This window comes from Sphaerodactylus townsendi, linkage group LG10 (genome assembly GCF_021028975.2).
Source record: "Sphaerodactylus townsendi isolate TG3544 linkage group LG10, MPM_Stown_v2.3, whole genome shotgun sequence".
Classification (NCBI taxonomy): domain Eukaryota; kingdom Metazoa; phylum Chordata; class Lepidosauria; order Squamata; family Sphaerodactylidae; genus Sphaerodactylus; species Sphaerodactylus townsendi.
Window position 1 is genome coordinate 88,657,895 of NC_059434.1, and position 132,423 is coordinate 88,790,317.

The 132,423-nt window shown below is 57.1% G+C and overlaps 10 protein-coding genes and 1 non-coding gene across 20 annotated transcripts; 4 read left to right on the forward strand and 7 right to left on the reverse strand.

Moving 5' to 3' along the window:
* Nucleotides 1-3,334: 3,334 nt before the first annotated feature.
* LOC125439666 (retinol dehydrogenase 12-like) lies at nt 3,335-8,278 on the reverse strand (the record flags this gene model as incomplete). The annotated part of the gene is made up of 5 exons (XM_048508783.1): nt 3,335-4,949; nt 5,408-5,514; nt 6,154-6,342; nt 6,668-6,757; nt 7,927-8,278. Coding segments are annotated over 5 exons (933 nt in total), but the record flags the coding sequence as incomplete, so codon positions are not given.
* Nucleotides 8,279-19,089: 10,811 nt separating this feature from the next.
* On the reverse strand, nt 19,090-28,512 carry LG10H2orf81 (linkage group 10 C2orf81 homolog). 5 transcript variants are annotated; one of them, XM_048509185.1, is made up of 4 exons: nt 28,411-28,512; nt 26,928-27,155; nt 23,665-23,892; nt 19,090-20,450 (listed from the first exon to the last, which is right to left on the reverse strand). In XM_048509185.1, exons 1-4 carry the CDS (start codon nt 28,501-28,503, stop codon nt 19,443-19,445), a joined length of 1,557 nt encoding a protein of 518 aa, XP_048365142.1. In that variant the 5' UTR covers nt 28,504-28,512; the 3' UTR covers nt 19,090-19,442. The 5 variants fall into 5 exon arrangements, with proteins under 5 accessions (XP_048365142.1, XP_048365143.1, XP_048365145.1 ...); XM_048509186.1 differs by lacking the exon at nt 28,411-28,512 and adding an exon at nt 27,406-27,732; XM_048509188.1 differs by lacking the exon at nt 28,411-28,512 and adding an exon at nt 27,512-27,731.
* On the forward strand, nt 27,601-44,951 carry WDR54 (WD repeat domain 54). Of its 3 annotated transcripts, XM_048509191.1 has the most exons (11): nt 27,601-27,688; nt 28,016-28,250; nt 30,632-30,694; nt 30,863-30,929; nt 31,167-31,223; nt 31,613-31,740; nt 32,904-33,004; nt 34,743-34,905; nt 35,490-35,564; nt 36,193-36,331; nt 44,935-44,951. In XM_048509191.1, exons 2-10 carry the CDS (start codon nt 28,020-28,022, stop codon nt 36,322-36,324), a joined length of 1,017 nt encoding a protein of 338 aa, XP_048365148.1. In that variant the 5' UTR covers nt 27,601-27,688; nt 28,016-28,019; the 3' UTR covers nt 36,325-36,331; nt 44,935-44,951. The 3 variants fall into 3 exon arrangements, 2 of the variants coding, with proteins under 2 accessions (XP_048365148.1, XP_048365147.1); XR_007245603.1 differs by lacking the exon at nt 44,935-44,951 and having other exon boundaries at nt 35,365-35,564; nt 36,193-36,267; XM_048509190.1 differs by lacking the exon at nt 44,935-44,951 and having other exon boundaries at nt 27,602-27,688; nt 36,193-36,745.
* Nucleotides 37,970-44,132, reverse strand: LOC125439872 (rho-related BTB domain-containing protein 2-like). The gene is made up of 9 exons (XM_048509184.1): nt 43,824-44,132; nt 43,626-43,729; nt 43,138-43,323; nt 42,094-43,001; nt 41,791-41,909; nt 40,532-40,682; nt 40,023-40,111; nt 39,574-39,679; nt 37,970-39,221 (listed from the first exon to the last, which is right to left on the reverse strand). Exons 1-9 carry the CDS (start codon nt 44,013-44,015, stop codon nt 39,046-39,048), a joined length of 2,031 nt encoding a protein of 676 aa, XP_048365141.1. The 5' UTR covers nt 44,016-44,132; the 3' UTR covers nt 37,970-39,045.
* Nucleotides 44,952-48,306: 3,355 nt separating the features above from the next.
* RTKN (rhotekin) lies at nt 48,307-69,917 on the reverse strand. Its single transcript, XM_048508784.1, has 9 exons — nt 69,556-69,917; nt 68,237-68,375; nt 66,551-66,748; nt 66,248-66,326; nt 64,204-64,441; nt 62,307-62,432; nt 61,751-61,916; nt 50,634-50,738; nt 48,307-49,195 (listed from the first exon to the last, which is right to left on the reverse strand). Exons 1-9 carry the CDS (start codon nt 69,664-69,666, stop codon nt 48,807-48,809), a joined length of 1,551 nt encoding a protein of 516 aa, XP_048364741.1. The 5' UTR covers nt 69,667-69,917; the 3' UTR covers nt 48,307-48,806.
* LOC125440424 lies at nt 60,947-61,065 on the forward strand. Its single transcript, XR_007245695.1, has one exon. It is a non-coding gene; the product is annotated as a 5S ribosomal RNA (ribosomal RNA).
* A 9,921-nt stretch (nt 69,918-79,838) lies between the features above and the next one.
* WBP1 (WW domain binding protein 1) lies at nt 79,839-82,049 on the forward strand. The gene is made up of 4 exons (XM_048510175.1): nt 79,839-80,109; nt 80,212-80,314; nt 80,459-80,620; nt 80,752-82,049. Exons 1-4 carry the CDS (start codon nt 80,053-80,055, stop codon nt 81,369-81,371), a joined length of 942 nt encoding a protein of 313 aa, XP_048366132.1. The 5' UTR covers nt 79,839-80,052; the 3' UTR covers nt 81,372-82,049.
* An 850-nt stretch (nt 82,050-82,899) lies between these two features.
* MOGS (mannosyl-oligosaccharide glucosidase) lies at nt 82,900-89,922 on the reverse strand. Of its 2 annotated transcripts, XM_048510233.1 has the most exons (5): nt 89,580-89,922; nt 89,294-89,373; nt 88,966-89,195; nt 84,840-85,036; nt 82,900-84,738 (listed from the first exon to the last, which is right to left on the reverse strand). In XM_048510233.1, exons 1-5 carry the CDS (start codon nt 89,825-89,827, stop codon nt 83,019-83,021), a joined length of 2,475 nt encoding a protein of 824 aa, XP_048366190.1. In that variant the 5' UTR covers nt 89,828-89,922; the 3' UTR covers nt 82,900-83,018. The 2 variants fall into 2 exon arrangements, with proteins under 2 accessions (XP_048366190.1, XP_048366191.1); XM_048510234.1 differs by having other exon boundaries at nt 89,294-89,749.
* A 1,327-nt stretch (nt 89,923-91,249) lies between these two features.
* LOC125440258 (programmed cell death protein 4-like) lies at nt 91,250-97,087 on the reverse strand. Its single transcript, XM_048509982.1, has 11 exons — nt 96,833-97,087; nt 96,390-96,678; nt 96,212-96,309; nt 95,753-95,866; nt 94,575-94,796; nt 94,389-94,486; nt 94,083-94,197; nt 92,853-92,960; nt 92,609-92,719; nt 92,235-92,374; nt 91,250-91,931 (listed from the first exon to the last, which is right to left on the reverse strand). The coding sequence occupies exons 1-11, from the start codon at nt 96,899-96,901 to the stop codon at nt 91,880-91,882; spliced, it is 1,416 nt and encodes a 471-aa protein (XP_048365939.1). The 5' UTR covers nt 96,902-97,087; the 3' UTR covers nt 91,250-91,879.
* A 1,910-nt stretch (nt 97,088-98,997) lies between these two features.
* Nucleotides 98,998-108,693, reverse strand: CCDC142 (coiled-coil domain containing 142). Of its 3 annotated transcripts, none has more exons than XM_048510242.1 (11): nt 108,619-108,693; nt 104,422-104,551; nt 102,776-104,188; nt 102,044-102,130; nt 101,688-101,852; nt 101,442-101,605; nt 101,120-101,260; nt 100,685-100,799; nt 100,408-100,585; nt 100,100-100,308; nt 98,998-99,785 (listed from the first exon to the last, which is right to left on the reverse strand). In XM_048510242.1, the coding sequence occupies exons 2-11, from the start codon at nt 104,522-104,524 to the stop codon at nt 99,541-99,543; spliced, it is 2,820 nt and encodes a 939-aa protein (XP_048366199.1). In that variant the 5' UTR covers nt 104,525-104,551; nt 108,619-108,693; the 3' UTR covers nt 98,998-99,540. The 3 variants fall into 3 exon arrangements, with proteins under 3 accessions (XP_048366199.1, XP_048366196.1, XP_048366198.1); XM_048510239.1 differs by lacking the exon at nt 108,619-108,693 and adding an exon at nt 107,458-107,551; XM_048510241.1 differs by lacking the exon at nt 108,619-108,693 and adding an exon at nt 104,942-105,071.
* Nucleotides 108,694-108,965: 272 nt separating this feature from the next.
* TTC31 (tetratricopeptide repeat domain 31) lies at nt 108,966-117,738 on the forward strand. The gene is made up of 17 exons (XM_048510203.1): nt 108,966-109,074; nt 109,187-109,274; nt 109,468-109,772; nt 110,133-110,216; nt 110,301-110,369; nt 110,645-110,794; nt 111,249-111,374; nt 111,727-111,781; nt 111,971-112,061; nt 112,533-112,673; nt 114,002-114,107; nt 114,467-114,551; nt 114,735-114,846; nt 115,318-115,392; nt 116,033-116,135; nt 116,630-116,736; nt 116,956-117,738. The coding sequence occupies exons 1-17, from the start codon at nt 109,024-109,026 to the stop codon at nt 117,083-117,085; spliced, it is 1,878 nt and encodes a 625-aa protein (XP_048366160.1). The 5' UTR covers nt 108,966-109,023; the 3' UTR covers nt 117,086-117,738.
* Nucleotides 117,739-132,423: the final 14,685 nt, after the last annotated feature.

Here is a 132,423-nt window from a genome sequence, read left to right on the forward strand (position 1 = left end):
CGTCCCCCGAAAGCAAGAGGTCGCCAAGTTTTTGTCTGGCAGCCTGCCGGTCGGACACCAGGGCATGCAGCTGTGGGGCGGGAAAACAAGACCTCCCCTGAAAATAAGACACGGCGCATCTTTGGGAGCAAAAATTAATAGCAGACACTGTCTTATTTTCGGGGAAACGGGCATATATAAATCACTGTATTACAGACATGCTGAAACCTCATTAACAAATTACAAACATAATGTATAAACAAATAAAGAACATGTTCAATGTATTGTCGAAGGCTTTCGCGGGTGGATTCAACTGGTTCTGGTGGGTTCTCCGGGGGGGGGGGCTGTGTGGCCGTGGTCTGGTGGATTTCGTTCCTCACGTTTCGCCTGCATCTGTGGCCGGCATCTTCAGAGGTGTCTCACAGAGAAAACATGTGCATTGGGAAATCGTCCCATCAGAGCGAGAGCACCAGTCACAACGGGGCATCTTGAATGTGGGAACTGTCTTGCATCATGTAAATGGACATGGGAATGTGACGAACTTGTAGTGCCAGACAGAGACTAGTCTAAGGTATTCAAACATTATCCCACATGTAAAACAGAAAAATGCAATATAATCAAATGTGAACGTGGTTTATTATGTGTGGGCCGGACATCAAGGGAAATAAGGATCAGAATTTTGGAGCATCTTTCAAGGATCCGCAACCAGGTCTTAGGAGCTCCATTGGTGGATCATTTCATGGAAAAGAATCATCCCCCTGACTCTTTAAGATATACTGTAGTGGAAGTGATATCCGGCTCTGGCACAACTACGGACATTGAAAGAAAATTAAGACAGAGGGAAGCAAGATTAATATTTGAACTGAATACCACAACTCCAGGAGGACTGAATTCTAATCTTGACTTCTCACCATTTCTGTGAATACAGCTGTATGGACCTTACTTTGCTCTCTGAAAAGAACCTGTTGTCTAAGGGAACAGCATAAGGACTTTGTAAGTCTTCTTTATTTGTTTATATATTATGTTTGTAATTTGTTAATGAGGTTTCAGTGTGTCTGTAATATAGTGATTTTTATATATACCGTACCATCCATCCATCCATCCATCCATCCACATATATATATATATATATATGTTTATTTTTACAGAAGAGCCTTCATATGAAACAAATATTTATTTTAGACTGTTGACAAAGCATAATTTAGTAAGTGTATATGGGGTGAGCATTTATAAAGTAGAGGGATAATATTTCAGATGTTATGTACTTATCTTATGATATTACATCTATCGTTGCAGATTGGCTTGAGAAAGAACATGATTTTGAAATAAAACCTAATCCGAAGGTTTTATAGCCTCGGCTTCAGCTTATAAACCTCTATTGCATTACTCACTGCTTCACCTGTTGGACAGAATTGCAAATTGAGACTGCATACATAACTTATTATTTGTGCTGTACTCTAATATTGAGTGTATGTATGCCAGGGTGTAGTTACTACTGTTGTACTTTCTATACACCTACTCTGTAAAAATCAGACATGTGAATGGGCAACACTTCCTGATTTCCACAGTTCCCTCATCTGTGTGTGGGGGGGGGGGGAGGGGCTGTCTTTGCTATTTCAGAACCTGCTTGTTTTAACTGTTCTCTGTGTGGAGAACCAGCTTCGTTGCCCTCTTGAAACAGACTGAAGCAGAGTGCGCAGTGTGGAGCTGCAGCAGAAGCTAAGCAGGGTCAGATCTCAGAAGCTAAGCAGGGTCAAGCCCGGTTCCTGCTTGGATGGGAGACCCCTGCGGCGGTCCAGAGTCACTATGCAGAGGCAAGTAATACTAGGCAACCACCTCTGTGAGTTTCTTGCCACGAAAGCCCTTCTGGAGTGCCACAAATCAGCTGCGACTTGATGGAACTATGCTCACTCACAACAGGTCCCTCCTACAAGGGCGGTTTCTGGAGTTTAAAGAAGGACACGTGACTAGGCCTCTTTGTAAGGCATGCGGGCAGTTATCAGCTTTGACACCAATCCCCTGGCCTCGGGCCAGGGGCGTAGCTAGGGGAAATGGAGCTCTGTGCAAATTCGGAGTTTTGCTGCGCCCCCCCCCCCCCCCATGTTCATTTGTGTTTTTTGTATTTTAGTGTTTTTTCAGTTTCTGGCCTACAGGGGGCATAGTTTTAGGCTAGCAGCATCAAAATTTCAGGGTATCTTTAGGAGGCTCTCTTGATGATACCTCCCAGGTTTGGTGAAGTTTGGTTAAGGGGGTCCAAAGTTATGGACCCTCAAAAGGTAGACCTATCAACTATTAGCTCCCATTGGAAACAATGGGAGATGGGGGCACCCCTTTGGGGGTCCATAACTTTGGACACCTCAAACCAAACTTCACCAAACCTGGCTGGTATCAGCAGGGGACTATCCTGATGATACCACCTAAGCTTAGTGAAGTTTGGTTTAGGGGATCCAAAGTTATGGATGCTCAAAAGGTAGCCCCATCTACTATTAGCTCCAATTGGAAACAATGGGGGATGGGGCACCTTCTTTGGGGGTCTATAACTTTGGACCCCCTGAACCAAACTTCGCCTAACTTGTCTGGTATTAGCAGGAGTGTCGCCAGACAATATCCTGAAATTTTGGTGCCACTATCCTAAAAACTGCGCTCTCTGCTGGCCGACAAAGTAAAAACACTAAAAATGTCAAAAATACATTTTTGCTGAGGCCCCCCCCCCCCCCGGCGTGCGCCCAGTGCGACGCGCATCTCCTGCCCAATGGTAGCTATGACACTGCCTCGGGCAGGTGATCCAGCAGGCTGTGTCAGAGCACCTGCCCTGGGCTTTGGGCCAAAATCTGGAACTTGAACACAGTTGTCCATCTTGGTTGACAATCTCTGACTAGAGTTGCAAAAGGACACTCCATTCCTGCTACATTTAACAACGGCATTTGACCCTTAGCCATTCTATTTTGGTGGATTAACCGCAATCTATGTTTGGAGTAAAAGGGACAGTGGTTTTGGTCCCTTCTCTCTCCGGTTCGAACCTGCTGCTGTTGAGCACCTGGGAACACTTGCCCAAGCTAACCATTCCTCCCACCCCGGCCTTTCCTCCCCCTCTTGTTCCTCTTGCCCCCTTCACTTCCCTCCTCCCTCTCCAGCCCTCTCCATCAGTGTGCAGATCCCACCCTATCCACACTCGACATTCGTGCCAGCGTGCCTTCCCCCCATCCACGATTTCTCCTTTCCTTTCCCTGCCACAGCCCTGCCTTGCACTCCAAACCCCTCTGAAAGCGTGGCGCCACCTCCACTGCTGTGCACTTCCCTCAGCCTACATCTGCCCCACCCATTGCCCTGCAAGCCAGTAAAGTTGGAGAGTCCATTAAAAAATATGCTCTCTATAATTTATTTATGGACTGAAGTCCAGAATTTTAAAGCCAAATCACAATTCCACAATTAGCCTCACAAATCCCCTCTTTGCAGCCCCTCCCAGATTCTCTAGAAATGTTCACCCAGGTTGCCAGCAACGGATGCCAGCAAAGGAATATTTTCCAAAAGTTTTCTCCCATACCTGTATTCAAAGATGCCCTACAGGTTCCCCTCAGAGATTTTTTTCTTCATGTTTTGTCTTTTTGCCCAGTTAATTTTTTACTTTCTCTTGAAGATTATATTATCTTCCTTTTGCTTTAGTCTGGTTGTAAAATATTTTTAGACTATTTAGTTGTCAAAACATCTACTGAGTTGCAAGGATATTTTGTTCTTTTCTTATAAGCAGGCAGCCAAGAGTTTGCTCAGGAGATGCAGGCTGGTCCAGCTGGGGCCTGACAAGTGGAATGTGTGTGTGTGTGTGTGTGATGTGGTGTCTTGTCCTCTGTAAACCTTTTGCGGACATCACCCTTCCCTCCTGGCGGGCTGAGGGCAGCAGCCATTCCACAGCAGTGGTATCACCGGGGGAAAAAATCTCTGAAGAGGCTCTTTGGGGCGGCTTCCTTGAGTGGGTGTGGCCAGTGCTTTCTCCCTTCTGCACGCAGGAAGGTGAAAGGACATATTGTGGAAAGTAAACGGCTGGCAGATCTGGAAGAGCTGCTTTTCACTTGTGTGCTCTTTTTAACTGCCTGGTTTGCTGTTTTATGGTGTTTGTTCATCTTACCTTTGACACCAGAGCACTGGCACTTGCAAAAGGCTTTGACAGACAGGTACCTCACCAGAGACTCCTGAGAAAGTTTTAGCAGTCGTGGGATAAGAGGATGGGTTCTCTTGTGAATTACAGATCAGTTAAACAACAGGAAGCAAACTGTAGGGAAGTCAGCAATAGGGTCTCACAAGGATGGGTGCTGGGGCCGGTGACATTTAATTTGCTCATGAACTACCTGGAACTGGAGGTGAGCAGCGCAGCGGCCAGATTTGCACAAGACACCCCCTTATTTAGCATGCAGAAGACTCAGGTGGATTGTGAAGAGCTCCGGGAGTCTCTGAACAAATTGGGTGATGGGCAGATGAAGTCCAGAGCTGCTAACTTGTCAGGTGGTGATACCCACTGGGATAAAAAAAAATTCCAGCTTTAAGTACAGGCTCATGTGGTCTGAACTTGCAGAGGCTGAAAGGGGAAAAGGCCCAAAAGATCAGTGAAAGCGTCAACACGGTGGGTGGTAGTGGCAAAAAGAGCAGACTTCACACTGGCTGTTTGCCTCGGTCCTTGGGGAGAAGGGGTGGTGCAAAGAAAGGAAGCAGCCGCCCAGGGAAGAGCCGGCCGGTCCTGCAAGAGCGCAAGAGAAGCAGCCAAGAGGGGCTGGCCCGGGCTGTCACTCAGTCCCACCGTTCCTGAGGTCCACCAGCTGCTCCAGAGCATCCCAGAGTTTGCGGGTGACGCCTGGGTCTTGGGCGCAGGCAGAAGGTAGCACCAGGCTGCAGTCGCTGTCAAAGTACTTGCCTGTGATGCCCTCGACTTCCCTGGAGACAGCGCAGTACAGTGTGCTGACGGCACCCTCTTCTGCTGACTGGTGGGGACAGGAAGCAGAAGTCAACCAAAATGCCACATCCATCCAGACGGGCCGCAATCCTTAATGGGGGGTACTCCAGGGACTCCAAACATTACAGTTTTTGCCATCACAAGGGACACTGCTCCCACGTTGTTGCTTTCGCCCTGGAGCCACTAAGGCAGAAGCAGGCCTGCCCAATGGCTACACAATAACCCTGTGGCTGGAGCTGGGTGGGGTCCATGCAAGGCTCACGGGCACAGAGTCAGCCTGGGCATCTGCCGCTTCCACACATCCCAGGTTGCCACCCAGAAGAGGGTAAAGTGTGCCATGCTCAGCTTCTCCAAGGTCATGCTCCCTTGCTGGATGCTGTGGCTCAGCCAACTCTGGGTGTTGGTGCAACTCCCCCCCTCTAGCCAGAAGCAAGGGCCCTCGGGGCCCCAGGTGGGCAGGGGCTGCTTGGCTCTCACCCGACTCACCTTCATGAAGATGCTGCAGACGTTGTAGAGCAGGCGGACCGCCCAGGAGAAATGGCGCATGATGCCTGTCCTGACGACCCCCGGGTTCAGGGAATTGACAGTCACCCCTGCAAAGGAGGCCGCCTGTCACTAACTGATCTCCCTGTCCCAAGAGGGGGTGGCGTTTCTGCTGAACTGGGAGTCAAGCAGGAATGCAGGGACTGGTCTCTGAAGGAGCGCGGGGGCGGGGGGTACTTCTCTACAGCAGTCCCAAGGGACGGGCAGTTAACAGGGTTTGAGTACCAAAGGCAACCCTGTCAAGAGTTCTCCGCTGCCCCCTTTGCAAGAAAGGATCCCTCTGTCTGGGGAGAAGGGCGGGTCTAACAGCACCGCTCCACCCCAATTCCTCTCCTGCCCCCGCCCCCCCCAAGGCCTGAGGCAGGGCCAGCTCAAGGCGCTTTGTGACCCCAGCAGCAGCCCACCCAGAGGTGGGATCCAACCAGTTCTCGCCACTTCTCTAGGTTACTAATTATTTCTGAGTGCCGAGAAGGGGTTACTAAAGCAACCTCCCTGCCCAATAGGGACCAGAGGCGCGTGTGTGGCGGTGGCGCCACTGTTTGAATCCCACCCCCATCGGAACCTGTAATTAACATCTTTGGATCCCACCACTGAGCCCACCCCCTGCTGTGTTGCTGCCGCCTTGCTGCCTGGGGAAGGGGGGGCCAAGCGGCAGGGGACCTTCCTCTGCGCGTGGCAGCAGTTCTGACCTGTGCCCTGCAGCTGCCCGGCCAGCTCGTTGGCGAAGGCCACGTTCATGAGCTTGGAGCTGTAGTAAGCCTGGCTGCAGTTTTTGGGCGGCTCCTCCCCAGTCAAGAACTTGACGTTGACCGTCCCCTTGTAATGCACGAAGGAGGAAACGTTCACGATCCGTGCCGGAGCAGAGGCCTTCAAGGTACCTGCAAGGACGGGGAAGGAGGCAGTCTGAGAGCCCAGAGCCAAAGGAAGCAGAAGCGGTGAGGGAAAGAGGCCCGCTCTCGCTGGCTCTCGCACCCTTTGCCCCAAGAGGCACCCGTCTCCAGCACAGCTGCCATGGATGGAGGCCACAGGTATACCCCCCCCCCCCGGATGACCTTTGCTAGACAGAAGTGGTTGGGTGAGCCCGGCTGTGTTCAGGTCTCTGACTCCCCCTTAAGAGGAAGACACAAGCCAGACTCCCGGCCCCCAGGGACAGGCCCAGGGGTCCCAACGTGGCCCGGGGCACAGAAGAGAAGTCTGCCTTACCCAGCAACAGGTTGGTCAGCAAAAAGGGGCCAAGGACGTTGGTGGCAAACAGCAGCTTCACCTCCTCCACAGAGGCAGCACCTGGCAAACCTGGGGAAGGAAGGAAGGCAGAGGAGAAGTGGGGGGGGAGGGAAGCAGGATGCTGGGGTCGGGGGGGGGGGGAGCAACCAGCCTGCCTGGGACTGCAGAACCTGCTCCGCTCCCTAAAACAATGTGGTGTAGGGTTATGGGGCCCCTGGGATGAATCTCTACTCATACCTTCAGCACTTGTTGGGCTGCTGTTAGGAGTACTGAACAGAGGGAAGGGGGATTATACAAGCTGATTTGGGTCACCCGTGGGGAGAAGGGAAGGGTTTAAGCCCCCCCTGCCTGCTTTCTTTGAGTACCTGTTGGACCTCCCATCCAAGAAGGGAAAAGTTACAACAACAACAACAACCTTTATTTGGCATTTAAAGGGAAAAGTTCACCTTGGTTTCATCCCAGCAAAAACATGAGCAAAATCAGATTAAATTGGACACACACACACACACACCCACACACACACCCTGTTTCCAAGGTAGGCTGCAGTCAGGTGATCCCCTGAAGGTCAACAACCAGGGATTTAGGCTAAACAGCTGGTGGAGGCTGTGGAGGGGACCGCCCCCCTTCTCAGTCTATGAGGTTGGGGCAGCCCCCTCTGACCAGCCCCCAGGTAGAGGCCCCTTGGCTGGTTCAGGGCGTTGTAGGGATCATTCTACTGGGGAAAGGAGGGCAAGTAATATGAAGAAGAATGTAGTGTTGAAGGCTTTCATGACTGCACTCAGCTGGTTGTGGTGTGTGGCCACAGTCTGGTGGATCTTGTTCCTAATGTTTTGCCTGCATCTGTGGCTGGCATTCGATGTCGGGGGAAATGTTAGGAACAAGACCTACCAGACCACGGCCACGCTGCCTGGATAGCCCACAACCACCAAAATGAAGAGTTTGGATTTATACCCCGCTTCTCTCTCCTGTAAGGAGCCTCACAGCAGCTCCCAAGCTCCTTCCCTTTCTCTCCCCGCAGGGGAGCTGAGAGAGTTCTGAAAAACTGTGATTATCCCAAGGTCACCCAGCAGTCCCAACCAAGAGGAAGGCAGGCAGGTAACTACAGGGTCTGAGCCCAGCCCACCTTTCCTCCTCTGCCTGGAGCAGTTCCTGCGATGCTCCTGGCTCAGCTGGCCCTGGGACTCCCTGCCCCGGCGAAGGAGAAGAGCGGTGTGGGGTTCCCACCTGTGCCTTCCCACCTGTGATTCCTGCATTGTTGACCAGGATGTCCAGCCGGGGCTCCTCTGCCAGGAACCGCCTGGCAAAATCCCGGACGGAGGCCATGGAGCTGAGGTCCAGGAGGCGCAGGTGCACGTTGGGGTTGCCGGCCGCCCTGCGGATCTCGTCCAGCGCAGCCTGGCCCTTGGCTGGGTCCCGGCAGGCCAGGACGGTGCGGGCGTTCCGGCGCGCCAAGTCCACGGCCACGCATTTGCCAATCCCTGCAAGGCGGGTCCCGCCGGGAACGGGAGTCAAGAAGGGACGGGGGATTTTTTGCACCCCCCGCCTCCCCTGGGGGCAGCCAATATACTGGGGGGGGGTCGGGTGAGGACATGGTCAGCGCTTTCCCCAGGGGCTGCAGCAAACTCCCCCGTCAAATACGCGAGGACGGACTTTTGGGAATGGTTTTCTCTGCAGGCCTTTCTTGATTCTCCCGGCCTCTCCCTGGAGCCATCGCCGGGGCTGTTCTTTTCATTCGGGGAGGCAGATAGAGATCCGTCCCCACCCGCCCGCCCGCCCCCCGGTCAGTTCAGGTGTTCAGTTCCACCAAGTTTTCGGGTGTTGCTGCAGCTACTATTTGGACCTGGGCGGCCTCAGGATCTTCCGCGGCCGGGAAGGAAGGATGGGCATCACTATCAGTTCAAAGAGGGGGGCCGCCGGGGGGCCGCCCAGGGTCGCTTGCTGCCCGTTTGGCCTCCCCCCCACCCCCACCCCCTGGCCCGCAGCAGCCCTCCCGCCTGGGGGCTCGGCGCCAGCCCTCCTCGTTCGGCCGTCGGGCGGGGACTCACCGCTGTTGGCGCCGGTGACCAGGGCCGTCTTGCCGCGCAGGTCCACCGAGCAGGCTCGCGGCCGCCACGTGCGCCTCCTCCAGGGCCCCGCCAGCAGCAGCAGCAGCAGCAGGGCCAGGCCGGCCAGCGGGGCCAGCAGCGCGGCGAGCGGCGGCGGCGACATGGTGCTCGGGCGGCGGGGCAAGCAGAAGGCGGCGGGCCAAAGGCGCCGCCGGCCCTCCCCAGGGCGGGATCGCCAGCCGCCGCCCAGGCTCCTGTGGCCCGCGGGGGCCGGACCCGAGGACCTCAGAGCAGAGCCCCTCCTGCGCAGCCAGCCCTCCTCCGCTCCTCGCACTGGCCCGCCAGGTAGGTGCCTCGCGGAGCTCCCAGGCAGGAGGGGACAGCGAGGGCTGCTGCTGCTCCCCCCCCCCCCCGAGCACCTGGCCTGCGAAGGCACCTGCAGCCTCAGGTCAAGACTGGTCAGCCGAGTGCACGCTTGGCCTTGGGGCCGACCGGAGACCGGAGCGGCGAGGGGCACCCAAGGAGGCACCTCAGGGCGGGCGAGCCCTGGCACGCGGGGTGGGGGGCATCGTGTTGCCCCCTTCTCCCCATCTGCGCAGACCTCTGGCAAGAGCGACCCGGCCAATGGCGCCCCCCCCCCCCCCGCGGCGGCCAAAGGGCGGCACTCGGGGCTCCCAGGAACGGGACGTTCACCTCTTCCTTGAAAAGCTGCCCGGTAGAAAGATCAGTTTTGGGGGTGGGGGGGTGGATGTGCCCGCCGTCAGAAAAGGGCCACGAGGGCCGCGGGGTAACTTGGAGCTGCTCCCTGGACCGAGGAGGAGGACGAGGAGGGCCTGCCTGCCTGCCTCCCTGGGCGAAGGGGATCCCGGCGGCTGCTCTGTTCCTCTCAGGGCCACCCTCCTGTGTGTGTAATAAAAGCGGGGGTACCGAGGGGGGTCTCAGGGGTAGGATCGAGGCCCCTTGCTTTTCCTTGTCAGGTGAGGCGGGTGTTCTGGGTCCAGTGGCGTAGCTAGGGAAAATTGAGCCCGGGACAAAATCTGAGTTTTGCGCCCCCCCCCCCCCGCATATGGGCAGCGCCCCTCCCCCTTCCCCACCATGACCAAACACCATCACATTATAGAACATGCCCCAACACATGAATCTGAACACACCCAGTGCTTCCCTTACGTTTAAACAACATTGAAAGAGTGTGATGCTTATTATTTTTTTTTGAAGTGTGGAATCCACCCTGAAACAGCATCACTTTTAATGTTGTTTAAACTAGAGAGCCCAGATTCTCACCAGAATTCACCTTAAAGAGAGACTCTGGGCTCTCTAGTTTAAACAACATTGAAAGTGATGCTGTTTCAGGGTAGATTTCCCACCCATCCACCCCAAACAGCACCATTGTCAAAGTTGGTTTGTTGTGGGTTTTCTAAGCTGCATCCGGCTGTGGTCTGTGGTAGATCTTGTGGCTGGTAACATCTTCAGAGGTTATTGTATCACAGAGTGGCTGAAGGTATCTTTCAGAGGTGTATCACAGAGAGAGAGTCTGTTATACACTGTGTCCAGACTCTCTCTTATAACCGAGACTTCTCCCTGCTTTTGATACACCTTCTGAAGATGCCAGCCACAGAGGCAGGAAATGAAACGATTAGGAACAAGATCCTACCAGACCATGGCCACACAGCCTGTAAAACCCACAACAATCAGTTGAATCTGGTTGTGAAAGCCCTTCAACCAATACTTTCAATGTTTTTTTAATCTAGGGAGCCCAGATTCTCCCTTTAAAATCCACTCCAAAAGGGGGGTGGATTTAAAGGGAGAATCAGGGGAAAATTTGAGGGTGCTTGTCAGGAGGAAGCAAATATTTTAAGATAACAGTACCAAAATTTTAGGCGTATCTTTAGGAGACTATCCTGATTATACCACCCCAGGTTTAAGTGAAGTTTGGTTCAGGGGTCCAAAGAGTTATGGACCTTTCAAAAGGGTAGCCCCATCTACCATTATCTCCCATTGGAAACAATGGGGATGGAGCACTCCTTTTGCGGGGGTCCATAACTTTGGACCCCCTGAACTAAACTCTTTCTCCAGTAACCTGGGTGAGTATCAGAAGGAGACTATCCTTATGATACCACCTAGAGTTTAGTGAAGTTTGGATTCAAGAGGGTCCAAAGTTATGGACAGCCCTCAAAATGACTCAGCCCCATATATGCTATTAGCTCCCCATTGGAAACAATGGAGGATGGAGGTCACACCCCTTTGGGGGTCCATAACTTTGAGACCCCTGAACCAAACTTCACCAAACTTGGCTGATATCATCCAGGGGAGAGTCTCACCTTGACGATAGCCCTGAGAATTTTGGTTGCCGCTCTATGAGGAATTCCATAGAAGCAGAAATAAAAGGCTCTTTTTGGTGAGGAAAAGACCCGGGTTTAATTTCAGACTATCTTAAATAATTACCATGCGACATGCGAGTGGCAGGAATGACACTTCGGCCATGAAGCACAGGTTATAACTCTATTCACTACATCATCCCCATCCTGCTTCCCCATGGGAACGCAGTCCTCATCTCCTCAAGCAAGATAAAGTCTCCTACTGATGAAGCTGGCCTGTATCAGCCGGGCTGTGGAATGCACTCCAAAGGGTTACCTTACCATCAACACCATTGAAACCATTAGAACCTTACACACTCTGCCTCCGCCAAAGAAGACCCTCCCCCCCCCAGGTTTTGCTACGGAAGAAGTAGCGATGTGGAAAGCATGAGGAAATAGAGGTGGGAAGTCAATATTTGGAATAAACTCCATTGATTATACCCAGAGGAATATCCACCCAAAGAGACTAAATATTGCAAGCTGTTATGACAAAGCGAGTCCAGGATGGCGTCAATTTCTAAGTAGTGCTTGGCAGCCATGTAATAGTCGGTGGGGCCTCTCCGGCCGGAGTGTGCCGAACACATCGGCGGGAGCCTCCCTTGAGTAAGCTGGAATGGAAGACATTGGATAGATGAATGTTACTAAGAGAGTTAGGCAAACCGTCAACCCGGGCAGTGACATCGTAAATCGCTTTAGTAATCTGAAAAAGGTCCTTAATGAATCTTTACACTTAAGTTCCAGAAGAATTTATGCCTGCATCTCGAGATTTTTGCACAGTGAACAAATACACCCAAAGCCCACGCAGAGGGAAATCGGCGGTGTTTATCCAGCACAGCTTTTTTTGGGGAGTGCCTGTTGGAGTGCCAGGGTATGTCTGACCGATTTCCACCCTCAAGACTGGGGCGAAATCCCATTGTTGAAACTCTGGAGGGTCCCAAGCAACCATGGTGGTAGTTGTGCAACTTGTGGAAGGAGCGACCAGACATTTACTAATTTAAAGAGGGTTTTCTTGTACCATGAACCGCATTTGTTATAGGCTCCATTCAAGCTGGAATAAGCTCTCGCACCAAATCTGTCTTGGTGGTAGTTACTGAATTCTTAACAGCAGTAAGCTACTACTCTAAGGTTCTATTTGGATTTCTCTCCGACTCACGTCACTTTTGAGCGTGGTAGGAAGCGACTGCAGGGCTGACCCCAACAAATCCCAAAAACGCCCAACTAGAGGCAGGAAATGAATTAAATACGGGCCTTGATGGGAGACCACCTTAACAGAAGGAATGTAGACAGTACAAGCTATGTTGAATGAACAGCCTGGCCAACTTAGGAGGCCGGAGGATGGGAAGCAACATGGAATAAGAAATAGGCTGTTGTTTAGAAAATAAGTCCACCACCACCCACACAAAACATGGTACTTGCCAAGGACTTTTCGAGACGGAATCTGGTAGCCAAAATCCATGGGAGATGACTTCCCAAAGAAGGGAGGCCACCGGGAGAGGTTTTTTTTCAACAGCCCATGGGGCTTTCAGGATAGTTTAGGCTTCTGCACAAACAGAAAGCAGCCCTTACTCATATATGCCCTCAATGTCCTTGCGCATTACGCCGGGCCACCAGGAATGTCGCAGTGATTTAAATGCAGGATTTTCAGAAGCCAAAATCGTCCAGCCGGCCCGGGCGTCGGATGACAGGCTTCAAAAGAACCTGCTTGGCGGAGGGGAGAGCACGCGTACCAACATTCCCCCTCCGGCTAAACTCCATTCCTCCGCTTGCCGGGTTGTAGAGTCCACTGCTACCGCTGGAGGCTTCACTGCGGCAGCCCCGCTTCCTCGAAGTTCCCGCGAGTAGAGGGAGAGAGGACTAGGTTAAAGGCCAAGTGGAGAGGAGGAGTGGGCGTTTGAGATAGGGTGACAGCCGGCCCCAGCTGGGAGGAGAGGAGAACAGTGCGTGCGATATGTCTCGTAGAAGGCAGCTCCACCCCTCTCCCGAGGTATAGCCGCTTGACGCTGGTCAGCCAGTTTATTAGTTTCCAGGAAAAAATGGGCTATAAGCTTGAGAACGAAAGAAAATACATTATGGAGTTGTTTCTGAGACATCTTGAGAGTCAGGTGGAAAAGAGCTGCCAGGTTTTGTGATCAGAGTTCCAAACCTGAAAGGGTGTTTAGCCCCCCTCCAGCCAGTGGCGCCAAGTGGAAGTGCTACTTGGTAACGTTCTGCAGTCTTTATCCCTAGTCCAGTTAGAGTTTCCAACACCAGAGAGAATTTCTTAATTAAATAAGCACCGCGGAACCAGCCTGCAATATTTGTTTTTCTGCAGGCAGGGCTGCCCTCAGGGCAATTGGCTTTGGTCCAGGGGACATCCACGTGAACCACTGGCAGGAGATCTGGAGTCAGGAGGTGCTTTGGGAATGCAGTTGGTGGTAAAAGCAGACTTTGAAGAGTTGAAAGGCTGGTTAATACCTCTTCAGACCAGGAAAAGGAGGGCCCCAGGCTTCTGGTGGACGGTGGATCTTACACCTTTGCATTAATTAGGGATGCTGTGAGAGGGAGAGTCAGGGTCAAGCCGGGTGGGAGGTATAAAGTCACGCGATAGAAATTAGCAAAACCAAGAAAAGGTTGGAGTTCTTTATGCGGTTGGTGAGGGGGCAGGCCATTGGAGGACTGGGCGTCCAATTTTCCCAACAGGATCCATTTTCAAGCTTCTCCTCGGCTGCAGATCATTGGCCCAATGAAGTCAATGGAGGTCTAGGTGAAAACAGCGTTTGGAGAGTTTGGCAAAGGGGGAAAGATTGTCGGGCAAGTTTCAATTACCTCCGAACCAATGTTTCATGCTCTTCTATGGTTTGTGGAAGGTAAATTAAAACGCGTCATCTAAGTATACCACAACTCCCTTTGTACAATAAATCATGGAGAACTTAGTTGATAAGGGCCATAAAAGCCCGGGGGGCCCCACTTAACCGAATGGCATTATCAAGTATTAACAAGGCTATTAAACTTTGTGTTAAAACGGATCAAAGTGTTCATAGCCTTCAGCAATTCTGGACCCTGTAGTAGCTTCTCTCAAAGTCCAATTTAGTAGAAATCTTTGGGCCCTAGTGCATCTAAGGGTCCTTGATCAAAGGCAAAAGGATATTTATTGGACAGGGAGACCGCGATTGAGACCTCGATAATCTGTGCAAAGCCAGTAGGGGCCCATGTAACTTTTTTTGCGAAATAAGCCCGGAGCAAGCGTGTGTGTCTGGTAGCCATACATTATGAACCCATGGCGAAGCCAGGTTCTTGTCCAAGAAGGCACGTAAGCTCCTTCTCCTCATTTTGGGACTCATCTGAAGGGTAGTTTCTACGCTTTGGGCATTCTAAGCCCTGGTTTGTATAACGATTTTGCAGTCAGTGTCTCTATGGGGTGGCAACTGATGCATTCTTGCTCCCTGAAAAAAACTCTGGCTAGATCACTTGATCCTTGCAGGTGGGATGTCAATAGAATCAGGAACACCAATGGCTGGGAAAGAAGCCAGGGAGGGGTGTGTCAGGAGAAGGTGGAGTTTTCCCCCCAATTCATGTGTTCACCATAGGGAGGGTCAGTGGTTCCAAGATCCGTTCTTTCCAAAATGAACTTTGGTTCATGTAACAACTCTTTCCATGGCATACCCAAAAGCGATGGAGTGTTTGGCCACTGGCGTCAAAATAAAACTAATTTTCTCCCAATGGGTGTATGAACGGAGGAGAACCGGCTGTGTGTTTTTGAACTGGGCGGTCCTTAGTCTCGAGGGGCTGCCGTCCATTCAGGTGAATGGTATGGGCTTAGCCAGAGGAATTTGTGAGGTCCAGACTTCGCTCCTCTGCCGCCTGGGGCGCAAAAGATAAGCAATGGGAGCAACCAAGAATCCACAAAAGGGCGAGAATGAAATGCGAGGAATGTGTTTGTGAGGGTTTGGCCAAGCAACGCTTGGACAAAGTAATGGGAGCGCTACCTTCACTCAGCGTCCAGAGTCAGAGGACCCATGTCCATGGGGGGGGGGCTGAAGAAGACGAAACAGCTGCTTCCCCTCTCTGGAATTGCGACTTCGAGTGATCAGCTTTAGGCGAAATTCACCGTCCGAGGCTATGACCCCGATCGTGGCGCGGGTGGCTTGGCGCTTGGGTGGAGTGCTTGTGAGCTGGAGTAGTTAGTTTTGTTTTCATGGGACAAGTTGCGCCATTGGATGGCCTGGCCCCTCCGCCAGTAAAGACACAATCCCAGTCCGGCTAATTTCCGTTGCTCGAGGTGGTTTTGGGATGCGGCTGGGCTTGGCTTGGCGGAAGCGCTTAGTGGGTTTAGGCGTGAAGGCTTCGACGCACGAAGGCGTGTTCAAACGAGGATACATGCACCCTGGGATCCCGCAACTGGATCAATCTGCAATGATACGAAGGAACCCGAATTAAAAACACCGTTTCCGCGCCCAGCTTGCTGCCGTCCACAGCATCCGAGAAGTATTAGCGATTTCATGCGTTCAGGCCACTTCCAGGAGGGAGTCGAGCAACCGCCGCCGCGGGAATTCGCGGGCAAAATTCTGCAAGCGATTAGGTTGCCCTGCTGAATAGTTTTGATGATGCGGGGATGGCTTCACTTCTCGGCGCTGGATCGCTAGGCGGCTCTTAAGGCCTGGAGGAATCACCGGGGCACCGTCTTGCAGAGTCTTCATCTTGCAAATCAAAAGGAGTCCACCGAACCAGTCGGGCGCTGCCCACATCCAGGACTGAGCCGATGTCCCGTATTTTTCAGCTCAGACCGGGGTATAAATCATCATAGTCTTCCAAGCTGGGCATTGAGTTGCAAAATGAAGGCGTAGGGAAGTTTGGAGGCGGTCCCATCAAAGCGGACCGGGTGTCGGGGCCTCCATAGTAACCCCCCCCGTTCCACTGGCTCTTGGCGCCTCGCTAGGCGTGCATGGTTGCTTGTAGTTGAAGCAGGTTGGGCGGGCGGCTGTTGTCTGGGGGCCCGGAATCCGGCGCTGGCGGTGCCGCTGGCGTTTGGGTGGCAGGACCCAGATGCGTGGCCCCCTGGCTTGACATTAATGGCTCAGTAACAGCATAGACTCCAACTTGGGGCTTCCACAGTCTGGCTGCCTCCGCCAAAACTTCCCTCTCTAGCAATAGCTCCCAGCTCTCCTTATGCGGGTCAATGCATCCCTGGTAAGCATTAAACAGCTTTTTTTTTCTCGACGCCATTCCAATTCCAGCCAGTTAAGTCCCGTTCAAAGCTGCAGTGAGCTCACTTTTGCGCGGCGATAAGGCCTGAAAGCGCTTTCGCAAGGTTACTATAAATCCGGTCTGGAGTGTTCCAGGACTTTATCATGGACCTGACGGATTCTGGGCATATTATTAGTTAGATAGCATTCTTTGTACCGGTCCAACTCGAAGCTGGAGATCTTTCGCGTTAAGCAGCTTCCCGGTCCCTCACCAAGGTTTTAGCTCTTGCTGCAACTGTGCCCGTTCTTCCTCCCATTTTAGCGTTCAATGGTCCACATCACTTCTTGGGCATCTCGCGGTCGCCTTCCCACTTCCTCATCCCAGGTCTCCCCCCCCTTAAGATGTGGAGAGGGAACAGATCCGGCTGGGAGTGCAGGCTTTCCTCCCGGACTCTTAAATCGTCTGGAAAGCGTAGACATCCCGGGGACACCCGTAGCCACCGGTGGTGGCTCCCCGAGGCACCTCCAGGTCGGTCAGCTGGCCGGGATCAGGGGGGGGGGTCCGGTTGGAAAGCGGTGCGGATACCCCTCCCAATCCCCAGGTTCAGTCCCAGTGTCCTTTGGGCCAGACCCCAGTCAGCATGCCGCGGTGGTTCTTTGGGAGCATCCACTCAAAAATCTGAGAGTCCAGGAACCGTTCAATATAGATTCCTGGGTTGCACCGCCTCAGCAAAGGTGGTCCAGGCCGTCTCCTCCATATTGAGTTGCATCTGAGGTTTGTGAAATCCACACGCAGCGGGTAGAGATCCGGATCCACAGGCATTTCGCATCCATAGACAAGCGCTAAGCGACTTTCATGTAAGTCCCTGCATGGTGCGTGCGTCACGTCCCTCGTTCCAGCGGGTAGGAAGGGAGACTTCGCATGCTGTCTGAGGGGCGAGGAAAGAGTTTCACTGGCGCAGGCCCGTTCTCCTGCGGTTCCTCCAGATCCAGAAGGGAAAGATTGAAGACCCTTCTTTGGGGGGCTACGCGCCTCCGCAATGACTGTCCAACCTCTCGTAATGAGCAGACACTAGAGGTCCACTGCACCGTGGTAAATAGATGGATTAGGTTTTACGCTTACAATGTAAGGAATTCCATAGAAGCAGAAATAAAAAAGGCTCTTTGGTGAAAAAGACGTTTATTCGAGACATCTTAGAAAAGCTCAAGAGTACAATGCGGTAACAGGAATGACACTTCCTCGGCCAGAAGCACCAGGTTATAACTCTATTCACCGCATCCCTACCATCCTGCTTCCCCATGGGGCTCTAGGAATTCCTCGTATCTCAGCGCCAAGAGAGATAAAAGTCTCCGCCGATAGAGCTGGGCTCCATCCCGCCGAGGGCTGCTGAGATGCACTCCGAGGTTACCTTACCATCAACACCATTGAAACCATTGAAACCTTTACACCACTAGCCTAAAAACTGTGCCTCCTGCAGACCAAAATTGGAAAAAACAGTAAAAAATACAGAAAGCTTCAAACGAACCTGCAATTTTTCCGCCCACCACAAGGTGGCGCCCGGGGCGCTTGTCCCCGGATGTCCCCATGGTAGCTACGCCTGTGTCTGGGTCTCATCGGAAAGTGGCGGGGGGGGGGGGGGGCTTGCTGCTGCCAGAGCCCCAAGACAGCCCCCGCCCTGCCCTGAGCCTCACAACACACTGTTGCAAAATCCGTGCTGGAGAGACCAGGGAAGCGGGTGAGAAGATCCCCTCTCAAGGCCGCCTGGAGCAACTGGCAGACAGCCTGGCCCCGGCTGGGGCTGCACACAGACACACCCACCCACGCTTAGCTATAAGGATGCCAATGTGGTCTGAAATGCAGTTGAAGGATGAGAAGAACCATCTTCTGCAGGCCCTGGAGGGGGGCGGGGCGGGGATTCAGGCATGTAATGGGGGATTGAACCCCCCCCCCTTACCTACGTCCTTTATAGGTTGTATGAAGGGGGCTTCACATGTGTTAATGTGCACAAGGAGGGCCTTTCTGACCCCATCGATGACGCCATGAGGATGACTGACTTGAGGACTCTGCCAACAGGATAAGACTTGAAGGGTTGTTGTGCAGCTGCTTCTGCCTCAGCCAAATACACTTTCCTTTCACCCCACCACTCGCCTCTGAAGTCCGTTGTTGGGCCAGGACTTCGGAGAACATCACTGGTGTAAACCCTGGACTCATCAGCATTGTTGGGGCAGCCCCCCCCCCCCCACTGGCTCATCATCCCTGGGAGCTGAGGCAAGGAGGGCCGGGGCTGAAGGAGACCCCCTGGCCCCCGAGAGAGCAGGCGGCCGTGCGAGGAGTGCCTCAAGGGCCAGGGGTCTTCCTCACAGGGCTGCATTGCCGAGCCTGCAGACTGGCCCCCCAGTGGGGAAGCACAGGCCTCCAGCAGACCAAAGCAGGCCAACCCGGCTCACCAGGCTAGCCCAGGGACAGAGCAGGCTGGCGGCTGGATTCGGTTCACTCTCCCACTTGTTTTTAACTACACCCGTTTTTAAACTGAGGCTGGATGGGCGTTTGTCAGGAGTACTTTGACTGCGTGTTCCTGCGTGGCCGGGGGCTGGACTGGGCGGCCCTGGGGGTCTCTTCCAACTCTAGGATTCCCATGATTGTTCAGTGAATCCCTGACAGTGACAGATACGTAACTTGCCTGTCTGAAGGCAATGAGGAAGGACACCCTGCTTTCATCAGAAACTGCTGAGCCAGTCCCAAAGAGGCCTCCGCTGCTACAGGAACATTCTGGGCACGCAGAGTTGGTTTCGCAAGAGCCCGTTTGTTTTCATAAGTCGTATACATATCAAAGGGCAGGTCAATTTAAGTATTTATTCATGGCGGTTACCTGACAACAGTTGACCCTGATCTGTCGATGTCTGACAAGCCAACTGCCAAAAGGGTCTCTGAAGCCACCCACAGGCCCAGGGCAAGCCCCCTTCCTTGCCCTCCAGTTGCCCTGGCAGGGGCCTCTCCCCACTGGCCCCCTGCAGGGGTGGAATGGCGTCAGCCGGGCCAGGATGGGGGGAGGAGGAGTGGCACCACCGGGCACAGAGAGGTCCCTGGGAGGAGGGCGGGCTCTGGCTGAGGCTGCCGGCTGCCATCGTAGGCGGGAGAGCCTCCTTGTTCTCCTTGCTTTGCCTGCTGCAGCGTGGAGAGCGAGGGAGCAGGTCAGTGGGAGAGCTGAAGGACACCTGGCAAGAGCTTCTGCCCGGGTGCCCTCCGTGGCACAGTTCGTGGCTCCTGGGCCACCTTCTCCACAGCCACAGTGGGGAGGGATGGTAGGTGGGTAGGGATGGGCTTCAGCTCCGGGTGCTCACTCGCCCTTTCCTCCGGAGGGGCAGCAGGCTGGACACCCCGCCAGCCGCGGCCTCTGCTCCTCAAGGTCACCCCCGGGGCCAGCTCCATGGCCTTCGCCAGCAGGGTGGGCTTGCGGAAGATGAGGCCGGTGGGCTCCAGAGTCCTCCCCAGGGGAGGAGGCGGGTGAGCCACCTGCTCGGAGAGCCGCTTCCTGCTCGCCCAGGCATGCCTGTCCGCCAGGCCCACTGGGCGCATTCGGTCCCCAGTATCGGCTCCCAGCCGGGGGGCCTGGGGGCGAAGGGGCTGCTTGTGGGGGCTTGGGATGGTCCGGCGTGCCTCCTGTCGCTGGGACTCTGCATCCGGGTCCGCGTCCTCCACGTAAGGCTTGACCCAGCGCTTGGGCAGGCGGGCGGGGTCCATCCGGGGCACCGCAGTGATGTTGCCGGCCTCGTCGTAGAGGACGTCCTTGATGGTGGGGGGGCGGCCCAGCTGGATCCGCAGCAGGTTGCTGCAAGAGGGGGGCAAGAGCAGGTGGGAGCCCTGTGGCTGCCTGGGGACCCTCTCCTTTGGGGAGACCTGCCGCAGGAGCAGCTGCTTCTCGACCTTGCACAGCGGCGCCACACTGGTCTGTGGCCAGGTGATGGTCTGGAAGGTGCGGGCGGGCAGGCTGCCTGTCCTGGCTTTGAAGGAGGTGCTTGCCTGGATCAGAGATGGCAACTCCGGAGCGGGCACTGGCAGCCCCACCACACGTTTGGCCTCCTCTTCTGAGGGCTGGCAGGAGAGCTCCTCCGCTTTGGGCGGGGAAGGAACCACGTCATCAGGCGCCTCCTGGGGAGCAGCAGCAGCAGCAGCTTCCTCTGGGGCTTCGGCAGGAGGAACCTGGAGGGACAGATGTGGAGAAGGGGACTTCGTGATTGCCAGCCCCTCCCTCCCTTTCTGGCTGCTGCGACAGCTACCGGGTCACGCTCTATTGCTCTCCGTATTGCATGCATGTGTTCACTCTTTTTATACTCCAACTTTCTCAAAGTGGTTCTCCACTCCACTGTGTTTATCCTCACAACAACCCTGTGAGGTGGGTTAGGCTGAGCGTGTGCAACTGGGTCAAGGTTCCACGGCAGAGTGGGGATTCGAACCTGAACCTGGTCCAACACTCTAACTACTGCACTACATTGGCTATCAGCATTAGTGCTATTAATATTAGAGTCATGGGATTTTTAAATGGAGGGGGCAGGGTCAATAAGGGGGAACCTGGGGGACAAAATTCCAAGGGCCCAGGTCAGGGGGAATGCCCCTGAAGCCAGCGTCCCGCAGGATCCATGGAATGCCCTTTGAAAAATGCTGATGCAGTTCTGGTAGCAGTCACTGGGAGGAGCAGAGGGACGGCGGAGCACAGCCGAGCGGGATTCTTCTGACGTGGTCCTTCTGCAAAGGCTAAGGGAAGGAAACCATTTGCTTCTCAGCTCCTGCTACACCCACCAGCTGAGCCAGGGCTGGAACCAGGCAAGACCAGCCAGGACAAGCTGCAGTTTCTCCCAGGAGGAAGACTCACGCCCCCTTCTTTTAGGCCCCCCAGCTCCTGCAGTGTGTGGTCACAAAATAAGAACCTCAGAAGAGCCCTGCTGGATCAGACCAGTGAGGCGCCATCCAGCCCAGAATCCCGTCTCACACAATGGTCCATTAGGTCATCTGGAAGTCCAACAACAGGGCAGAGAGGCCTCCTCTTGATGCTGCCTCCTGGCACCGGGATTCACAGGCTGACTGCCTCTAAATGTGGAGGTTCCCTTCCATCCCCCTGGCTAGTAGCCCCTGAAAGACCTCTCCTCCTCCATCAATTTATCCAATCTCTTTTAAAGCTGTCTCTGCCTGTGGCTGTCACTATATCCTCTGACAGCAAATTCCACATTTTAATTACTTGCTGTGAAAAGAACTATTGTCTTTTTTCCAGAATCTAATGCTCATCAACTTCCCTGGATTAAAAAAGCACTTTTGTTATCTTTCCCTGCATTTCTTGAAATCTTTCCCACACTTTTCTCCTCCTCTGTTTTGCTCTCTGCCATTTATGATCTGCGATTCCTCAGTCCTCACTTCTAATGCCCCCACCCCATTTTTCAACCTTAACTCCTTCTCATCCAGCCTGGCTGCAACTTAGAACGTCTTCACGAGCTATACTTTGTTAACATTATGAACAGGAGGAAGGAGGAGGTAAAATTTCCCCAGAATTTGTCAAACTAGTAGAAGGAATCTCCCCCCACCCTTTACATGCATGTTAATAAATGCTCAGCTGAACTTGTTGGTTGCAAAAGGGGAATAGAAGTTAGAGCCCATTTATTTATTTATTTTATTTGTGCCCCACCTTTCTCCCCAACAGGGACCCCAAGCGGCTTACATTGTTCTCCTTTCCTCTATTTTATGTTCTCAACAGCCCTGTGAGGTAGGCTAGGCTGAATATGTGCGACTGGCCAAAGGTCACCCAGCAAGTTTCCATGGCAGAGTGGAGATTCGAACATGGACTTTCCAGTTCCCAATCTGACACTTTAACCTCTCCACAAGCTGAGCTCCAACTGCAAACAGAATTGGGGGCGGGGTGTGTGTGGAAATAACCTGGATCAGGATATTTTGACATCAAGCCACTAAGCGTCACCAGTGCCAGGAGGCTGCGCCAGGGGCAGGCCTCGACTTCTGTGCCCTGCTTGGCTTCCCCTCCAGAGAAAATGGTTGGCTGCTCTGTGAACCAGGATGCTGGACAAGACGGACCGGGTTCTCCACAGGTTGCCACTTCAGCCAGCCCCTCCTTATGGGGCATTTTCCAGCGCCTCCTCCGACCCCCCTCTCTGTTTGCCCCTGAATCCCACTGCAGTTCATCCACATCCATCTTAAAAAGCAGCAACGGGAACTGGGCTTTGTTTTCCAAAGGAGCCGCTCTGGCCTTCTCTCGCGAGCCCATGGCTCGCATGGGGCTGCTCAGCAACCAGTCAGAGGAACAAGTCGAGGATGTCTTTCTTAAGCCTCCTCCTCCCAAGGAGGGACTGCTGGTGTTTCCCTCTGGCCAATGACAATGCTGCAGCCCCACCTGTGCATCATGTGCAAACTGTACGGTAAGCACAGGCTCTGTATTAAGGGGCCCAGCAGCCTCACAACCTTTTGGCCAGTCCGCTGCCTATGCAGCCACCTTCCCTTCTGCGGAGACAGAGCTGGAGAGCAGGCACTTGAGAGTCCTTCGTCATCCGGGAGACATCAGCTGGGATTACGGGGCGGGAGGGAGAGGGAGTTGCGCCACCAGCTGTGCAAAGTCCAAGGCACAAGTTCTGGTTCCTGCTGCTCCTGTGGAGAACAAAGTCCATTCCTTTCTTTTCCTTTCCTGGAGGCTATTTTGGCCCTGCTGTGGTACAGTAATAGTGAATGGAATGCAACAGAGCAGTCCAATGTTGGCCTCTGGAGCCAGCAGGGAGAGCACATTTCCTCCGTGTTAGATGCAGACTCCCCAATATCTTCTCCAAGCATCTTACCAGGGCTTCAGGCTTCAGTATCTGTTCAGTCTTCCTGCGATTCCTTGAGGGGGTTGGCCGCTCTCTCGTCCCTGCTCTCCCACAGAACAGCGCAATGAACAGCAGCACGTGGCTATTTCTGATGGGCAGTTCAGCTGATGCTCATTTTCAGACTCTCTCTCCCTCCCCCCCTTCCCCACACCCTTCCCTTCATCTGACAGGCCAATCCAGAGCAAGCTCTACTAGATGGGGCTGACCTCCCAGGGACAGGGCCTTTGGCTGACCCAGTCCCCTCCTTTCTAGGCCCATCCTCGCCCCTCTTCACGGCTAACAGGATATAGTGGCAAACAGCAGTGGACTTTAATCTGGAGAACTGAGTTTGTTTCCCTGCTTCTCCACATGACCTTGGGCGAGTCACAGTTCTCTCAGAACTCTCTCATCCCCACCTAGTTCACAAGGTGTCTATTGTGGGGAGAGGAAGGGAAAAAAAGTTTGTCAGCTGCTTTGGGACTCCTTAGAGAAAATTGGGGTATAAAAACCGACTTTTCTTCCTCTGCCAGTCTTGCAACTAGGAGTCACGACTCCTTGGCCACTAGCAGTGAGCTTACCTCTTCCTCCTCCTCCTCCTCCTCCTCCTCCTCCAGGTGTGGCGTGGCTCGTAGCACAGGCACAGAACCCTCTGCCCACGGATCTTTGATGCAGGCCACAGGCTCCTCATCCTCCTGCCACATGGGGTCTGTTGAGACGTCCTCCTGGCCCTCATCTCGCACCAAGAAGCGCCACTCGATAATCTGCACCATGGCCTCCCGTGCTTGGTTGATGACGTAGGGGATGCGCTGCAGAGAGGGGAGCTGGAGTGAGCCAGACACACGTGCAGGCGGAGAACAGTGAGTGGTTCTCCTTGTGGGGAGCATTCCTGCAGAATGGCTTCATCATCTGGCTTCCTCTCAGCAGGCAAAGCTAGTCCAAACTGGGCTGAGGATACTGCCCCTCCCGCCCCCGCCCCCCAGCCAGTTACTGCTCCATTGAGACACAGCCTCCTCTCAGAGCCTGGATGACCCAGGACAAAAGAAGACTGGAGAACAGCTGCAGAAAAATATGCTTGTGCTCCCTTAGCATAAATCCGGAACTGCCAGGAATGGGTGAGATTGAGTGATCTCTGTGAAGCAGGCTTCGCTTCACTTAGCAATAAAGTTTGTGAATCTGTTTGGAATTCTCAGGATTAGCCTGTGGCTCTCCAGATGTTCATGCACTACAATTCCCATCAGCCCCTGCCATGGTGGCAGGGGCTGATTGGAATTGTAGTCCATGAACATCTGGAGAGCCGCAGGTTGCAGACCCCAATCTAGCTGGAAAAGAACTCCCTCCCGCTCTCTCATGAGAAGCTGAAGCTTTCAGAGGAGAGCAGTATAGGGACCCTCGTGCCCCCCCCCCCCCACACCCCTGCTCTGGCCGTGGGACCAGCCAGCCAAAGGGTGCCTTGCTGGGACCCTCTTCCTTCACAGCTTCCACCACATTTCCTGTGAAGACACCTGTAATGAGGTGCTCGGGTACTTCTTTTCTACATATATTGAGGGCGCACCTGGTAGAAATCCGCAGTTTCCTATGAGAATATGGAATCATCACAATGCAGCCCTGGGATAGTTGCCAACAACTACAAACTGTTGTGGGGGATTTCACCATGCTCTTGTGGTCCCATCCAACATTGGGGGGAGGGGGGAAATCCACTTATTAAAAATACTTCTCATACCTTCGATGGGGACAAAAGGTGACGCAGCAAGAGACTTTGGCATATGCTGGTATCAGTTTCATATCCAGTGTTCAAGCCAGTTGTGGGAGGTCTTTTAATTAATGAGAAAGACTCTGACACGGATGAAAATGACCCCTTTTGACCTCAGTAAGGGCAAAAGCAGTCACACAAGTCCTGTCAAAATCCTGTGGGCAATTCTCCATGTGGGCTCTTATGACAGAGGGGTTTTGTCTGTGGGCTTTTCTCCTGTGGGTATTTTCTGGTCACCCTGCAATGGGTTCCGCACCCATTGGCACTCTTCTGCAACGCCCCCACCCACATCAGCCATCAGGCTGGCTTGGCCGGCAGCCCATTCCCAGTAAGGAAAAGGGAGGGGAGGATCGGGTCACACATGCATGGTTACTGAAGGGAGATACCCGCTCAGCTCAGCCTAGCCCACTGCTTTGATACAGCTGAATGGGCCACCTGGACCCAGACCACAGTAACATCAAGCCTACCGTAGTGAGTGCACTGTATGATGGTCTCCCCTCAAACGCCACCTGGAAATCCCCACTGGTGCAAAACGCTGGGAGCCAGGCGGACAGGAAGCCACTGGACACACCCAAGACAGGAAGCCACTGGACACACCCAAGATGCTCCACTGGCTGCCCGTTTGATACAGGACTACATGCAAAGGACTGGCTGTCATAAACAAAGCCCTTCATGGCCTTGGGCACTGATCTCTCCCCCGCCACCCACCCACCCCCTTGTAGAATGCCCTGCCTGAGGAGGCCAGCATGATCCTCATTCTCCCAGCTTTCCCAAACTATGCAAAACTAAATTATTCAAGAGGACTTTTCGGCACAGGGAACGGGGCTGCACTGCAGAAAACAGTTCACAAACATTCCAGGATAAACAACTGGGGACTACTTCCGTCTGCTGCTGCGCACATCTCATTGTCAGTTAGGATCCTATCTGATGTTCTGGAACTGCACAACGCGTCCCCCGTGAATGCCTATGCACTGCCCCACATTGTGTCCCTTATGGTGTGCTCTGTCTGGAATCAGGCCAACATTTATTAGAAACTAGGCATGGGCTGTAACATTTAAGTTTTGGCTGCGTCTCTGCTTCTGCACAGATCCAAAAAGTTTATCTTTGCTAGAAATGAGGGAGCTTCAGCTTTCGAAGTGGTGGCTCCATATTGAAAAAAAAATCTTCTCCTTGGGTTTCTCATGGGAGTCTCTTCATATGCTTACCGCCACGGAAATTTACCATCATCTAAAGATCAGACTGTACGACCAGGAATACCAATCTCTCCTGAGTGCTGCACAAAGCTCCTGTTCCCCTCTATACTTTGGGATCACATCCCCGAAATCTATCCTGCTGTATACTTAGAACAGCTTGTTAGTTTTAAGTGCAGATGGGTCATGACAAGAGCAAGGTGCAACTCATTCCCCTCTGTCTATCTTCAAGGCCGTCTCCTTAACATCCCACAAAGTGAGCGTTGCTGTCGGTACTGTCCCAACGCTATAGACTCAATCCCTCATATCCTGCTTTACTGTTTGAGGTATAATGATATTAGAACCGATCTGGGAGCTTTACTACCTCTAGAATTTATGTTTCTCTCAGAGAAACTAAAAATGTCTAAGCTATTGAACAGCCCTAATGTAGACATTTCTGAAGCAGTTGCTACATTTTTAATCCATCTTCTACATGATATATAACAATGATCCTGTTTTTGCATTTGGAATGTATGGTACTTCTGGTTTATGCCTAGTAAAGGTTTTTGGATTGGCTTGGATTGGCCTATGCGCTGCTCCAACTCCCTTTTCAATTGCCGGTTGGGGCCAGGTTTCCAGCATCCTTGCGCATTCTTCATTGCATGCCCCATTGTGACCCACTCTGTGTCACCTGCCTTGAGTGCAGCGTAAGAAAGTGGAGCGGAAACAAATCAGCAGAACGAGGGAGGCGCAGACTGGGCCAGCGGAGCCAAAGCCCTTCAGGTGAGCAGCAGCCCTCCCCACCCCCCACCCCCCGGGGGGTCCAGGGGCCTGCCTGGAGAGATTGCAGCAGCACCTGCCTCAGGGGCCTGTGATGGGCAGGAGGCAGGCGGGTGGCGCCCGGGCAGGCCGGGGGACTCACCTGGGAAGCCAGGTACACCTTGTAGCAGTCCTCCAGCACCTGGTCCAGCAGCAGGGCCAGCAGGTCCCCCACGGCGTCCTCGGCCTCCTCAAAGGCCAGAAGCGAGAACCAGTCGGCCTCGGACAGGCGGCCCGGCACGATGTCCACCTGGGGCACGGGCACGGTGGGCGGCCGGGACTTCTCCGCCCGGGACTTGGCTAGAGCCACGCGGTCGCGGGAGGCCATTTTCTGCAAGGGGGGGGGGAGACAGAACGGAGGGCTCCTCTCAGGGGGGGTGCAGGCGCCGCCGCCGCCGCCGCCGCCGCTCGGGGGTAGTGAGCCCCCCCCTCCCGCCGAGGCGCAGCGCAGCCCCACCAGCTCCCGGAGCCAGGAGGCGGGGGCCGCCCGCGACGCCGCGCTTCTGCCGGGCGAGAGGAGCCTCCAGGCGCAGGAGCAGTCTACCCTTGGGCCCGGCGGCGGGCCCGCCCCCCGCGAGTACCGGCAGACTCATGCCCAGCATGGCCGGGGAGCCGCGCCCGGCCTCGCTCTCCCGCTCCGGCCCGCCGCTCCCGCCTCCGCCTCCTGCGCCGGCGCCCCAGCGGCACCTCTCCGCGCGCCGCAGCCGTTTCCTCCGCCTCCTCCTCCTCCTCCTCCGGCCGCCTCGGTCGCTCCGCGCGGGCCCCGTTGCCACGGCGACGCCCCTCGCCCCGCCCCTCGCGACCGACCGGTGACGTCACAGCGCCGGCGCCTCGTCTCCATGGCAGCGGGCGAAGCCGAAGGAGGTGCGGGAGGGCGCCGCGGGCCGCGCGGGGGGGGGGGGCCGAGCAGGGCAGCAGGTGGCCCCTCGCCCAGCGGGAGGAGGAGGGGGGGTCCTCCGGGCAGGCAGGCCTCGCGGACCGGGGCGGGGGGGCGGCGGGCGCGGCCTGTGCTGCTGCTGCCGCCGCCTTCTGGGCCCCGGCGGGGGGTGGGGGGGGGGCTGTGCCTGTCCCCAGGAGAAGGCAGGAGCGCCGCGCGCGTGAGCCCCTCCCTCCCTCCCTCCCTCCCTGGCTTTCCTTGGGGGGGAGGGGGGGCTCCAGCGGAGTGACTGAGGCGCCTCCCCCCGCCCGCAGGAGGATGTACCGCCGGGAGAAGGGCGTGGCGCTGAAGGGCAGCTGCTCGGCGCTGTACAACAACCTGTGCGTGCTGCCCCTGCCCGCCAAGCAGCTCACCTACTTGGCCGCCGTCCACGGCGCCTCCGTCCACCTGGTCAGCGCCTCGCCCGACGGGCTCAGCTGCTCCCACCGCCAGATGCAGCCGGCCAAGGAGGGCAGCAGCCTGGCCGGCGCCGCCTCCCTCCTCACGCAGGTTGGTGGGCACCCCGGGGGGGGGGCGGGCGGGCGGGCGGGCTCTCACGGGGTCGGTCAGTCGGTTCCCCCCACCAGCTGGGGGCAGCTGCCCTTCTCCGGCTCATTCGGCCCAGGGCCAGCACCAGCCGTGGGGGGGGGGGGCGGGCATCAACACTGACCAGCCGATCGAAGGAGCAGCCGGATCGCGGCGGGCTCAGCCCTGCAGCTGCTTGGCTTTCCGTGCCCTCTCCCCGCCCCCGCCCAAGGCACATCGTAGCCAAGAAGAGTGGCCCTCCCCGAGTGCCTTTGCCGGACTGTCCAGGGGCAGGAGTGAGGGCGCAGTCTGCAACCCCGAAGCAGGTCTTGTAGGGTGACAGGTGGCGTGTAGGGCCGGCCAGGTCCCCCAGTCTGGTCATGGCTGGGGGATGCCCTGCCAACCTGTCTGCAGTGCCTTCTCCTCCACAGTTGCCTCTGGTGTCCTTTGCTTACTGGTTTCAGCATTTATGCTCTGCTTTTCTTTCTGGTAGGGATCCAAAGCAGTTTACAACAGGACATAAATATTCATTCAGAACATTTATTAGATGCCTTGTGGAACTGAAGGCAGCATGCCACAAAACTCAATCAAGTGTTCCAAAAGACACAGAAAAGACCACACTTTAAATGATCCAATTAAGACTGCCAATAAACATGAAGAGAATGAGTCAATCGCAGCCCTCAGTGAAATGAAGAGTGGGCTCCTGCAGGTGGAAAGTGAGCAGGGACAGGAGCTGCTTCAGGGCCGTGCCCACCAGGAACGGTGTGGAGGAAGGGGCCTGGTGGCGGCAGAAGTCTTCATGGCTGCTCATCCTCAGAGATGTGGAGGTGGAGGGGAGCCTTCCCGGTCCTGATCCCTCCAGTCCAGCCTCAGGAGCCCAGGAAACCCCAGCAACCCTCCCAGGCATCCTCTGCTAGGTGACCCCGCCCTTTCCCCCAGCGAGGAACAAGTCACAGCAGATCTGTGCATCCAGCACTCAGCATTGGCACTGGCGTTCGAGGCAGAGGTCCCTAACCTTTTTGAACCTGTGGGCAACTGTGGAATTCTGGCCCAGGAGAGAAGGCCAAGCTCTGCAGAAAGGGTGGTTGCTGGTGGTGGAGCCACACACACAAAGCCTACGTTGTGGGGGGAGGGGGGGGGAAAGGGGTAATCTTAAAAAAATACTTTGGGGAAGGAGAGAGACAGAATAAAACCAACCCAGGTCGCAGCAGAAGCTGAAATGAAATTATTTGGAATCTGCACTGCCGATTGGCTCTGCAGGGGCCAATCAGGAGCCTTGCTGGGTGAGAGCCCCAGGCTGCCCCGTTGTCCACCTCTCAGAATGCTTGGTGGAGGCCAGGAGAGGGGCTGGGGTGCACCGTGGTGTCTGCAGGCCCAGCACGATGTCCCCCTGGGGCACGGGCACGGTCCTTGGGGACCACCTGGTTTCTGCATTTCCCACTAGCTGGTGCAGGGACCATCCGGGGCATCTGGACTGTTTCAAGCTGCAGCAGTCCAGGGATGGTGAGCTCAGCCCCAGCCCCTCCCCCTTGACTGCTTTTTGGACAGCAAAACCAAAACAGGCCTGGGTTGCTGTTTATAGAGACTGGGCTGCAAACAAGTCAGCAACAAGGAAGTTGAGTAACCATTGAAAGAGTGTGCCTGACCGGTTTGTATCAGCTAGCCTAGAAGGGACACCTGAAGCCACTCCTCATGCTGCCCTCAGAACTGGTCCTACATAATGTTCAATTTGGTGTGTGAAGAAGAGGGCCTGCACAAAACAGCCTACACTGAGAATGAAACTTTGCTGACCTCAAAAGCCCTTTGGGAATGGGGCGGTATATTAAATCTGAGAGAGAGAGAGAGAGAGAGAGGTGTCCCTGGACTCCAAATGTTTAATTAGGACAGGCCAGCGACACCTGAAGCTGCAGAAGAGGAAGGTAAAAGTCCTTCTTTCTCAGCGTCCTCCCCATTGGCTCTGGACAAGATGGTGTCCTTGGTTAAATAACAGCTCGGTTCTGATGTGGGATGCTCTTTCGTGCCCAGCACTATTAAACAAGGGGAGTGGGAAAGGCTCTGATGCAGGAGGGAAGGAAGGAAGGAAGGAAGGAAGGAAGGAAGGAAGGAAGGAAAAGAGGGGAAAGAGGAAAAGGAGGGAAGGAAGAGGAAAGGAAGGAAGGAAGAGGAAGAGGGAAAGGGAAGAAGGAAAAGGGAAGAGGAAGGAAGGAAGGAAGGAAGGAAGGAAGGAAGGAAGGAAGGAAGGAAGGAAGGAAGGAAGGAAGGAAGGAAGGAAGGAAGGAAGGTCCTCTTTATGTGTTCTGCAGCACACCCATTGGCTGCAACGTGGGGATATTCCCCTTCACTGTCCTCCTGCACTCTCTCTTCAGGCAGCCTGGTGTGTCCTCCCCTCTCGGACCCTGTTGGTGCTGACATCGCAGAAAGGAATCCAGGTGAGAGACCAGGCTCAGGGGGGGGGGGCTGTGGTTGCTGGCCACAAAGGACACCAAGGCAGGGAGTGGCAGCCGTCTGGGTGTCAGGTCACATGCTCTTCCAGAGGATTGCTGGACCAGCCTGAGATGGGATTCACGGTGTATGTCTCTTTCTTCCTTTCTCCCAAGATGTACGAGGCAGATGGATCCATTATGGTTTACTGGCATGCTCTGGATGCTTCAGAGTCATCACCAGGTACGGTTGTGAAAGAAGTGGGGTTTTTTGGTAGAGGGAGGTTCATGGTGCTCATCTAGTACTTGGTTCCTGGAGGAGGCGGCTCAGGAGTGGCTGTGGATCCAGTCCTTCCAGGGCCAGGCAGAAGGATGCTTTGATTTGTCACACCTCTCCTGCAAGGCGGGAGACGTGTGTGGTGCTCCTCCTTGTCAACATTCCCTGTTCCCCTGACCCCCCCTCCCCTCCCCTCCTTTCCAGGACAGGCTGTGTTTGCTCGTGGGATCGCAGCCACTGGCCAGCGCTTTGTGTGTGTGGGTAAGTGACCGTTCCTGGGCGAGGGGGAGGGATGCAGACTGAGATGGACAGAGAGGTTGTGGACTTGGGAGCTGGGGCCGGAAAGGTTTAGGGCCTGAGGTCCAAAGCCGACTTGTGGGTGCTACATCCCCAGTAGATGCTGCAGCTGGATTCCAGAGAGGTGCTTTCGTAGGGCAGCAGAGGGGTTTGAGGGAGAGCGCCACTCTGGCGGGTGAGCCAGAGGGGTCTTTCTACAGAGCGGGTGGCCTCCAGGGTCCATAGCCCCGTTTCTCAGGAAGTAGAGGAAGGGATGGTTGGCGCACCATGGGGTCCTCGTGTGGGGGGCATGGGCAGGGGGGCTCGTCCTCATGGAAGAGAGGATCCTCAGCCTGTTTCCCTGTCCCCTGCAGGGACGTCGCTGGGGTATGTCCTTGTTTTTGATATCCCCGGCAAAGGCACCAACATCACCTTGAGCGAGGTTCTGGAGGAGCACCATGCTGCCGTCACGGATATTGGCGCTGAGCTCTGTGAGCAGCCGGTGAGGCACAACCCGGACCCCTCAGGCCTGCTGCTTTGCCGCCCGCTTCCCTTGGTCCTGGGTGTGGCCTGCAGCGCTGAACCTGTCGGTCACCCACAGCACACCCCTTTGCCGTTGCAGCTGATGGCTTGTTGCGCTTGTTGTGCGAGGAAGGGTCATTCAGAGGACTCCTGTGCTTTGGGTGTGTGTGGGGGGGGGAGGGGCTTCCGTTGGTGCCAAGTGCAGCTTCTCTGCGTCAGACCAGAGGCAGAGCCCTGCGGTTCAGATCTCCTCTTGGCCAGGATGCTCCCTGGGTTCCTGGCTGCCCTTGGTGTCTGATACGGAGACCCCAGTAACCACTGGGTTGGCTTTTTGTGCCCCTGTAAGTGCACTCTGTTGCCAAAGCAGCTGATGCATGTCTGTGCTTGGCACACACTCACACACACTGCTGCTCCTTTGTGTTGCTCTGAGGAGGAGGAGGAGCAGAGATTGAAGCTGTTTCTCCAGCCAGAGGCCCTGGCCGATGAAGCTGTTCCTGGCACCCTCTTCAGAATGGGGCAGTGGCAGCTGACAACTTCTGGTGGCTCAAAGCTTGCTTAGATGGGCAAATCCTCAGGACTTGATTCCTGCAGAGCATCAGGCGTTGGCGCCCCAAGCCATTGGGCCAGGGGCACCACTGAGGCATCGCCCCATGGAAGCCACCTGGGCGGGGGTGGGGGTGTTGTCATGGATATACGTTACTTGAGGTGGCCAGAGGCTGATGTGAGGGTGTCGCACCTCCAGGTCTTTATTCAGAGTGTCCCTGGCCTGGGCAGAAATATAGAGGAGCAGTTGCTGCTTGTGACTGGCTGGAATTCAGGGCCAGCCCAGGTTCCCAGAAGCCCAAGGGTGGGATCAGGGTGGACCCCCAAGGGTAGCCCTGGTAGCCCCATGCATTGAAGGCCGAAAGATGGCAGCAGAGCATCTCGAAGGAAGAAGTTCCAGACGTGCCTCATAGTTTGTTTTGAGGTGCAGGGGGGGGGGCATGTGCCTCCCCCCACGCCCATTCAGATGGCTGATGTTGCTTCGCAAGGATGCTTCCACGCACTGTGGCTGGCCTCCTCGTGTCCTGCTCCCCGTGAACTTCCTCTGCTTGCAGGCTGAGCTGCACAATTGTTCCTCTCCCTCTCCCCGCCTGCCTGCAGGAAGGAAGCATTGACCTGGTGAGTGCCGATGACTCGGGCGGGCTGTGTGCCTGGCGCTCTGGGGAAGAGTTCCAGCTGGTCTCCAAAATCCCAGCTTCTGGGTAAGCCTGAGGAGGGGTGGGAGGGGAGTCTTCAGTTGCACCTCTGCTTGATAGAATGATGGGGGGAGGACCAGTGACTTGAACCCCTCCCTGCATCAGGCGAAGGTTGTAAAAATGGCACACTTGACTCTTTGCTTATTGTAAAAACAAGTGGTTCTGCGTTACAAGGTGGGAGAAGGAAACCAAGGGTTAATGAGATTGAACTCTCTAGTCCTAAAACATTCCTGAGATAGGAGAAAACGTTTCATAGTTTGTAAAGTCTGAGGTGCTGCTGGCACCACGAGGAAGCTGAGATAACTCTTCCTTGCTCCAGGGGAAACCTGGAGATTGGGCAGGAGCTTTGGGGATGGAGAGTCACACGGGTCAGAAGTCACATGGGTCAGACTGTCAGCCAGCCCCCGAAGAAAGGTGTAATTGCTCAAGATCTGGGAGGGATTCCCTTGTGTGACTGACGCTGTGGTCCTGTCTGCGCTGATGATAAAATGCAGTTTGGCTTTCTGCAGTCCTTAAGAACATAAGAACATAAGAACAAGCCAGCTGGATCAGACCAGAGTCCATCTAGTCCAGCTCTCTGCTACTCGCAGTGGCCCACCAGGTGCCTTTGGGAGCTCACATGTAGGATGTGAAAGCAATGGCCTTCTGCGGCTGTTGCTCCCGAGCACCTGGACTGTTAAGGCATTTGCAATCTCAGATCAAAGAGGATCAAGATTGGTAGCCATAAATCGACTTCTCCTCCATAAATCTGTCCAAGCCCCTTTTAAAGCTATCCAGGTTAGTGGCCATCACCACCTCCTGTGGCAGCATATTCCAAACACCAATCACACGTTGCGTGAAGAAGTGTTTCCTTTTATTAGTTCTAATTCTTCCCCCCAGCATTTTCAATGAATGCCCCCTGGTTCTAGTATTGTGAGAAAGAGAGAAAAATTTCTCTCTGTCAACATTTTCTACCCCATGCATAATTTTACCAGACTTCCAGTGTATCCCCCCTCAGACGTCTCCTCTCCAAACTAAAAAAGGTCCCAAGCGCTGCAGCCTTTCCTCATAAGGAAGGTGCTCCAGTCCCTCAATCATCCTTGTTGCCCTTCTCTGCACTTTTTCTATCTCTTCAATATCCTTTTTGAGATGTGAGACTTGAACTGAACACAGTACTCCAAGTCTTGGTCGCTGCTTTATATAAGGGCATGACAATCTTTGCAGTTTTATTATCAATTCCTTTCCTAATTATCCCCAGCATAGAGTTTGCCTTTTTCACAGCTGCCATACATTGAGTTGACATTCCCATGGAACTATCAACTAAGACGCCCAAATCCCTTTCCTGGTCTGTGACTGATAGCACTGACCCCTGTAGCGTGTATGTGAAGTTTGGATTTTTTGCCCCTGTGTGCATCACTTTGCATTTTGCTACATTGAACTGCATTTGCCATTTCTTAGCCCACTCACCTAATTTATCAAGGTTCGCTTGGAGCTCCTCGCAATCCTTTGTGGTTCTCACCACCCTACATAATTTGGTATCATCTGCAAACTTGGCCACCACGCTACCCACCCCTAATCCTTGTGTGATTATTTGGGCAGAGTTGGCCACGGGGCCTGTGCGGGGGCAGAGACCGGATGTTGTGGAATGCAGACTCGCTTCCGGTCCTCAGCAGGGATCCCACTGCTGTGATTTAAATACTGGGTGGCACCTGCACGCTTTGGCATGATCTCTCTCCACTGAGCCTGCTCTCCCCTTCCTGCCCAGGTGCCCCTGTTCCTCCGTCAAGCTGTGGAATGGGGTGATTGTGGCCGGTTACGGCAGCGGCCAGATCCGTCTCTACGAAGCAGCCAGCGGCACCCTCCGAGCTGAGGTGGCTGCTCATGCGCGCTGGATTTACGCCCTAGACCTGGCTCCACTCTCAGGGAAGGTGAGTCTGTCCCTTGCTGGAACACCTGGGATCCCTCCTGAGTTCCCTCTGCTTCTTGCTGATTGGGGGCCACTGGCTTCCTTGGCTCTCCCTGAACTTTAAGGGTTTGCAGACGGGCCCATTTTCTGGAGGGGGCCTGTCTCTCCTGCAGCACAGGGGTGTGTGGTGAGGTGGGAGGGACTGGACACATGGGAATGGGGGATGCTCCCCTCGGAGGGCAGGCAGGCAGGGAAGGATAGGAAGAGCTGCTCTGCTCGTGTGGTGTGCCATTTCTGGCCAGCAAAGGTGGGGGCAGCAACTAGGGCCAGCTGAGAGGACAGAGAAGTCTGCCCAAGCATAGCTCCTGCTTTCAGAACAAAGTGGGGGGGCTCAGCCCATCCTGACCCGTGAGCTTCCTGGAGGGGCCCACCTGGCTGCTTCCACTCCCCCCTCGGTGTCTTTCTGTCATGCAACTCCCAGGAGGGCCCCCACCCACCCACCCCGTGAGCTGTTTTGGGCAATGAAGGCAGATTCTCCATCTCAAGCCTTCAGCCTGGGGCCGGGGAGAGAGAGCACACCCTCCCTGCCTTTCCTTCCCCCTGCAGCTGCTGTCGGCGGCCGAGGACTCTTTTGTGGCTGTCTGGGAGCTGATGTTCAACCTGGACACTGAAGACATTGAGGTAAGGGGTGTGGGGAGCAACCTCTGTGCCACCCTCTTCCCCAAGGGAGCCCTGAATCCTGCCTGGGTTCAAGAAGCTGCTTCAAAGAGCCCCCCCTCCCCCGCCACAACTGACTGATCTGGCTCAGCTTGGCCATTGGCTGCGTCCTGTCCACACGGCATCCTTAGCCTGGGACCCGATTTAACCCTGAAGATATTTGGCACCTGCACCAGGGCTCAGGGCACAGAAGGCCTTAGGAGGGGGGGGGTGCCCATTTTGGAAACAAATAACCCCCACACCCACCAGAAGCCCCGCAGGAGGAGACAGTGCTGTCAACCCTGCCGAAAGGCAACACGCGCATCCTTCTCCTAGCCCAGGACTGGTTGCCCTGGCTCAGTTCTCTGCGAGGCTGGAGGGAGAAGGGCTGCCCCGGGGAAAAGCCCCCTCCGCTGATGCGGTTGTGGGAAAGGCTGGGAGGGGGGAGGGTGCAAGGAGGGCCGGGCCGGGCCAGGCAGGCCATCCCTTGTCCTTGACCGCTGCCAGCACTATGTGCCCGCTGTGCCCAGAACAGGTCCCCCAGCCCTCCCCCCCACCCCGAAGGTTGATTCTTGGGGTCTGCTGGGGGTAATTCCTGCCGAACTCCTTACAGATCAGGCACTGCCAGACGGAATGTGTGACAGACACGCAAATCTGCGGGGCCCGCTTCTGTGACCCAGAGGGCAGCACCTTCGCCGTCACCGGCTACGACCTCAGTGAGATCATCCGCTACGTCCAGCTGTAACACACACACACACCCATGCAAACAGGCAGGGTCAGACACTAACCTTGGAGGGCAGCATTTACTCTCTGGGGCTCTTGGACATCTCAGCCAGGAGCCACCACTGGAGGTGCCGTCCGGAAGCTCTGGCCCCCAGGCACATTCTGCTCGAAGCTCCGCTGGCTGGCTGGAGCAGGAACGCTGGGCCAAGTGAAGAAGATCCCTGTGCGGTCAGAGCCCTTGAGACAGGCCCCGCCCCTTCCTGCCCAGATGGAGCCCCCGCCCCCCCCACTCCTTCATGCCGGCCCATTCAGAGCCGTTCTCGTTTGGCAGGCCCCTCACCGTTGGGGACCAGCGGGGACAATGTTAGGAATGGAATAAGCTTCCATGTTACAAGGTAATTTATTTGTGTATATAGAGAAGAATAAAAAAATGGAAGCTGTGATTTTGTGGACGTTGTCACTTTGTGTTGATGTCCACAAGCAGGTTGAGCAGTGGCTGCTGATACTTGGCCTTGGTAACCCGCCTCTCTCGCTGGCCCTTGGGATTCCCACCCTGTTTTTCCAAGGAGGACAGGCCCCTCACCCCTCCGTTTGCACACACTCCTGACCCCTCCCCACTCTTAAGCAGGCTCCCTGCCACAAGGCTGCAGGAGGAAGCGCACCCCCCCCCCATCCCTAGCCCTCCTCTCTCAAGGGGCTCTTGGTCCTGCTCAAACAGGCTTCCTCAGGCTCCCGAGCAGGGCAGTGCCCGGCCTCCCACCTATGGGTGAGCAGCACAGAGGTCAGAACGGATGCATATTCAGGCTCGGAGCCCAATCAAGTGGAGTGGCGTATTCCTTGTGGAAGGGTCTTTGGCCCCGTGGAAATTTAAGATGGATCTGCTGAAAGGTTTGTGCGACCCACAGAAGGGGCCAGGGAGGCTTCTGTGTCCCACGCGCACTGCCAGCCAGGGGTGGAGTGAGGGGGGACCGCACCCAGGGCATGCCTGCGCCCCTGCTACACTGTGCGCCAGGTGCATTGCACCCCGCCCCGCTCTTCGGCTCTGCACCCCTGCTGTCAGCTGCCCATTGGCCTCGGGTTCATCACGGGACCTTCCTGGAAGCCCCTCGGCTTGCTGCCAGGGGGCTGGGTGGGGCGGGCCGCTTCCCCGGGGTTTTTATTTGTGCTCACTCTTACAAGGGCACCTCTCTGTTCATTCTTGCCTCAAGCGAGGAAGGTGGGCTGGTCAGTGGCCCGTCAAGGAGGCTCCTTCCTGCCTCCTGCGCTAGATGGAGCAGAGGACAGCTCACTGCCCTCCTGCCAGCAGCACCAGTGTCTGGATTCCACTCAATGTGGGAAAGGGGGGCCTGGCCCAAGGACCGCGCCGGGGGGGGGGGAGCAGAGGGGGAGCTGCCTCCACAATTGCTCCAATGCCTCACACCAAAGGGGGGGGGGCTACTGCTGACTTGTGGGGCTTGGCAGGGACCTACGCATGCCAGCCTCCAGCCTGCACAGAGACAGCGCGGCCTGGTCAAGACCACAGCTGCCCCTGCCCGGGGCAGGACTAGCTGGCGCTGGGAGAAGACTGCCTGGGTCAGCCGGGGCAGCATTTCTGAGAGGGGTCACGACAGAAGCCGTCACGCGTGCACTCACCCACCTCAGTGCAGCACAAAACAACACGCCCAGCCCACAATACAAAAGGCTTTTATTAAAGGTTAAAACAGTCCAATACTTAAAAGTGTGTAAGAAAATGAGGGGCGGACTAGGCCCAATTCACAGTGGTTAGGAAGAGAGATGCGCATCAGCCTCGGGGTTGGGGGGGGGGGCGGCATCCGTCAGAGCCCTTCAGGACAGGCAGTGCTGCAAACAGCACCACCCAGGGAGGTTTGTGCTCAGCTGAGGCAGCAGAAAAAACAGGACACCTAGAAAAAGTGTAAAACGGTTTGTGTAGAATTCCTGGGGTGGGAAGGAAGGAAGGAAGGAAGGAAGGAGGAAGAGGCCCCTCCCCGCCCTGGAGATCGGGAATAGCCTGCCTTTCTCCCACCAAGGTGCCTCCAGGGAGGGAGGGCAGCCCCCCCCAAGGAGATGGGGGAGGCTTGCATTGTGTCCAAAGGCACCACGAGGCCCAGAAGGGGTGCCAAACGCAGCTCCGCCAAAGCAGCAGCCTGAAGCTGCACTTACAAACTACAGACCTTTACAGAATTGCTACCCTTCCCCCCCCTCCCACCAACGTACAAGTTCCACGGTTCCTTATCTTTGCATGCACTCCCCACACCCATCCACCCCCCACCCTTCCCCCGACAGTCTCAGCAAGTGGTATCACAACTTCAGTTCCAGCCTATCAACCAGAAGAGATCTTTCTCCGTGCAGGAGCCCCGTGTGGGGAGGAGCCCAGGCCCTCTGCTGCCTCCTCACCTGCCCCCCCCTCGGCTGGGGCCCAAATACTGCTAAGGTCAGAGGTAGCAACTAGAGAAAGGCTGGTGCGAGGCCTGGGAGTGCAGTAGGCCCCGTCTCCAGCACCAGGTACAACAGGGGTGTAAACACCAAGTGAAGGCGCGGCGGCAGCGGCAAGAAGCACAGAGCCGACAGGAAGGCAGACGGCAGGTAAACGACGCAAGGAGCGGCTCTCCCTTCACGCCTGGCGGGCAGGTAGGCAGAAAGCCCCGACGCCCTCCCCTCTCCTCCCCCCCATAAAGGCACGAGCAAGGCTGGCAGCCTGGTGTCTGTCCCCTTTTCCTGGCAGGCGGGGAGGGCGCGGGGCCACTCAAGAGATGTGGCTGGTGTGGTGGGGGCGCCAGAAGCACCACTTGCTGCGAGGGTGCTGTTTCCGCGTGGCCTCCTCCTCCAGCTCCCGCTCCTTCTGCGAGCGCAGGTAGCGGTCCTCCTCCTTCAGGTACCAGATGGGGGGCCAGCGGTGGCGCTCAAAATGGGCCTGGTTTTCTGCAGGGGCGGGGGCAGAGAGTGATTCCATGGCAACCAGCACCACCCACGGCCTACCTCTAAAGCCCCACAAGAGCAGCAGCCTTCCGGTGGCCGCTGGCTCCCCCGTCCAGGCACCAGCTGTCAACGGCCGCGTTCCCAGGGCTGGCAGGGGGGGCCAGGGAAGCCAGCAGCTACTTTGGAGCAGGCCATGCCCAGGTGAGGGAATTGGGCCACCTGAGCAGGCCACTGTGCACTGCCCAGGGAAGAGAGCACTTCCTCCCCAAGGCCACCCCTGTGGAGCAGGGAGCGCCCACCCTCCTCCTTCCCAGCTCCGTCTCTACCCAGCCCAGCCCAGCCAGCCCCTCCGTACCTGGGGACATGTACTTCATCTCGCGGGGAAAGCGGCGGCAGACGCTGTTGTAGTTGGTGCAGATGTAATGGAGGCACCAGGCAGCCAACTGATGGGCATTGTGGAACTGCAAAGCAGAGGGGACAAGGCGGGGTCTTCTCTGAAGCGGCAAGGGAGGGCGTGCCCCTGTCCGTGGGCACCGGAGGGGGAGCTGCGCGAGAGGGCTGGAGGCTGCGGCCCCACCCCGGGAAGAATGCCCAGGCGCCCCATCTCAGCCCTCAAAATCCCACTGAGGGGATCTCTGGTGGCAGCTTGGTTACGTGGCCTCCACTTCTCACCCCCCCACCAAACCTCCTAGCCCCCTTCTCTCTGAAAGCTGCCCTCGGAGCTCCTACAGAAGGTGGGGGGGCCCCTGCAAGACAGGTGCCCCCCTTCCCCAGTTTCACTGTGGTAGAAGGACAGTTCCATACCTGTGTCATCTCCAGGTAGAGGATTACCTGCGCATCAATCTCCACCTGCTGGAGGCTGGCCTGAATCAGCTCGTCCACCGCGTACTGCTCTGGGGAGAGGGACCAAGAAAGGGGTGTGTGTCAAACCCTGCATCCCTCTCCACTCTCAAGCCTGCACGTTGCTCTAACTGACCTGTTCTTAAACGTGGGGAGAGAAGGCCAAGCGTGCCAGGGACACAGGCTGCAGGTGCTCAGGGGTCTAGCGGCTATATTCCCACCCCCACACCAGAGAAGCCATCCCCGCCCAAAAACAGCACCAGATCAATGCCCGCCTTGTTTTTCCCTTTGAGAGCCAGCCAGCCTCCAGCGACACATTGATCCCAGGGACGCTGCGTCCCCAGTGGCCTGGCTATCTTATCAGTGGGTGGCTTATGCAAGAGGCCTCCCAGAGGCAGCAGCCGGACGGTTGCCTAGCAAATGCCCCCCTGCCCCCCCCCCCCACAGCCTGGTCCATCCGGCCAGGAACTCACCGGTCAGGGCCTGCAAACGGCTCAAGCACAGTCGGTTGGTCAGCACCAGCAGCTCCGTGGCGTCCAGGTCTGCGCTGGGGACAAAGAGCCCCGTATAGAGGAACTCCAGCACAGCGTGCAGGCACGCCCGGTTGGTGCCTGGCAAGGAGACCTGCGGGGGGGGGGGGAAGGAGGGGGGCTGCTCAGAATCTGCTGCCCAGACATTCCCAGCCCCACAACCAGCCACTGCTTGCTGCTCCATCTGAATATTACCCCCCCCCCAAAAAAAAGCGGGACCACCCCAGGGGCAGCCTTTCCCTTCCCTCAGAAAGCTGCTTCTCCTGCTTCTATTCCAAGAAAGTTCACTCTGCACATGACCAGCGAAACTCTTTCTATAGCTCAAAGCAGCACACGGGTCCCCCTGTCTGTCTACCCAATGACAGTCCAAAGGAGCAGGCATTCCCTGGGCTGCTGCCCCCCCCCCCCCCCCCACAAGAGCCCTGTGACTCTTTATTTTTGAGATGCCCGATTTATCTCGGGTCCTGGGAGGCGGCAGCAGCAGCAACAGCTGCCCCTCCCCTGGAAAAGTCAGCTGCTCCTGGCTGCAGGAAACATTCCGGGCACCAGCTGGTCTTCCTGCTGCCAAAGGGGCCGGGTGGCAGCAGGAAGAGCAGAGAACCCAGGCCCAGCACCCAAAGGAGGGGCCCCTCTGATGGATGCGTTTGACCTGCCAATCCTCCTGGCTCCCCACCCAAACCCTCGCAGGGGCCCGAGTCCATCACCCGCAGCTGCACATTTGTCCGGGCACGTGCGGTCGCCTAGTCTCCAAGGCCCTCCCAACTGGACTCCTGCAGCGCAGCGGCCACGGGAGCCCCTCCCGGGCTCTGAGGTGCTCTGGCTGCCTCTCCCAGCCATGAGTTCACCTGGCCAGATAAGGAGATCCGTGGCCACACCCTGCACTTGCCTCCAGGCCACGGTTTCCTCCTGGGATGCAGGTTAGAGGGAGGGAGGGAGAGGAGGCACCCCCACGTGCCAACTGTGGCAGCCAAGGCTGGCCCTTCATAGGCGCAGACCCAGGCAAGGCGAGAGCGTGGAGCCTCCAGCCAACGTGGGCCTCGGCTGCAGAAGGGACCCGACACAAGCCACCCGTGCAGCCGGCAGGGCTGCTCTCCTGGCCCATCCGACGCTAGAACTCCCCACTGCAGAGCCAGCTAGGAAGAGTAGGCCCTCCTCACCCCTTGGCTGCCCCACGCGCACAGACCCCGGGGGGCCCTCCTCACCTCAGCTGCACGGCTCTCACGGAAAGTGCTGCCAAACATGGCTACCATGAAGTCACAGCCGGCGAGCAGCAGTGGCTTGTGGGCCAGCAAGGAGCCATCGTCCACCACAAACATCACATCTGGGGAGGAAGGCAAGGAAGACACTCGGTATGGCCACGTCCTCCTCGCCAGGGGCGCCACCACAGCAACCACCACAGAACCCCCTGCAGCCTTTGCCAGCCAGCCAGCCAGCCAGCCAGCCAGCCAGCCCTAGCCCCACCCCCACCCCTCAAGGCCCCGCTGTAACGAGCACGCTCTCCTTACCTGCGAAGGTGCCTTTGCTCAGGAACTCCTTGATGCGGTTGGCACGGCGCACGTGGAAGGCCTTGGTGATCTCTCGGTTCATGAAGCTTTCCTTGTTGAGGATGTTGGCCACCATCATGCGCAAGTCAAAGACTTCCAGCAGCTCGGCGATGGCGGCCACCTGCATCAGGTCAGCCCGGTGCTGGTCCAGGTTCCCCGTGTACAGGTACTCCAGCACAGCCCGAAAGGGGCTCAGCTGCACCAGCCCGGCCATGTAGACCGCGGTCATGGGCTTCTCCTGCTGCGTGACCGGGTCGCGCACCTCCTCTTGACACATGCTGACAAACCCCCGGCCCCAGCCGGACAGCTCGCGTGACGACTGAGCCAGGCGCAGGGGGTCGTCGCTCTGGGAGGTCCGCAGCGAGGCGGCCGTCGCAACTCCCAGAGAGCGCTTGTCGGCATCCAGGCTCTTAGTCCTGCTGGCCGGCTCCTTTGCGCCCGCGGCTTCTCCTGCGTCCAGCGTGAACAGGTCGTAGAACTTGGAGCAGGAGGTCGCCAGGTACACCCGGTGGGCAAAGACCCGGTGGCCGCCCTGCAGGCAGAACATCACGTCAGCACAGAGAGGCTCCTGGAAGAGGCTGCCGGGGCCCCGGCCCTCGTTGGCGGCCGGTTCCGGGATGTGGATGATGGGCGGGGGCGGCTTCGGGGGCAGGAACGGGGCCTGCAGCAGCGGCCGCTGCATCTTCTTGAGGTGCGACTTCCAGAACTGCAAGTGGCGGCGGGAGATGAGAGCTGCGCGAATGGCGTTGTCAAAGACGTCCTTGATGCCAAACTGGGCCACCACGCTGGTCTCGTAGTACGGGATGCCCAGCTCCTTGGCCACCTCGTGGCCGCACTCCGGGGGCAGGATGTCAGAGGGCTTGATCGGCCTGGAACGAGAAAAGGGGGACAAGACCTCCTGACCTGAAGGCTGGGTCCACGGAGGGGCCCTCGACAGACCCCGGGGCAAGAGGGCCCCACGTGCAGGAAGAGCTGGCTGGGCCAGCAGGGAGGAGGGGTGCCTACTTGGCCAAGGGCCGGCGTGCACGGTTGACGGCCTCCAGGTCTGCATAGCGTAGGTCTAGCTGGCAGCCGACCAGCACGATGGGCGTGCGCGGGCAGAAATGCTTGATCTCGGGGTACCACATGGTCTTCACGTGCCGCAGGGAGTTGGGGTTGGCCAAGGAGAAGCAAAGGACCACCACATCAGACCTGCAGAAGGGAGGGCAGGTGAAGACACCCAGCCAGGGCCACAGGAAAGAAAGACAGGGAGACCCTTCACCCACCCCCACCCTGGCCTCGACTAGCTGACCAGCAGTGACCGGCCAAGAAGGCCCCCGTCTCAGAAAAGGCACACGTCCGCCACCCCCTCTCGCCCCCAGCTCTTTCTGCATCCTGGGCCCCCTCCCAGGTAGCAAAGTCCTAGACTGCTTCAAAGCGCCCCCTTTTCTGCTTCCAGATCCCCTCTGCCAGCGGACCAAGCCCCCTCCCGCCGCGCCCCCCCCCCCACGTACCTGCCATAGGCGAAGCGGCGGTCCTTGTGGTGGTCGCCGAAGGTGTCCCAGAGCCGCAGGGAGACGCTGACTTCGTCCACCACGTCCCGCGAGCGCTCCAGCACCTGTGCCGGGGAGAGGTGGGGCGGCGTCAGGGGGGCGGGGGTCGCCGGTGGGCGGGGGCCGCCGCGGGCCGGTGGCCGGGCCGGGCCTACCTACCTCCTGGCAGACGCGGTACTGGTCGATGGCCCAGACGGTGGGCACGTGGGTGGCGAGCAGCTGGTACTGCGAGAGGGTGGCGTTGCAGGCCCGCGCGCAGATGAGCCGCGTCTTGCCGGCCGCGTTGTCGCCCACCACCACGCACTTGATCGTCTCGACGTTGGGCCGCTCGTAGTCCACGTCCGCCTCCATCGGCCGCCCCGCCCCGACGGCGCCCCCGGCCCGGCCCGGCCCCCGCCCCCCCGGTCAGCGCGCCCGCCCGGCCCGCCCGGGGGCCTCTCGCGGGCGCCATCCCATCGCCGCTCGCTCGCCCCCTCGCCCGCCCGCCCCGCCCCCCGGTCCCGCCCCGCCGCGCGCCCAATGGCCGACCGGCGCCGCCCCGCGCCCGCAACAAAGGAGCCGCCGCAGCCGCCGCCGCCGCCGCCGCCGGGCTTGTCTCACGGGGAGGAGGAGGAGGAGGAGGAGGGCTTGCGCGCCAGCCCCCCCCCCGCCCGCCTGCGCGGACCTCCCCTCCCCGGCGCACCACCTCCCCCCCTCCGCCGACCCCCCGCGGCCGGTCCTTGCCAGGGACTAGAAACGCCCCCCCCCCACACAGGAAGTGCCCGGGTGCGGCGGAGGGGCGGGGCTGGTGGGCCGGGGTGGTCGGACCTCGGAAGCTGAGCGGGGGCCGCCCCCCCAGTTCCTATTAGTTAATCCCCGAATGGGAGACCCCCCCCCCGCCCAGGAAGCCCAGGGCCCCTCCCTCTGCTCGGGCTGGCCGCTGCCCCGCTTGGGCTGAGCCACGGCTCATGGGGCACCCGGAGGACGCAGGGCAGGAGGGGCTGCTGCACGAACAGCCGGAGGCTCCGGACTCCAGGAGGGGCTTTTGTCCACCTTTGAAGGTCAAGAGGCGGGCGAGGGGGGGGGGGGCTGCGCCAGGTGGCCCAGCCAGGTCTCACCCCCGACGCCTCCCATGGGATCCGCTAATGAAGTTAGAGCCAGAGCGTGATATGGACGGTTACCGAGAAGTGCCCAGGAGCGAGAGGCGCCCTGAGTCTTCATGTGCACCCCTGGGCCACGGACATTTGCCACCCACGTTAAAGGACACCATAGACCCATGGGCACAGACAGGACACACACACACACCCCCCCCAAGCCCAGTCCTGGGTCTTGTGTCTTAATCCCCGTGGCCTCAAGGAGAACTTCATGGTAGCTGAAGCACAGGAAGGGGGCAAGGAACTGCCCAGGCTGGAGGAGCAGAGCCCAGGGAGAGGGGAAGAGCCCATCTTTCCCCCAGAGCACCCCCACGGGGCAGCTCTTCTCTCTCTCAGACACACCCCCCCCCCTCCGGGGAACTTGGAGTAAGACTAAAGCCAGTGGGCGAGAAGGCCTGGAGGAAGAGAAGTCCAAGGTCCTGGTCTCCCCAAAGCTCGCAGCCTATGGGGGCATCTCTGCCTGCAGCACCCATTGAGGGGGTGTGACTTGGGCAAGGTCGAGACTGCGGGCAGGAGCACTCATCTCCCCCCACCCCCTACTGCTAGTCGTCCAAGTCGCTGGTGCCCACAGTTAGGTCTCTGCTGAAGCTGCCTGTGGGGAGGGCAGGGCTGGTGGCTGCCTCCAGAGGGCCACGGAAACCCACCCATGGGTGCAACGGAGGTAGCCTGGCGAGGAGAAACACACCTCTAGGCTGGACGACCGCAACTTGCTCCACACAGAGCTGCCCTGGGCCCTGCCCCAGAAACTCCTGTGGCTGCTGTGTGGGGCCTCACCGGGACTCCGTGGCAGCACCTGCTGCTCTGGCTCCGGGGGCGGTCCTGACTCGGTTTCAGGGGGTTGGTGTTGAGCATCAAAGCCATGAAGAATGTGGGCATCTGCAAGACCACATCTGCCACGTTGTGCTTGGCTAATAACCGCTTGCTGGCGATCCCTGGTCCAAAGGCTGGCCCGCTGTCTGTGACCAGGGCTAGGCCGTTCTCAGTCAGGGCGCTAGTCTGGGGGAACGCTCTTCCCCCAATGGCACTTTGCTTCTCCTTGGCCAACCCCAATGTCTGATGAGACCCGGCGGGCCCTGTGGGATCTCACACAATTTCGCAGAGTCTGTAAGTCAGAGTTGTTCCACCAGGCCCGTGGTTAAGGCAGTCATGATATCCCATGGAGTGAGCCCCCCTGTCCTCCCCCCTCCCTGTTTGTCTTTGCTTCTTATGTTGTATGAAATGAGGGGGGATTATCTGTTTAAGTTGTTGATTTTAACACCACCTGGTTGAGATTACATTGCTGTGGGTTTTAAGATATTGTACAGATTTTATTGTTATTTTTTATTGGGCTCTTCCTTGGGCCTGCCAGGGGAAGGCAGCCTATACATAGAATGAATGAACACCTGAGCTGAAGTTGGCCTGAGAGAAGCCACTGCTGTCCTCCATACTGTTGGATCAGGATACGCAGGTCTGGTCCCTTGCAGTTACCCCCAAGATCCTGGCAGCAGACCCACGTGACGGAGGCCAAACAGGGCCCAGTTTGCCAAGGACCAGGACAGGCCAGCAGACCCCAGCAGGACCCCCAACCTGGACTGGCTGGTGATTGGGCCAGAGCTTGTAAAAGCTTGATTGGGCCGGAGCTTGAAGGAATACACAGGACCTTGGAGAGGCTTCAGATGTTCGTGGAGAGCGCAGGAGTGGGGCGTGACTCTTGGACAGCTGCAAGAACCCCCCAGATCATGCAGGAAGGGGAGTGCAGTATCGTCCGGCCCCAGGAAAGAGGGAGGGGATGAAACGCCTAGCAATGCCACAGCGGGGGGGGGGGGGGGCTTCGCTTTCAGCCACGGTCACTCAATGGGTGAAGAACAGAGGGGGTCACATGGATTTTTTTGGCCTTCCCTTTCCCAGGATGTGAAACGGTGTTTATTGTCAAGGCTGCTCAGCATGTCAAAGAGTCTCCAACGCTGCCCCCCCCCTTCGGGCCCCCTTGTTCCCATTCCTGTGATCCAAGTTCCATTCCAGCAGACCGCTGTGGATCCCAGAGGGCTTCTACCATGTGCACAATGAGGAAGTGGATATCTGTTGGTAGTTGTGGATTGCGCCACCCGCTACCCTGAGGCCGTGCCCTTGTGTACTCTTAGAACCAAGGGGACGAGCATGGAGGCATCTTTTTGAACACATGGGGCTGCTCAGGGAAATCTTAACGGGCCAGGGAGCTCCGCCCAGTGGTGGGATCCAAAAATTTTAGTAACAGGTTCCCGTGGTGGTGGGATTCAAACAGTGGCGTAGCGCCCATGGGGCTGAGCGGGGCACGACGGTGCGTGGTCGGGCATTCCGGGGGCGGGGCATTAATAATTTCTCTGTTACTGCAAAAAGCTCTTACTGTAAAAAAAGTTCCTAATTTCCAGCTGGTATCTTTCTGTCCATAATTCAAACTCATTATAGCCAGTCCTATTGTCTACTGCCAAAAGAAACAACTACTTCTCCTCTCATTGACTGCCTGTCAAATACTTAATACTTTCAAATACTTAATTTTGTTTCTAGAAATCAAAAGAAGGATACTTTCCTTAAACAAGGAACTTTACCATATTTCTAAAACATGTTTTTAAAACAGCCCAACAGGGAGAATTATCCCGTTTTCTACCTTCGCTAACCAGCCACATAGGAAACAACAGGACTTGATGATTTTTGGACCTAATGGAATTTCTAACAGAAAAGCAGACCCAATGAGTAACCCCCTCTCGGCACACATAAATAATTAGTAACCCACTCTCGGGAACTGGTGAGAACCTGCTGGATCCCACCTCTGGCTCCGCCACAGCGCAGGTGACCAAGTGGCTCCACTGAGTGTTGGGGCTAAGGCAGAAGTTCACAGCAGCTGTGCTCCTTCAAACAGACAAGTTAGCAAAGCGCTTCAATCAGACCGTCAAGTTAGTACTGAAGGGAAGTAGTGCATGATAAACCTGCCCAATGGGACCTCTTGGTAGACCCCTTGCTGTTCATGATGAGAGAGACCCCCACAGGGCATGTCCCATTCCAGCTGCTGTATGGGCAGAAGCCCCACGGTCTTTTGGATGTAATGAGGGCCAAGTTGGTGTCCCAGGAGCCTGGGGAAGGCAGCCTGTCCCCAAGGACAAGCAGCAACTCTGCTCCCCACACCCCTCCCTCACCTTCCCCCCGGGAGGCAAGGTTGGGGGGCCTCAGCAGAACCCAGGAGGGAGATAATGGCACACAAATCCCGACCCCCTTGGACAAGGACACTTGGAGCCATTCTCTGGGCAGCTTTTTCCGCAGGGCCCGAGGGGGGAGGTGAGGGCTGAGCATGCCCGGCTTGGCCGGGGGGGGGGGGAGGGGGGCGGGCAGGGGGGACAGTATCTGCCTGGTAGGGAGTCAGCCAACAATTGAGCTTCATTTCATCATACACGCACCAACCCTAACCCTAGCCCTCCCCATGGAATACCAAAAGCTCAACACTTGGTCTGTATGCAGCATCGCAGCCTTCCCATCATCAGCTACACTTCGACAAAGAAAACAGTGAATATATATATTTAATGTGTGAAGGAGGAGAGGTAGCCCTCCCGCATAGGTTGGCATGACCCCTCCCCACAACATTGGCACAAATCCCTGAACATCAGGATGAGAGCAAAGGGGCGGGGGGGGGCAGGATTCCAACACCGAGCTCCCCCCTCCCCCGCCAGTCCTGGAGGAGGCCACCTTCTGCCACCACAGCTCCCTTTCCCCAGGCCGAAGCACCCCCGTCTCTCCCCGAAAGAAGGACTCTTTGCTCCTGGGCTGACACCTGAGACATTTTCTGGCCAGGGCAGCCACTCGGTCCCCGGCCCCAAACTCCCCTCCACAGGGGCCCAGGTGGTCCAAGCTGAGGCAGGATGCGGAGGCAGCCCGGAAGCCCCGGCTCTCGCAACGAGACGCTGCTCCCGAAAGCTGCCAGCACCCCCTGTCAGTCACGCCAGTCCCGCCTCCTCCGAGGGACCTTGCTTCCCTGCCCCAAGCAGCCACGAAGGACGTCTTGTCAGACCTGGGACTGCAGCCACAGGCGAGGGTCGAAGGTCGGGTGGGCCCGGGGGTGCAGCGGCGGATGGGTGGGCTCTGGGGTAGGGCTCCCGCTGCTGGAGGAGCTGGAGCTGGAGGGAGACGGGCCGTGGGTCCGAGGCAGGGGCGGGCGGCTGGAGCGTCCATTCAACAGGCTCAGCTTGGCATCCAGGGAGAGGGTGCGAGGCCGCCTCCACGGAGGGTGCAGCAGGCGTGGGCTGGCGCTGGAGTTGCTGTCACTGTCTGAAGCCACGGCGGGAGGGGGCCCTGGCCCCTCAAAGAGGGACAGCCACGCAGGGCTGCCCAGACCTGATACCCGACGAGCCAGGATCTCTGTCACGGCCTCGATGTCATCCGCTGGTTCAATAGCTGGAAGGGAGAGGGGCGGAGGAAGGGAATGACCACCCTGTGCCTCGGAGGGGCTGCGCAGGAGAAGGCAGGGTCGCAACACCCCCTCCTCTGCTCTTGCCCTTCAGGGGTCCACCCGGCCTCCAACAGCCCCCACGCTGGCAGCCGCTCGCCCTGCAGCCCCAGCACCCCCTTCCCACAGACAGCTGCCAGACGGCAAAAACCTTCGCAAAGCACCCTCCCCCCCCACGCCCGATCTACAAAGGCTGGTGTGGGGCTTTGAGGGGTCAAACACCCCCCACTGGAGCTGCAGGGAAGCAGTCCCCCTGAGGCTACAGCCCCCCAGGATCAGTCGCATCTTTCAGGCAGCATAGGCTGAACTCTTCCCCCCCCCCCCCCAATAGAATGGGACAGGCTGGGAATTCTGAAACAGGTGCCTCCCCCCTCCCCCCAGGTGAAACAGAACTGGCTCTCCTGCCTCTCAGCTGGAGTTTCCCCCAATCCAAGCAACAACTTTCTCTACACCCCCCCCCCCCCACGGGGTCCTACCTCCCGTCCAGCTGAATTACTTCACCTGTCACTGTAATAGGAGGAGAGCAGAGCCCGAATCTCCTCAGAGACAGCGGTGTCCTGCAACAGAAGCCCCTCACAGGCGGAGGGCAGCCCCACGGGGCCAGGGAAAGCTGGGGGTGGCGGCATGGGGACAGAGAGGAAGAGACACAGAGGGACACATGCAGAGAGAAAGCAGGAGGAAAGTACAGAGTTACAGACACATAGATCCGGGTGGGTGACGCAAAAGAGAGATGTGGGGTGGGCCCATGGAAACAGAGGAGTGAAAACGAGCCCTAGAAGGAGCAGAAAACAGAGAGCCCTCCCAGCCCCCGCCCCAGGCAGGGAGCCTTGCCCCAGGCGGCCCGTGTGCTGGGCTCTGATGGCCCCTGAGAAAATGACCCTGCAGCCCCGGAGGCAGCTTTGGGGTTTGCTTTCTCCACTGCTTTCTCCACTTTCTCCTGGGCAAGAGGCAGGATTTGTCTACCACAGAGGGCCGAGTTCGGATCTTAGTAGCTACCTGCTGTGAAAAAGGCCCAGCTTTCCGCACTAAGGACTGCAGAGAGCACGTCTTGGAGTGGGGAGGGCATGCCTGGAGCACCCCCAAGAGCCCGGGAGCGGGGTTTAAGATACACAAATAATGTGCACACAGAAGCCGCCGTCACCGTTAATTTCTGTGCCGGGAAGAAGAGTTCTGTCCGAGTAATTCTTTTGCTCCACTTAAGAAGCTCTAAATGCCGGCAGCAATTGAAGTCTCAGCCCCATGGACCCAGGGACAGAGTTGCTGGGCCGGATTAGGTCTGCTGTCCCCCCGGCCCCCTCTGCCAGGCTCCCAATCTCCCCTCTCCTTTCCGAGAGGATGGGCACCATCATGACATCAGGCATCAAGCCCCTCCCCACACCTGCTTACCTGTCTCATGATACAAAGAGCCCTGCTTGGGCAGCTGAGCAGTGGGCCGGCGCGGGGAGGGCACCTCCACCTTCATCAATTCGTCACAGCAGCGCTTCCACTGACCTGGGGCAGGAGGGGGACAGTTAGCGAGACCCCGCCCTGTCAATCCAAGGGTGTCAGTCAAGTGCTTGACCACTGTCATGTGGCCCCCCAAGACCCACAACAGCCCTCTATCCCCACCCTCTGTAAGGAATTCCATAGAAGCAGAAATAAAAGGCTCTTTGGTGAAAAAGACCGTTTATTCAGACATCTTAGAAAGCTCAAGTACACTAGAAAGTGGCAGGGAATGACACTTCCGGCCAGAAGCAATAGGTTATAACTCTATTCATCCCATCCCCTTCCCAGCCTCCCATGGGAACGGGAGACCCTCATTCCTCCAAGCGCAGAGATAAGGTCTCCATGCGATGAAGCTGGCCCATAAAGCCTCGGGCGTGCGCGGAATGCACCCAAAGGTTACTTTACCATCAACACCATTGAAACCCTTACACTCTGCCTCCCTTTAAAGAAGACCCCTCCCCCCCAGGTTTATCTTGGAAAGTTAGCGCCAGGAAAGCTTAAAGAAATAGGGCAGAAGGCCACACATTTTACAGGAATAAACCCATTGAGTTATACCCAGAGGAATATCCCACCCAAGAGACTAACATTGTGCAAAGCGTTTGCCATGATTAAAAGGAGAGTCCAGGATGAAGCGCCAATTCTCAGAGTGCTTGTGGCCATCAATACAGTCGGTGGGGCCCTCTCGGCGGTCAGGCTGTGGGCATCGGAAGTGCCGGAGCCCTCCTTGAGCAAGCTGGAATGGAAGACAGGATGAATGTTACCAAGAGAGTAGGGCAACTCAACGGCAGTGACATCATTAATCACTTTGAAAGTAATTCGAAAAGGTCCCACCTAATCTTGCCAAGTCTGGAAAATTTATGCACATCTCTGAGATTCTTAGTAGACAAATACACCCAAGCTTCACACGCAGAGGGAACTGAATGTTTATCCGAAAAGCTTGCAGCTTTTGGGAGTTCCAAAGCCTGTTGTGGCAAATGTTGTCTGGACCCATTTCCACCCTCGCTAGGGATGAAATCCATTGTTGAAACTCTGGAGAGGTCCAAGCTGTCATGGGTAGTTGTGGCAACCTTGGCGGGAAGGCGACACTAGACACAATTTCCCTCAAAGGGTTTTTTTTTTGTACTTCTATGAACCGTGACATTGTTATAGAAATTACGCCATATAAAGCGAACGAATGAGCTCGCACCAATTGTCCTGGTGGTAGCTGGTGTAACAACGCATTAAATACTGCTCTAGAGGTTCTGTTCGCTTCTCTCCGCCTCACCGTCCACTTGAACGTGCGGTGGGGCGGCGACCAGCTGAAGGGCCCCAACAAACCCCAAAACGCCTTCCAGAACTCTTTGAAATGAATTGGAGGTCATGGTCGAGACCACCTATAACGGGCTGAAATGTAGACCTATAAACATGTTGGAATGAACAGCCGCGCTAACTAGGATGCGGAGGAGGGATGGAAGCACACGAGGAATAAAATGGGCTTATTTAGAAAATAAGTCCACCACCACCCACAAAACCGTGTTAAGGCATGACTGTCGGCAAGACCGTCTGTAATAAAAAATCCCATGGAGATGATGACTTCCCAAGGGCGGAGGCCACCGGGAGAGGTTTCCCAACAGCCCGCTGGGGCTTCCGAATGGTCGGCTTCTGCACAAACCGAGCAACCTTTAATATACGCCATCGTCCTTGGCGCATTATGCTACACCAGAACTGGACGGCGGGCTCAAATGCAAGAAGTTTTCAGAAAGCCAAAAATGTCCAGCCGAAGCCAGGCATCGCGGCAGGCTTCCAGAACCCAAGCTTGGCGGGAGGGGGGGGGAGGCACGCACTCAACATTCCCCCCCTCCGGCCAAACTCCCATCTCTCAAACGCACTGAGCTCACTTCCTCCCTGGAGGCTCGTGCAGCCCCGGCCTCCTCGAAGTCTCCAAGAGGAAAGTGGGGGAGACGAAAGGACTAGGAATGCATGGGTGGAGGAGGGGTGGACGCGTTGAGATTGGGCAGGACAGCCAGCCCCAACTGGAGGGGAGAGAACAGTGCGTGGAATGTCTCCGTATGTTCAATGCACCCCCTCCTCGGTAGCTAGCTGAGAGGCCTGCGTCAGCCAGTTTATTGGTTTTCCAGGGGAAAAAAATGGACTGTAAAAGAGAACAGAAGAAATGAAGCCCAACGGAGTTTGGAGCTTCATGAGTGGACTCTTTACCTCTAGTCGCGTTAAAGCAGGTCTGTGAGAGGGAGAGTCAGTTCAGTTAATTGGGGTATAAAGTCCACTATAGAAATTAGTAAAACCAAGAAAAAGATTGGAGTTCTTTATGGTTTAATTTGGTGGGGCAGGCCAATTGGAGGACCGCGGCCAGTTTTAGCAGGGATCCATTTTCAAGCCCTCATGGTGATCCGGTAACCCAAATAGTCAATGGAGGTCTGGGTGAAAACAGCATTTGGATAGTTTACAAAGAGAGTTGTCGAAGCAAAGCGCTTCAATACCTCCAACCAATGCGTTTCACATGCTCTTCTATGTAGTTTGTGAATAAATTAAAACGGCCATCCTAAGTATACCTACAACTCCCCTTGTACAATAAATCGCTTGGAGAACTTCGATATGGGCTATAAAACCGCCAAAGCCCGGGGCCCCTAATTCTAACCCAATGGCATTATCGGGCATTCAAACTGTCCAAACTTTGTGTTAAAGCGCAGTCAAGTGTTCATATCCTTCCAGCAATTCTGACTCTGTAGTAGAAGCTTCTCCCAAGTCCAGTTTATAAAATGCCTGCTTGCCCGGAGTCGCCTAAAAGCGTCCCCGATCAAAGGCAAAGGGTATTTATTGGACAGGGAGATCGTAATGGCGAACCTCGAGTAATTCAGCACAAAGTCAGAAAAGACCCATCTTTCTTTTCACCAAAACAAAACGGGAGACAGCGTGCAGGCGGTAGTTTGGTGCAGTCATACCGTATGAAACCGCTGAACAGTTCTTCTTGTCCAAGAAGGCACGGTTCCCTTCTCCTCATTGCAAGGACTCATAATGGTAGATTCTACCTTTGGGCAGTTCGCTCTGGTTGTAATAACGATTTTGCAGTCCAATGCCTCTATAAAGTAAGGCAACTGATCGCATTCTTGCTCCCCGGAAAACTCTGGCTAGATCATGGTACTGCCCGGTGGGATGCCAAATATCAGAATCCGGGGAGCAATCGCTGATGAAGCCAGGGAGGGGGCGTGTCAGGAGAAGCTGGTTTTTCCCCCACCATGTGTTGTTCAACGAGGGAGGGTCAGTGAACTTTGTAGGATCCGTTCTTTCCAAATGAACTTTTGGTTCATGTATCAATAACCATGTACCCAAAACTATGGAGTGTTTGGCCAGAATACCGGTTCTTCAAAATAAAACTAATTTTCTCCCAATTGGTCGCGAACGGAGGAGAACCGGTTGTGTTTTGAACTGGCCGGTCCTCGTTCTCAGGGGCTGTCATTCATTTTAGGCGAATGGTAAGGAGCTTAGCTAGGGAATTTGATCCAGACCTAGCTCCTCTGCCACCTGGGGTCAGTATTAAGCAATGCTGCCGCAACGCCAAGGGCCGAGGCTGGTACGCGAGGAATGTGCTTAGCTGGGTTGGCCAGAAGCAACGCTGACAGTAATGGAGCTGCCTTCACTCACCGCTGCGTCAGGGAGGTCGGACCCATGTCCATGGGGCTGATCAGGCAACAGCCGTTTCCCTCCCCAAATTTAGCCGATGACCAGCTTTAGATCAGCCCGTCGAGGTGGCCCCGACCGCGCGATGGTGGCTTGGCAAGATGGAGGCGCGGCGGTAGCTGAGCGGTTGGTTTTGTTTCTTGGGACAGTTACGCTAGATGACCTGGCCCCTCCGCAGTAAAGGCACAATCCCAGTCGACTGACGCATGCGTTCAGAGGTGGTTTCGTAGAGGGCAGCTGGAAGCTTGACGAATTAAGTGGGCGCAGTGGCAGGTTTTTGGCATGGCCGATACCGCACGAAGCAGTATTCCAACGACGCCACCTGGGATCCCAACTGGATCCAACTGCTAATGAGTACCGAGGAACCCAATTAAAAACACCCGCTTCAATGAGCGCTTACCGTCATTCACACAGCATCCGAGAAAGTATTCGTGATTTCATGCGTTCAGAGCCACCAGGAGGGAGTCGCAGCAGCCGCCGCATCTAAATTCAATGGGCAAATTCTGCAACGAAGGTTGTCTTTGTTGGATAGTTTTGATGGTGCTGGATAAAGCTTCATTCTCCGGCTTCGAATCTTGGAAGCCAGCGCTCTTAAGGCTTGGAGAATCAAGCGGGCACCGCGGCGAGAGTCTTCAATCTTGCAAATCCAAAAGAGTCACTTAACTGTCGGTTGTTGCCCCATCCAGACTGGAGCCGATGTCCCGTATTTTTTCGCTCAGACCGGGTATAAATCATCATAGTCTTCCAAGTGGGTATTGAGTTGCAAAATAAAGTAGTGAAGTTTTAGCCGCAGCGTCCCATCCAAAAGCGGGCCGGTATCGGGGCCTATAGTAACCCCCCCGCTCCACGGCTCTTACTGCAGGGCGGCGCGGTTGCTGGCTGAGTTAAGCAGGTTAGCAGGCAGCCAACTGCTGCACGGGAGGGCCGAGAATCGGGGGCGCTGGCTGTGGCTGATGGCGTTAAAGTGGCAGGACCCAGGCACATTGGCCTCCTGTTCCGAGCATTATCAGTAACAGCATAGACTCCAACTTGCAGGGCTTCCCTGGTCTGTTGCACCTCCCTTAGCTCCCTTTCCAACGCAGTCAGTTCCCTCTCCTCATGCGGGTCATCGCATCCTGGTGGCGCATGCAGAGCAGCTTTTCTCTCGCTCCACTTTAGCCAGTTCGGCCCCGGGCGAAGCTGCAGTGAGCTCACTTTGCGGCGCAGGGCTCCGTTGAAGCGGCTTCGCTGCTGTCGGGCAAATCCAGTCTGGAGTGTTTCAGGACTTTATCATGGACTTGCTGGTGATTCTGGAGGCATATTGTCGTTGAGTTTATCTTTGGTAACGCGGTCCAACTTCGGAAGCTGACCTTCTTTGCGCTGCCGCTCCCGTCCCTCTCTGCAGGTTTCGCCATTTGCCAGTAACTGTGCCCGCTCCTCCTCCCATAGCTGACGCTCACGGGTCCATGCTTCTTGGAGCATCTCGCGAAGTCGCCCCACTTCCTCATCCCAGGTCTCCTTCGATGGAGAGAGGAACAGATCCGGCGCTGGGAGCGCAGGCTTCTTCTTCGGACTCTTAAATGCGTCATTCGGAAGGGGAGACATCGGAGACACCGTTACCGGTGGCTCCCTCAGGCACCTTTACGGTGCGGCTGCTGACCCGGGTCAGGGGTCCATTGGAAGACAGTACGGATACCCCTCCCAATCCCAGGTTTAGATCCCAGTGTCCTTTGGACGGGCCCCAGTTAACATTGTGCCACAGTGGTTCTTGGGGAGCATCACCAAAATACCGAGGTCCAGGGAACCGCTCAATGTTGACTCTTGCCGTTTGTTGCCGCATCGAAGGTGGCCGAGCCCGTCTCCTCCATGACAGAGTTGCATCCTGAGGTTTGTAATCCACACCAAAAAACGGTAGAGATCCATCCACAGGCCTTCCATCCATAGGACAGGCTCCCCAAACGACTCATGTAGGTCCCCATGAGTGCGCCGCCACGCCCCTCGCTCCAACGGAGTAAGCAAGGAGGAACTCCGTATGATCACGAGGACGGAGAAGAAGTCACCAGCGAGGAGCCCGCCTCTCCCGCCGGGTTCCTCCAGATCCAGAAGGGGAAAGGTCGGAGCTCTCTTAGCCAAGACTACCGCGACCTTCGTAGGTAACATTCCAACCTCTCCATGTCGAGACACTAGAGGTCCACTGTACTAGTAAGATAGATGGATTAAGGATTCCTGCCACAATGTAAGGAATTCCATAGAAGCAGAAATAAAAGGCTCTTTGGTGAAAAAGACCGTTTATTCAGACATCTTAGAAAGCTCAAGTACACGCAGAGTGGCTTGGGAATGACACTTCCCGCCAGAAGCACAGGTTATAACTCTATTCATCCCATCCCCCTTCCTGCTTCCATGATAAACGGAGACCTCATCTCCCGCGCAGAGATAAGGTCTCCGCCGATGAAGCTGGCCCATCGCCCGGGCCGTGGAATGCACTCAAGGTTACTTTACCATCAACACCATTGAAACCCTTACACCCTCAGAGCCACGGCCAGCATAACATGGTTAGGGGCTCCGCCCCAGTCCTTCCCAGTGGACAGAAATTCCATGCATCACTCCCTGAAAAATAACACAGCTGCAGGGCTTCCATCCCAAAGCACGCACCCACCCACCCACGCACGCACGCACGCACGCACGCACGCACGCACGCACGCACGCACGCACGCACGCACGCACGCACGCACACCCCATCCCTCCAAAGCTGGATACAGAGTGGCCCCACAGGAATTCGCTTCTTACTCCAAGGTGGATGGAGAACGGCCCGCAGGGCCCTTGCCGTGAAGGGTCCTTCTCATCGGAGGACAGGAGGACACCTTGCTGGGTGAGGCAGGAAATCATTTCCTGGCGTCCTTCCTCCTGCAGGAGTCACCCTTGGCTCAGCTCCGTAAGCAGTTTATCTAATCCTGAAACTTGTCAACAAATGTCAACTAACTTTAAAAGCATTAACTCACAGGTAGAATCAACAGAAACAGTGAAGGTACGTAAACAGGTAAGTGAAGAAGTCATAGAACAAACATAGTAAAGGAAAGGCTCTGAAATGTAGAGGATTCTGACCATGACCACAGGAGGGCCAAGATGTCCTCCTGGCCTCTGATGAGAAGGAGCCTTCATGGCAAGTGTCCAATGGGCCATTCTCATCGGAGGCGGACACCTTGCTGGGACACCCCCTCCCCCCGCCGAGCAATGTTCTTTAAATGGGTGATTCTCCAGCATTGCCTGCAACACCCTTCCACCCAGTGCAGTATCTGAAGAATGGCGTTTATTGATTTCATGGTGTCTGATGAAAGATGATAGGGAGGACCAGGTGGCCACACACTTTCCACTGAGGCCTGTCTTTTGAAGCCTCCATTAGCTGCCACACTCCTCGGACATTTTTTGTCCCTCATTGGGTGGAGATACTGAAATGAACAGTGCTCCTTAGACGTCCTGTCCTGGTAAGGAAACCCTTCCGTCCTCAACAGACATCCAGCCCCTGCCAGGTGACTTCCTGTGGGTGTTTGGGATCTGGATGGAACGAAGGGAGGTCTACCTCTGTGGGCCTCAAGGCAAAAGGTAGGGCCCAGAGGGAGCAGGATCTGTCCTTGGGGAAAATGTAGAGGTCTCTTCTCATGGGCTCCATGTTCCGAAGCCCTTCTAGTTGAGGTTCTTGCGGTGAGGAATAGAGCTTTCATCCTGAGGAATTTTGACGGAACAGCGGTTGGTTAGAACATTAAGAGTTTAGGCTCCTCCATGAAGGAATGCCATGAATGGGGGGGGGGGTGTCCTTATCAGTGGCTCCCTTGAGGAAGCACAAAATTAGAGGATGTTGAGAAGGAGGAAAACCTTTGAATATGGTAACACTGTAGCTGGTGCTGCGATTGGCCTTTCAAGGGTGCTAGCTCTCAGCCCCTTTTCTCCTCTTTCGTGGAGAAATGGTTGCACGTGTTGCAATTCTGGACTAGTGCTGGTGACATGTTTTCCTGTGACACCAACGGCACTGGAAATCAGCAGCCCCAGTAAAGCCAATAAGGCCATCGGTGGAGGATGCTTGCTGCTGAGTACCGCGGAAGACAGTTCCTTGGTCTTGGCAATCTTCCTCTCTGGGAGCACGAACTGGTTGGTGGCTGTCCCAATTAATACCCCCAGATGCTCTAGAGTCTGCAAAGATTACAGGCGACTCTCGGACACGTTGACTAGAAATCCAAATTCCTGAAGAGTGCTGCTGACAACCTGCGTGTCCTCAAATAAGCCTGTCGTCCATGAAAGGATGTCGTTTGTTCTCCTTTTCCCTCAGCCTGATGATGGGATGGAAGAGCATCTTGGAAAATACTGTGCGTGCCGTGGCGAGGCTGAACAAAAGCGCAAAATTGGAAGGGAAGATCAGCCACGCAGAACCCAAGGAATCTGCGGTGACTGCGATCCATTGGTACATGGAGATAAGCTTCTGTCAGATCTGCAGACAGGAGAAATTGTAGGGTTGTAGGGATTCTGAGTTGTTCTAGGGCTGTAGGGATTCTGAGAAGTTCTGAAAAGTTTCCATGTGGAAGTGTTTGGTCCTGGTGAATCTATTTATGAATTTGAGAACTAGTATTATATGCCAATTTCTGTTTTTCTTCTGTACTGTGAAAAAAAAAATAGAATAGATGCCAGATCCCCTCTGCAAAGGAGGTACCAGTTCTATGGCCTTGCTCTGCAGAAGGTGTTGTACTGGCTATTTGTTTCTGAATCGTTGGAGAAAATTATTTGAAAATTGGGAGGGAAAGAGGTGATCCAGTGGGGTCCAATAAAATACTGTTGAATATCCCTGAGTCACTATTTCTAGTGTCCATGCATTGGTTTGGGTGCTGACCCATTTGTCCTGAAGTCCCATTGTTTGGCCTGTTTATTGTTCTTATCTTCTTTGTCAACTCTGTGAAAGTTGTTTCTGGGAAACCTGGGGTTGAGGTGGTAGAGCACACCTTGATTGCCATAATCGTCGCCTCCTGGGCCTTGCAGAGTGCTTTTTGTCTAGACTGCCCTGTAAGTTACCAGCTCCATCCTCTGAGACGAGTCCAGAAGATTGTAGGGTTGCTATGGGAGCATCAGTCAGTGGAACCTGGAAAAACTGGTTAGTAGAAGAGGGTGAGGCATAAAGCTTTCTGGCATAGGCTGGGAGGTGTCTGTTAGACATGGGATTAGCCTGTTCAGATTTAATCTGTTCTTCTAGGTGTTCCAGCATAGGAAACAGACATATCTGTCCTGGGGGAAAAACTCCTTGATGCCCTCAGGGCGTTTTTTCTCTTTGGGAGCAGAGAGCTGATTTCCCCGCCTTCCCCTCGTTTTTCTTGCAGCTCAAGGGCTTGCAAGGTTTGGGAAGCAAGTTATGTACAGTCACCTGCTTTAAAGGACCTGGTGGCAGGTTCAGGTGATTCCATTTCAAAGAGGTGAGGGGTGCCTACCAGATTAGGATTAAAGTCAGATATCAGCTCAGCAGTAGCAGAATGGAGTGTGCCAGACAGTGGCCCCTGCTGTTTGCAAAACACTTTCTTCTTCCCTCATGGATTTCCTCACGAAGGCTGTGAGAACCGGAGGAACTTCATAGTCATTGTGAATTTGGGAGGATCTGAAGGTAACTGCTGCCTCTTTGTGGCTGGGGGTAGGAACGCGGACGGTCCTCCCGGCCACTTCCTGCTCCTGGCTGACCTGAAGGGCGTAACTCCCCATCAGAGCAAAGGAGCGATTCGGAAACAAGGTGGCCGCCAGCTTCTCCTTGAGTGCTGAGGCTATATCTGGGCTCGTCTTCTGCACACCTCTTTTTGGCTTGAGCTGCAGTTGAGGGCATTTCAGCTGGCTCTGTTTGGGTGGAGACCCGCATCTCACCAGCTGACACCGAGTCCTCGCGCTCTCCCTCACTGCATGGCTCTTCTTCATGATCGGAGCAGAGGCTTCCCCCATCAGAGCGGCTCATGACTTGAGCGGCAGTAAGGCACGCTCACCAAGTCAAGAGTTGCGATCTCCAGGCTGCTGGCCCTGTCAGAAGAGAAAGGCTGGGGGGGAGGTAGCCATACAAAAAACAGGAGTGATGGCCTAAGGACTGAGTAAACTGAATCAACAAAAGAATAGATTTGAAAGAGGTGGAAGGAAGCAATAGAACAGCGGCTGAAGGAGGTAAAAACCAACTGCTAGTTCTAATCTAGAATAGCGAAGGGCTACGCTGTGGGTGCTCTCCCTCTGGAGGCAGGAAAAGGGCTGAGGCAAGAAGGAAGCAAGAAAATAAATCCCTGCCTCCCTGATTGGATGGTGGGAATCACCCAGCAAGATGTCCTCCACCTCTGAAGAGGGCTGCCTTGTTCAAAATGAGGGGAAGCCAGGAAAGAGTGGCAGAGACAGGAAGCCCTCCACCCCCACCCCCCAAATCACACACGCAGGCTTGGGGAAGGTACCGAAATGGCTGCTCTCCAGGCCGTGACAGCGCCCGTGGAACATGAACCAATGGCTGATTCTTCAGATGAACTGAAGTCCTTGCAATGCTAAGGAAGGAACCGCTGGGCTAAGCCTACGGCCATACCACCCTGAACACACCCGATCTCATCTGATCTCGGAAGCTAAGCAGGGTCGGGCCTGGTTAGCACTTGAATGGGAGACCGCCTGGGAATACCAGGTGCTGTAGGCTGCTCTCCAGGCCAGACAGCACCTGGGACATCTCTAGACTTGGCCTGGCAGTGACATGTGCTCGAGGTGGTTCCCTGGCACCTGACACCACAGCGGTTCACAAAAGAAAATATATGCAGCAACGAAAGCAAACTCAATCTGCAACTCAGAAAGAATTCAGACAACTCAGGACCCTGAGCTGTCCTTGGAAAGGCTAAGCAGCTCTTACCACCATACCCTGCCCTTTAGAGCCCTGTACAGTGGTTCTTGTCTCACAACAACCTTCTGAGGTTGGTTTGGGTAAGGGAGAGGAGTGATTGGCTCAAGGTCACTGAGTTAATTCCAAGGCTAAGTGGGAATTTGAACCCAAGGCCCCCAGGCTGCAGTCCTGGTTCTCACCCCCCACCCCCACCCCCACCCCCACCGAAAAGCCTGACCTTGAAAAGACCCGTCCAGAGACTCAAGCAGAGCCAGGCAAACAGTGGCCAGAGACGGCCTGCAGATCAACTTCTCTCCAGAGGGGAGGGGTCTGCTGCAGGACCCCCATCCCAGCTTGCAGTGGTACAGCCAGAGTGGACGGGGACCTTTTGGGAAACCCCTCCCTCCCTCCCTCCCAAATGGCAGCAGCAGGAAAAGAAGAACCAGCGGTGGCTGGAGGGCCCAATCCGGGTCGCCCCCTCACGCTTCGTGGCGCCTCTTCCACTCACTCATGTCGTAGAAGTGCTGCCAGAAGGCCTCCATCCAGCGCTGCGTCTCTGCCCGGTTCTCCGCCTGGAGCGTGTGGGTCACCTCCTCTGCCCCGTAGTGGTTGGTGATCAACATGCTCTGCGAATGGTTCTTGGGGTCCCGCTCCATCACCCGGATGCGTGTCTCCTGCGGGTGCAAAGAGGTCTTAAGGGCAGGAGGGGCCCCCTTTCTTGGAGCAGGCCCAGCCTCCCCCACAGGCTCGGAGCCTGCGTGTCGTGTGGGGGGCATCCATTTGGCTGCTGGGTGTTCTGGAAGCCTGTGGTGGGCAGGGGGGGCAAGGGTCACACGCGGAGTGGTGTGCAAGGCGGTCTGAGGCCATTCGTGCTCCCCGCCCACGACACAGCACTCCCCCTCCCCTCCCAGGCTGCCCCGGGTGCTCCGCATCACCCTAGCAGCGGAACAGCCCCCACTCGGCACACAGAAGGTCCCGCGGTCCGCCCTGGGGACAGGCAGCGGGGGATCAGGCCCTGGAGTGAGCAGGCGGAGCGCCCTCCGCCCGTGGGCTGGTTCACTGACCTTGCTGATGGTGATGGTGAAGGCCGGCTCCACGGGGGTTTCGGCATCCTGGGGGTGGTGGTAGCAGAGCAGTTTGGGGCCACGCAGGACGCAGAAGAGCCGGAGCCAGCCCGGCTGCTCCCCTGGCTGCAGAGAAGGCACGTGGGGAGAGGCAGTCGGCCAGCAGCTCCCGCGAGGAGGAGGAGGAGGAGGAGGAGGAGGAGGAGGGCCGGCTTCCCCTGTTCCTTCCAGAACGCCTCACAAGCCCCCCACGGCCACCCACAGCCCTTGCCCATGACGGAAGGGGCGGTCGACATGCTCACTTCAGGCCGGCCTGCGCTGCTGCTGCTGGCTGCCAACTCCCAAGCAAAGCTGCACCCACGCATGGCTAGATGTGGCGCTACCACTGTGACACGGCAGCCCTTTGCCACTGGACTGCCTTGTCCAAACCGGCACGTCTGCTGGAGGCTGGCAGGCTGCCACATGAGAGAGTAGCACCTGGCAAGGGGCGGGTGCAGTCGGGCAGCAGACCCCGCCGGAAAGCGGCACCCGCGCAGCCCACCTTGATGTGGCAGCTGACCAAGCGGAGCCTCACTTTCTGTCCTTTTCTTGCATTTGTTGACAAGCTCTGGCTGCTCCACAGACCTTAAACGTTGCCACTGAGCCCATCCTGGCTGCCCTGAGCCTGCCTTCCCCCCTGCAGGGAAAACGAAATCGCTCCCCCTCTGCTGTGGATGTTTCACTAGAGTAGCCAGGCAAATGTTGAAACTGGAGGATCATTACCTCCAGTTCTCCATCATTACCTTAGTTCTCCGAGTTGGGACTTTCCCTCATTATCTCTCAGTGTGTGGACAAGATGCAGCCCCCAGGGAAAGACCCGGACTTCACGGCTTGGGCCCACCCAAAAGGAAGAGCTTTTTTCCTCTGGTCCGGGGCGTTTATCACCTCCGCTCTCACCCCTTGATCCAAGCCAGCAGCCCCCGAGAGACCAGGGCGTTCAGTGTGCAGCCTTTTAAGAGGCAGAGCCCCCATTGTCAGAAACAAGAGCATTTATTCTGGGCGGCCCAAAAATACCCCAGAAATCTAGCTGGTCTCCAAGATGCTGCAGGTGAGCTGCTCCGCTCTCCTCCTCTGGGGTTTCTCTGATCTCCCTGCCTCAAGAGGAAGAGACGTCTGGCTTCCTAAGGCTCCGCCCCTTGAGGCGGGAGGTTCTAGCAAGGTGAGAGACAGCAGAGCCTTTCTTTTTCCACCTGTTATTTGCTCAGGGGCTGCTGGAGGGCTCGGTCTGCCGGGGGGGGGGGGGATGGGGGGATGGGCAGGGAGGCGTCACTCCCAGGCCTTGTCCTTTCTGCCCACTAGATTTTTGCAGAAGAGCTCCTGTGAAATGGACACAGGGCAACCCAACTCAGGGTATCAACCTCACTTGTTGCTATGCCCAGAGAGGACATGAATGTGGCTTGGTTGGGCCAGGCCCCAGAATGGCAGCGGGGGGTGGTGGTCCTGGGCTGGAGAGCCTTCAGAAAGGTGGGGTGGCTGCCTTGAGAGGGCTCATCAGGCCCACAAGCCAGCTGAGGCATGCCCCCCCCTGCCCCCCGTCACCAGGCCAGACTGGGAGAGCGGGGAAGGGGTGTTGTCTCAGCTGGCTTGTGCGCCTGTCTGATAAGCCCCCTCAAGGGCCACATCCAGGCTGCCTGTTTGACCCCACCACCCACCACCCGGTCAAACTATTGGAGTGGCCTCCAGAGTGTGTTTCTCCACAGCTACAACCAAGAAGGAAATGCAGGGGAGCAAGTGGGGGAGGAGGGAGGGGAACACCCCCCCCCCTCTGCTGGAACACAGGCAGCAACGGAGGCTGCAGCAGGTAGCATGTGAGGCAAGGAGGGCACTGCTCCACACCCGGAGCCTCCCCCCCACTCACCTGCACCCTGAGAAAGCTGCCCATCATCTGGTGGACCATGCAGCGGGGCTGGGCAGCAAGTCGGCAGCAGACACTTCCGTACAGGGGCAGCCAAAACGAGCTCTCCTCTGGAAGACAAGAGGGAGCAGGGGGGGCTGGCATCAGGCAGGGAGCAGCCAGGAGGGGCCCAGAGCTGGGCGGGGCGGTGGGGGGCGGGCAGGGAGACAGGCGGGCCTTCAGGAGAAGAAAGCCAGTGGGTCAGTGTGGACTCACAGGCTCCGGAAGGCAGCAGCCCTTGGAGGCATGAGAGCCTCTGAGGCAGGCCAGGGGAGGAAGAGCCCTCGGGGAAGAACCACCCCGCCCGGCTTTCATGCACGCCAGTTGCTGGACGCTAAAGGGGGTGAGGGTGGGGGGCGTGGCTCTTCTGGAATCAGCTCCCGACAGCTCCAGTTAAATGAGGGTCACACAAAAGGAGGCCTCGGTGGCCTCAGGTTGCAAGGCCTGGCTGAGCAAGGCTGCTAAGGAGCCGGTGTTTTGGAGGATGTTGGTTCAGAGGGCCGCCATGAGTCGGAAGCAACTTGGTGGCACTCGGCATACACACAACACACACAAAGCAACGGATGAGGTGAAAGACTTTGACTCGAGACCTTGCAGGGCTGCTGCCGCTCAGAGCAGGCGAACAGTTCTGACAACAAGGTACTTCATTAAAGATTTCCGGAATAAGCCAAGAAGTGGGAGGAAGGGCACTCCTGTGGACTGGAGCAGGTCAAACAGCAAGAAGCTGAGAGCTGGCATAAAGCGACAATCCCTGCCCGGGAGGGAAGAGGGAAGCCAGCTCCCACAAGGGTCAGGACTGGGACCACCAACGTTTTATTTGTTCACAAATGTTCTGGATTTGGGACTTAATAGTTTAGCAGCCAAGTTTGCAGAGGATACCAAATGGCTCAGGATGGTAAAACCCAAAGTGGATTGTGAAGAGCTACAGGAGAATCTATCCAGACTGGGTGAGCGGCCAGCAGTGCGGCAAAGAAAGTCCAGTGCTGGTAAGTGGAAGGTGATACAGATTGGAAGGAAAAAATGCCAACTTTAAATACAGGCGGCTGGGTTCAGAATTGGCTGAGACCAAGACTGGGAGAAATCTTGATGACTCAGAGTGCAAACTCCGTGCGGAGGATTATCGAGAAAGGAGCTGAACATAGAACGGCCAAGGTTGAAATGAACATAAGAACATAAGAACAAGCCAGCTGGATCAGACCAGAGTCCATCTAGTTCAGCTCTCTGCTACTCGCAGTGGCCCACCAGGTTCCTTTGGGAGCTCACGTGCAGGAGGTGAAAGTAATGGCCTGCTGCTGCTGCTGCTCTGGAGCACCTGGACTGTTAAGGCATTTGCAATCTCAGATCAAGGAGGATCAAGATTGGGAGCCATAGATCGACTTCTCCTCCATAAATCTGTCCAAGCCCCTTTCAAAGCTATCCAGGTTAGTGGCCATCACCACCTCCTGTGGCAGCATCTTCCAAACACCAATCACACGTTGCGTGAAGAAGTGTTTCCTTTTATTAGTCCTCCTGGCACCCACCAGCAAGGCAGGGTCCGGCTGCTCTGGGACCAGGTCACCGGCAGGAGCTGGAAATAGCAACCAGAAGGGGCTGGAAAAGGGTATGCCTCAGCACTCCTGAATGGGTTGCTCCAACGGACTAGCAGTCCATTAGTGGCTACTAGCCACAGCCATGGTGACTAAAGGGAACCCCTGCATCTGGAGGCCACGCGAGACGAAGGCCTCAGGCTCTGTGCCCGCCGGTTGTTGGCCCTCCAGATGAACAGGCTGGCCCGTTTGTGAGACGGGATGCTGGGCTGGACAGATGTTCACTGCTGTGATCCAGCAAGGCTGTTCTTATGTTCCCATGCAGGGTTCCCATGTGGAACACCACACCAGTCCCAGAGAGGGGGGGGGGCAGGCATCAGTGAGGCAGAGCGAACCCCAGAGCCAGCAGGGGCTGCAGAAAGGGCACCAGGATGCCCCACGATGGATAAAGCCCTGAGGGGCAACAGGAGGCCGACACTCACGGCAGCCCCATGCGAACAGTGAGGAGGACCAGGCAGATGATGTTCCCCTCCAAGCAGGGAGGGTGGAGTCGGTACCAACCTGGTGGGAGGGCAAAGTGCAAGCCCCCGATATGGTCCTCCCATATGTGACGCACCTGTGTGTGCTCATCAAGAGAAGCAGGGAGGCGGGCTGAGCAAGGCCAGGCCCACATGCCCAGATGCAGGGAGCTGAGGGGGCCGGTCCAGCGTCCACACTGGCCATAGTGCTCCCCTCCGGCAAGGTGCTCCCAAGGTGTGACCAGGGACCTGAGAGGTGAAGCTGACCAGCCCAGAGCACCAGAGCCACACGTGGTCTCCAGAGGTTTTCTGGGGGCTCCACCTCTGACTGGTAGGGCAGGATGCCACCTCCTCCGTCCTGGGCCTCTAGTGGCCAGTGGATAGCTGGTACTATTCCCACACAGGAGGACTCGTGGTTTTGTCTGTTGCACCATCTCTGCGTGGCGGTGAACCCGGGGCCTGTGTCTGCAGGGGCTTGACGCAGGAGTGGGCAGAAGAGGGGCTCACGGGCGGCAGTCCCCACAGGGGGGGTGGGAGTTTGAACACAGCTCCTCACAGCCAAATAAACATCACACCTTGACCTCAATGAAAAACTGGGGGGGGGGGGGGTACTGACAAGAGCCAAACAGTCAGAACTTTGCTACTTTTCCCAGTGGCAATTTCACCAACCTGGCATTTGCTGCTACTGCTGCTACTGCTACTCTGGAAGGTGCAAGAAAATGCTACGCACAAGAGCCCCCCACCGGCCCGGCCCTTTCCGCCCTCCCTCTCACAAGCTGCCAATATTCCCAAAATCACCCTTGCTGTCAAATGGCCATCCAGACAGTCTCTGCTTAAAAGCTCAACCCCTCCCCCCCCGCCCCCCGCAAGGAGCCCTGTTCCACTGAGGAACCCCTCTAGCTGGCTGGAAGACCTTCCTAAAGTGTAGCCGAAAACTCTTTTGGTTTAATTTCAACCTTTAATTTCACTTTACTGTCTGAATGACAGCCCATTAAATACTTGAAGATGGCTGTCATATCACCTTCCAGCTGCTTCTTCTCTAAGACAAACATGCGCGGCTCCTTCGACCTTTCTTCATAGAACTTGAGCACTCCCCACTTTTCTCTACCCTCAAGCCTGGATTCTCAAAGCAGCTGACAAACCCCTTTCCCTCCCTCCCCCACAACAGACACCTCGTGAGGCAGGTGGGGCTGAGAAAGTTCGGAGGAAAAATGGGACTGGCCCAAGGTCACCCAGCAGGCTTCATGTGCAGGAGCGGGGAACCAAACCCAGTTCACCCGTCGGTTGCCCACATGGAGGAGGGCGGAATCAGTGCTGGCTCTCCGGATTAGAACTCTCCACCACGCTTGCCCACTACATCGCTCGCCACCTTCATGGGCCTCCTCCGGGCATGTTTCACAGCTTGTCAACAGCCTTTCTCAATTGTGCAGCCCCAAAGGGAACCCAACGCTCCCAGGCATGAGCAGAGGAAAGCGATCAGGCCACTTCTGTGGAAGCCCCCCCAAATCGCATGTGGCTTTTCAGCCGAGCATTGCACGGCTGACCTCATGTGATCAGAGTATGGCCCATTAAGACCTCCAGTTTCTTTTTGCATGGGCTACTCCTGCCAAGACATGCCTCCCCGTCCTATAGTTAAACTTCACACTTCTCTCTCTTGAAAGGTTAATTTTACCAGTATTCGTTCCAGCTCAGTTTTCCAGCCTGTCAAGATCATCCTGTATCCTGATTCTGTCTCCCACCGCATCTGCTACCCCTCCCGACTGAGTATCATCTGCAAATGCAATGAGCACCCGTTCTATTCCTTCCTCCAAGCTATCAATAAAGATACCGAACAACACAGAGCCCAGCACAGATCCCCCACCCCCCATGTCACTCCAAGAGGATGCAACGGAACCACTAACATGCGCTCCTGGGGGCAGCCTGGCAACTAGTTACAATCGTGCAAGAATGTACTTGTGGTCCCTGGCCCAAGGGGAGTCCGGTTTGCCTCAAGCAGGGGGGATAGGACCTTTTCGGTCCTGGCCCCGGCCTGACGGAGCACTCTGCCCAATGAGACCAGGGCCCCGGGGGATTTAATGCCGTTCCGCAGGACCTGCAAGACAGAGCTGTCCCAACAGGCGTATGGTTGAGGCAGCCACAGTTTTCCATCTGAGCCTCCCCCCACCCTTGGACCACCCTGCCCATCATCTCTGACCTGTCCAGTCTTTTGGTTAGCACTGTTTTTATCAGGCATGTGAGCATCACCAGGATTTATATGAATTTATATAGTTTTAAGTTTTTAATTTTATGATATTTACAGTGCTGATTATCTGTCATTGATTTTATTTGTGTTAATGTCTGTGGTTGGAAACAGTCCTGAGCCCAAAAGGGGAGAAGCATGTCAAAAAACCCAATAATTTTTTTAAAAACCTCACCTAACAATAAAATGTACCAAACAACATTTTACCAACATGTCAATAGGGATATCATGTGGAATCTTATCAAAAAGCCTTGCTGAAATCAAGATGAACAATGGCCACACAGCCAGCCAGCGACAGATGCAGGCGGAACGTCAGGGGAAAATGCGACTAGAACATGGCCATACAGCTCGGAAACCCCACAGCACCCCTGTGCCCACAGCACTCCCCAAATCCAGCAAGCTAGGAACTTCCTCAAACAAGGACATGACTTGTTCCCCAGGAACCTTTCCTTGCTCTTAGTGATCGCAGCCGTCCTCTCAAACTGCTCAGGGACTGGCTGATTTGTGCTAAAACTTTTCCAGGTGAGGACGCCAAGACGGGGGGGGGGGCGGGGGCGGCAGGGTTGCAGACAAACTCGGGGTGACGTCAGCTCTCAAGATCCTCCTTTTCCCGCTGGGCTGAGGCTGGCCAGGAAAACGTTTGCCCACCTCCAACTCGGGATCTCGCCAACAGGTGTCTGCAGGTGAGAGGAGCCCACCTGGCCTACCGAGCATCGTCAAGCCACTCAGGCAGCCCGCCCGCCCGCCCGCCGGAGGAGGAGGAGGAGGAGGAGGAGCAGGCCCGGCCAAGAAAGACCCGCGTGCCCGGGCGGCAGAAGGGGCGCGAGGCTCGGGCGAGGGGCAGAGAGCGACCGGACGCCCCCGCCGGGTCTTCGTCTCCACCACGGCTGGGGCACCACCACCGCCCGCCCCCGCCCCGGGCTCCTCCTGGCCAAAACGCCTCGTCGTCCACCCGCCCCGACCCTTCCCCTCGCTACTGCCTTGGGCCGGGGCGCCACGTGCCTGCCCGCCGCCGCCGCCGCCGCCGCCCTACCTGCTCGGGCTGGGCCAGGAGGCTGAGCCGGCAGCGGCCCCGTCGGATTTCCATCTCCAGGGCGGAGCCGCGCGCCACCGTCACCCTGCTGGGCTGGTGCCGCTGGAACATGGTGGGGGCCCCCCTGCCGCCCGGCCCGGCCCGGCCCGGTCTGACCGAGGAGCGACGGGCGCAGCGCGCGGGACTTCCTGCTCCGGCTGAGCCCGCCAGCGACGGCCGCCCCTCCCCCCGCACGCCGGCCGAGCCCGCCTGGGCGCCCTGGGGCTGCGGGTGGGGCGCTGCCCTGGCTCCGCCCCGCGGCCCGCGCAGGAGACCGCCCCGCCTAGCCCGGCCCGGCCCGGCCCGCCATCGGCGGCCCTTCTGTGGCGTCCGAGGAAGCCCCACTGCCCCGACGGGAGCGGCCAGGCCGAATCCCTGGGCCTTCCCGCTGGCGGGCTGTCGCCTGGCGCTTCCTCCTGCGGGCTCCGGGTGGGGGACTAAACGCCTCTCGGCCGGCCGGGTCAGGGGGCCCCGGGGTGGGGGAGCGAGCGGGGTACCTCTTGCGTGCCAAGTGCCGCTCCACTCTCGGGCTCTGCACCCCGCCCTGGCTCTTTGCGGCAGATGCGTTAGTCATGGCACCCCCCGCCCCCCCCCCGCGCTCAGCTTCCATTCCTTGTCTGCCAAAGGGTGAGGGGTGCTAGCTACAGGGAACCCCCACCCCTCAGCCTGAGCAGCACTCCCAGCATCTGCTGTGGCTTCACTGCCCAGTTTCTTGGGGGCAGCCCTGCTCTCCCACCCTCCACCCCCCACTTCTTGCAGAAAGCCTTGGTCCTTTCCCCCTTTGGGTCTGGTGGGCAGGAGGGCGCTTTGGTCAGGGGGCTCAGGGGGGCACTGACCATAACACTCGCCCTGTGGGCCTGGGAACGCCTGCTGCCCTCTGCCCTTTGGAAATGACGGGCGGGAGGGGAGGGAGGGGGGGCCGTGGCTGGCTGCGGCAGCTGACCCTCGTGCCCGCTGCCACACTGTCTTCAAACAGCCCCAGTGGAGCTCAGCTGTGGCTGGCACGGGGGGGGGGGTGGGGAGGAGGACAGGATGCCCATGCCCGCCAGTACCAAGCACTGGGTAGGCACAATACAGGGAACGGATCCACATATGAAGCCCTCTGTGCTTTGTGTGAGTCGTGCAAGACCCCAGGCCAATTCAGTGTCCTGGTTTGGGCCCACAGCCAGGTTGGAGTGGGGGGGGGAGCTCAACACCAAGGAGCAGCCCAGCCTCAGCCCCCCCCCCACACCCACACACCCGCCCCCAGGAGAAAGGCAGCTGCAAAGGAAGACAGAGAGCTGCTTTGCAGGGGAGATGCCCCCCCCTCCCACCGTCCCATCCCGTCCCTGGCATCCCTGTCAAGGGCTTCAGCAGAGAGCCTCTCAGCTTGGGAGTGGCCTGGCGGTCAGTCAGCCGCTCACTTGCTTTCTGGAAGGGCTGCTGGCTCATGCCCACGGGTGGGTGGGGGCAGGAGGGCACGATCCAGAGGAGCTGTGCATGTGCGGTGTTGCGGAGTGGCCCAGGAGGCCGGGAGCACCAGAGATTCCCGGTCCCACCACGTGGTCCACAGACACCTGCCTGAACCCAATTCCCACATGCCTGATTAAGAGGGGGAGGGGGGGAGAAAAAGCTTAACTCCCCCCCCCCCGCATTTATTTTCTCACCTTATACCATCCTAGGAGCGGCCCCTGGCCTCCTGGGGAGCCTGAAGGGCAGCCACCACCTGTACCCTCTCCAGGCTTCTTCAGTGGGCAAAGACGACCTCCCTGCAGTTGCCTCAGTGGTGGTGGTGGGGGGGGGGGCGTGCAGGTCCCTTCTGGCCGTGGAGCCGTGGTGCTGATGTCCCCTAGCAGTTGAGTCCCCACTGCAGCACTCCAGCCGTGTGCCAGGCCCGGTTCTACGTCCGCCATGATTCCCGTGCTGTGTGTGTGTGTGGGGGGGGGGGGAGTAAGGTTGAGGAGGGGGCTCTGTTTGGCCCTTGTGTGAAACAGGGTGCTGGGCAGGAGGGGCTGTGTGGGTCAGGGGCACGACCCCTTGCAGAAAGGCTGTACCCAGCCTCACCCGGCTATCATCAGCCATGCCCAGACGAGGACAGCCGCTCTTGGGAGGCAGGGGGGTGGGGCCCGCTCTCTCCTGCAGGATAGCCCAGCAGCAGCCCTGGGTTAGCTCTGACCGGGGGAGGGGGGGGGGCTGAAGAGGACTAGGAGGGCGCCAACTGCCCCGTTTGTCCAGTGTGCTTCAGCCACCTGAATGAATGGCATGAAGGGCCTTTGAAGGCTGGCTGCTCCTTAGAACTATTGGCCAGGACACTTCCTTGGACCCTGCAGGAGGGGGGGTGCCCAATGAAGCCCCCAGTTCTCCCAGATTGTCCATTGGGAACAGTGAGAGATGCTGGACTCTAATCTGGAGAACTGAGTTTGATTCCCCGCTCCTCCACATCAAGTCTGCTGGGTGATCTTGGGCCAGTCACAGTTCTCTCAGAACTCTCTCAGCCCCACCTACCTTGCAAGGTACCTGCTGTGGGGAGAGGAAGGGGTTTGAAGACCACCTTGAGACTACCTACAAGCAGAGTATAAAAGCGGGGTATAAAAACCAAGTGTGTGCGCCGTGGGTGGCTGTGGGGCTCTGTCTGCAAGACTCCCATTGCCTGAGGTCCTCACCATTCCCAAATTCCTGACCCCCCCACACCCCTCCCTTTGGATGTCTCTTATGGAGGACCACAGAGCTTATACCCGAGGACGGCCCCTTTCTTTGCTCCCAGGCAGCTTCATAGAGAAGCTGGGCCTGGACGCGGGTGTGCTTGCAGACCTCCTGCTTCTGTGGGACCCCGGTCAAAGGTCAGCATCAGGGTTTCTGTGTCTCCTCCTCATGCTAGTGCCAGTTCTGGGCTCACCACACAAGACACCAGGCAAAGCCCAAGGCCCCCCCCCCCCCACAGTCGGCTGCTATCCCAGCCCCTCCAAGTTCCACCTGCAACTCTCCCTCCCCCTGGAAGCCAGTCAGGCCAGGGAAGGTTGCTTCCGTCTCTCCGTGGAGCTGGCAGCTGGAGCCAACAGGCCTTGCCTTGATTTGCAGCTCAGCAACGTCTAGCTGGTGCCACACAACTGTGTCTCCCTGGCAGGAGCTCCCTGCCCCTCCCTCCCTCCCCACCCCACCTGTGAGTCCCCTGAGGTCCAAAGAAAGGACTCTTGTGTCTCCCCCCCCGCACCACTCACCTTGCTGTTGGGTGAAAGTGGTGGCGTGTGTGTGTGTGGGGGGGGTTGCCAGGGTGACTGAGCCACTCTGCTGGCATGGTTGGAGTGTTGGATGAGGACCTGGGAGCCTCCGGTTCGTTCAAGCCCCCGCTTGTGTTGTGGGAGCTTGCTCGGTGGCCTCTGGCAGTCAGATTGACCTCCCTCACAGGGTTGGAGTGTGGTTGAAATGGAGAAGAGAGCAGTGACCCCACTGGGGAGAAAGGCAGAATATGAACACATGAAGGACAGCAGGGTGTGCTTGCTCTAGGGCACAGGTGTCAAACTCGCGGCCCTCCAGATGTTATGGACTACAGTTCCCACCATCCCCTGCCAGCATGATACTGGCAGGGGGTGATGGGAACTGTAGTCCCTAACATCTGGAGGGCCTCGAATTTGACACCTATGCTCTAGGGAGTGGGGAGTGGGCTCTCTCACCTGGGGAAGACTGAGGGGTCTCTGGAGTCACCAATGCAGTGGGCAGATGCAGCTTCTCCAGAGGGGTTGGGGAGGGCACTAGGAGGGAGGCGGTCAGCTGACTCGGGCCCTGGATGCCAGAGCAGGGGGCTGGGGCCCTTGCAAGGGCCCTACAGTCACAACTGGGTAGGGCCCGCTGGGGAGGGGTGCTTTCTCCTGGGGCAGGGAGGGGCTGGCAGGCTCCTGGAGGGGCTGCTGGGTGTCACAGGGGGCATCAGGAACAGCATCGAGAGGCGAGGATGTTTTGAAGCAAATGATAAGGTTGCCCACTGGGAATGGTGGGAGATCCTCCAACCCCCACTGGATGGATATCCTGGGAGCCAGGAAGGCCGACTGACTTGCAGGCTCTGCTGAAATGCCACCAATTGATCCCTCCAGGCAGACAGACGCTTTGGGACTGGAATGAGGGTGGGGGGGAGCAGACAAGGAGTTGGCATCCCTGGTCACGCCCCTTCCCACCCCCGGCCTGTGAGAACTGCAGGGCCACCCCCTCCACCCGCCAGACCCCGATTGGTTCTGCCTGCCCTGTCCATCACAGCCCAAGTGTCACAACACACCGCCTGGTTGGGACATCCCCCTGACCTGTCTGCAGCCTGGAAAAGCCAGCTGTGGCTTCTCTCTCCTACTGCTGGCCGCTGCGTAACTATACTCTGTAGGGAGCAGTTACTCCGCAGCCTTGAAGAGTATTGGAATGCTGCAGCTAATGCAGAATCTGCAGCTGCTAGACCAGGGGTGTCAAACTCGCGGCCCTCCAGATGTTCATGAACTACAATTCCCATCAGTCCCTCCCAACATGAGCATTGGCTATACTGGCAAGGGCTGATGGGAATTGTAGTTCATGAACATCTGGAGGGCCTCAAGTTTGACACCTGTGTCCTAGACTATTGGTTGGAGCCGGTTACAGGAGCATTTCCCCCAAATATGACAGCACTGATACTGGTTACTGATTTGCTCCTGAGATCAATTCAAGATGTTGGTTTGCATCTTTACATCTTGGCACCGGGGTATCGATGTGACCATCTTTTCCCATACATTCCTGGCCTGAAATTAAGGTTGTGGGAAGACGTCCTCCTAACTTACCCACCACTTAAAAATACACATTTGGTGGGCACACCAAAACCTCTCCAGGAAAATGCACCTAGCTCCTGCATTGTTGATCTTCAGGAGGCAGATTAAGACAATTTTATTTTGGAGATTTTATTTTATTTATTTTATTTAGGACTGCATTGTGATTGAGATTTCACTTTTATTGTTGGCAGTCCAAATGGAAGTTTTTAAACTGGTTTTATGGCTTTAAAATTCTTGTTTTTATGGGGTTTTCATTTATGTCGCAAGTCACCTTGAGTTCCCCAAAGGAGTAAGGTGACTAATAAATATTTTTTAAAAAATTATTTACAGTATTTAGAGTCTGCCTTTCTCACTTGGACTCAGGGCAAATCACACACAGTGAGTCATCACAGTCAACAGGATGGGACATGCAATACACAATGAAATAGGATTTGGGTTGTGAAAATCTAAAAAATAGAATTGAAGCAAAACATAAATGTCACCAGGACAGATTAAATTATACAAAAATTACATAGTAGAATACTACTTACAGAAAGCTATGCATATGGCACAAATCACAGTCCTTTATAATTTATCCAAATACTTTCATGAATAAGTTTGTAAAGATGCAGAAGCCCCAACAAAAACCACTTCAGTTTTGCATAGTTTGTTCAAAGCCATGGGAGTGGGAGCCTTCCTGGCCTCCTCAGGCAGGCTGTCCCGCAAGGCAGCGCCACCACAGAGGAGCCACTGAGCAAGCAGTTGTTGATTTTGCCCATCTGCCAGCTGGCACCTCCGGAAGGCCCACTCAGATGAAGCCGTTGTGGCAGGACAGAGAGAGAGAGAGAGACAGGCCGTCTTGCAGATGCAAAGCTTGAAAGGCATGAAGGGCCTTGAATGTGACAACCAATAAACTTTTAATTGAGCCCAGTAACCGCCTCGAGCCCTTCGGGGGTGAGGCGGTCTACAAACAAACAAACAAACAAACAAACTAACTAACTAACTAACTAACTAACTAACTAACTAACTAACTAACTAACTAACTGAAGGGCGGCCAGTGGAGTGACTGCGGAATGGGATTAATATGCACGCTCCATCTAACTCCCTATAATAAGCAAGGCATGGCTTTTCGCACCAGCTGAAGGGTCTGGATTGACTTTTGAGGGGAGACGAATGTACAGTGCATTGGAGTAGTCTAGCCTTGATGTTATTGTGGCATGGATCCAAATGCCCAGAGCAGCTGTATCAAGGTACGGTACCATGGGCAAGGCCGAGTTGAGAGAAACAGATTCCTGCAGCTGTATTAACTTGCTTTTCCAGCAATAATACTGGGTCCAGTAGAACCCCAAGGCTCTTCACCAGTTCTGCAAGGCTCAGATGAACTCCATCAAGGGGAGGGGGGGCGGAATAACATCTTTCCCAAACAGTTTCATCTCTGTCTTTTTAGGATTTTGTTTGCTCTTAGCCAGTTCATCACAGCAGCAGCGATTTAGGGCCTCTCCCACATCACCAGAAAGCTTGGATAAAAATATATAGAGCTGGGTGTCATCTGTATATTGGTGACAACCAACCCCAAACTACAAATTATTTCTCCTAAGGACTTGAAAACTGCAGAAATATTCGATTGTTTTTAATAGATATTAAGAGTCAGTATTGCCTTTCTTCTCATCTTGCTTTAGAAAAGTTGAGGACATATTTATATTCTCATTCGTACCTTTGGATTGTTTCATTGAGAACCAATCACTTGTCTAGGTACTAATCATATCATATGATTGAAATAGGAGGGATTTAGAGTAAAATAAGATGGATATTTTTCCGTACAAACACACAACCATGATGGGCAAATGAGATTACTCTGGATGGAACTGTCAGAAGATTAAGTAAGAGTCTTGGACTTATGTGCTTATCTTGAAAAGCAGTGGGACCGTCACCTGAAACAGGGTTTGCTTGTTAAATGTTCTAATATGATGCAATGGGAAGAAATGCTAGAAACTCTGCTAATATCAGCACTTTTGCAGTAACTGTAGACTTAATTCACATGCTTGTATTTTCTAACTTTCTAATTTTTTGGGTGCTGTGTGGTTTCCGGGCTGTATGGCCGTGTTCTAGCAGCATTCTCTCCTGACGTTTTGCCTGCATCTGTGGCTGGCATCTTCAGAGGATCCTCTGAAGATGCCAGCCACAGATCTGGCAGCATCTAAGTGCAACCATGGCTAACTCTTGACCGTGAAAGCCTTTCTAATTTTTGCTTAACGAAGAGAACTTCTGCTTTTAAGATAAAGTAAAGGTTTGTAGTCTGGTTCGCTGGCTTTAGTTCAAAGAACAAAACTTGCTTGTATTATGAGATTATAACAGATAAGTCCTAGTGGAGACACACCTGCTACTAAATGTTTTAGATAAGCAAAGTCCTGCAAGAACTTTTTAGTCCAGACTCCCTAGTTAGATGCAAGATGTCCCCCACCCCTGCCAATTGCATTAATGCATCCTATGTAACCTGCATAGAGTCCCAGTGAAAAACTTGGGAGTATGAGGAACATAAATTGAATATAAAGCTTGTGTTGGGTGCAACAGATGTTAGTCTTTCAGGTGCCACAAGTTTGGTGAGGGTTTCAGGCAGCTGGGCTGGGGCAGCTCTCCTCTGCCCCTCAAGGCCTGGGAGAAGTGGGGTGGTTTACTTGACCCTTGTGCGTGTGGCCCCTTCTGCAGGGTCCCAATTCCCCTCTTCTCTGCACTCTCCTGCCCGGTCCCTGCATCAAGCTGTCTTGAGCCGGTGGATTCAGCTCCTCTAATCTGTGCCCTGCCAGTGAGTGGCTCCATTTTCCTCCTCTTCACCTGTGACCGCCCACCCACCGCCCTTCCAGCAGGGCTGCCCTTTCTGCTCCCCTTCCTCCCACCCCTTCTTAAGGCCACTGAGAAGTGGGGAGGGGGACGCACCAGGGAGCCCCAAAGCACGGGGCAGGTGGGTTGTGGGGCAAAGTGTGTGCCATCCTGCTTAGAGCAGGGGTGTCAAACAAGCGGCTCAGGGGCCAGATCCAGCCACCTTGGAGGGCTAATCAGGCCTGTGAATAGAATAGAATAGAATCTTTATTGGCCAAGTGTGATTGGACACAAAAGGAATTTGTCTCCGGTGCATATGCTCTCAGTGTACATAAAAGAAAATACATTTGTCAAGAATCATAAGGTACAGCACTTAATGATTGTCATATAGGTCTAGTAAGCAATCAGGAAACAATCAATAGTAATAAAAACATAAAATGTAAAATCATAAAATAAAATGAAATGTCAGCACAGGCTATAGTCATACAGTCATAATTGGGAGGAGATGGGTAATAGGAATGATGAAAAAAAGCTAGTGCAGTAATTATATAATAAATATATGTAATAAATAGTTTGACATTATCGAGGAATTATTTGTTTTAACAAATTGATGGCATTAGGGGGAAAAAAACTGTTCTTATGTCTGAATTGTCTTGGTGTGCAGTGCTCTGCTTAGCGACGTTTAGAATTAAAGTTGAAGCAGTTTATGTCAGGATGCGAGGTCCAGTAAATATTTTCACAGCCCTTTTTTGACCCGTGCAGTATACAGGTCCTCAATGGAAGGTTAGCAGCAATTGTTTTTTCTGCAGTTCTGATTATTCTCTGAAGTCTGTGTCGATCTTGTTGGGTTGCAGAACCAAACCACACAGTTATAGAGGTGCAGATGACGAACTCAATGATTCCTCTGTAGAACTGTATCAGCAGCTCGCCAGGCAGTTTGAGCTTCCTGAGTTGGCCTTAGAAAGAACATTCTTTGTTGTGCTTTTGATGTTCCATTTTGATATTAGGTGTCCATTTTAGGTCATAGAGATATGATGGAGCCTAGGAAATTTAAAAGGTCTCTACTGTTGATACTGTGTTGTCCTGGTATTGTGAGAGGAAGGTAGGATGGGAGGGTTTCTCCTGAAATCTACACCATTTCTCACGGTTTTAAGTGTGTTCAGTTCTAGATTGTTCCGAAGTGGCACCACGAGGCTAGTTGTTCAACCTGCCTCCGAATGCTGTATGGGTTTCGCCGTTGTCGAATGAGACCAATGCACTGTTATCATCATACCAAATTTCAGTATTTTTTTAACAGATGGATGGATTTGAGAGATGCAGTCATTGGTACGCCTGAAGTGGTGAAAATTACACAGCAGAAGGCCGCCTTCATTTACAGGTGTCTGATGTAATTTTTCCTAGCTTCACCTGCTGTTTTCCTATCTCTGACCCCAGGAAGCTTGGCGATCACTTACAAGAAATATGCTCGAGGTACTGCTAGCTGATTTAGTTTGGTTAGAAGAAGAATGTCGGTCTGATAGTATTGGTACTGAACTAAAGTCAACAAAGGACCGCCATGGAGTCTTTAATGAGCCAGCTGAGTCCACGCCCCCTCCATAAATTGGGAGCCCACAGGCCCCATAAGCCCTCCGAAGGGATTCTGGTCATCACTCTGGGGAGGGAGGTTGCTGCAAGGTCACTAGAGGGGGCAGCCCCCCATCCCCACTACTGCCCATGGCGCTGGCGGGGTTGTCGGGGGCTCTAGGAGGGCTCAGGCGCGAGTCCTACTGTGCCTGGGAAGCCTACGGCGGGGTCTGGGTCTGGCATTCCCACTGCCCCGGTCTTGGGTGCGCCCCGCGCACAGTTGCGGCTGGTTGCCCCACTGGCACCCACAGGGGCCCGCTCAGATCCCGGGGGGTGGGGGGGGGACCGGCTCCTGAGCAGACGTGCGGCCTCCTGAAGGGGACCTGTCCTGGTCGGTGTCTCGCCTGCTCGGGTGGTGCCCCCCCCCACTCCAGCTCCCACTGCCGGGCGAAACGGAGGGGGGCGCCCCCCGGGAGGGAGGTCCGCGGGGCCGCTGCTGCCATCCCGTCCGGCGGGGCTTCTGCCGTCTCTTCTGGGGCGCCGCCTGCTTTGGAAGAGCGCTGGCGCGGCGCTCCGGGGTGCGGCTGGGGGAGGGCAGGCTTGCCCCCGCGTGGCCAGGCGGGCAGACTTGGCCTCCCAACGTGGGATTCCACCCTCACGCGACAGACAGGCGCACTCTGCACATGGGCAGAGGGGCGGGCAGGCGGCTTTCTTGGTACTCCAGCTGCTGCGCCCCGGCCTCTTGTGGGGCGGAGCGGCTCTTCCAGCAACCGCCCCGCATGCACGCGCCCACCCCCCCCCTTCGCCGATCCAGGCGGGGGAGGGGAGAACGCCCCCCCCCCCTCCCGGTCACGGCTCCTCCTGTAAGCCCGTCGCTGTCTTCCCCGCCCACCAAGCCCTGGAGCGGCGTCCCATTGGCCGGAGCGCCACGGAGGCCGGTTGGCTAGTGGGCTTGTCCGTCGGCCGCGGCCTTCAGCGCGAGCGTGCGGTTGGGCGAGGGCGCCGTCACTCCCCTGGGCGGCCGGTGGGGCGGGGCCAGAGCCTCTTTGTTTCCCTTCGTGGGGGCAGAGGGCGGCCGCCGATTGGGCCTGGCGCGGAGGAGCGGCAGCGCTGATTGGCGGCGGTCCCGGCCGGGGAGCCTGATTGGCCGGTGCTGCGTGGCGGGGGCGGGCGTTGGCGCCCGGAGCGATGGCGCCGGCGGCGTTGGGGAGCGAGGCGAGGCCGGGCCGGGCCGGCTCTGGGGGGATGCGGCGGGCGGCGGCGCGGCGGCGGGGGAGGGCCGCCCGGCGGGGGGAGGCGGCGGCGCGGGGGGTCCGGGGCAGCGGGCTGTACTAGGGGCGCCATGGGGCGGGAGGCCGCGCCCGCCGGGTGGGCCGCGCTGCTGGGCCAGGAGCGGCAGGTACGGGGGCCGGGGAGGGGCGGGCGGGCGGGGGCGGGACTGGCGGACCCCCGTCGTCGGGGCCTGACCGCGGCCTGTGCTCTGCTCCCTCCCCCGGTGCAGGCGCGCGAGTTCTGCCCCGGCGCCAACCGGCAGCCCTACGTGTGCGAGACGGGCCACTGCTGCGGGGAGAAGGGCTGCTGCATCTACTACTACGAGCTGTGGTGTGAGTGGCGGGCGGGCGGGCGCGCGCGCGCGGGGGCGGGCGGGCGGGGAAGGGAGGGAGGCGGGGAGGGCGCGTGCCCGTGCGCGCTGCTGCCGGGGGCGGCTGTCTGAGGGTGCGCGCGCGCGCCGCTGTCCTGCCTTGCAGGGTTCTGGCTCCTGTGGACGGTGCTGATCCTCTTCAGCTGCTGCTGCGCCTACCGGCACCGCCGCGCCAAGATGCGCCTGCAGCAGCAGCAGCGCCAGCGGGAGATCAACCTCATTGCCTACCACGGTGCCTGCCACTACCCGCCCTCCATGGCGGACCTCAGTGAGTGGCCCCCGCGGAGCCCGCCCTGCTAGGGGGGTTGGGGGCGGCGATGCTTTGCCTGCTCTGGGCCCCCCGGACTGGGCTGCAGGGCCGGCGTTCATTCTCTCTCTCCTGCCTTTTTTCTGCCACAGGGGTGCTGGCTTCCTTCAAGCTGCCCGCCTACGAGGAGGTGGCCAACCGCCCAACCACCCCGCCTCCCCCCTACAGTGCTGCCTTGGGGGGCTCTGCCAGCCGCCTGGGCTCCAGCACCCTCACCCTCACGGGCAGCTCCGAGAACTACACCAGCTGCTCCTGCGAGTCCAGCTGCCTGACGTCCCCCAGCAGCACCTCCCTGTCGGCCACCGAGGAGGCCAGCTCGCCCAGTGAGGCCGAGGCCGAGGGGGCCTGCAGCAGCCGCACGGAGGGCAACTGGGAGCCGGCCAGCCCCTCGCTGCCGGCCCAGCCCCAGCTCCCAAAACACGCGCTCTTCTCTTCCGATGTGGAGCTTTTCGAAGGCCCCCCGCGGCAAGGCTCGGACAGCGACGACGCCCAGGAGGAGGACGAGCATTTCCGGCACCGGCGCCTCACGGGGGACTCCGGCATCGAGGTGGGAAGAGGCCAGGAGGAGGAGGAGGACGGCGAGGAGGAGGAGGAGGCTGCGCATTTGCTTGGCAAGGGGGTTCCCTGCTCCCCCCCGGAGCCCCAGTGTCTTTGTGGGGAGCAGACTGAAGGGGACCCCAAAGACCTGCCCTCGCCCGCATTGCCCGTCTGACCGTGGCAGGCTCTGCTTGGCTGACCTTCCCCTTCCTGCTTCGGAGGAACTGACGTCTGGCCGCCGGCCAGGCTGCAGGGACTGGGGAGCAAGTCATTCACTGTGGAGAATCACCGCCTTAGCACCGACCTTGCCCTTGGCCGACTCTCGCATCCGCACTGCCCTCCTCCTGCCCAGCCAGCGCGTAGTGCCCCCCCCAACCTCTGTGACCAAAGGTCTGCTGCTCTTCCCGCCCCGCCCCCCCTAGACCGGCCGGCCGGCCTGCCTTTGTGGGCCTGATGACTTTGGCTGGGAGGGAGGACTGCGGCCACTTCCTCGCCCTGGCTACTGTTGTGTCTGTGTGTGAGCGTCCCACTGGCTCTGCAACCTTTGGTTCAAGGTGTAGTAATTCCTCCGGGAGCCAGACACCCTGCGCCGCTCCTTCCCGCTCAAACCTGCACTGGGCCTGCAGACAGCTGGGTGCATCCAAGGGATGGTTCTGGCTGACATGCGCTCCCTCTAGTGAACCGACGAGGCTGGCCGAGGGAGGCTGGCCTCCCCCCCGCTGCAGCTGGGAGCAGCTGGCCCGGCCTCTGGCTTCCTGGCAACCCTAGCCCTGGCAGAGGGGAGGTCTCTCCACATGTGCTGTTGAGGGCAGCAGTGTGTGCTTGCTATTAAAGAGATGTGGTCATTCTCAGAGCACCTCGTTTGGATTGTGTCAAAGGGTGTGGGGCACGCAGGGCTGACTGCTGGGGAAGGGGCACCCCACCCCCACAGGGCAGCTTCCCCTGCGGCTCATGGTCCTCTGGAGAGACGGGGGATTCCTGCAGTCCTTGGCTGGGAGACCAGGGCAGAAGCAGGCAATGAAAAAGCCGCCTCTGCTCGTCTCTTGCCTTGAACATCCCATGAGGCAGCGGCTCGATGGCCCTTCCCTCTGGCAAGTCAGCGCTTGGCCCTGCCTGGGGAAGGGGTGGGGGATCATCTTGCTCTTTCCCATTTTGAACCAAAGAGGGACTTTTGCCGCCACCCCCACCAGCTGATGGCCCGGAACACTGAGCCCCCTCCCCCATGGAGTGAACAACTCTATTTTTAGCAGCTCCTCCTCCAGATCCTATATCCTGGTTCTAGTCCTCTGCCTAGGAAGCAGAATTCTCTTGGGAACCTGGCAACCCTTCTCCTACTTCCTGTTCTGTCGCACTCGCTACATGGGAAAGGTGGAGGTGCACAGGATTTGGGTAGCTGAGGACAACCTGCCAGAAGGCATGCAGGGGGTGGAGGCTGGGCTGAAACCCCCAATTATGCAGGCGGGGCTACCCCTTGGCAGTGGAAAATGGGCCCGGAGGTCTCCAGGAGCAGGACGGGCCTCTTAATCCGGCTGCTGTTTTCCACTAACAGGGACAATCCCGTAACTTTGCCTAGAATTCAACTGCGCCCACGGCCACAGGGCTCAGCCACTGGAGATGTGAAGGGAAATGAGGTATCCCCTTGCCTCGGATTACACGTTCTACTTCTCTGCCACTGCTGTTCATGCATTCTTTGTCCAGACCTCTCGCTTTTCTCAATTTTATTCTGTAAGAAAATATTTTGAATTGTTTTTCCCAGCTCATGTCCTACGGAGGGCAGAGCCGCCACGCCAGCCCTGAGCAATCCCTGCCTGCCCACCCAGTGCTAGTATTTCTCAGACATCATCAGCACCACCAGGGCAGACCAGCCTGTGAACGGGTGGCTCCCCTGCCCCTTGCCCGTGCCGTCGTGGTACTGCTCCCAGAGGTAGCCACTTTCCTGGTACTGCTGAAAGACGTTGCCCACGAGGTTGGCTCGCAGCTCCTGGTAGAGGGAGGCGGCCTCCTGGCGGAAGGGCCCCTCCTGGCGGCCGTAGTGGTGCAGCGCCCGCACAGCCAGGTAGTTGATGTTGATCCAGATGGCCCCCCGCCAGTAAGGGGGGTCGTGCTCTGTGTTGTACTTGAGGTAGAGGGGGCTGCTGCGCGAGAGGGAGCGCAGGCCAAAGGGCGTCCATAGCTGCTTCTCGCTGCGCATGTCTGCCAGGAGGGTGCCCAGGTGTGGCGAATCAGGCCGCAGCAGCTGCAGCAGCAGTGGGAAAAGGCTCACGTAGCCGAGGGCGCCCCCTACAAACTGCAGCCTGGGGGGCTTGCGGACCACCCGCAGAAGCCTGGGGGGCGGGAGGGGCTGGCCCGGAGAAGGGGGCCGGGGCTTCTCCCACTCTAAAGCCACTGCCTGGGTGTGGTTGCCGTAGTCCGCGAAAGTGCTCAGCGCCTTGGCCCAGTGGTGCTGCTCCAGCAGCTGGTTGTCGGCCAGAAGCTTTGCCATGTGCTGGTAATCCCCCGCTGGCTCTCCCAGATGCACGGCCACCTGCGCCATGACGTCCGAGGCGAGGGCCATCCAGCAGCGAAGGTCCAGGTGGCGCTCCTCCGGCGACGGGTGCGAGGCCCGTGGATAGTCATCCAGTCCTGAGGTCAGAGTCTTTGGGTTGAGAAACATCTGCGTGTCCTGGTCGCGTCCATGCCACCGGAAGGTGTAGGGGACCGGTCCAGCTTGCGTGCGATTGTACCAGTCGTACCAGCTCTGTAAGCGAGGGAAGAGGCTCCGCAGGTAGGGCGCGTCGACCGCGCCCTGCGCGAGGAGCTGCTGCAGCAGCAAGAAGAACGTGGGGGGGTTCCCTGCACTGCTGTGCTGCACCACGAACTCCGCAGGCACCTTCGTGCGGGCCTCTTCGCCTAGGATCTGCTCTCGAGGAATCCAGCCCTCGGCGTTCATGAGGTCGAACCAATGGGCCAGCACCTCGCAGCTCAGGGCGGGATCCCAGCGGCTCAGCAGCAGCTGGTGGAAGCCTTCATCCCACAGGAAGCCCCGTGGGAAGAAGGAGCGCGACGGCACTGCAGTGAAGAGCGGGCCCTCGGGGTAGGGCTGCGGGAGCTCGCTGTGGGGGGACTGCACCAGGGAGCGCCCATAGAAGTAGCCCATCCCGCCCAGCATGTTGCTGAAGGCCGCCTTGGCAAAGTCCTGCTCCTGTGCAGAGAAGCCCTTGCGGGCCAGCCCAAACGCCTCCTCAAAGCGCTGGTCGAAAGCGGCCACGTGGCTGGCCAGCTCTTGCGTCAGCACCTCCCCCACCAGCCGCTCGGCACGATCGGACACGCTGCCCGACTCAAAGGCCATCTCTAGCCGGCAGGGCAGGGCCACGGTCACCTGGTGGACCACCAGCTGGCTCTGGCGCTCCCTCCCGTCGGGCGGCCCCTGGTAGGTGTCCACACCAGCATAGCGGCGCTTGGGGCCCCCTGGTGGCGCATACACAAAACGGGGGCTGAGGCTGGCCTTGACCACGTCGCTCAAGCGGTGCAGGCCCTCAGCCCGAGCGTGGAGGTAGTTGTAGCTGGAGACAGGGAGAGAAGAGCCCCGGTGAGAACGCAGGCAGCCCGTGGCCCCTCTTGCCCACCTCTGTGCTGGCCCAAGGACTGGCAGGCGGCACAATACCTGGCATAGAGAGGCCCTGTGCCAGCCTCGCTGGTGGGCTGCAGGAAGGTGATGGTGAAGTCCCCCAGCTCTTCGGTTGTGCCGGTCAGGGAGGCCAGGCGGTTCTTCTCCACCACCAGGGGCCGGAGGATCCCTTGCCCGTCGGTTGCCACATAGAAGAGCAAGGAAATGAAGGCGGGTGGGGGCCCAGCACTCCTCTGTAGGCAGAAAAAAAAAGGGGGGGCATCAGGTACTCACTACTCCCAGCCAAGGTCGTGCCCAGCGGCCTCTCTTGTGCCTGAAGACCACCCTTTGAGGAAGAACTGTGGGCCCAGCCCAGGCTTGTGAGTCCCCAAAAGCCACCGGCACGTTTGTGGGCAGGCCCCCTTTCTCGGCCTGGGGGTGAGTGAGGGCCTTTGCTCCCCTGACGCTCAAGAGCCAGAAGGGAGGGAGGCCTCCTTGCCAGCTGAAGCGCCTGCCCCATAGGACACCCCCCCCCCCCGCCAACTCGGAACCTGGAAGAGGAAGCACCCAGCCCTTATCGCCAACACAAGCGACATGTAGCCGGGAGGTTCTGGAAGCTAAATTTAGGCTGCTAGGAAACAGGTTGAAGTCCAGGACCTCCAAGGTGGCATTCTCAGAAATGCTACCCGTTCCACGCGCAGGGCGAGCTAGGCAAGCGGATATACAGGGTCTCAATGCGTGGATGAGAAGGTGGTGTAAGGCAGAGGGTTTCAGATTTGTCAGGAACTGGGGAACCTTTTGGGACAAGGCAGGCCTGTACAAACGGGACGGGCTTCATCTTAACCAAAGAGGAACCAGGCTACTGGCGCTCAACATTAAAAAGGTGGCAGAACAGCTTTTAAACTGATCACTGGGGGAAAGCCGACAGGAGCTGAGGTGACTTCGGTTCGGAATACAGTATCTATGGGGATGCAGACAGAGAGGGAGGTTTTTCTAAATCAACCACATACAAGCCAGAAACATAGCAATGTGCATGTGACAAGGGATAGTGTCTACAAAAGACTTGAGGGTAAAGCACATAAATCCCAGGTTAAGGACAGAGACAGGGTATACAGGTGTCTCTATGCTAACAGTAGAAGCATTCGACCTAAAATGGGGGAGCTAGAGTACAGAGTTTTGAAGGAGGACTTTGATATAGTGGGCATTACAGAGACATGGTGGAATGAGGAGAACCAGTGGGATGCTGTTATACCAGGCTACAGGCTCTATAGGAAGGATAGGATAGGGCGCATTGGGGTGGAGTTGCCCTTTACATCAAAGAGAGCATAGTATCACATAAAATAGACAATGCAAGGGGAGCTGGTTCCCCTACAGAATCACTGTGGATATCAATACCAGGTGTGAAGGACAGTTTAATATTAGGAATATATTATCGTCCCCCTGACCAAAGTGCACAAGAGGATTCTGAGATGGAAAAAGAAATTAGAGAGGCCAACAAAAACAAAAATGTAGTGGTAATGGGTGATTTTAACTATCCCCATATAAACTGGAAAAATGCATGTTCAGGTCATAGTAAGGAGAGAGCATTCCTGGATATGCTAAATGACTGTGGCTTAGAGCAGATGGTTGTGGAACCAAGGGGAGAGGTGATCCTAGATCTAATTCTATGTGGGACCCAGGACCTGGTGCAGGAAGTCAGTGTTGTTGAGCCGATAGGGAACAGCGACCACAATGCTTTCAGATTCAGTATCTCAGCATGCGAACAAGTGGCAACTACTAATGTAGTTACATTCGCCTTCAGAAAGGGAAATTTCTCAAAGATGAGGGGGATAGTGCGCAGGAAGCTGAAAGGGAAAATCAAGAGAGTCAAAACTGTCCAGGATGCTTGGAGGTTATTTAAAAACACAGTAATAAAAGCTCAGCTGGAATGTGTTCCACAGGTTAGAAAAGGCAGCACCCAGTCCAAAAGAAAGCCACCATGGTTAACAAGAGAGGTTGAGGAAATTATCAGAAAAAAGAAAATGTCTTTTAGAAAATGGAAGTCCAACTTAACTGATGAAGAATACCAGAGAGAACACAAATGGTGGCAAAAGAGAAGCAAGTTAGCTGTAAGGGAGGCAAAAAAGGATTATAAGGAACGCATGGCTGCGAACATCAAGACCAGCAACAAACAGTTCTTCAAGTACATCAAAAGCAGGAAGCCAGCAAGGGAAGCGGTAGGCCCGTTAGATGACAAAGGAACAAAGGGTGTGCTAAAAGATGGCAGGGAGATTGCAGAGAAGCTGAATGAATTCTTTGCATCTGTCTTCACCCAAGAGGAGGTGAGGAACATTCCTGCACCTGAACCAAGCTTCTTAGGAGGCGAATCCGAGGAACTAGCGAAGATAGTGGTAGACAAGGAAGAAGTTCTGGCAGCCATTGATAAACTAAATGTTACCAAATCCCCTGGCCCAGATTGCATTCACCCAAGAGTTCTTAAAGAGCTCAAGCATGAAATTGCTGATCTTCTCACTTTAATATGCAACTTATCCCTGAATCAGGCTCCATCCCTGAAGACTGGAAGATGGCCAATGTCACACCAATCTTTAAGAAAGGATCTAGGGGGGACCCGGGAAATTACAGGCCAGTCAGTTTGACATCTGTTCCTGGTAAATTAGTAGAATCTATCATTAAAGATAAAATTATAAAACATGTAGAAAAGCAAGACCTGCTGAGAAAGAGTCAGCATGGGTTTTGCAGAGGCAAATCCTGTCTTACAAACTTACTAGAGTTCTTTGAGGGTGTAAACAGGCATGTGGACAGGGGTGAACCGGTGGACATTGTCTACTTGGATTTCCAAAAGGCTTTTGACAAAGTTCCTCACCAGAGACTGTTGAGAAAACTCAGCAATGAAGGAATAAGAGGGGAAGTCCTCCTATGGATTAAAAACTGGTTGAGAAACAGGAAACAAAGAGTGGGTGTAAATGGGAAGTTCTCACAATGGAGAGATGTCGGGAGTGGTGTCACCCAAGGATCCGTTTTGGGACCAGTGCTCTTTAACCTATTCATAAATGACCTGGAAGTAGGGGTGGGTAGCGTGGTGGCCAAGTTTGCAGATGATACCAAATTATGTAGGGTGGTGATAACCACAAAGGATTGCGAAGAGCTCCAAGCGGACCTTGATAAAGTAGGGGAGTGGGCTAAGAAATCGCATATGCAGTTCCATGTAGCCAAATGTAAAGTGATGCACATAGGGCAAAAAATCCAAACTTCACATACACGCTTACAGGGGTCAGTGCTATCACCACAGACCAGGAAAGGGATTTGGGCGCCTTAGCTGATAGTTCCATGGGAATGTCAACTCAATGCACGGCAGCTGTGAAAAGGCAAACTCTATGCTGGGGATCATTAGGAAAGGAATTGAGAATAAAACTGCAAAGATTGTCATGCCCTTATATAAAGCAGGCGACCGCGACTTGGAGTACTGTGTCCAGTTCTGGTCGCCGCGATCTCAAAAAAAGGATATTGAGGAGATAGAAAAGTGCAGAGAAGGGCAACAAGGATGATTGAGGGACTGGAGCACCTTTCCCATGAGGAGAGGCTGCAGCGTTTGGGACTCTTTAGTTTGGAGAGGAGGCGGCTAAGGGGGGATATGATTGAAGTCTATAAAATTATGCATGGGGTAGAAAATGTTGACAGAGAGAAATTTTTCTCTCTTTCTCACAATACTAGAACCAGGGGCATTCATTGAAAATGCTGGGGGGAAGAATTAGGACTAATAAAAGGAAACACTTCTTCACGCAACGTGTGATTGGTGTTTGGAATATGCTGCCACAGGAGGTGGTGATGGCCACTAACCTGGATAGCTTTAAAAGGGGCTTGGACAGATTGATGGAGGAGAAGTCGATTTATGGCTACCAATCTTGATCCTCTTTGATCTGAGATTGCAAATGCCTTAACAGTCCAGGTGCTCGGGAGCAACAGCCGCAGAAGGCCATTGCTTTCACATCCTACATGTGAGCTCCCAAAGGCACCTGGTGGGCCACTGCGAGTAGCAGAGAGCTGGACTAGATGGACTTTGGTCTGATCCAGCTGGCTTGTTCTTATGTTCTTATGACAGATCAACTCCTGCCATCTCAGCCTGCTGCCCTCTCTAATTCCCCCTCGCCGGGGTCCCTGTGGCTGCCCCGCCCCAGCCCCGCACCTCCGGGCGCGCCGTGACCCTCCAGCTCCAGTCGCCGCCGTGCAGGCCGCCGGGCCGCTTGACGAACTCGGTGCGCAGGCGGAGGCCCCGGTCGCGGATCTCCTGCAGGCCGAAGGTGAGGCCGTCGTGGCGCAGCCAGCCGTAGCCGGCCAGGCGGTCGCTTTGCTCGCACGTGTGGCGCAGCGGCGGCGGCGGCGCCTCCCCCTCCGACGGCAGCAGCCACATCAGCCCTGTGCGGGAGACACGAAGGAGCGCAGCGGTGAGAACCGCAGGGGCGGGCGGGGGGGCTCCTCCCTGGCTCCCTTCCTCCGGCGGCGGGGCTGCTGACCTGTCACCGGGGCGCGCGGGCTGCGCGTCTTCATGCCCAGGTAGACGTGAGGCCGGTAGGAGCCCCAGAAGAGGCCGGGGGCGGCGGCGGCACTGCTGCCGTTTGCGGGCAGGAGGCGGGCGGCCGGGTGCGGCGTCACGGCCAAGCCCCCGCGCGCCCGCCACAGCCCCCACGCTGCCGCCGCCGCCACCACGCACGCCACGCCCAGCACCGCCGCCGCCGCCCCCTGCCCCGACCGGCCCCTCCTTGCCGCCGCCCCCCGCGGGCCTCTGTCGTGCGGCCGGGGCCCCTCGGGCACTCTCCGCCGTCGCTCCCGGGCCATCCCGGCTGCGGCTTCTCCCGCGGAAGGAAGAGGAACCCGCCGCCCCGCCTAGGCCGGAAGCGGGGCCGCCACGGCTTGAAGCGCGCCGCCACTCCACGTGGCCTTGGCTCTCGGCCCGCCGCCGCCGCGCCCGCCCCGCCGCATGCTGGGAAGTGTAGTTCCTTCCGCGCCGACGTTTCCTCCAGACGGGAGCCCCTCCCTCCCTCCCGCATTCGGTGTGTGGGGGAGGGGAGAGGTCTGCAGTCGCCGCCCCCGATGGCTCTTCAGCCGCGAAGCCAAGAACACGCCGGCGCAGAGGCCGCCCCGGGGGTGGGGGGTGGGGGGATCGCCTCGCTCGGTTGGCAGCCCGGCTGCGGCCAAGACAGAGGGGGCTTCTCGGGAGTGCGGAGCGAAAGGCTGCCCCCACCCCCAGGCAACCGGAAAGCACTCCGCGCCTGGGCAGCAGTGCGGGGAGGCGATGCCACTCTGCCCACGTGCCCCGCCCGCTGCTGACCCCCAAACCGATGGGAGGGGGGGGAGTCCCGGAAGCAGCTCCTGGGCAGCCTTCAGTCCGCTGGCCCTTCACACCCCCCCGCCCCGCCCTCCTTTTCAGTGGCCTTGCCAGACGTCAAAGGGGCTGGATTCCCCACCCCAGGCAGGAGGCCGTCTAGAAAGCGGGGGAAGGGAAGTGAGCACCCCAGGGACTGGCGGTCCAACTGCGCACAGGGCTGCCGGAGGGAGACTTCAGACCACGCCATGCGCTGCCAGCCACAGGAAATGCTCCTTTGCTCCCGGAGGCGTCCACGGCCAGAGGTTGTTGCGGAAATCCTGGGCACTCGCAGCTTCCAAGGGGGCTAGCCAGAATCAGGGAGGAGAGGAAGCAGGGAAGGGAACCTCCACCTTCAAAGGCAGTCTACCAGTGCCAGGAGGAGGCTTTAGCCTCTTATGCCTCAGTCTCTGTCCTCCAGAAGACCCCCTGTGACACAGGATGATGGGCCCTCCCTGGCCTGATCCCACAGGGCTCTTTTGTCCTGGATTTCTCCCTGCCCTGTGACAGTGTTCTCAGGAGGCCACCCCAGAGGTGCACGAGCATCACTGGCTCGCCCACCCACTCGCAGGTCCTGGGGTCAGCCCTGGCCACTGCCTCTCAAAGGGTGGTGGGGCGGGGGAGACAGGACCCCTGCGACGTTCCTGCTCTGCTCTCCCATGACCCCTCAGCAGCCCCCAGAGGAGCGCCAGGCTTTGTCGGTGGGAAAAGCTCCGGGGGTCCAGAGGGGGCCTTCTTCATAACGTGCCTCCCAAAAGTTCTGACAGTCCCCCTTTTTGTACCATGTGTGTGTGTGGGGGGTGCAGAAGCAGGGGCTGGAATGCTGCTTGGACAGACCCCATTTTTTGGGGGGCCACATAGTCCCTCATGGTCTCTGGCTTCCACATCTGACCGTCTGCAAAGGGCTGCTGTCATCCAAGATCAGTTGGCCCAGGAGGAAAGCCAGCATTTGCTGTCAGGGAACTCCGGGCTTCTTGGGGCCCTGGGCTCACCTGGCTCAGCCAACCCCCACCCCGCTGACCTAACACATGGCAACCGACAGCCACACAACAAAGAGTTTGAAATGGGTGGGGTGTGTGTGTGAAAAGACAAAGCGAGAGTCACCACATCCTTTGGATATATCTTTTATTGCTGCTGGCGCCTCACCCCCTGTGCCTGGCCTGAGCCCCCCCCCCCCCCCCGCCAGAGCTGGCTCCCCCCCCCCCACACACACCCTGAGCCGAAGGCCCTGAAATATGCCCAACCCCACAAGGAAGAACATTCATGTGCACTCCCCTCTCCTGGCAGTTTTTGCGAGCCAAAGGACAGCCCCAGGACTCCCGCCCTTCCCAGGTGATTGTGCGCGGGGGGTGTGGGGGTGTGGCAGAGTGGGGCCAGGATTGACCCCTGCTTGGGTCAGCTCAAAGACAAAGGTCTGGAAGACACCCCGGCCTGGGAGCAAAGGGGGGGGGCAAGTGACTGGTGTGGGGGAGGGGGTTTCTGAATGGCCCAGGGCCAGGACCCACTCCAGCTCTGGCTCCGGCCTGCTTGGAGACACAAGGCTCGTTTTCCTTCCTGAGATGTGGGGCAGGGGGACAAGCCCAGCTAGAAAGCCCCCCCCCCCCACTGCTCTTGTTGCAGGCCACAGGCTTCCTCCCTCCCTCCCAGTTTGGGGACAGGTGGTAGCTGTTGGCCTGGGGCCAAGCAGGGGATGGTGCTGGTGGGAGAGGGGTCAGAGGTCGGGGTTGCCAGCAACCAATCACTGCTTGATTTGTCCACCGTCTCCTTCGCTGACGAAGCGCTTCCGTCCCCTAAGGGGGAAAAGGAGCGAAGTTAGGCAGGCCCAGGGAACCCCGACAGCAGAGCGACTTCAGGCACTGCCCCCTGCCCCCTCCGCCCCCCACAGAGCGCCCCGTCCCTCACGCGCCCCCAGTGCCCTAAACAGATTTACAATTTCTAAACAGGCAGTTCTAATCTATTGGGGGGGGGGGGGAAGACCCGAAAGTCTGTCCCCCAAGTGCTTGGACGGGCTCAGGACCCTCCTGGCCGGAGCCCCACGCCCTCCGCTGCCCGCCACTCTCCAAGGGGAGGGTAAGAGAGGCAACAGGGCGTACCGGGCAGGGCAGGCGTCCCTCAGCTGCTTGGTGATGACCCCCTCCTCAAAGCACAGGTCCACCAGGCGCTCCAGGATGCTGTGGGCCAGAGGGACGTCCAGGCTGATGTCTCCAAGTTCGCCATACACCCGCTGGAAGCCCTGCCGGAGGGGAGGGGAGGGGAGGGGAGGGAGCAGCGGTCAGCAGAGCCAGGAAGGGCTGCCCAAGACTGGGGCCGTCGGCTAGGAGGCAGGCCCCGCCCACAGGCCTCCACCGCAGGTCTCTCCTGTTGCGCTGGGACCTGCCTCGTGGGCTCCCTCGGCCGTAGCCTTTTGCCATCAGGCGTGTGTGTGGTCTGCTGCAGCAGCAGCCGCCGCCGCCCCCAGAGCTCCTACCCTGTTCATCTGGTCCAGGGTCACCAGCCCCGTCTCCCAGAGCACCTTCAAGAGCTTCATCATCATGGCCACGGCCGTCTCGCCCGAGGACTCCAGCACCATCACCACAGCCTGGCAGAGAAGCAGAGCCGGGAAGGGCTGTCAGCCATGGAGGCTGCTCCGCTGCAAGGCACAGCCGTGTGGGGCAAAGTGCTTGGGCTAGCGACCCCCGCCCGTCCTGTTGCCCGGCCAGGTGCCTGCGTACCTCATAGATGAGCTCGTGGTGGAAGTGGGGCACCTCAAGCTGGCGCAGGCAATGCTCAGCCTCTGACATGTCTCCTGAAAGCAGGTACTCCTGGAGCAGCAGGTTCATCTGCAGGTTGGGGAAGACAGCAGAGCTGAGCTGCCTCGAGAAGGGAACATTCGGACAGGCAGAATGACAGAAATCCTGACACTTACTAAAGCTGGCAGTGCCTGGGACCCCAGATGACCCTCCAGCCCAGGTATTCAGGTCCGTCCCACCTGGCAGCCTTAATCCCTTTTGGACAAAAGACGAGCCGGTTTAGACCAGGCCCGACGCCTGGCCTGGAAGTTCAGATCGACCACCAGGCGGCCGACACGGGCGGGATCCGGCTCGGACGCATGAAGGTGGACTTGACTGGGATGGGAGAAATCCGCTCGGTGGCTCAGGTCCCACTCCAGCCAGCACAAACATCTGGACATTTGGGGTTTCCCCTTGTCTTCACTTTTCAGTCTTCCGTGGGAATAGGGCCGTGGGACGTTGGGTGGGGGGTTAAGGGCCCCTCCCCCTTCTTCAGGCTCCAAGGAACTGGCTACAGCTGAGTCACGTGGTGAGCTGGGTGAGTGCGCCTGTCTTGCTTTTCACTGGCGTCTCTGCGTTGCTGCTGCTGCTGGGGGCTTTTCTCGGCCTTTGTGATCTGCCCCTCCCTGCCGAATCCAACCACCCTCTCCTTTCTGATCTTCTCTTTTTTCACATTTAAGCTTTTTTAAAAGAAAAAACCTACGTTTTGCTTCACTGAGTACATTGGGTGTCTCTGGAGCATTTCTCTTGATCTCTTTCCCATGTGACAGACGGCACAGCGGCCACTCGCTCGGTGTCATTTAGTTATTGCTCTAGCAATATTGCACTTGCATGGAGCCATCCCAGCAGGTCAGTCTAGGCCCGAGGGGCAGTGGCTCAGAGGATGCTTCGTGGGGCTGCGCAAGGCCAGGAGGGGCTGCTCAGTTTTCACTGGGGGACGTCACTTTGGGCCCCTGGAGCATTTTCTGGGCAGAGTGACGAGAGAGGCACTTTGGCCACCTTTCTCTTGCTGAGCTCTGGGATTCGCAGTTGAGGCCTACCTGCAGCAGCATCCTGACTCGCTTCCAAACCCTGCTCAGACAGAGAGCCTCTCAACCCCCCCCCCCCACACTCCCAGGACAGAGGGCAGAGCCTCCTCAAGCATGCCCCCCAGCGGCCCCGTACCCCTCTCACCTCCTTAATCAGGTGCCTGACAGGTCTCTGGCCGCCCCCCACCCCCCACACGTTGTCCAAGCGGTTGACGTCTCGCTTGATCCGCAAGAGGACAGCAGCGCGATCCAGGGCAGCCCTGGGGGGGGGGGGGGGGGAGGAGGAAGGAAGGCCTTCAGAAGGGAGCTGAGGACGGCCGGGGGGGGGGGGACCCAGCCCACAGACTCTCCCGGGCCAGCTGGGTGGTCAGCCTAGGAGTTCGTGCCGCCCCCCTGCCTGCCTGGCCCCCACGACGGTCAGCAAGGCCAGCGCTCAGGCTGGCTCCCTCACCGAGCATGTTCACAGTCGACACGCCCCTTGTAGCGTTCGAGGAAGTCGAGAGGCAGGGCGTGGTCGGCCACAGCCCGAGCGATGAACTGGCCCAGCATCTGCACAGACAGACGGACGGGGGTCAAAGGCTACGCGTCCACCCAGCTCCCTGCCCCCCCCCCGCATTCTCCTGGGCCACATCCTGACCTGGGGGGCCTCCGGCGTGTCCAGAATCAGATCAGGGAGGTCCTGCAGCATGCCATCGAAGGCGGCGGCCACGTCCTCGGCGCTGAGCAGCTTCCCCACCAGGTCAGACAGCAGGCGCGACGTCAGCTCCCTGTGGCTGGCCTTCCCCTCCAGAGACAGCGCCACGGCCAGGGAGGGCACCGCTGCTTTGTGGCCCCCCAAGTTCAGGCCCCGGAGCAGCTCCTGCCAGACACAAGACATTGGCCAAGGTCAGCAAGTGCCCCTGGACAGAGGGGTTCTTGGCCCCCCATGTCTGCTCCTTCCCAGCCGGGGGTCCCAGGGGAGCTTTCCACTGACAGGGCAGCGTGGGGGGTTTGCCGCCCCCCAATATGGTACACCTGCCCCCCTCCCCCCCACTCTGCAAGTCTAAGTCAGCCCCTTCTGCTGTGCCACAGACTCATGAAGGGGAGCACCGGCCCTTTCCCTGTCCTGCTAAGTGCTGGGAAATGCCTAAAGCCCGTGGGGTGAGATCTCGATGCCCTGACATGGGTCTGAGCCCCCACCAAGGTAGCTTGCCCGGTTAACCAGCCCTGCCAGCTAATGCCTGCCAGGAGCAGGACCAGGCTGTTGAGTAGCCCCCACCCCGGTGGGCTTCTGCACCAGGGGGCCGATCCTGGGGGTGTCTCTTATGATACCTGCAGGAATCTCTTATTTATGTAGTTCAGTTATTTTCACCCTGCCTACCTAAGGCACGTGGCCAAAAGGGCAAGTTGCACGCCCCTCCCCACCACCAATCAGCCAGTATCTTTGCTCATTAATAAGCAACCCCCCCCCCCAAAAAAAAAACACAAACAAACCTGGCCTCAAGCAAAGCCCACTCTTGGGTCAACGGAGTTCCCTGAGCAACTAAGAACGGCACCTTCTCTGCTGAGACAGCTGGCACCCAGGTCTCCTGAGCAGAGCAGATGCCGTCGTCAGAGGGAGCCGGCTGGGCCCCTCCTCTTGAGAGCCCCCCCTTGGGCAACCTCTGGGGAAGCCTGGCTGGAACCGGCCTGAGAATGGCTGCAGGAGGCAGCCCCCCCAGCCCCCGCCCCAGGAATCACTAGCAGCAGCAGCTGCTGAGCCCACCTGCCCCCCACCCAAAGGTCGCCATTTTGCAGGAGACGCTGCGGTCCCCGATGCCCCCCCCCCCCACTCACCACAACCTCCAGGGGGTCTCCGTGCTCAAAGTACTCCAGCACCATGGGCTGCACGTTCTTCTTCAGGTCCTCCTCTTCCAGCTCAGGCTCCACTGTGGCATACACGGTGTCGCCCTAAGGAGTGGGGGCAGAAGGCACTTGGGGGGAGGTTCTCTCCCCCCCCCCCCCCCCCGCCAGACCCTGTGCAGCACAAGCAGGAAGGGGGCATCCACAAGGCCGGGGCTGAGGCCTGCCGCCAGGGGTCGAAGACGGACCACCCCGTCCCAGCTGCAGGCCAAGCGTCCTGGGGAGCGAAGGGTCCCGCCTCTTCGGCCTCCACTGGCCCCCTCCCCATTCTCTCTGCGCGCCGGGTCTTCAGCCTGGGCGCCCTCACCCAAGCCCCCCCCCCAAGCTGAGGACGGCCGGGGGGGGGGAACCAGCCCACAGACTCCTGCCCGCCCCCCCCCCCCAGACGCGCACCTGCGCCGCCTCGTCGTAGTTGGGGTCCCGCGCGTCGGGCTCCTGGTAGGCGTAGACCACTCCGGGCGCCCCCCAGACGCCTTTGCCGCCGGCGCCACCTGGGGAGAGGGGGGCACGTGTGGGTGGGTGGGGTCGGCGGGGGGGCTTCGTTGGGTTTGGGGTGGGTTGGAGGCGGTACCTTTCTTGGGCAGGCCGCGGCCTTTGCCCGCGCGGGAGCGGCGGTCGTGGCCCTTGCCCGGGGGGGGCGGGCTGCTGGGGTCGGGGCCGGGCTGGGCTCCCTCCGGGAGGACCTCGCGGGCCGCGGCGTCGCGGGAGGAGGTGCGTCGGAGGCGGCGCTTGGCCTTGGCCTTCAGGCGCGCCTCGTGCAGGGCCTTCTCCGGGGGGCTCCAGGCCCGGCCCCCCTCGCCGCCGCCGCCGCCGCCGTCCATCGGCTCCTCCTCGGCCAGCTCGTCACTCTCGCCGGCGGCCTGCGGGGGGCGGGCAGTAACGCTTAGTTCTCGCCGCGGCCCGAACTCCCCTCCCCCCACCCCCGGGGGGCGCTCTGCACATGCCCCGAGGCGGCACGCGGAGGACGGCCCAGGCCCGAGGCGGCGGCGGCGGCGGCGGCGCACAAAGACTTGCCGGCGGGAAGGGGCGGCGGGGGCCGCGCGGCAGCTCGGCGGAGCCTGCCGGGAGGGTCGAGGCGGACATGAGGAGCGCGGAGCAGGCGGCTGGGGCGCCCCGTCCAGCCTGCTGGGCCTGGCGGAGGAAGTGAGCTCAGGGGGCGGGGGCGGGGGCGGGGGCGGGGGCGGTGGCGGCGGGGCCGGGCGAGGCGTGCCGGGACTCGTAGTCTCCGCCGGTCTTGTCGCCTGCACGCCGAGAGCCCGCCCGCCCGCCCGCCCGCCCAGCCGCACCACGGCCCCGTGAGGTGGGCTGCCTTGGCCGGCGGGGAACGGCGCGGGCGGGCGGGGGCGGTTTCCATCTGGGGGACTTCCTGCCCAGCGCGGCGCCTTCGCTTCCCCGGCCGGCCTCTGGTGCCCCGACTCGCCTGAGCCGTCCACGCCGGCCGAGTTGCCTGAGACTGCCCCCCCGGCCCCCCCCCCTTTTAGGGTCGTGTCCGTCGGGGGTCTGCAATCGCTACGCGCAATCAGACCCCCTCCCACGGGACGCCGAGTGTGCGCCCCCTGCCTCCTGGACCCCGGCGCCCTGGACGTGAAGGACTCTTTTCGGGGGTGGGGGGAGCTCTTCTCGGTCACTTTGGGCCCAGTAAGGGGGGGGGGGGGCTATTGGCCTGCTGCTTTAGAGGGCGAGCAGGCGGGCTGCGCTTCGGGAAACGTCAGCCTGAGATTTCGGCAGGAGAGTGGAGGCGGGGGGGGGGGCCGGGGGGGTCCATCCAGAGCCTCGAAGCAGAGTCGGCGCTCGTGCCGCGGGAAGGATCGGCCGGCTGCCCAGGCGGGAGTCTGCAGGCAGGATGGAGCGGATGGCCGTAGGAAGGCAGGCCCGTAGTCACCGGTGTCAAACTTGCGGCCCTCCATGATGCTGGCAGGGGATGATGGGAACTGTAGTCCATAACATCTGGAGGGCCGCGAGTTTGACACCTAAATCCATGACAATTACTGGGGCACCCAAACGAAGGCTGGATGGAAGCACGGCAGTCCTGGATCAGACCAGGGAGGGCCCATCTAGTCTGGCAGCCCCTCCTCCCCCAAAAGCTAGTTCCTCTGGAGGTCCAGTTCTTTCCCCCATCTTGCCTCCAGGGCCAGATATTCGGAGATTGACTACCCTGGAACATGGAGGCTCCCTTGTAGATGTGTCTTCCATACCTGTCTAATCTCCCTTTCAGCTGTCTCTGCCTGTGCCCCCCCCATGTCCCCAGGCAGCAAATCCCCCCTATTAATCACTAATGAGCATCCAGTGAAGTGGTGGTGGGGGGGGGAGAGGAGAGTCAGGAAAGATAAAAGGGAATTATTTTCCAGCACCTGGCTCCTCCCCCCTCCCCTCCCCAGGGATCCATCCAACTCGTGCTGCTGCTTTATGTGGTGGGTGGGTGGCCCTCAGTGGCAGGCGGCCCCTCCCACCCCTCCGGACCAGCCTCCAGGGGCAGTGTATGTCATGTTGCAGCCCACCCTGAGCCCCGCTGTGATTGGCTGGAGGAGTATAAATGGCCGCACCACAATTGGTGGCAACCCGGCAGGCAAATAAAGGGCCTGCTGGCAGTGGGCACGGCAGCCGGGGATCTGAGCCACCAGCCCAAAGAACGCCTGCGGGATGAGCCCTGGTGGGCCTCTTTGGGGCACGCAGGGGGGGGGCTTCCTGGCACACCCACACAGGTGCCCTTCCAGCAGTGCCCTCCCCACCAGTCTCTGCGGCTGCCAGACCATCTTCAGCCTGGCATCTCGCACGTCTGCATCAAGGCCGCAGCTGCCAGGCCGTTATCATTGCTGGAGGCCAAGGAGGCCTTCCTCCCTCGCTTGCCATGTAACTAGTCAACAGAGCTCTTATCTGCCTTCCTCCAGGTCCCAAAACAATGCCTCTGTCCCAAAACAATGCCTCTGTTCACACCAACCTTTATCATGCTGATATTATGGGAATGCGAGGGTGGGGGGACTATGGGAGGAGCCATGTTGTAGCTGACAGGTACATGCCAGGGGTCAGAGAGCCAAACTTCAGTTTCAGCCATCTGAACCTCGGCCTGACGCTCTTGAAACGTTCCCGAGTCTTTGCTGGCTGACTGGAGCACCAGACGCTTAGAGCAGCTTCCCCTCTGCTCTTGCCACTCAGATGGACAGAAAAAGCCAGAACGTGGCCATTTTCCAAAGTTTATTTAGAAATCGAAATGAGATTTTGGTGGCTGCAGAAAAGGGGGGGGGGCAGTTATTGCAAACGAGTTGGTTGTGACGCAGAGGTCTCTGCTAAAGACAACACACAGGCGCCTGCCCAGGACCACGTGGGACAGGGGCCTGAGGGCTGCACTGGGGGCCGCTCACTGAGGCACAGGCTTGCTTCTCGACCAGCACCTTTCCTTTGCCGCTGCAGCAGCAGAGGCGGCCCAGTTGGCAGCCAGGCCTCTGAAGGGCTCCAGGACCCGCCCCGCAGCTGGGCCAGAGGAAGGGCAGCAGAACAGACCCTTCCCCACCAACCGCCAGAAGTGTCCAACGGGAGGGAAGGAGAGCCCTGAACCCAGCACGGCTTATCCCACCAGGCCTGGGACCGCTGCCAGCCCCTGCCACGGTGGCTCCGAGGGCAAGCAAGGCACGCCAGAGGGAGGAGGCCCCAGGGTGCGCCAGCTGCTCGCTCTGCAAAGGCACGGGGGTGTGTGTGTGTGTGTGTGTGTGTGCAGAGTCCGCCCTTCAGGGCTCTGCCGCTCTGCACATGCAGGGCAGGCCAGGCACTTTCCAGCGTCGGCCCCCGTGCAGCCGCAGCGCCAGCCATTCCTGCTGGTGGGGGCTGAGGTAGGTCTCCGGGCTGCAGCCGAGCAGGTCCCCCGGCTGGCTCTCCCCGGCAGCCCTGGAATGGGCAGGCAGCCCTTCCAAGCTCTCCAGACTGTTGAGGCTGCTGGGGACGCCGTCCTGCATGCGAGTGCCGTTGTAGGCGCCTAGGGGCAGAGACAGAAGTCAGCAGAAGGAGATGCGACAGGTGCTGCGAGGGCACACAAGAGCAGCAGAGCAGTGAGGTCGCTGCAGCTGCTGGGACCCAGGCCTTTCACCGAATCTCCTGCTCTGGGGCTGGCTGGGAAAGTTCTTCCACCTGCTCCAGGTGTGAGGTTGGGTGAATTCCGGGCCCCCTTTCATCCCCCCCCCCCCCCGGGGGGGGGGGCTTCCGCCCCTCCCAGCTCCCCGAGGCTGAGTCTGCCGCCGCCCGGCACCCTAAGAGAGCTGGAGCCCCCCTGGAGCCCTGCGGGGCACTCACAGCACTGGTGGAGGGCGTCCCAGGTCTGGCAGGGCAGGGAGGCCTTGCCGGGCTGCTGCAGGAGGCAGGTGACGGCGTTGTCCACCTGCTGGAAGACGCGGAGGGAGAGCAGCCGCTGCCTGGTCTCTGCAGGGAGCCCGGCCTCCTCGGACTGCAGCAGCTCCCTCACCAGCTCAAAGTCCTGCTTCAACTGAAGGGCGCCCTGCAGGCTGGGGAAAGAGGGCGGCCGGCCCCTTCAGCTGGTCCTGGCCGGAGACGCCGCCCCCCCCCCCACCAGGTAGCTGCGAAGCGGAGCAGCCGAGCCTCACCTGAACCTGACCTTCTGAGTCAGGATGTGGTCCAGCCAGGCTTCCAGGAAGGCGGTGGTGACCTGGCTGAGGGTCGGCTCCTGGACCTCGCGGGGCAGCGGCTGGAGGCCCTGCAGGACTTGGCCCAGGACAGCCTGGGTGGCCGCGGAGGCGTACTCGCTGGGGGAGCAAGGCACGTCTGCGGGGGCAAGCAGCGCAGCTGGCACTCGGGGAGCCCAGGGGGAGGGGCGCCCACCAAGCCCTCGCCCCCCCGCACCAACCCCTGCGGCAAGAGTACCTGCTTGGCGGGCGAGGCGCCAGTGCTTGCCCAGGGGCATGGTTTGCCCAAAGATCTCCCCTGCCATGCGCCTGCACTCCGAGGAGAACAGCCTCAGGGCGTCCTGGGCGAAATCCTGGGGGAGCACGAGGGGCGTGAGTCTGGGGTCCCAGGCGGAGAATCCCAAAGGCACCATTGCCCAGGCACCCACTCTCCTGAACAGGCCAAGCCCCGAAGGCCCCCCTTCCCCGCAATATCAACCACGTGCCTCTCCTCCTCCCCCCCCACAACTCCAGGCTGAAAGGGTCAGGGAGAGGAAGGAGGCCAAGACAGGAAGAGCCGTGCGGAGGGCAGCCCATCCACCCCCTGCCCCATTCAGCCCCCTGCCGCTTGAGGGGCTGGCAGAAGTGCAGGCCAGGGCCTGGGCCTCCCCCCTGCCCCGCCCAGAGGGCTCACCTGTAGGCTGGCTGCCATAGAGTCGACCTGCTGGCACAGCTCTTGCTCCTGCTGGGAGACGAGGGGACCACCCTTCCCTTCCTCCCGGGAAGGGTCTGCGGTCGCCAGAGCCGCTAGCCTGCTCGCCTGTGTCTTCAGCAGCTGAGAAGAAGAGCAGGGGTCTCCTTAGGGGGTTGCCCCCCCCCCCCCCCCCCGGCCTGGACGAGGCTCGTGCCTGGGGCCACCGGCAAGGGAATATCCGATGGGGGTGAGGCTGCCTCCCCACCCTCTCCTCCCGTCAGGTCAGCGATGGGACCAAGGGGGTGGCGGCCATTCCACTTGCCTGCAAGTCTCCTTGGGTGACGAGCAGAAACGGGCTGAGGGAGCCGGCCGCCAAGTGCTGGGAGGCTTTGCCCAGGGCCCAGTAGCAGGAGGCCTGGCTGGCAGCGGCGGACAGGGACAGCAGGACCAAGCGGCAGCCTGCGGGCCCGAGGAGGCAGTGGCCGGCTGCAAGGGAGGAGACGCACCCGTCAGGGGCTGCTCGGCGGAGGGGCTGCAGCCGAGCAAGTGGGGGCTGGGAGACACTCACCGGTGCTCAGCGGGGACCAGGCATCCCAGCACTGCAGGGAGAAGGCCAAGGGCAAGGAAAGGCTGTGGAGCAGCTGAGCTGTGCGGCTGCACGACGCCTCCGTGGCCCGGGGTGGCACGGCCACACATTTATCAGTCAGGCTGGAGCCCAGCGCCCGGCAGAAGTCTGGTCCGGAGGAGAAGAATGTCTGGTGAGTTCCCTGCACGGGACTTCCCATGGGCTGCGTGCCAGGCCCACGGCTGGGCCTCCTCCTGCGCTGACCACACTGCCCCCCAGGCCAGAGCAGGCTCCCCCCCTCACCCGGTGGGCCCTTGGCTGGCCAGCACTGCAAGGGTCCAGCTGGGATCCGCTCTGACCTTGGTCCCAGTGCCTGAGGACTTCACGCAGCAGCAGCCGTAGAAACAGGCCCCTCAGCTCTTCCGTGCTCTCTCGGGGGACGCAGGCTGGAAGCAGAGGGGGGGGGGGGGAGAGAGCGCGCAGCGTCAGCCAGCCTCCAGCAGGGTTGTTGTCCGGGCCTCCAGGGCAGGAAGGTCTCCGCCTGCCTTTCCTGAAGGGTCGGTCCTTTCGAGCCTCCCCTCATCACCAGAGAGCCAACTCTCCTGCACAAGGATCCCACCCACAGCCCACCAGAGGCCCAAGGGGTCTGTCGGCCACCCCAGAAAGGCCTTTGGACTCAGTTAACCCATTACTGGCCCTTTTCCTGGGGTCTGGCTGCAACCCTTTAGCACGGCTGCCCTCTGAAACGCCACGCTTGCAGTTGTGACTCTGCACTGTGCACCTGCAGACTGGGACCCTTGCAGAGTGTTCCTTGCTCTGCTACTTTTGGGGGGGGGGTTGGGCGGGGGTGGATGCAGAATGGCCCGGCACGGGGGGGGGGGGGGCAGGAAAAGAAGAGGCAGAAAGGCCCAGAACCCCCCCTCCCCAGGCCCTCCTGGAGTCACTCCAGCCGGCCTCTGCAGCCAAGAGAGCCCTCGCTTGCTGTGAGAAATGGAAGCAAAGGTGCCCCAAATCCCACAGCACCTGCCACACGTCTGGATGGGCACGGGAGTCTCACAGGGCCAGACGCCACCAGCACCCCTCATGCCTACCGTGGAACGGGGCGTGGCCAAGTTGCTGGCCCAGCGTGGCCACTGTCCTTCCCTGGAACTGTGCCATGGGCAAACGGACCTCCAGCTGGTGGGCTAGGGCAACGGCAGTGGCACTCCAGAGGAGGGGGCAGCATTGCGCGTACAGCCCCCCAGCAGCCTCCGAGTAGGAAGCGTCCAGCCAGTGCACGGTCTTCCAAGCAGGCAGGGAAGCGGAGTCAGACCCCCCCGGCCCATGAGACTCCTCCAGGCCCCCGGGGGGCCTTTCCTGGTTGGGCCTACGGAGGAGGTGGTGCCACAGGCTGCCAGTGGAGGCCACCAACTTCCCCAGGATCCACAGCAGGTGCTCTTCCTCTACGTGGCACAGGGCTTGCAACTCTGCAGAGAGGCTGGGGGCGCCCTCGCCAGCCTGCGGGGCCGCTGCCAGGAGCCCTGGCTCAAGAAAGCCCTCCCAAGACGTCGCCGCTTCCCCGCTTCTGGCCCGCGCCTGCAGCCCGAGGAGCAGCTGGCAGAGCTTGCGGGCCGCCCGCTGGCCTCTCTCTGCCGCCAAGATGCCCAGAACTCTGTCCACGGGGAAGGCAGAGGCTCCTCTGGGCTCTCTTCGCAGACCTGAGCTGCATCCTGGCTCCGCCCACAGTGGCTGCCGTGGCTGGTCTCTCAACACCTGGTTGTAGATTTCCAGCCCCTGGAAGAAATCGGAGAGCGGTGCCGCGGACAGGCAGGTGGTGTGAGCCAGGTGGCGCAGCAGGGCCTCTAGGCAGCGCTCTGAAAGGCAGAGGGCCTGCAGGGCCAGCAGAGAGAGGGCCTGCTTCATGCGCAGCACCACCTCGTGCCTCAGGAGAAGCAAGGGCCGCAGCCAAGGGTCACTGCGCATGTGCCGCTGCAGTGCATCCCAGTGAGCGGTGTGGGTGCGCAGCTGTTCACACAGTCCCCGCAGCAGCCGCCCCGAGTCGGCCTCCTGCCTACCGCTGGGCAGAAGCAGAGAACGCTCCGCAGTCCTCAGGCGGCGCACAAAGTCCGAGGCGGCCTTGAGTCGCCGGCTGTAGTGGCGGGCCAGGCGCAAGTTGTGGTGCTGCTGCAGCAGAGCATGCATGGTGGCACACCGGCGGGCTGCGCCGCTCCACACCGCGTGGTACGAGAAGGCCGCCTGGGGCAGCTCTGGGCGCACATGGCCCTGGAACGTCTCGGTCCGCAGATCCTCTCGCACGCAAAGGCTGCGGCTGAGCCCCAGGAAGCTGCGTTCCACCTGGGCCAGGTGGGCCACGCCTCCTGTCGTCTCCTCCTCCTCGTCACTGTCTTCAGGGTCTTCGGTGGGACGCAGCGGCAGCAGGCGCCTCCAGTTGGGGTGAATGCAGTGGCGCAGCAGAGCTTCAGCGGTCTGCAAGGATTTCGCCAAAGTCGTCCGGGAGCTGGACCCTGCAGGGAGGCAGAAAGGGGGGGGGTTGGGGGGGACTCTGAGTCCCTTGTGCCGGCAGCTGCTCCCTGCCCTGGCTTTGGCGCACCTGGGGAAACATGGGAACTGCAGCCCCTGCCCCCTCAGGTCCGTTTCCCCAAATGGAAAGCAGACGGACCCTCCTCCTTTCCTTTGGGTGGGGAAGCAGGAATAATCCATGGCAGCCCCCCCCCCCCCCATGCGAGAAGCCCCTTACCTGGCTCGGCCTCCTCTCCCCAAGCCGGCGCCACCTTCCTGGGCCCTGCCAGCGCGCTGAGGGGTGGCAGAAGGGTATCCGCAGCTGGTGACTTGCGTGCCATGAAGAGGAGGAAGATGGCCTCGATCCCCTGGAAGACACGGGAGTCAGCCCAGTGCCTGCCCCCCCCTCGCAGGGAGCGCCCCTCCCCCCCCCTGCAGAAAGGCTTGAGCCTGCCTTGCCCTGCTCTTCTGCGGCCACAGGGGAGGGGCGGCGGGGGAGGGACAGAGTGCCTGCTTGCCCCGGGGGGGGGGCGCTCAGGTGAGCCCCGTCAGGGTCTAACGCCTGCTGCCCCCCGCCGCCCCCCCTCGCACCTCTCCCAGCGCCGGGCCAAGGGCCCCAAAGGCCGCCCCGCTCAGCCCGCCCGCCCGCCCGCCCGCCCGGGGGTCTCCGCCCCTGCAGATGCCGCAGATGGACGAGCGCGGCCTCCTCCCTCGGGCGCCCCTGGGACGCGCGCAGCGTCCACACGTGCATCGCTCACCCCCTACTGGGGAGGCACGGAAGAGGCGGGGCCTGAAGCCCGCCGTCGCCCTGGCAACAGGGGGGTCCGCGCCCGCTCGCCCTCCACGCGCCTCCCGCTCGCCGCCGCTGTAGTCACCGGCAACTGCCCCGGCGGGCCGCCAGGCGAGCGAGCCAATAGGAGCCCGGGCAGGAGTCACGTGAGGCGAGAAGGCGGGCCCTTCGGTCCGGAGGCATGCAATTCCGGCAGAGGCCGCCAAGCGGCGCGGGTGGGGGAGCGGGGTCCCTGCCGGCAGAAAGCCAGCGGCTCAGGCGCGCTCTCTGCCCCGTGCCGAAGTTGCCTGCTGCCGCGTCCTGCGCGGTGGGGAGGGGCCGAGCAGCCCCCCCCCCCGGACCCTTCGTTTTTCGTAAACAACTAAATTCGGGCCCAGGAGCCCCCGGGAGGCCAGGAAGGCTTTCGGGGCAAAAGCCAGCCGAGCGGAGCGGCTTGAGGGTTATCTCACCTCCCCCCCCCAGCCCTTCCTCTGCAGCCCCCCCCCTTTTGCGAAAGAAGCCCCGGAGGCATCCCGAGCTTGCCTCGCCCTTCCTCCCCCTGGTTTTGACCTTTCGGTCCTGGGCCCCTCAGATAATGTTGTTTTAACTAGAGAGCCCAGATTCTCTTTTAAAATCCACCTTAAATGCAGCCTCTGGGCTCCCTGGTTTCAACAACATTGAAAGAGATGCTGTTGGGTGGGTGGGGGGGGGGGGGGTTTCCACCCTGGAACAGCATAGTTTTCAGTGCTGTTTAAACTAGGGAGTCCAGATTCTCCTTTCAAATCCCCCTTAAAGGGAGAATCTACCCCAAAAGGAGGCATCAGGAGTTTGGCCCACCTCGAGCACACCACTCTTCCCCTCCCTACAGTCTGGCCACAGCGAGTAACTGGGAAGGTGGTGGCCGAAGGCCGAAGAAGGGCCCCTAATGCCTTCCCCCTTGCTGGGCAGGCCAGCCTCGCCTGCCTCTGGCTCCACCGGCCTAATCCTCAGCATCGGCTCCTAATCCCCGGCAGTCATGCCGGAAGGCAGGGGCGGAGGCTGTGTGCGCGAGGCCCGCAACAGAGGCACGAAGGGCGGCTGGCAGGACCCCTTCCCCTGTCGCTCTGAGAGCCCAGCAGTCAGTCCGCTAGGGTCTCTCCTCCCGTGCGTGTTCCTCGCATTCTTGCTTTGCTCCCCTGGCGGTTCATTTGCAGCCCACCCTGCCCAGAATTTCTGCTCTCTCCTCCCCAGCACGTGGCTCCTCCTGCACCTGAGCGCAGGTCTCCCCTGCCTGCCTGCCTGCCTGGTCCTTCTTGTCTGTGGGGACCTTTTCTTCTCTGCTGCCTCCAGGCCTCCTGGGACTTCTTCTCCCCCAGCCAAAGCCCCACAGTTCCTCTTGTTGCCTGGCACCCCGTCAGCACCCCTGGAAACCCTCCCCCCTCCCTTTGCAGGAGCTGCATTGGGATGCCTTCTTCCACTCCCTGAACTAGAAGTATCAGCATACAATGTTCCGCTGTCAGACCTCCCCAGCCTTCCAGGATCAAAGTATTTGTTACCACAAAATGTAATACAGCACAAGCAACGCAACAGATAATCACCACTGGACATGCGGATTCATCACCCTCCCACCCCCCTTATCTTTGAGAATAACTGAATTTGTACAAGATGGCCGTATTTGAACCATGGTTCCCACCACCGCTTGCTCCCTGTGGATCAGCAGCCTTTGTGGGGCGAAAGGGAAGCTCAGAAGGGCGTAATGGAGCCCCCAGGCCTCAGGCTCTCAGCCCCACAGATCCCCCCTCCCACTTGTTATTCTGTTGCTCCAGAGCTGACCTGGCCCAAGGGCACCCACCCACCAGTTCAGTGCTGCACATCCATACGGAAAGCCCTGCTGGGTCAGACCGAGGCTCATCAAGTCCAGACGACTAAACTGGAGTCCTGCTTTGAGCCTGGGGGGTCTGTTCTGTTTTTCCCACAGGGAGCCGGTGGGTGATGCGCACCAGACTGGAATGTCTGCCCCAGGAGGGGCCTTTTGCAGCCGCACAGGGGAGAGGGGAGCCCAGCTGGACCTGGGGGCTGCTGCTGGCCCTGGTGGGTTTGCCTAACTCCTGGGTGTATCTGTGCATCCGTGGAGCTCCCGGGGTGCCGCCACTCGGCCTCCAACCAGCTGTCTTCAAATTGCCTAGACCCCAAACAAGGGCCACTTGGAAGCAAATCCAGAGACCTGCCTGCCTGCCTGCTCAGGCTGCAGATTCACAAGGGCCATGGAGTGCTGGCCCCCACCCCTGCAACCCTGTACGGTTCACGCAGTTATTGCCCAGTGCTGATACTCCATACCCCCGTCCCGTGGAAGCACATGCAGTGTTCCAGCCCCTCAGCACAAGAAGGCCAAGTGAATGGCCAAAGAGACTCCCCGGGGGGGGGGGGGGCTGCTGCTCCTGAGCCTCGCCTCTGGAGTCAGGGGCCTCTCTTGTGGGCAGCCGCGCCAGGCCCCAGCTGAGCAGGAGGCCCCACTCCAGCCCTTACCTCCAGAGGCGGCGGCGTTTTGTGGCTCTGGGTCACAGCATCCTCCTCCATGGCAGCCACGGTGACTCCCAGCCGCAGTTGCACTGACAAGGACACCAGCGGATTGGCTTCCCTGGCAGTGGCCTTAATCTGGTCTGGGCAGCAGGGTGCTCATTGGCTTAGGGTGTCAGGCCACTCCGGGGTGGGGGAGGGGAGATGCCTCCAGGCCCTCCCCTTTCCCAGGACAGTCCTTCAGCCGAAGGAGCACTCCCAGAGGGGTCCTCTCCCGCACAATAACTCCAGTCCCAAGGGGAATAATGCTTCAGTCCCGTCAGGGGAGCACCAGCCAAGGGGACCCCTAGGGAAACAGGGAGAAGTGGGCAGGCAGAGGTGGGACTGAGCCAGGCAAAGTGCTCCTGGCCAGCTCAGAGAGGATTCAACACCCCCCCCCCCAAAATAAATCCTACCCAGCCTGTGTTCTTTCTGGGGTTGGGAAAGATCTTATGCCAAGAGTGAAGGAGGTGCCAACCAGGTATGCTGGTACCACCAGGCTGCTACTTTCTGGTTTTATTTATGACGTTTGGCTGTTTTATGTTGCGTTGTTCTTTTAGCCACTCAGGAGCTGCCTGCAGCCTTGTGTTGTTTTAATGTAGAACATTTCTTGTCCCTGTGTTGTTGTTTTTATATGAGGATTGACACTGGCCTGCAGGGAGCTGAGAATGAGCTGCTCTTGATCTATAATGGTAAAGAAATTCCTTCTGCCCCAGGGCAGCAGTCTAGCTGAATCTGAGTACTTCTAAAGCCCTCAGCGGCCCATGCCGGCAGAGAAATGGGGCGGCAGAGAATGGGCCAGGTAGGAGGATGTCTGGTGTCTTTTTAGTGTTTCCTTCTGCCCCCCCCCCAACTGAAAATAGCAAGCAGAGTTCTCTCTTCCCAGTTTATCCACACAACAACTATGCAAGGTAGGCTGCACAGAAAAACAGCGACTTACTGGTCCAGTTCCCTCACTGAGCTGATTTATTTTATGTTATTAACTGCATTTGTGGTCCACGTTCTCAGTGGGACTCAGGATCGGCTGCCAAATATAAAAAGCAACTCTTAACTGCATGTAAAATATTTAAACAATTCAACAAAACATCTAAACACACAAGATTTTCAGGCAGAGACTAACTAGATGGTCACCTGACAGCAATCATCAGAGGAAGGCGGGCCAGTTCTCGGCTCTTGCGGCTCTTTCTTGCACGCGGGGTGTGTGTGTGTGTGGCGGGGGGGGGCCTCCAGTGTGTGTGTCCAGTGGCGGGGTCCTCCAGTGGAACCCGGGCCAAGTGTCATTTTCTTTCAGGTTTTTTGCCTTCCTGGGTGGGGGGGGGGGGGTAGCGCCCTGACTCCCAGCACGGAGAGAAGCAGCCCTCGCCAGCCCGACCTGAACGCCCCGCCCACAGGGGGCAGCCACCCGCCCGCTGCCCACAACTAAGATGGCGCGCAAGGCTTCCGCGACCAAGGCGACTTCCGGCAGGCGCGCAGGATGTGCGTCACCGCGCTCGGAGAGCTTTGCGGAAGTCTACGAGGGCGGCGGCGAGCCCATCCATGCCTCTGGCGCGCCGTGGGGACGCTGCGGTAGCGGTGCCCCCCATGTGGGTAAGCCTGGCGGGGATGGGCGCGGCGGCGGCGGCGGCGGCGGCGGCGGCGGCGGCGGTCAGAGAGAGGGAGGCCGGCCGGCCGGCTGACCCTCCTCCGCCTTCTCCCGCAGGGCCTGGAGCTGGTCATGCAGCAGCTGGCGGTGGGAGACGGCGGGGACAATGACGACGACGAGGAGGAGGACGACGACGAAGGCCCCTGTGAGTGGCGGGGGGGGGGGTGGGGACGGCCCTGCAGGGCGGTGGGTGGGTGGGGGGTGCCGGTGAGCTGCCCGCAGCCTCCCTCCGCCTTCGAGCGCAGACCGGGGGTGGGGGTGGGAGGGTTGGGCGGAGGGTGCCGCCGCTCAACCCGGCCCGGCCCGAGCGTTCACCCCCGGGGCTCGTCTTCCCGCAGGCCGGCTGCCGGTCGTGGCCCAGTCGCAGTGCCTGTCGTGCCGCCGCTTCTCGCTGGTGGCTGGAGTGGGCTGCCTGTACTGCGAGGGCGACAACACGGACGACGACAGCTTCAGCTACGAGGACTGGGAGGCCTGCAGCGAACCTGAGGAGGAGCATCTCCTGCGGGCGACTCCAGTGACGTTCTGTGGCTTCAAGAAGTCCTTCCTGTGCGACTCGTCTCCGCCCCTCCGGCCAGCTGACAGGAGTCAGGACTGCTCACAGCTGGCCTTTGCTCTGCCCCAGAAGCACCGGCTGACGGCTGAGGTGAGCCCAGGAGGGGCGCGCATTGGTGCCTTCCGTGGCCGCTCTCCCCTCCCTCTGTGCCGCTTGGCACCGTCTCTCGCTTCAGGCTGCCGGGAACCACAGGACAGCTTCTGTGCCTTGCGTGGGATCACCTGTGCTGCCTTCGCCACTTGTCTCCCTTTGTGTCTGAAATTCTTATGGGTCCAGCAGGCTGCGTTGCCAGTAGTGCTGCATCTAAGCCTCTGCCCTCTAGCTGGGGTAGGCAGGCCGGGCACCAGAAAGACAGGGATGCCTCTGCTACTTCTGGCGAACACTGCTCCATGCAGACATGCTTCTGTTTGGTGTAGTAGGAGGGGGGCTCACTGCTTCGCACTCGCTTAGGAAGCAGAAAGGAACGCAGAAGAGCTCGTGGCAGAGGAAGAGCGTGTCAAGAGGAAGGCTGAGAAGAAGAGGCTGAAGAAGAAGGTAAATCCCGGAGTCGGTTTTTGTGGGAAGGGATCTCCTGGGGAGCCTGTTCGTGACTAAGCGGCAGCTTCATTTTTTCTCCAGAGGCAGAAGGACAGGAAGAGACAGGAGAAACGTAACCAGGAGTTAGATGCAGGGAGCCAAGCTCAACCAGTGAGTATCTGCTTGTGAACTTGTGCATGTACACAGGCAGGAAGTCACTCTCACCAGTTGTGAGTGGGCCCGGTCACGTCACTGTGGTTTAAGATGCCGAAATTTCCCTCCTTGTTCTGGGTCTGGGCTCTGATGGACCAGGAGCATTCAGGTTGCCCTGGACCCCCTTCATGGGGAGGGCTGCTGTGGAGACCCTGTGCAGAGCAGGAGGCAGCCTCTGAACTACCCCTTCAGTCTGCAAAGGTGCAGGTGGCCTGGCCTTTTTTTCCTTGCAGGCTGCACCCTCAGACAAGAAGCGAGGAGGCCCTTTGACCGATGTTGCAAATGTGCTGAAACGCAGGCCTTCTGAGTTGGAAGGGGGCTCCTCCCTGGGCCCCAGCGAGACCCTGGCCTCCCCAGGCTGCAGTTCAGAGGAGGAGCTGGAGGTGAGTGTGAGCTGTGTGGAGGGGGAGGAGCTGGAGGGCGGTGCCAGCGGACGGAGGGAGCTAGAGCTTCAGGAGGGCAGCGTGATTCCAGTTCTTGTGTGCCCAGAGTGCAGACCTGGCACAAGGATGTTCTTTATGAGACTGAAGAAATCCTTATTAGTTGAGGAATCCTTATTAGTTGAGATCATCTTGACGATTTCCTGTTAGGGGTCTTTTCTCCTGCTGCTGTAGCTGGAACGTTGGTGTTTTATTGTGGTTCCTGTCCAGTTTGCCAGCTCCAGGGCCCTGCAATAGGGCAACCATGCTCAGCCAGCCATTTTCCAGCCAGGTTCATGACCATCTTTGGAGCTGAGAACAGCAGCTCTTTGCGGGCCAGGCTGTCTGGGGAGGTGGGGGGGGGGGTAAAACCGCTGAGCAGAGGAATTATTCTCCCGCTTCCATTCCTTATCTGCAGGAAGAGCTTGATCTGACCAGCACTTTTGTCTCAAAAGCTCGCCTGAAAGTGAGCTCCAAGCCCCCACTGCGCAAAGAGAAAACAGAGAAAGGGAAGCCAGTCCAGCCGGAGAAGACGGAACACCAGGTGAGTGGAGGGGACTTTGACTCTGTCTTCTTCTTTCCTGCCTCACCTCAGTCTTTCCCTTTAAATTATCTGTGTGGGCAGAACGGTGGCTTGCTCCTCCAGTCCCCGCAGCCCTCCCCCCCAACATGTGACTGGCAATTGGCCTTTGTTTCCAGTGGGCAGGTAGTTTTTCACTGCTTGTTTGAATCAATACCAATTTGAGAGTTTGATGTAGGTGGAGACGCGATCTGAGGACTGTGCCGTAGTTTCAAAGTGTCCTTGAGCACTTCAGGCTGAATTTATCACAGGTGCAGAAACTACCTGGCTGGGTTGTGGAAGCAGGGGGATCCTTACCTGTTCCTTTCTGTTGCAGGCCCTGAGACCTGGGCTCCAGAAGACTCCTGTAGAGCAAAGCTTGGTTCTGGCAGGTGAGTGGGGCGGGGGTTGGGGGGGGGAGGAGCAGGAGCCTTCTCTCCCCGAAGCTGCCCTGTTCTGGGAGAGGTCTAGGCGGGTCTTCCTCCCAGGACTTCGTAGTCTGGATGAGTGGTGTCTGTGGGTCGGTCCCTTTTGATAGGAGTTTTTTCTATCTGGATGATTGTCTCTTTTCCCCCTCCCAGATTGTGGGAATGAGACTGCTAAGTGTGGGCGCTACTGGGAGGCCGTGCTGCTGTTCACAGAGGCTGTCAAACTGAACCCCCGGGAATACAGGTCAGGCTGGGTCACGTATTGGGGTGGGACAGCCCCCCGTTGTGTTGCCACACACCAATGGCAGGACCCTCCAGGCTCTTCTTGCCGGCTGACCTCTGCCCTGTCTCTTGCATTAAAGGACAGAATAGAAATCCCCTAACATAAATAGACAAATAAATACATGTCTTTATTATTCCCTTCATTTCTACCTGGGGGCACTCAGAGGGGGTCTTTGAAAGAACCACCCTGTAAGGTGTGGTTTTGATTGTGTGTGTGTGTGTGACTAGCCCTATATCACCCAGCACGTTTCCAGGGCCGGGGGGTGGGGGTGGGCTTATATCAGGGACTCCCAGATCTCGTCCACCACAGTGGCTCTTGGGTGCCTGCCAGCTTGCCACTGTTAGCTTGGCTACGCTCAGCAACTTTTCGATAGGGCTCGGAGACAGACTGGCCCCCAAATCCAGGGCAATGACATTTTCTCTCTTTCTCTAGGTTTTTTGGCAACCGCTCCTTCTGCTATGAGAAGCTGCAGTGTTACCCAGAGGCCTTGCATGATGCCCGGCTGGCCCTTCATCTGCAGCCAGGCTGGCCCAAAGGGCTCTTCCGCCAGGGCAAAGCCCTCATGGGTCTCAAGGTACTGATGGGGCTGGAGGGGGGCAGTGCTGCCAGGGGTCACCCACGAGGCCGTTCGGCAACAGGGAGGAGATAGCACCGTTCTTGGCTAGGCTCCGGCTGAGTGGCTCTTGGGCCTGCTCCCCCTGCCGTGGGCAGCCCTATAACTGGCCCCCTGACGTCACGCTGCTTCCACAGGCAGAGCAGGAGGCCCCTTTGCTTCCCGGGGAGGCTGGGGGTGGGGGGGTGAGGAGCAGGAGTGGGCACAGTCACGCCACGGAAGAGCATTTTTGCCAGGGACGGAAACCTGGGGGGGTTCGTGGGCAGTTCAGCCATTGCCTCGTGTGCCGTATTTTGATATCAAGGACTGATAAAATACAGTAAGCTTCAGATTAGAGTTTATACCATTTCAAACCATTAATAATGGTACAGAATGTCCATTGTGGCTAGTTACTGAGGGGTGGGGGGGAACTATTCCCATTTAGAGTCCTCCTTGAAAGTAGACCGTGTCTGTCTACAGTCTGTTCAGTAACAGACATCCTATACCCGTGGTGGCGAACTTTTGGCACCCCACTGTCCTATACAGTGGTGGCGAACCTATGGCACTCCAGATGTTCATGGACTACAATTGCCATCAGCCCCTGCCAGCATGGCCAGTTGGCTGATGGGAATTGTAGTCCATGAACATCTGGAGTGCCATAGGTTCACCACCACGGTCCCATCATGAGCGTGAAGCTGTCTCCCATCTAATCCAGTAGTGTGATGCCTTCTGCTAGTCCTTGTAACCAGAGCCCTCCCCCCACCCCCTTGGCCAATCAGGGTCACTTTTGCCCGCTCAGACTGGCAGCGGCTCTCCAGGGTCTCAGGGGGGCTTCCACACCCACCCACTGCCTGACCCTCTTAACTGGCGATGCCGGGGGTTGAACCAGGGATCTCCCGCATGCCCAGCAGAGGCTCCCCCGTTCCTGGTCCTGCAGATTGTCCTGCATAAAAGTCTTCACGTGGTTTGTGTTGACTGAGTGAAACCTGGTCTTAGGAGGCGTTTCCTGGCTGCGAGACCCTTGATCAGACCCTTGTCCTGCTGCAGACGTCGGCTGGCTTTGGGCCGGTTGGGCTACCCCCACTCAGCCCAGCCTCCCTCACAGGGCGATTGGGAGGAGGGGAGGGGGGACACATTTTGCCTGCCTGCTCTTCTGGCCTCTGTCTCTCTTGGCCTCTGGTGCCCCTCTAAGACCCTCACCCTTCTTCTCTCCTCCCCAGCACACGCAGATGCCGCCTGGTGACCTCGAGAGGAGTTGCTGCCGGTGGGCGGCTTCCGGGGCGATGCAGCCCCCCCCCCCGGGTGCAGCGCAATACGCAGATGCCGCCAGGACCTTCGAGGAGTTGCTGCAGGTGGACGGCTTCCGGGGCGATGCAGCCACTCAGCTGCACCGGTGCCACGTCCAGCTTGTGCTGGTGAGCAGCCCTCTGGGCTCCTCTGGGCAGTGCTGGGAAGGGCCGGGGGCTGCCATGTGCCAAAGAGCTCTTGTTCGGTTGGGGGCAGGGTGAGGGGCACCCCCCCCCCCCGCGGAGAGCCACCCTCCCCACGGGCCATCCTGGCACCACAGTCCAAGCTCTGAGCAGCTCCTCTCACGTGCGGCCTGGAGTGGCCTGGAGGGGAGTGGGCGGGGCTCCTGCTTTCTCAGGCCCTTCCCGGGGGGCAGGGAGGGTGTTGAGCCCCAGCCGTGGAGGCGGCTCGCTGTGCCTCTGCCACTGAGTGGGCTTCAGGCACTCCTCTGCGTGCAGTGACCTCTCTGCCTCCTTTCTCCTGCCAGCGGAACAACTTTGCCCCGTGTGCTGCTGCTGCTGCTCCTCCTGGGTGGAGCGGCCTGGCCCAGGCGGCCCCCCCGCCTTTGCCTGGTGAGTGGCCTCTTTCCTCCCTGAGAGGGGGCAGGCATCCTGGGCTCAGGGCAGCTGGGCCCACCCTGGGGAAGGGCTGGAGTTGTGACGCCTAACCGGCAGTCGTTTGGCTGGGCAGCAGGAGGCTCCCGTGTGGGGTAACCGGCTGCTTTCGTCTCCCTTCCTGTCATGCCGAAATGCCAGGAGGCCGGCCCTTGGCAAGCTGCAGCCCCCAGGTTGGGGGGCCTCTGGCCTCGTTCAGCATCACCAATTCAAAGTACCCCATGGAAGTGACAGCTGCACCCACCTCTGTCAGGTAAGGGGCGTGATGCTGAAGGGTGGGGGGACGCTTGAACCCAGGGCTCTCTGGAGTGCTCAGGCGAGCCCTGATGAGCCAGCAGGAGCCCCAGGTGTACGGCCTTGCAAAAGCTGGCCCTGCCTGTGGAAAGAGAGACGAGTGAGGCCGGCTGGCTGTAGCCCCTGGATCAGGCATCAGAGAGGCGCCTTCCTTCCTGTCCTCCCTGGCTGTTACCTGCCACTGGCCCCTTCCTCCCACCTCAGTGTCCCAAGGCTGGGCAGGCGCTGTCTCCACTGCAGAGTGTCTGTCATGGGATGGGGTGGTCTGATTGGGACATCCAGGGCCTGCCAGTGGTTGCTGGCCTTCAGTTTGCAGGGGGCAGAGGAAGACCCCTAGATTCCTGTTCAGGGGAGGGGAGGGGTGGGGGATAAGCCCCAAGTGTGCTGGCGGGCCCTGCAGGTGAGTGATGGGGGCTCTCTTCTGCTGCAGGGAGTGGTTTGCTGTCTGGGTGGGGAACCTCACGCCCAAGATCACCCAGGACGTCCTGCTGCGCTACTTCCAGCCGTGAGTCCCCCTTTGCCTGCCTGCCCACCCCCCCTTCCCCAGAAGGCTGGCTGGAAAGGGCCGTCCTCTCAGGTTGCCGGGCGGCCCCAAGGTGTGCAGCGCCCTTCCTGAAAGCATCAAATCACTGCAATGCGCACCCCCCCCGCACACCCCCCCCCCAATGGAACGGCCGATCAGCGGAGGGGCCGTGGCTGAGTGCGCCATCCTCTGCTTCCCATGCAAAAGGTCTGGCCTTTCAAGCATCAAGGGTCATGTTGGAGGGGATGTGGGGGACCCTTTCTCGGCCAGAGACCCTGCAGAGCGATTTCAGCCTGCATGGAGAGGGTGGACCGAGGGACTCAGGCTGCAAAAGGCAGCTCCCTTCCTGTGTTCCCGTTGGGGCCTCCCCAGTCCTCTGCTCTACTAACGTGGGCAGCTCGCCAAGGTCCAATCCTGGACAACGTGAGCAAAAGAGACGGGGTGGATCCCAGTCCAGCTCCAACCCGATGCCCTCCCTGGCAGCTTTCTTTACCAGCCAGGCCTGACTGGCTGCTCCAACGGAATGGGGCAGCCCCTCCCCAGTGCCCAGGTGGCCCCGTGGTTGGGGGTCTGGGGGCAGCCGAACCGTGGCTTTGTGGTGCTGACCCTCCTCTGGGTGCAGGTTTGGGCCCATCGACTCCATCCGCTGCCTCCCGCAGAAGTTCTGTGCCTTCGTCAACTACACATCCCGGGAAGCGGCTGAGGCGGCCTTCGTGGCCTTGCAGGCAAGTGGGAGCCCCCCTCCTTCTGCGTCCCCCTGGGGGGACAGGGGGCAGTGGGCCTTTTGCTGGTGGGGAAGGGGGGGCAGATGACCCAGGGCCCCAAATGCTTACTCAGCATCAGCAGTTTTCCACCTGGTTGGCCCCTGAAACTTTGCCTGCACGGAAACTGAAGCCCCCTCCTTCCGAGATGGACCGTTAGAGTCCTGCCTCACTGGCCCAGCTCCAGCCTCAGACATCCTCCTCCTCATGAGGAGCTGTGGAGGCTTTGGGGCAGGGCCCTGTCAGAATGTATAACTGGCCCCGGGGGCCCCGTGGAGACTGGAGCCAGGCCTGGATGTGGCAGGGGCTCGCTCAGGCCTGCCTGTTGTGCAGTGAGGGGTCTGCAGGCGAGCTGTTTGGGCAGGGGGTGAAATGACTGAGCTGCCTTTGCTGGGAGGGCCTGCTTCGTGCCGCTCCAGCCATGCCCACACGCAGCCTTTCTTCTGTCTCCCGCCCAGGGTGCAGACGTGGCAGGCCGGAAGCTGCAGCTGCAGTTGAAGCACCCGGTGCATGCCACCCCACCCGTGAGCAAGGCCTCTAGCAGCAGCCAGCTGCCTGTGAAGAGGTAGGCCTGGTCCATGCCAGCCTGGCGCAGGGTTGGGACTGTGGCTTGGCATAGTGGCTGCGTGTCTTGGCACAGAGCCACAGTCCTCAGGGGGCCCCCATCCTACAGGACCGTGTGCCCTTCTCCCTGCCTCCCTCAACTAAGCCAAAGTGTGCTGGGGGGTGAGGCGGGCTATTTGCATCTGGAGAGATGACTTGTAACTCTGTCCTTCTCTTCCAGGGAGCCGGCTCCCCCTCCCACGGCCTGCGGGTGCCCTGGACAGAATGCCACTTGTGCCAAAGGGGGCGGCTGCTCTTTTAGACGTCTCCCCCAGAGAGGAGCTGCAGCAACGAAGCTGCAGCAGTCTTGAGCTGAGCGGCCCTTAGTTGGGTTTCCTGGGACAAAGACACTGGTGGCCAGGGCAGCCCCTTTGGGGTTGCCTTCATGGAGACACCGGGGGGGCCCTCCTGACTGGGGCCACTTGCCGAAGTCACGGCCTCCAAGCCCACCCTCTCAGCAGATGGTTTTCTTATCTGGTTCCCCCGCATAAACTGCTGGAGGAGGATTGGCTGAATTCAGCTTCCTGTAAGGGGTATGTTCCAGGCTGCGCTGCAGAGAGGTGGGAAGGGGTCTCTGTGTGGGTCTCTCTTTGTGGGTGGGGACTGGGGTGGCTCACGGGTCCCACCCCCGGGAAACTACGTACCTGCAGCCCCTTTGCTGCTGCAACTGCTGACGGCCAAGTGAGGTGTCCTTCTGCGGGCCAGTCAGCTGCCCCCCCCCCCTGCAGCATTGGGGTGGGGGTGGGGCTCCTGGCCCTGCTGGGACAGAGGGAAATTGGAGCAGGTTGTGTGCAGCGGGTGATGTCACAGGACTTGGCCCAATCCTGGCCCTGCAGCAGAATTTCACATGGATGCAAGACTCAGTCGGGAGCAGAGCCCTCTTGCCTGCTTGGCCCGTCGGTCGGGGATGGCTGCTTCTGGCTTCGCCTTAAACTGTTTGCAATAAAGTCTTGAAAAATCTGCATTGACGTGTGCCCTCTTCTGCCCTGCTGCCCACATGCTCTAAACTGCTGCCACTGTGGAAAAGTTATTTCTTATGTCAAGCTAGCACTTTGCCCAGAATTTAAACCTATTATTGTGTGTCCTCTCCTGTGCTGCCAATAGGAGCAGCTCCTTGCCCTCCTCTAAGTGACAGCCCTTCAAATACTTCAAGAGAGCAACCTCCTCTTCCCCAGACTGGACGTTCCCAGACCCGCCCCCCCCAAGTCTTCCCCTGCAGAGGGGCCCTGGTCATCCTCCTCGCTCTCCTCTGCTCCACTCTGTTCTGGCCATGTCCTTTTTGAAGTGAGGCCTCCAGAACTGCGCACAGGACTCCAGGCGCGGCCTGACCAATGCAGTGAGCGGGGGACTCAGACATTTTGCGATCTGGACGTTACGTCTCTGTTGATTCACCCCAAGATCCCATTAGCCTTTTTTTGTCCTCTGCAGCACGCTGGCTGATCATATGTCGTGTTCTTGTCCACCCGTACCCCTAGATCTTGTTCACATAGTATTATGCAGATACAGAACTCCAAGCTATTGTTGAATTGAATCTTGTTCACAACTACCTACTTTTCTAAAAAAGAAAAGAAAGAGAAATTAAACCAACCCTGACTGGAAAGAAGAAAACAATTTAGTCAACCTTGGAACATGTCGCCTTCATGGTGTGCTCGCATCTTTTAGAAGGGGATTGCGTGCAGTAAGGGTGGGCCTGAGTTCAGTCTTGTGCGACACGTGTTACCTGTTCAAAGATTCCCCAGCTAGTTGGGCATCATACTCTGCTATAACAGGAAACAAACCATTTCCCTAGAACTTTTGGTGGTTGGAGAATCTTACATATCTTTACAGTCACTGATTTTGGCAATGTCAAGTAATTCATGGAAGGAACAATAAACCTGCAAGTCACTAAAAATCTGCAATGTGAGATTCAATGGCCTCCCTGTGCAGTCTCATAGTATCCTTATGAATTGTCCAGAATTTCAGTGCTTTCAAATAAAATGTTATGTCCAGTTTTGTTTAAGACATGTTCTGCTACTGCAGATTTTTCAGGATGGTTAAGCCGACTGTCTTTCGTGCTCCATAATACGAGTCTGAATGCTGCGTTTTGTGGTTCCTATGTAGTCCTTTCCACAGCTGCAGGGTATGCAATAGACTCCTTCAGAAGTGAGTGGGTCTCTCTTGTCCTTTGCTGAGTGTAGCATCTGCTGTATTTTCTTGGTAGGTTTGAAGATGGTTTGTAGGTAATGCTTTTTCATCAGTTTCCTTATTTGATCTGTGATTCCCTTGATGTATGGTAGAAATATTTTCCCCATGGTGGGCTGTTTCTCCTCAGTCCTTTGGGTTTCTCTTGGTCTTCAAGCTCGTCTGATTTCTGTTGTGAAGTAGCCATTAGCCTGTAGAGCCCAGTCTAGGTGATTTCATCAGGGAGGAGGTGAGGTTCACGAATTCATTTTGCACAATCTGTCAGAGTTTTGATTATACCACTTTTCTGTTGTGGATGGTGGTTGGAGTTTTTATGTAGATGTAGGTCTACGTGGGTTGGTTTTCTGTATACTGTGTGGCCCAGTTGATTGTTGGGTCTGCGAAAGAGACTCTGAGAATTAACAAAGCTTGGCTACCAGTACTTAAAAACACCAGAAGCAAAGGTCAAGGGCCTGCTAAGTTCATGGACCATGGACTCCATGCAAACACAGGATTTGCATTCACCAATGCTGCTGGTGGTGGTGCAGGGAATGCAAATGTGAATTACTCCCTGGACTGAAAAACCCCACCTGCAATACTGTACTATCAACCACACCTTTGCATAGCAAGTTCCACCCAAACACTTACTGACTGGTTCCCCACCCAGGGACATGACAATTTATACCCCACAAAAACATTCCCTTCTCACTGGACACAGTGTGTAACAGACTTTCCCCTGTGATACACCTCTGAAGATGCCAGCCACAGATGCAGGTGAAATGTCAGGAACGAGATCCACCAGACCACGGCCACACACCCTGGAAAACCCACCACAACCAGTTGAATACGGCCGTGAAAGCCTTCAACCACCACAACCAATTTACCTTTTAAGTTTTGCCCTTTTGAAGCAGGGTGTCAGCCACTTCTCTGCCACTCTTTCACCCGACCCTTTGTCTGGGAGTGATGAAGGACTGGGAAATTGGGGGCAGTTCTTTTAAGGTTACTTCCCCCCCGCCCCCGTTTAGGCTTGATTACACCTTGAACCTACTTATCTGTCTTTTTGGCAGCCTGACACTCTCTTCCAACAGCACATTTCAAGAGAATCTGCTTTCTTCCTGTTAGTTTTCACACCCTTTCATAGTACCCTGTTTCCCTGAAAATAAGGCATCCCCTGAAAATAAGACATAGTAGAGGTTTTGCTGAAGTGCTAAATATAAAGCATCCCTCGAAAGTAAGACGTAGCAAAGTTTTTGTTTGGAAGCACGCCCATCGAACAGAACACCAGAGCATGCAGCTGTGGAGCGAAAAAAAAGACATCCCCTGAAAATAAGACATAGCGCATCTTTGGGAGCAAAAATTAATATAAGACACTGTCTTATTTTCGGGGAAACACAGTAATAGACAATACTATGGCATTAATAATAACAATAATATAATTGTGAAAATTGTTAGATTTCTAACCCACTCTATCCCAACTAGTTGGGCTCAGGATGGTTTACAACATAATTCAAATGCACAACAATTTAAATGATCAGAATTTCCAATATTAAAAGCTCTAGGTGGCGCCAAAACATATTCAGAACCAGTGACGGGAATATAGGAAGAAGGTAAAGCATCTACACTCAGTATGAAAGGGAATAAGAAGAGACTCAGTGGTGGGATTCAGCCGGTTCACGCCACTTTGGCAGAACCAGTTATTAAAATGGTGCTTGTATACAACCAGTTGTTAAATTATTTGAATCCTACCACTGAGTAGACTTTTAATACTTAAAACAGAAAAACAGAAAAAGAATGGGGGGGGGGGGGGGCAGACCAAACAGACAGAACCTGCCGCAGTCCTCAGCCATGGGCTTGGAGGAACAACTCCACTGTAGCCGATCTCCCAGGACGCTGGTCTCACCAGATGGAGCATTCCACGAAGCCAGAGCCAAAAGAGCTCTAGCTCTGGCTGAGGACAACAGCTGGATGACTTTGGGGCCGGGTACCAGCAGCAAGTTATTTCCAGATGAGCCTAATGCTCCTTGGGCGCATATCAGGAGAGGTGGTCTCACAGATATGACACTCCAGATCGTTGAGGGCTGTAGAGGTCAATTCCAGAACCTTGAATCTGATCTGGTGCTCCACCTGGAGCCAGTGCAGCTGGCGGAGGACCAGTTGGATATGTTGGAAGTGAAGGACTTTGTTACGCTGTTTCCTGCCTCACCCTACAGAGGGGGTTTTTTTTTTACTAGAGAGCTAGTGGCTAGATAGGGACCTAGGGATTTGACACCTTTACTCTATCATGCTGGTTCTATCCCTTTGATGTTGGGGACTGATACCCTTGTGACTTCCTTCCCTTCCCGCTTCTTCCTCACCTTCCTCACCACTTCTTCCTACCATGCCTAGAGAGAGGATGGATGCTCCTCTATCATCATCTCCATCCAGCTAGGATTAAGATAGCATAGTGACTCTATTCACCTACCTTTCTATCCAGAATGGAGTCTCACTAATAAATACTCTTTTATTAGATCAGAAAACTATAACTGACTCCTCAATTTCTTTTGTGTAAGCTTACGCGACATTGGGATTCATCACGACACGCGACGACACGAGTGCAGGTAAGGGCTTCTGCTGTGTTCTAGCCACCCGCGTCAGCTTCTGCTAATCTACTTATAAAGAGGATAATCTCCAACTACCAGGGAGCTCTTTATCCTAACAGGTTAATGGGCCCAGCATTCAACAGGTTAATGGGCCCAGGACATTCAACAAGTTATTGTGCCAATGGCTGTTTAGCCCATATTTTCTTTTACTTTGGCAGGATTGAGATCCCAACCTTTGTTTTTTACCTGTGCTGAAAGAGCTTGGCACTGGACGGAGTTAAGTTTCTGCTAGTTTTTTCCCAAAGGCTTAGAGGAGTGCAGTTCCTAGGGATTTTTTTTTGACAAACTCTTTCTTTTTTGTAATTGGCTTAACGAATTTGAGCCATTGACTACAAAGATACCTCCTCTTCTCGATGGACTTAATTTCCTCTGATGATTTTGACGGAAGACTCGAAAGCCAGAGTGGCGAAGAGATTGGCGCTACTTCTTCTGATCGCAATCTCATTCACGTTTCTTTGGACGCAACACTCCTTACTGTAAATGCTGCAACCGAGGCAGCAAAAAACGGCTTGGAAGAGAAATCAAACTCTCGCCTGTGCTTTATCATCTCAACCGGTGAGTTCAGCCCCGCTTTCACACATATAATTGATATAGGACTTCTTTCTCAAAGAGATGCTGGACATTTTAGCCAGACTGTACAATCGGGGAGGTTGGTCTAATGTCCATAGTTTTAAAGCTTAGACTATATTTACTTAAGGTACCAAGAAGGGACACCTTTCATGAATCACCTGCAAAAAACTTCAGTAATGTTTCACTGCTCTTAAAAAAATGAACGCCAGGAAATGTCTGATCTAGATACAGTCTGCATTATTTCTAACCTCTACTCAGGAGACTTTTGCACCTCTGCTGCCAATTTGGAACAGAGGGAAGGTTTAAAATTTCCTCAAGCTGGGTAGAAGAGATCAAAATGTATATTTCTTGTCAGGATGTAATGGCTGGAAGAGTATAGGAAAAGTCAGCCCTCCTTAGTCTTTGGAACATAATGCCTTTAAGGCATCCTTCCATTCCAAAACAAAAGGGCAGACCTTTAGAAATGCAAATGACCAGAGAGATGGCTATGGAGGAAGGGGAGCTCAACCCTTTAGGAGGAAGGGGGGGCCCAACCCGATGGGAGAGATCAACGTTGACCACCAGAGCCAGGGAAAGTTCCTTTGATGTGCAATTTGGCCACAGCACAAAATACCTATAGGCTATGCGGTCCCAAATCTAGGATTCACCTTCTAACAAAGAGATCATTTGTTACAAATGCCAACAGCCAGGTCATTGAAAGCTGAATCGCTGTTTCAACAACAGCCAGGCCACCAGGGGAGACTCTTCAACTAAAAAAGATTCCCTAAGCAAGGACAATCTGGAGCAAGCTTTTTAAGAATCGCAATTTTACACCGTGCACATAAAAGGTGACAAAAATGACTGTTTAATTGATAGTGGTGCCTCATGCAAATGTCCCCAACAGATTAGACCTGTTTGTAGACCTGAGTAAAATCTCAGAACAAAGAATTTACAATAGAGAAATGATAATGCATGTTCTCTCATCATCAGTATTCAGGGACTGCAGAGATCCCTTTGTATATTGCCTTGATAATGAAGTTAATTCAGCACTTTACTACATTGAAAATGCATATTATGCATCAGAGATGACCTACCCTTTGCTGTCATTAGCTGAAAAAATGAAAAGCAGAATTTTGAATTGAATTTTAAAATGGGAAATGTTATGTTACAAAAGGAAGAGGAATTGTGTCTCATTGCATCTCAAATGAATCGGACTAAAATTACCATGCTAATCAATTGCCTGATGTTCCTAAGGAATGCAGAACAAAAATAAACTTTGAACTTGAAAAAAATGCATCGATGATTTTCAAAACCAATTTTAGCAAAAAAAGCTTCCGTAAACCACAAAAAAATTGCTTGAGCATATGGTATCAACGCCTTCTAGGGCCACTGTGCACATGATACAATCCTGAAAAAATGCATAAAGAAGGTTTGACTAAAAGATATTGTTTCTGAAAACTGTGAAACTAACTTTTCTTGTGATTCTTGTTCACAAGCTAAAGCTGTGAACACATCTTATCCCAAATAGGAGTGAGAGAAAATGAAGCAACCTCTCTGATCCAGTGCACTCTGACATAGGTGGGCCTAGTTCCTGAAACGCATTGGAAAATTTCATTATCTGTCTGACATTTGTTCATGATTATTCTAGATATGTAACCACATTTCTTTTGAAAGAAAGATCTGAGACCTTTGGGATGGGTTTAAAGATTCTATGTTTAGAATGGCGCAGAACAAGTTCCAGCTTAAAATATCTAAGTCCTATTTAAAGCGGATGGTGCTGGAGAATTACATCCAGAGCTATGCAGGACTTCATGAAATCTGAAGGAATTCAACACCAGACCACGGGTTCCATATTGCCCAGTCAAAAAATGGCACTTCAGAAAGAGCTAATCCTAAGTCTACTTAACAAGGTAAGGTGCATGTTCATTAATGGACATCTCCCTCAGCACTTCTGGGGAGAAGGAATCATGACAGCAACATATTACACACAATAGGTTGTACACTCTGAGCCACAGGGTCTAACACCTTTTTGAACTTCGGCAAGGTTACAAGCCATCAATGGTAATAATCTAAGAGTCTTTGGATGCACAGTTTATGTATATGTTTGCAAAAGAAAACGAAGAGTAAGTTTTGAACCAAGGAAGCCAAGCAAGCAATCTTCCTTTGAGTTATTCTGTTCAATCAAAAGCTTATCTCCGCTTGATGAACCTCTGGATACATTACGAGGATCATGATCAGCAGATCTTGTTTACTTTGAGGAAAATGAAAGTGCCATGTCTCCAGAGGGGGGGGCAATACAATGACCAGACCAAGCCCGCATGACTGTATTGATGTATCCTGTTGCTTAAACGAGCACAGAGAGATGATGCTGCAGGATTTAGATGACAAACCAAGATGTATTTGATGAACCAGAAGAAATCTAGTAGATGTAGATGCTAATCCAGAGTACCTACCAATACCAGCAGTAGTTGCAGAGGGGGAGAAATCCCAAGAGATGAGGTGGAGACGCATCAGAATGCAATACAAACAAAGGAGTACCCACCTGTATGACTGGGACTTTCCTACCCTAAGACCAGCGTTAGATGAACCGTAAACCAATGGAAAGACTCTGGATGAAATTTTTGATTCAATCCGTCTCAATCCTACTCACCATAAGAACTTTACTCAGCATAGCAGCTAGCAAGCAGGATGCAAGTTCAACAGGATAAAGATTGAATCCACATTTTGGAACAATGTGCTACTTCAAGCAGACTTTCAACAAAGTAAGGCTGACCAATGCCTCTTTATGTCAAGAAGAAATAGAATGGAAAATGGACTTATATTTTTTGCTTTTAATAAAGAATTGCTTTTAGTCTGTTTTGACTTAATTCAAGATGACTACAAAGGATTAATACAATATCTGAACAAACAAGTTGAAATTAAGCAACTAGGAAATGTTGCACACTACTTAGGAATTCAAATAGAGAGAGAGAAAGATGGGAGTTTCCCTTTGAATCGAAACAACAGAAGATTACGAAGACCTAATCAACTTACTGGATCTACCACTCTACGCATTGATCCAGCTCCTCCCATACCTATGGGCCAATTATATCAAACAAGATGATCCCACTGAATTACTCCTCTCATGTAACACCAAATATAGAGAAGCTTTTAGGGAAAACTCTCTATACATAAGTACATTTGGGACTAACCAGACCAGATATAAAGCAATAGCGAGTTGGTCTGGTATTGTGCAGAAAGACTGCTTCACCAACAGTTAAGGACTGGAATGCACTGAAGACGGCTTTCTAGATATCTGAAAGGAACCGCGACATCTTAAACTGAAACTGCCAGCTACCAAAGATGCTACACTAATAGCTTATGCGTTGATGCAGATTGGGCCGAGACTCAACTGACCAGAGCATCTACCAATGGGCAGATTCATTTTCTTTGGCAATGGTCCTATTAGTTGGTCTAGTACCAAACAAGACATAACAGCAGCATCTACCACAGGAAGCAGAATATGTGTCTGCTGCTCCACGCTTGTCAATGACGAGTTGAGCAGTGGTTACATGCCAACTCCTAAAGGATCTTAGGTAGTAGACACACCACTTCCCATACCAGTGTATGAAGGATAACCAAAGTTGCATTAAGCTATCTAAACAAGAAGATGTGAAGAAGGCGCACTGCTAATACATTGATGTGAAGTACCTCACATAGTGAGAAGACTGCAAAGAATGGTTTCATTCAACTGATCTACTGCCACACCACTGAGATGCTTGCAGACCTTTTCACTCAAAACCCCACCGGTGACCTGCTTTTGAGAAGTTTAGAAGCAAGATAAACCTGACTACCTTGAGTCAAGAAACATCGAGGAGGGGTATGCTGGAAGTGAAGGGACTTTGTTACGCTTGTTTCCTGCCTCACCCTAAGTACAGAGGGGGGGGGTTTTTTTACTAGGAGAGCCTAGTGGCTAGATAGGGACCTAGGGATTTGACACCCTTTACTCTATCATGCTGGTTCTATCCCTTTGATGTTAGACTGATAATTACTAGTCAGGACTTCCTTCCTTCCTCCGGCTTCTTCCCTCTGACCCCTTCTCACCCACTCCTTCCCTGCCATGCCTAGAGAGAGGGGATGGATGCCTCTTCAGCATCCATCTCTCATCCAGCTAGATTAAGATAGCATAGTGACTCTATCTACCTACCTTTCTATCCAGAATGGAGTTCACTAATAAATACTCTTTTTATTAGATAAGAAACTATAACTGACTCCGACTTCCTTTTGTGTAAGCTTGCCGCACATTGGGATTCATCACGCACATCGCATTACTCCGCAGGTAAGGGCTTCTGCTGTGTTCTAGCCACCCGTGCCGCTCTGCTAACTACGATAAAGAGATAATCTCCAACTACCAGGAGCTCTTATCCCAACAGGATATGCGTCCTCCCTGGCGTCCTGGAAAGGACCCATGGGGCTGCATTTTGGACCAGCTGGAGTTTCCCAGTCAGTCTCAAAGGCAGCCCTGTGTAGGATGAGTCCCAGTGGGATTAATGCAGCTTTGGTTATCTTCATACACTGGTATAGGAAGTGGTCACCAACTCTTCTTGGTCACCAGTGAGTGACACGTTCTGACGCTTAAGAATCTTCTCTTGCTCCTTCACGGCTGTGTTTGCCAGTCTCAATCTCTCGCTTGCAGAAGTTTTCTTCTGAAATTCTCTCATGTGCTCCAGGAATCAACATCAGTTTGCAACATGACTTCTAGTACCGCTTCCTTTTCTGGATCCAGTTTGACCATTTCCTAACTTAAAAGCCTTCCCATATAGTCCATAATGCCCTGACCTGGGTCACCTGCTGATCATGTCAGCAACAACCTCCAGGATTCCAAGTAAAGGGCAAAGAAAATTATGTCTGCTGACTTCAACGTTCTCTTTATGGTTTGAAACAAGCTGCGAGATCTTGGAATACAAAATTGAACCAAATGCTACTTGAAGCAAACTTTCAACCAAGTCAGGCTGACCCATGCCTTTATGTCAAGAACAAAAATGGACAATGGACTTATATCTCAGCATATGTAAGTGATTTACTTTGATCTACTTCAGAACACAGAAGACTACAAAGAACCTGATACATCGTCTGAGTAAGCAAGTTCAAATAAAGCAACGCCGGGATGTTGCATACTACTTAGGATTTCAAATAGAGAGAGTAGGAAGATGGGAGTTTCCTTTTGAATCAACAACAGAAGATTACAGGACAGTAACTAACATAGCAGGCTCCTACACAGCCATGTCGCACTCCGGCCCCATTCCTATGTGCAAATTTAATTATATCAAGCAGATGATCCTGTGACTGGAATTACTCTCTGATAATACCAAACACAGAGAGGCTTTAGGCAAGCTCCTATACATAAGTACATTAACTAGACCAGACATCGCTACAGCAGTTGGCTTACTGTGCAGAAAGACTGTTTCCACCAACAGTCAAGGACTGCAATGCCTCCCCTGAAGACGCTTTCCATAGATATTTGAAAAGGAACTGCAGATCTCAAAGTTCAAAGCTACCAGCTACCAAAGATGCTACACTAATGGCTTATGTTGAGTGCAGACTGGGCTGGAGACCTAACTGAGAGTAGAAATCCAATGAAGTGGTCAGGATAATTTTCTTTGGAAAATTCCTATTAGTTGGTCAAGTACCAATCAAGAAATAACAGCATCTACCACAGAAGCCAGGAGAATATGTTTCCAGCTGCCCATGTTTGTTGGAAAGAATTACAGTGCGGCTATGCCAGCTCCTACAAAAGATTTAGGCATGGCACACACCCACTTCCTATACCAGTGTATGAAGATAACCAAAGCTGCATTAAACTATCATGCAACAGAAGATGTGAAGCCAGTCCATCTAAGCACGCTAGATGTGAAGTTCCACATAGTGAGGAAATCCTGCAAAAAGGGATGGTATCGCTCAACTGATCTGGTTGGTCACACCCACTGAGGATGCCTTGGGTAGAATCTCTTCACTAAACCCCCACCAAACCTGTTGCTTTTGAGAAGCTGAGAAGAAGATAAATGTTCTAATCACCTGAGTCTGGCAATGCTCGAGAGGGGGGTGTTGGAAGAGAAGAACTTTAGCCACACGCTTGTTCCTGCCTCATCCCACAGGAGGGTTTTTTAAAACCTTACAGGTGTGGTAGCCAGTACAAGAGCTTAGGGACCTGAGGGATTGACACCTTTACTCTATCATGTTGGCGCTTATCCCTTTGATGTTAGGACTGAATTACCCTCTGTGGACTCTCCTTCCTTCCTTCCTTCCTTCCTTCCTTCCTTCTTCCTTCCTTCCTTCCTTCCTTCCTTCCTTCCTTCCTTCCTTCCCTTCCTTCCTTCCTTCCTTCCCTCCTTCCCTTCCTTCCTTCCCTTCCTTCCTTCCTTCCCTCCTCCCTCTTCCTCCCTCCTCCTCCCTCCCTCCTCCCTCCCTCCCTCCCTCCCCTTGACCTCCCTTCTCCATCTCTCTTCCCACCATGCCTAGAGAGAGGGAGTTGGATGCTCGCAGCAGATCCATCTCCCATCCAGCTAGATTTCATAGGGATAGCATAGTGAGACCCATTCTACCTACCTTCTCTATCCAGAATGGAGTTCACTAATAAATACTCTTTTATTAGATTAGAAACTACAACTGACTCCGACTTTCTTTTGTGTAAGCTTGCCGTGCATTGGGATCCATCACACGCATGCACACGAGGTCAGGCTTCTTCTGTGCTGTTTAAGGGGGTGGGGGCAGATCACTGCAGATCTGATAAAACTACAAAGGAGGGCAACGGAGTAATTTGTGCAATGGAGCACCTTTCTTGGGAGGAAAGGTTGGAGAGTCTGGAAGAAGGCAGCTGAAAGGAGACCCAATCCCGGCTGAATCATGGGGGAGGTGGGGCGGGGGTGCGTGGGATGGAAAGAGTGAGCTTGGGAGCAGGCACTCTCTCCTAAGCATGCACCCGTCTACCTGCTGCCAGCCTATTTGAAAGAGCAGAGAGAAACGGGCTAGCTTGTGTTTGGGCCCAGACTGCAGCAAGAGCCTGGATGTGTGTCTGGGTTGGCTGCTCCACCACCCCACTCACCCCACTGCTGTCACTGCTCCTCCCAGTCCCTTGCTCCACCTCCACTCTCATGGGGCTCACCTCTCAGGCAACTCCACAGACTTCCTCGCTCCTGGCAGGGATTTCCAGGCAGCTGGGAAAACCCCATGCTCTCCAGGCCTGTGGGAAAGCCTGAACTCCTGCGGGGTGGGGTGGGGTGGGGGCAGATTCCTGCCATTCCGTGGGATGGCTGGCACAGCTGGCACAGCTTCCTTGGTGCCCCAGAGGCAGACCGGAGGGGCTGCCACAGGCTCTCGGTAGCTGCCTCTCGAGGGGAGAGACACACTAGCTGGAGCTTTCAGCCTTCAGGGACCACCGTGGGTAATAGGTACCTCGGGTGCCTGGCCTGGAGAGGACCCCATCCTGGGGGAAGGAGTGGCTCAGCCAGCTTGGCAAACCCCTTTGGGTCCTGGTGCCGGCTGAGGCTGGTGGGGAGGTGACCCCCCCCCTCCCACTCTGTGTGGCCTGGCCACGTTTCTCCCTCCTGCTTCCTGGACCAATCCACAGCTCCTGAGGCCCAGCTGGCGGTCATCCTGTCCTCCTGTCCTCCTGGCCATCGTGGGTAGCTGCCAGTGCTCGGCCTTCCCAGTGGCTTGGAGGGAGACGGGAGTGTTCACGGCGTATATTTTTACTGGTGGTCTCAGACAGGTCATAATAACCAAATGAGCAATTATCCAGCATAGCACTCACAAGGAAAGGACAAAAAGCACCGGATCTGAGCTGCTATCTAGACTAAATAAGAATAAATTGCAAAGGGAGAAGTCATTTAATAAATACTGAAGTGCAGTAAAGTGACAAAGTGTGGAAAGCGCAAAAATACCAACACTCTCTATGACCATTGTATCCTAGGAAATTGACCCCAAGAGACACAGCAGACGGAGTAAACGACATCAAGAATGGTGGGTCCGCCAGAGATTCCCTCCTCCTGAGCCCTGCAGATGGCTCACCAGCCTTCCCAGCGAGGGTCCAAACCTCCCATTTCCTACGAGCCTCCTCCAGGCAGGAACTCCCAAAGACTCACCCCTGTAAGTGGAATCAAGCAGGCTCACTGGGAATCCCAGAAGAAGAGAATCTCCCGGTAGGCAGGGGTCGGGGTCGGGGGTCAGGAGGGGGAGGGGTTCTCAGACCGGCTTCCCTGGCCACCGCACTCCGCACGGGGGAAAGACTGCCAGCGTGAGCAAGCAAGTAGGACCCGGCTTCTCAACCAGGCCGGACTCCCGTGCAGGCGGGCGCAGCGGGTGCCAGGTCTTCGAGGTCTGCCGCGCCTTCCTGCCGCCCGAGCCCGCCAGGCAAGCTCCTTCCCCTGCTTCGCCGCTACGTGGGAGGCAGCAGCCACCCGCAGCCCCTCGAGAGAGACCCCCTCTGCCGCGCTCCCCAACCGCATCCCGCACCACGGCGGCGGCGGAGGGGGCTCCGCCCTTGCCAGGCTGCCCATCCCCAGGGCCTCGGGGGGGGGGGGGGGCACATGGAAGACCAGCGGCTGAGCAAGCACCCTTCCCCTCCGCGCCTGCCCTCGCACCGGCCCTGCGGAGTGTGTGCGCGTGCGCGGGGGAGGGGAGGCGTCACCTTGCTGTCGCCGGGGGGAGGGGCTGCCTGGCCTGTCAGGCCATCAAGGGGAATTTGATTAATATGCAAATAGCGGCGGGAGAGGAGCAGGAGGAGTAATTAATCACTCGTTAAAGGAAATTAGGCCCAACAGCGGAGGGCGGCGGGAAGTCGCCCCCAGCCCAACCAAGCGGGAAATTGGGCCGCGGGGAGGGGGGGCAGGCGATCCCCCAGCCGATCGGACTGGCCGGGGGGCGGGGGCGTCCTCCCCGGAGCTGCCCGGTTGGATTCCGGGGCGGCCCCTCCTGGGGGCCTCACGCAGCGCGGGTGGTGCTGCCCCCACCCCCGAGATTCCGATGTCCTGGAAGGTCGAGTGGGCGCTGCCTCCGGTGCCTCCCCCCCCCCCCCACCGCGCTCAGGCCCATTAACAACCGAGGGCCCGGGGGGACCCCGACTCAGGGCTTGGTGGGGGTCGGAGGCCGACCGGGTTCGGGGCCGGGAGAAAAACGGCCGGCCGAGCGCTCTGCACAGGCTTGGAAGCCGGACGGGGCCCCGCGGGGCCCTGAAAGATGCGGCCGGACCGGGCTCCGACAGCCGCGCTGGGGGCAGAAAGGGGGCCCCACCCGGACCAGGCTGAAGCGGCTTCCCGGATCCTGCGGGACAGCTCCGACCACCGGGAGGCTGCCAGCCAGCCCCATCCCTCTGCAAAGGCGATCCCCAACCAACACCCCCCCCCCCTCAAGGGGACTCCTGTCCTGGTCCAAAGCTGCCTTGGAGGCTGCAAGAAGCCGGATGGGAAGGATGGACAGTCTTTCTCTGCAGCCTCCCAGAAGGCAATGCCGGCCGGGATTTCTCCACCTCGCCCAGGGAGGGCTGCTGGAAGGGAGGGTCAGCCGCCCGCGGTGTAGTGCGGGGTGGGTGAGGCGAGGGGGCGATTCTCCCTCCCGTCTAACTGGTGACTCCTTCTGCTGGATCAGACCAGTGAGGAGGGACCATCTACTCCAGTATCCTGTTCCACACTGACGTTGCCTCCTCCTGGCCCTGAAATTCAGCGATTGACTACCCCGGAACATGGAGGTTCCCTTTAATTACCACGGCTTAAGTGGCCACTGATAGATCGCTCCTGCATGATCTCCCCTGTGCTCTGGTGTGCTCAGGGCTATGGCTGCATCTCCTGGGTGCAGTAAACCCACGTTTGGTCACGGGCTGCGTCAAGGCGCTGGCTTCCTTGCAGGTCTAGTCCTGGGAATCTACCTGCCCACGTAGTCTCATTGGACGCCCTCAAGCGAGGGAGGGAAGGAAAGGTCTCCAGGCTCTCCAGAAGCCCCCTCATGACGTCTCCCCCCGGCTGTCTCCTTTCTAGGCGGAGAAGCCCCGACTCCTCTGCAGCCTCTGGCGACAGACCGGGAAGGTGCCCCCGCGCGCCCCTCGTGCTTGCCTTCTTGCGGCCCTGAGGCGCAGCAGCCAGAACTTCGCGCGCGACTCCCACGGAGGCCCCGCCGCAGATCTGCACAGGGGCGCGGCAGCACCGGCGCTTCCGTGTTCAGCCCCTTTCCAAATAATTCCCAGCATTCCCGCCGCCGCCGCCGCCGCCGCGCAACTTTTATCCCGCGTTTATCTGCCACGACCCCAAGATCTCCTCCCCCACTCTCAGTCT

What these genes read in the sequence shown, in the direction of transcription:
- WBP1 (XM_048510175.1), top strand. Translation starts at nt 80,053, where the DNA reads ATGGGGCGGGAGGCCGCGCCCGCCGGGTGGGCCGCGCTGCTGGGCCAG. An exon ending in CTACTACTACGAGCTGTGGT is followed by an intron (nt 80,315 to 80,458) that starts GTGAGTGGCGGG and finishes CCTGCCTTGCAG; the next exon opens with GGTTCTGGCTCCTGTGGACG. An exon ending in GCCCTCCATGGCGGACCTCA is followed by an intron (nt 80,621 to 80,751) that starts GTGAGTGGCCCC and finishes TTTCTGCCACAG; the next exon opens with GGGTGCTGGCTTCCTTCAAG.
- LOC125440258 (XM_048509982.1), bottom strand. Translation starts at nt 96,901, where the DNA reads ATGTCCGCCTCGACCCTCCCGGCAGGCTCCGCCGAGCTGCCGCGCGGC. An exon ending in CCGCGGCCTGCCCAAGAAAG is followed by an intron (nt 96,310 to 96,389) that starts GTACCGCCTCCA and finishes CCCTCTCCCCAG; the next exon opens with GTGGCGCCGGCGGCAAAGGC. An exon ending in ACTACGACGAGGCGGCGCAG is followed by an intron (nt 95,867 to 96,211) that starts GTGCGCGTCTGG and finishes CCCACTCCTTAG; the next exon opens with GGCGACACCGTGTATGCCAC.
- LG10H2orf81 (XM_048509185.1), bottom strand. Translation starts at nt 28,503, where the DNA reads ATGTGCCTTGGGCGGGGGCGGGGAGAGGGCACGGAAAGCCAAGCAGCT. An exon ending in GCTGCTCCTTCGATCGGCTG is followed by an intron (nt 27,156 to 28,410) that starts GTCAGTGTTGAT and finishes CCCCCCTTGCAG; the next exon opens with AAAATGGCCTCCCGCGACCG. An exon ending in AGGTGTACCTGGCTTCCCAG is followed by an intron (nt 23,893 to 26,927) that starts GTGAGTCCCCCG and finishes CCCTCTCTGCAG; the next exon opens with CGCATCCCCTACGTCATCAA.
- WDR54 (XM_048509191.1), top strand. Translation starts at nt 28,020, where the DNA reads ATGTACCGCCGGGAGAAGGGCGTGGCGCTGAAGGGCAGCTGCTCGGCG. An exon ending in TGCTTCAGAGTCATCACCAG is followed by an intron (nt 30,930 to 31,166) that starts GTACGGTTGTGA and finishes CCTCCTTTCCAG; the next exon opens with GACAGGCTGTGTTTGCTCGT. An exon ending in TGGACACTGAAGACATTGAG is followed by an intron (nt 35,565 to 36,192) that starts GTAAGGGGTGTG and finishes AACTCCTTACAG; the next exon opens with ATCAGGCACTGCCAGACGGA.
- MOGS (XM_048510233.1), bottom strand. Translation starts at nt 89,827, where the DNA reads ATGCGGGAGGGAGGGAGGGGCTCCCGTCTGGAGGAAACGTCGGCGCGG. An exon ending in CCCGCGCGCCCCGGTGACAG is followed by an intron (nt 89,196 to 89,293) that starts GTCAGCAGCCCC and finishes TCTCCCGCACAG; the next exon opens with GGCTGATGTGGCTGCTGCCG. An exon ending in GGGTCACGGCGCGCCCGGAG is followed by an intron (nt 85,037 to 88,965) that starts GTGCGGGGCTGG and finishes TTCTGCCTACAG; the next exon opens with AGGAGTGCTGGGCCCCCACC.
- RTKN (XM_048508784.1), bottom strand. Translation starts at nt 69,666, where the DNA reads ATGTTCCAGCGGCACCAGCCCAGCAGGGTGACGGTGGCGCGCGGCTCC. An exon ending in TCCTGGCCCAGCCCGAGCAG is followed by an intron (nt 68,376 to 69,555) that starts GTAGGGCGGCGG and finishes TCTGTCTTGCAG; the next exon opens with GTCCTGCGGAACGGCATTAA. An exon ending in ACTGTTCGCATGGGGCTGCC is followed by an intron (nt 64,442 to 66,247) that starts GTGAGTGTCGGC and finishes GAGTCCACACTG; the next exon opens with ACCCACTGGCTTTCTTCTCC.
- TTC31 (XM_048510203.1), top strand. Translation starts at nt 109,024, where the DNA reads ATGCCTCTGGCGCGCCGTGGGGACGCTGCGGTAGCGGTGCCCCCCATG. An exon ending in GCCACGTCCAGCTTGTGCTG is followed by an intron (nt 114,108 to 114,466) that starts GTGAGCAGCCCT and finishes TTCTCCTGCCAG; the next exon opens with CGGAACAACTTTGCCCCGTG. An exon ending in CGGCCTTCGTGGCCTTGCAG is followed by an intron (nt 116,136 to 116,629) that starts GCAAGTGGGAGC and finishes TCTCCCGCCCAG; the next exon opens with GGTGCAGACGTGGCAGGCCG.
- LOC125439872 (XM_048509184.1), bottom strand. Translation starts at nt 44,015, where the DNA reads ATGGAGGCGGACGTGGACTACGAGCGGCCCAACGTCGAGACGATCAAG. An exon ending in GAGCAAAGGCACCTTCGCAG is followed by an intron (nt 41,910 to 42,093) that starts GTAAGGAGAGCG and finishes CTTCCTCCCCAG; the next exon opens with ATGTGATGTTTGTGGTGGAC. An exon ending in TCTACCTGGAGATGACACAG is followed by an intron (nt 39,680 to 40,022) that starts GTATGGAACTGT and finishes TCTGCTTTGCAG; the next exon opens with TTCCACAATGCCCATCAGTT.
- CCDC142 (XM_048510239.1), bottom strand. Translation starts at nt 107,508, where the DNA reads ATGGAGGAGGATGCTGTGACCCAGAGCCACAAAACGCCGCCGCCTCTG. An exon ending in AAACGCCGCCGCCTCTGGAG is followed by an intron (nt 104,552 to 107,457) that starts GTAAGGGCTGGA and finishes CGTGTCTTCCAG; the next exon opens with GGGATCGAGGCCATCTTCCT. An exon ending in TGGCCACGCCCCGTTCCACG is followed by an intron (nt 102,131 to 102,775) that starts GTAGGCATGAGG and finishes CTCTGCTTCCAG; the next exon opens with CCTGCGTCCCCCGAGAGAGC.